Here is a 144,179-nt window from a genome sequence, read left to right on the forward strand (position 1 = left end):
TTATTGGGCCAATCCAAACATAACTAAAGTCCGAATCTCTTTTTGGACCCCTTTGAAAAGCTCTTTAATTTTTTTATTTTGGTTGATTTTTGAGAGGGGTGTTGCTTGTGTTGGGCAACCCAGGTTTAACCCGAATCTAACTCATGTTATTATTGCCATTATTATTATTTTTTGGTATTTTGGGTAATTGCACTGTTTGAACTTCGTAGTACTAACAATATAAGATGGAATATCCTTTATATTTAATTTCTTGACAGGCATTAACAGAACATATGTAAAGCAAGGTAAGTCATTGTAATTAATTTCCGTCACATAGGGCAGTTGAAGGTTTTTTTTATTATTATTGAATTAATATTGCTATATTTGGGAGTACCGAATTCGTCGCTTGAATTTAAAATTGAAAGAAATTTAGTTAAAATCGAGCACTATAAATTTAACTAAATTTCTTTTAAATCTAAATTAAAGTCGCTAGTACTCCCAAGACATTGTGATTACTTGGACTAAGATGTCCATGCACTTCTTCATTACGCAAAAAGCGCCACCAGTTAATTTCTTCAAATATTAACCAAGTTCTCAAGCTCTAGGGCCTGCATTGTGTTTATTACATTTAATTAGATATATGGTTCTTGGACTTTGCTTAATGCTCGGTGTTCAAGCTCTGTTATTACATGTAATTAGATGGTTCTTGGACTTTGCTAAGTCTTGGGAGGCAGTTTTGTTATTTGATTTTAGTTTATTTGGTCTGAGCCTGCTTTCTTGCTCTTTTTGGATGCTGCCTTAGCAGCCTTTAATTGCTTCTTCTCTGTAGCTTTTTTGGTGTTATGGTTCTCTTCAATATATATATATATTAGAGTTCTTTGTGTTTCTATTGCTCATAACTTGCACTAGACTTGCCTTACCCAAAAAAAACTTTGAACTTTCGAAAGTTCAAACAAACACACATACATCTACAATATTTCTCCTACTAGGCTCGAATACTCAACCTTCCCTTTGGGGAGGAGAAATCATACCACGTGCTATAACAATATTCAATAGACTGATTCATTTGATTCGCGATATAACCAACCAACCTAGCTACATGAAATATTGAAAATGGAAGACAAGAACTAGAGAAAACTATTTATAGATGTTCCATTAATCTTCCTCATTGCTTTCAGTCCAGTTCTTTATGGCCTTAGACACTGCTTGCTGCACCACTTTGGCATCAATGATTTCTCCAATATTCTCTTCATTCTGCAACAACAATGATGAGATTAATAAATTACCGGGAAAAAAAATGATGAAATTAATATTTATTCAAGATCATGTCAATACATATAAGTGCACATACATGAAATTAATATTTATTCATGCCTAGTTAACAACAAAAGTAATAAATTGCAACACACAAGGGAATGATGCGTGTATGTGTTTGGCATGTGTATATATAAGTTCATATATATATAGAGAGAGAGAGAGAAGATGTGGTACATGCATGTATTAGAGCAAGTATTAATCTTCTTGTATATATATAGATAGAGGTGTTTTCTCTTACTTCTCCTCCAACTGCTTCTAATTGAAAGCTGTCTGCACAAGAAACCCTAGCTTCCAGCACATTAAGACCTATCTCTTCAAAAGCTTCCAATATGTAGACAAGCAGGCCAGGGCAACTCTTCTCTGAATATAGATTAACTAGAAACCCCTTTTCTAGGGTTTTGACTGTAATTTGCTGCAATACAGGTACAACGCACAAGTACTCTCATCAACTAATTAATTAATAGGATCAACAATACAATAACAATGTTAAACAAATTAATCCTTCACTTCCACAAAATCCTTCATTAGAAAGGGGAGAGAAAATAAATAAATAAAAAAGAACAAAAATAGTAATTAGATAGATTAAAAGTACCACAGGCCACGAATTTTGGTGACTTGAATTTGTTGCAATTGCAATGTCTTCATTCAGTCTTTCTACTTTGTGTTTCAACTCCTCTATATACTTTGATGCATCTACTATAATGGAGGTTTCGCTTAGCTGCAACAAAATAAAATTCACAGTTAGTTAGAATCCACTTGTGCCACTGTTTTGGTGATAATTAATGTAAACTCATATATATAGCAGTAGCTTTTTGTCCTTTAATTTGATTCCGGTACCTTTCTTAGTACAATGCAGAAATTAATTTTATTTTCCCGGTAAATGTAGAAATTAATTTTTATTCTTATTTTCTTTGATATCTTTCAAGAAATTTTTTTTTTTTTAAGTGAGGGAAGATGACATAGAAAATTAATTAATGAGAATTTCAGAGAGAGATAGGAGGGGTAGAGTGAGAGAAAATAGAGGAAGGAAGCAATAATTAATGGAGAACAAAAAAAAATCGTAGTTGGAGGTATGAAAGTTAGGAAAGACATGAGAAAAGGGTCAACTATAAAAACCAAGAATTTCATAATTAACAAAATGGTAAAAAAGAAGTATTATTATTATTATTATCTCTCTCTATAAAATATATATATATATATATAGCTTGTATCTGAGATGAGTTAGAAAAGAAAGCCAATGAAAGAAGGAATGGCCAGAGAACTGCAGGGAATTACTGCATGAGAGTTAGTAATAGAACGAAGTAATTGCAGCTTCTCATGCACTGCTGCTCTCTTGTTCTCCCTAGAAACCATAACTTCTCTCTCTATCTCTCAGCTCTCTCTCTCTCTAGATCTCTCTTCTTCTCTCTTTTTCTTCCCACAAGGACTACCTCAGCTCGTACACAACCAATTATCGAGCTATATAATATAGCCTTTTCTGTTTGAAATTACAAATTTGCCCTTTTAGCATTTTAATACAAAAATAATAATCTGGTGGCAATTCCTAGGACGTTTTTTTTTTTTTTTTTTTTTGAATGGTACAATTCCTAGGATGTTCAATGCTCAACAAGCATCAAATATATACGGCATAGACGTCCTAAATTATACTCCTAATAAAGAACTGCCTTCATAGATGGGATTATTATTATTATTATTATTATTATTATTTTTTGTTTTTAAATTAGTATTGGATTTGGTAGTATTGAATAAGCTGTCATTGCAATTGCAAATGGAAAAAATTTAATTTTAACTTGGAATTAATTTTTTTTAATTCTTTTATAATATTACTATCACATTTTTTTCATTTAAATATTTCAATTATTAGATGTCGATCATCATCTGTATATTATCAAAATATATGCAACTTGATAGATGTACCCTAATAATATCCAATGTTCAACAAGGATTTTTGTCAATATTTAATAATGGTACGATTTTTTTTTTTCATATGCCCGTCAAACTCAATAATTGACACATCCCTCAATAACAAAAATGGGACAAAAAAGTTATCTTTTGGATATTTATAACGAAATTGAATCTAATTTGTTGTAACCACCTTGAGCCATGCACTGATGAACATTAACACGCAAGATAAATCATTAACCTTCAAACCATATCTATCATAAATATAGAGGGGGGTAGAAGGGTAATTTGACGAAAGCTATGGGGAATGGGGCCGTGGATGCTTAGTTAACACGAGGGGAGGGTAGGGACTGACGAGTAGGGGGGAGGGAATCATGAGCTCGTGATCATGGGTTGGATTGGGAGCGTGAATATTATTATTATAGAAATATAATAGTACTACTCTACTACTACAGGGAGTACGTACACACGTAGATTGTCATACATGTATTCTTATGCTGTTATCGAAAGCAGCGAAGGGAAGCGTCAAAATGGATGTTTAGTTATGATTTTTGGATCCCTCCAAACACCCCTCACGGGGTATTTGGAGTCAGTACTTCTCTCTCTACCCCCAAATCCAGCCGTCACTTTTTGTCCTCTCTCTTTCTCTCTCTACACGTGCCCTCATACTTCTGTGTTTGTTTAACATAAAATCACAAAAAAATTGAATCAACATCCCAAAACTGCTACACACACACACACACACACACAGATATATATTGTTTAGTTGGCTAATAGAATGGATTAATATGATGTGTAAGTTAAACTGTTAAAGAACAAAACAATGAACAAGCACGGGAAGGTATAACATTACTAGAAATATTAATAGAGCTTTAAATACAGTGGATATATAGGTAATCACACTTGATTAATCAACTATATTTTACACACATTCTTTAAAACCGTAGTTCACAACCATCAGTTTCAACTTAAACCACATCTATTCTCACCATCTTTTAATGGCTAGAATGACTCTTCTTGATTGTGATATCATTTTTTTTTTTTTTTTTTTTTTTTTTTTTTTTTTTTTTTTCAGTTCGACCAACTTGTTTTCGACTGAAAACTCATTCTAGATGAGAAACGACCCAATAATCGAAACTTGCTATCTTTTTCTAGTGGCTCATGTCGTTTTTCCATTGAATTCAATTATTTAATGCCTCGAAATTGTATTTTTTTTTTTTATGTCCTGTAGAAAGACTATTGAATATTTCATGATTTTTGTTAGAGGTTTTAACAAATTTGAATTATTGTGATTTTTAGTATTGGGTTGCTTTTAGCGATTTTCATATCCTATTTTTTCTTAATTTGTAGAGATGATTCAATTTTAGGCTTCTTTTTAGGATCCTTGCACTGTTAAATTTAAAATTTCCTCATTTTCTCTCTCTCTCTCTCTCTCTCTCTCTCTATCTATATATATATATATATGTGTGTGTGTGTGTGTGTGTGTGTGTGTGTGTGTGTGTGCATGTATGGGCAAGAGCATAAATATTCATTCATTCCGTCACAAAATGCAAGCACTCTTCTGGAAAGGATCAGAATACCATCAACACGTACTCAACAGGGATGAAGTCAAAATTTACTTTGGAGTGGATAATTTTTTTTATTTGCAAAAGGATAATCGCAAAATGATAAATGGTGATTGTCCTTACTGTTTCAATAAATAGTCCTAGTTTTAATTATATATTTAGAGGTTAATATTATTAGATTTGGATAATGAGTTTAGGTTTGAACTCATTATAAACTGGAATATTCTTTTTTTGTTTCAAATAAATTTTATAATGGAGACCCAAAACAATATAATAGGCATTAAAAAGATTAGATGATTAGAGGAATATTGAGAGGGACAATCTCAGAATTATTATTTAAAGAATATATGTAGAAAATTAAAATACATAAATCTTGTAGTGCAATTCTCTTCAGACTTCTTTGGCATTTTCACTCGGTTTTTTTTTTTTTTTTCTCTTCCAAATTCCTTTTCACGTGGCCTCTTTACAATTGTTGCATTTAATTCTGTGGACTTATTGTTGATTGTTTTTGAAGAACTAATTTTGTAATCCACCACTTGGTGGATACAAAAAGCATTCATAAGGTATTTACAATACGTGAATTTGAATGTATATATGCTGTCTATCAAACAAAACGAACCTTTCAAATTGCCTAGACTGGCACTATAATTTATGCATATTCTTTCAATAATTTATAAATATATAGTTTTCTGCACAATCAATCAACATTCAAATGAACCTTGTACCATAGGTGTTCCTAAATCAATCAGGCATTCAAATACGGAAAATGATAAAGTGTATGAAAAGTCGAACATATCTGTCTTTTTTTTTTAACCTGAGTAGTCAGACTTTCGGACACTGTATCACAACTCTTTCGGTAGAAATGGTTTCACAGCCAATACACCAACCCTTGTTATATATACACACACCTGCGCGCGCGCACACAGTAACCCCTTTTGGCTTGCCAACTCGTCCTCCAATTCAAGAAACCTGTACCAACCAGTCTATGGAAGAAGAACATGGTACCAAAAAGGGAGTTCCTCTAAACCCTAGTTACTGAGAATGTATAAAATTCTATATACATTAAAGACTGTACCATGATAAGATATATATATATACACACACACACATATATCAGAGTTTATGTACATATTAAAATATAAGCTGGCATTGTTTCTTGCTTCCAACATTGTCTCCATTCCACACAGACAAATCACGTACCCACCTATTCACATGTGTGCCCATTAATCATTACAACAATACAACACTCTCCATACATATACTCTGCTCCAACTTTGTCTCTTGCCTTAGCCTAAATTCTTGCTCTTCCTAGGCTTAAGATGTTCCAACTAATTTACATTTTATTCTTCACTGTAATTTTACCTTCTAAGAGAGAAACATTTTACTCATATGGATCTCTATTTTTCTTCTTTAGCCTCTTGTTTTGATGCATTAGCTAGGTTAATTAGCTAGGTTTTTTTTTTTAATTAGCTAGGTTACTATAAGTAGTTAACAAGTCGATATATTTCTTCAAATAAATTATAAAAAAAAAAAAATCAAGCTCATAGTAATTTTTGTTACTGATCAAGAGATGGAACCCTAATTCCCTTTTGTGGGAAGGGAATCATGCGCACGTTCCCATTTTGTTCCATAGTTATGTGGGTCCCATTTCGAGGCTCCGCGCTGTTTGCATTGGAATGCGCACTTTGATGCATATATAATAGGTGCACAAGATCCTCGATTGGAATAGGTATTTGGTGCGCCTGGTACACCGTGCATCCAACTAATTAGAGTTGTGCATATATAACATATGCCGGTGCGTGTATATCACGTACGACTCCGGTTAGCCCGGTGCATCGAACGCACTGAATATCTATTTTTCCTCTTGAATCCTTGAAATGATTGAACATTGCTTGCAACTTAATTAATAGGGCAATTAAACTTGAGAAAATGTCACAATGATGATAAAAATAATAAATAAATAAATAAAATAAAATAAAAAATCATCAATGTTGTTCATGGGATTTTCTTTTATGCATTTTATGTGGTGATGGTTTTTCTTTCAGTTTTTTCTTTATAACATAGAATCGAGTCCATATATTTGATTTTATGTAGCAACTTGGACCCCTTGAGAGGAAGGATGCTGAAAAACATGGACTATAGCTGACAATACTGGAACATCAGAATTTTGTCTAGTGAATGAGACTTGATGCTCCACCCGAATGATCGATTATATTACTTAAAAGTCGAAAAGATACAAATTTAACAAATAATGGCCTAATTTTGCTTGGCCTTTCTCAGGGACTTGGATCCCCTCATGTTAGAGGATCCTGTTGTGCATCAAACGATACTGTTTTGGTGAGCAAATGCATATTTCAATGCGTTCAAAAATACAATATAGACCCATGTTGGTTTTTGCTGATGCGTTGCCTGCGCACCAAGTGCATTGGATACACGGTACACCACATGAGCCCCTCCTATTGCCCTTTCTCAGACTCGTTCTATTAAATCCTATATTCATGTATTTGTACAAGTTTAAATAAATAAATAGCATTCATTTTTGAGTCATATTAACCAATAATCTTTTATAATTAAGAGAGCCAAAAGGTTTGCACACCCTAACTTTTGACATTATTTGCACAAAAACAATCCAATCATTTGACCAGTTGACTAAAAACAATTAATTTTATAATTCAATAACAAATTAAAAAAGTACATTCTCTAAAATAATCTAAGAAAAAAGTTTTAAATTAATTATGATAACTATTCACTCTCCCATTTCATCAATGGAAGCTAGCTAACAATTTTTTGCAGAAACAGAAGGCAAGCACAGGTCCTTATTAGAACCAACAGAAAGCCATAAATGCATGTACTGTATGTGTGTGAATTTGTGGGCATATCCATATATATGTACACGCTCGTACGTCATATATATACATGACCCATGAAAATGCATGCCAATTAACAGCTACATATACATGATAATTGGTTCCGTTTATTAACATGAACACGGTGAAAAATTCTAAACGGAGTTAATGTAATAGTTGATCCAACGGCTGGAAAACTTGGAGTACCCCGAGTATTGTAAAACTTCTCAAATATAATTAAGTTTTGAAGCAGTAATATGTCTATACCGATTCATGGAGTGCGGGTCTCGTTAGCTATGCTTATGCTAATTTCCTATATTCTAGGTTCACTATCACCATAATTATTTGTTCACATTTTTATTCTAACGGTCCACTATACCTTTTTTTGTTAAAAAAAAAAAAAAATGTTGGTAATAGTTTATCATTTTTCTAGTATTTGGTTAAATGTTAAAAAGATAGAACAGATAAACTACAATTCTCAAGGCTTGTTAGTTGCGAAAGTTGGAAATTGACCCTAACTTCCATGATTAGACTTTTATATTGGCAACATTACGCATTAATTAATGTGAATTTGGCATTGAATTTCTGACCTTTACCTGTCTGATGTTTCGGGGTCTTAATATTTTTTAGTCATATCATATCATGTGCGGAAATGAATCCAAAATATATATACATATATATAATTATATATATATATAGATAAATAAAGCTAAGCTCAATCATGCAGTACCAATTAGGAAATGTTTCTCGTGACCTTTCAAAGCAAATAATTGGCTCACAAACAAGAGCTAAAACACATTTACAGACTGCCAATAAAATGATATTCATCGTGTTAATTATTAACTTTTTAATTTTTGTTATTATAAATTATCTCTTTTTTTTTTGGTAGAGTATAGGATTCTTGTAATTTGCAGCCAAAGGTCACGTGAAGGTACGTTCACATGCAAATGTGTCAATGAAAACAAAATAAAGTTGAGTGATAAGTGGGCTTTGTTTTTCATGCAGAGAGCTAGAGTTTTCGTGGACCATATAAAAGAATCTGTAGGTTTATAATATAAACACCATGGACAGAGAGTTTGTTTGGACATATGTTAAGTGAATAAGTGTCATGCACATTATATATATATATATATATATATATATATATATAATCAGTGCTATATAACACATATCAAAATCAAATTATTAAAGTTAAAAAACAAGGTTTTTACTTCAGGATGAACAAAAGTATGTTCTAGTTGAAGTAGATGAAAGAGAAGTCATTTTCATTGGTTTTGACGCATATATATAGAGTAATTCTAATGCTTACAAAACTTTCTAATACTGTTGTATATATGTAAGCCTGTACGTTGTGTGGCAAAGAGGCCAACCCGTGCGTACAGAGGCCCCCGCCCCCCTCCGTGTGTGTGTGTGTGTTTTATGTTGTCTTCTTTCTATTCAAGTATTTACACGTATTAATCCTATGATTATTAAGGTATTGAATATACTAAAATATTGACTAGTGAATATGCTAAAACACGATGTTACGGCACTTTCTTACTGTTCTGAAACTTTCTTTTTTGATTTTCTCTACCGTCAACAATCTTAATTGTTACAATTGAATATTTGAAAGATTAATCAAACATATTAGTATTGCCCAAATTTGATATTTCTACATAAACCCTTAAAATAACTTTTTTACTGTTCCGAAATTTTCTTTTCCGATTTTCTCAACCATCAACAATATTTGATTGTTACAATTAATGAAGATTTACAAGATTAATCAAACATATATTTCTATTCACAAATTGTAGAAAAATTAGTATTGCCCAAATTTGAGATTTCTACATAAACCCTTAAAATAACTCCAATTTCCAAAGATCCATGCTATGCGAGATTGATAGAAGGATTAATGACTCGTTTTGAGATAAAAATTCAATTGTAGGAAGGAAATTGCTCCCTAATATGAAAGTTGGATGGAAAAGCATAAAGCTTGTAACGGTGTGCTTTAGTCCAAATGATACCGTATTCAATAGTTAAATAAGTTGTTGATGTGGCGTCTTAATAGTCGTAGGATTAATATCGTAGATGCTTGGAGAGAACTTTCCTTGGAGAGGATCCGTTCCCATAATTTTTTTAATATAGCATTAATTACAGCACTATTTAGGTCATAATCTCATTATCATTTTGGATTGTGTGACACTTGAGATAACTATATATGCGGCTGCATATACATGTGACGTAAGCAAAATCGATAAATTTATTCACCAGGAACAGGTTACCTTGAATCCACAAGATGGGTGTTTTGAATCCAAAAACAGAAAGAGAATTCAGATAAATCTGATATATTATTTGATAATTGAATCAATGGTCTGCTATGCAGTACATGTATTTAAAAATAAAACCCTAACAGCATAAAGGAAATCTTAAAAACGTAAGGAAACTAACAGCGCAAGTAAACTACATAAAGAAAATCCTAAAAACGTAAGAAAACTAGCAACGCAAGGAAACTACTTAAAAACAAACTTACTCTGAATATTCTTAAAAAATAAGGAAAGAAACCTAATTACTAAAAACTACTAAATACCAAAAAGAAAACAAATCGAATCTGTTTAGTCTTCTAGCGAAAATCCCGAAATATTTAAAAATGAGAAAACGTCATTCCCAAGCCCTAAACGATTGAATTTGGCCAAAAGACGCCTTACCTTGGCAGCGAAGCTGCCGATATATGCGAGTTGGACCGTTTTTTATAAAACTAGGCTATTTTTAGGGTTCATTTCGGAATCAGTTCAGAAAATCTGTCAGTATGTTCGTTTGGCCCTCTGGCGGTCCAAACGAGCCATAAAGGCTTCAGCAATCAGTTCTACATCAACATGTCTTCCTCAATACAACCAAGGCTAATTAAGTTACACCAACTTCCATGAGATTCGGATAAATTATAAATAAATAAATTATTTAATGATTATTACTTTTCTTTCTTTCAGTGAAATTTGGTTATGTGCTCAACGACACACTGTTAACAAAGTTTTATAAAATGATAAGTTGGCAACTTGGCATTTCTTTATATAAAATGTAATATAATATATTATTATAATATAAGGGCATTATTAACTTTTCACACTCAATGTCACTTTTTTGACTACCAGTAAATGGATTTAGGAGCTTTACTAAGGAACGGAGTGAAGTAAATTGCCCCCTTGAAATTTTATTTTTTTTAGTATTTATACTAACAATTTTCCTTTTTTGTGTTATATACCTATGAAAATTTAACATTCCCTTCCTGAAATTATAAAAAAATCTCATTATTGCCTCCCTCATACAATTTTCTGGATCCGCCCCTCTTCGTATATAAATTGCCAAAACCTCATAGTAGGCCAATGTAATTTATTTGCCTTAGAGTCAATATATCGCATCTTCAATTAATCATAGGTATCAATTTTATTTCTTTTATTAGGAGTTAATTATATAAATTTCAAATCACCATGTATTAATTCCTGCACTTACTAGGGTTAAGGGTTGCACAAACACATGTTGATGAACATAGGTTTGTGTAGGTGTAGGTGCAAAATTTCGCTCAACCAATAATGATTAAGAAAAATAAAACAACTCACTCAAAAAACAATAAAAATAAATAAGAACAGTGTATAGAGAAGCGTAAATTACTTGATCCCTTTATTGGAGGTCTATGCCTCTATTTATATACAAAAATTGGTAGAATTAAGGTAGGACTCGCGTTGCTTGTCCTCCAATTCTTCCCATACATGACTTTCTTTACGAATAGAGTTTTTTCTATTGTATAATATTTCCTACGCAGAACTTGCCTTGTATAGAACTTCTTATCAAAGAATTCTCCTTTTATGGTAAATCCTTCTAACGATAGGACTTGTTCAATCTTGAAAAACTGGGCTGAATATACCTTGAACCAACTGGGCTTGAATAACGGGCCGGATGTTTAATATTAACATGTTGGGCTGATAATCTCTTAATTCGGGCTTCAACAAGGCTGAAGGTCAAATAACAATAGTATTGGGCTTGTGAACAGTGATCTTGGACTAGTATCAAACTCAATTTGGGTTTGAGCGAGATGGGCTTTATAAACTTATCAAGGATATGTTTATATTTATGTTGACGTGGATTATTCTCATTGGAGGGGATTTTTTCCCTCCACACTTAGCCCCCAATTCCTTTTTTAGTTGGAGTACTACTCCTAATAAGAAGGGAATTGAAGCTGTACGATTACCAATTTCGTAAGGAGTGGATTTGAGGCGTGATTACTGATATTCTGACCAAAGGGTTTCCATAAGAGTTACTTCCGCTTTTACTGCGTTCATTTCATTCCTTACGTTCTTCACTTTGTCACATCACTAGGTTAGAGCATTTGTCATGGCAGAGACTGGAGCACCTTAGAAGCCATTTATATCTAGAGCTGATAAATCAGTTCTTCACTCTGGTGATTCTATGATTACCGACCCCTCTGTAGCACTAGCAGTTGCTCGGGGAATGTAATATGGAGTTGGAATAACTGCCTCTATCTGCCCCTATTTGAGCCATTGAGGTTCGTCATTCTCCCTTTCTTTTTGTTTTCTCTCCATCAAGAAGTTGGAGAAAGATCTTGGCAATTCTGAAAAGAAGGTCTCGTATGCAGCCATGAATGCAAAGATTGCATCTGAAACGAGGGATGTTTATAAGATAAGAAGTGTTTGGCCGTGTCTGAAGCTAAGGTGGAGACATTGGAAGCTGAGGTCCAGCGTTTGAAAAATGCAATTGGCACCCGTGGTACTACTGGGAAATAGATGCAAGGTCGTTACTCTACCTTGGTGCGCTTGTCCAGGGCTAAGGCCTTTCGGTTTGGCTTTGTACAAGGTTTGGGAGACAAGTTAAACGATCCGGAGGCCTTTAATGCTGACATGGAAGTGTCCTTCCCTTATCCTGAGGGTCCACAAGCCCAAGAAGCTGAAGTGCTTTTTGTTGAAATGGTGAAGTCTCATTAGGATGATCATCTAGCTCCAACTTCATCAGTTCCTGCAGCTCCCAACCCTTCGATTCCTCCAACTCCAAGTCCAACTGTGGTGGACGCTTTTGACTCTGCTCTGTTATGGGAATTTGTGACTGCCCTTACATTACATACGCTTTGTTGCACAGTAATGTCCTCCTGTTTCTCAAGAAAATACACTTGTTTGAGGACCTCATATTTTTTGTGGTCCGAAGTGTACAGTTCCTCGGCGCTGAGCCTGAGAGGAAATGTACTGGACTAGACACTTAGAGTCCTAAGCAAAGTATTCCTCGGTGCTAAGCCTTAGAGGAAATCTGCTGAATCGGACACTTAGGATCAGAAGCGAATCGGTCCTCGGTGTTGAGCCTTAGAGGAAACGTGCTGAACTGGACACTTAGGGTCTGAAGCGAAGTATTCTTCGGTGCTAAGCCTTAAAGGAAACGTGTTGAACCGGACACTTAAGGTCCGAAGCGAATTATTCCTCGGCGCTGAGCCTTAGAAGAACTGTAATGTAACGGACTCTGGAGAGCCGAGGCATGTAGTTCCTCGGCGATGAGCTTGAGGGAAACTGTATTGTACCGGACTCTGGAGGTCCGAGGTATCTAATTCCTCGGCAATGAGCCTGAGAGGAACTATAATGTACCGAACTCTCGAAGTCTGAGGTATGTAGTTCCTCGGCTATGAGCCTGAGAGGAACTGTAATGTACCAGACCCTTGAAGTCTGAGGTATATAGTTCCTCGGCTATGAGCCTGAGAGGAACTGTAATGTACCGGACTCTTGAGGTCCAAGGTAGTAAGTTCCTCGGCCATGAGCCTGAGAGGAACTGTAAGGTATCGGACTCTTGAGGTCCAAGGTTATAAGTTCTTCGGCTATGAGCTTGAGAGGAACTGTAATGTACCAGACTCTTGAGGTCCGAGGTAGTAAGTTCCTCAGCCATGAGCCTGAGAGGAACTGTAAGGTATCGGACTCTTGAGGTCCGAGATAGTAAGTTCTTCGGCTATGAGCTTGAGAGGAACTGTAATGTACCAGACTCTTGAGGTTCGAGGTAGTAAGTTCCTCGGCCATGAGCCTGAGAGGAACTGTAAGGTATCGGACTCTTGAGGTCCAAGGTAGTAAGTTCCTCGGCTATGAGCTTGAGAGAAACTGTAATGTATCGGACTCTCGAAGTTTAAGGTATGTAGTTCCTTGGCTATGAGCCTGAGAGGAATTGTATTGTAACGGACTCTTGAGGTCCGAGGTATGTAGTTCCTCGGCTATGAGCCTAAGAGGAATTGTATTTAGGCCAGATAGTCTGAGCTTAAAAAAGAGAGAATATATTTTCTTTTCTTAATATCTCTTTAGGGCTACTGATATTGCCCCCATGAAGGAAAGAAAAATATGTCTTGTTTGATAGCAGTGATGCAGATAATTTTCATGTAATTATACGCATCGGCACTTTTTGTGCTTTGGAGGAATTTACATGAAAATTTAACCTTCGACGTATTTGAGTTCGAGGTAATTTTCATGTAATTTTATTCATCGGCACTGTTTTGTACCTTAGAGAATTTTTTCATGAGAATTTAACCTTCGACTTATTCGAGGTAATTTTCATGAAATTTTATTCCTCATTGCAGCTCATTATGCGTTAGAGGAATTTTGAAGTCCTCGGACTCTTGAGGTCCGAATATGAATTTTATTCCTCTTTGCAGCTTGTTATGCGTTAGAGGAATTTTGAAATCTGCAGACTCTTAAGGTCCAAAGATGAATTTTATTCCTCGGTAGCTCGTGTGCCTTAGAGGAAGTTTGAAATATGCGGACTCTTGAGGTCCGAAGATGAATGTTATTCCTCGGCAGCTCTGTGTGCCTTAGAGGAAATTTGAAGTCCTCGGACTCTTGAGGTCCGAAGATAAATTTTCTTGAAGTCCTCGGACTCTTGAGGTCAGAAGATGAATTTTCTTCCTCGGCAGCTCGTTGTGCCTCAGAGGAATTTTGAAATCTGCGGACTCTTGAGGTCCGAAAATGAATTTTATTCCTCGGCAGCTCTGTGTGCCTTAGAGGAAGTTTGAAATATGCGGACTCTTGAGGTCCGAAGATGAATTTTATTCCTCGGCAGCTCTGTGTGCCTTAGAGGAAATTTGAAGTCCTCGGACTCTTGAGGTCCGAAGATGAATTTTCTTCCTTGGCAGCTCTGTGTGCCTTAGAGGAAATTTGAAGTCCTCGGACTCTTGAGGTCTGAAGATGAATTTTCTTCTTCGGCAGCTCGTTGTGCCTTAGAGGAATTTTGAAATCTGAGGACTCTTGAGGTCCGAAGATGAATTTTATTCCTCGGCAGCTCTGTGTGCCTTAGAGGAAATTTGAAGTCCTCGGACTCTTGAGGTCCGAAGATGAATTTTCTTCCTCGGCAGCTCGTTGTGCCTTAGAGGAATTTTGAAATCTGAGGACTCTTGAGGTCCGAAGATGAATTTTATTCCTCGGCAGCTCTGTGTGCCTTAGAGGAATTTGAAGTCCTCGGACTCTTGAGGTCCGAAGATGAATTTTCTTCCTCGGCAGCTCGTTGTACCGCAGAGGAATTTTGAAATCTGCGGACTCTTGAGGTCCGAAGATGAATTTTCTTCCTCGGCAGCTCTGTGTGCCTTAGAGGAAATTTGATGTCCTCGGACTCTTGAGGTCCGAAGATGAATTTTCTTCCTCGGTAGCTCGTTGTGCCTTAGAGGAATTTTGAAATCTGAGGACTCTTGAGGTCCGAAGATGAATTTTATTCCTCGACAGCTCTGTGTGCCTTAGAGGAAATTTGAAGTCCTCGGACTCTTGAGGTCCGAAGATGAATTTTCTTCCTCGGCAGCTCGTTGTGCCGCAGAGGAATTTTGAAATCTGCGGACTCTTGAGGTCCAAAGATGAATTTTATTCCTCGACAGCTCTGTGTGCCTTAGAGGAAATTTGAAGTCCTCGGACTCTTGAGTTCCTAAGATAAATTTTCTTCTCGGCAGCTCGTTGTGCCTTCGAAGAAATTTTACTTTTTGATACCTTCGGACTCTTGAGGTCCGAGGCTACTTTTTGGTGTTCGGCTTGCCCCCATTTTTTTTTTTTTTTTTTTTCCCGACGTTCTGACACCATATAACATAGCTGCATAGTTGGGCTATTTGCCACTTCAGTTGGGGATCAATCTTTCTTGCAACGCAAATAAACCAAACCTAAATATTATTAATCAATATACGAATAAGGAGCAAATATGAAGTTATTTGTAAACAAAGTTATCAGAAGCATGTAAAATAATTACATGTAGCATATAGCAACTGATTGAAGGAAATAAAGAATTTTAAGAACTTCTTATATATCACAATTGAATTTTTAATAAGAAATTCTAATTAGCAGCAAGTACATTGAAACTACTCAATGTATGTAATATTTTAGGACTTTAAGTAATAGACCAAATAGCACAGCTCATGCATTCAACAATGCCTTTGGCCTCAGATCTTTTATTCAACTATAAATTTCAGAAGTCAATGTAGAGGGTCAAACGCTTTTTAGTTGAGTATTGACGAAGTAGTGCATCCCTCTAAAGAGTCTGAACCAACAATATCGGGTGTTGTGGTTCGAAGGTTCTGATCAATTATCAACCTTCAGTGAACAACTAATGGATATAATCTAAAAGTCTGATCAAAGTCAATCGTGAGCGAAACAGCTAGTGGATATGACTGAAATTGCAATGGTAAAAATCCTCAATGAGAGAAAGAGGGGATGAATTCGTAGATCTATTATAACATTAACAGTCACACACACACACACACACATATATATGAGGAGAGATGCAAATTAAGTGTGAATAAAAGTGATTTCTGATCACAACCGAAGAAGGAGAGACTAAAGAATTTGTTGAGTGTTGACGGAGACAGAAGCTTACGGTGGCCTCTCATTTATATTTTTACACAATAGAGTGTGCCGAATAAACAATTTGGTTCTTATAGGTTATACTAAATTGAGTCATAAATCTTTATGTATAATGATCGTCTACATGAATTACAAAATATGATTGCATCATGTGTAAATATATATATAATATTGATATATATATATATATATATATATATATATATATATTACTATGTATTTAATTTTTAATAATAATTTGTATCATGAAAAGCTTAACCCAAATTGTAAAAATCAAAGTTGGGAAACTTATCTGATTGGATGTTTGAAATACCCGGCCAATAAGTCTGCTGGAGTTTGTGGCGTTGTTGATGGAAAGAACCTTGTGCGTCAGCTTGCGTTTTTAGACGTCGGCACTTGTTATATGGAGGCCTTTGACCATGAGAGTCGTTGTTGGAGAGGACTTGGGTTCAAATCCTGGACTTGAAGATGTTAATTTCAAGTCACGTTGCTGGACTTAGAGATTTTAATCTGAAGTGTCGTAACTTTGGTGGGGATATATTTCTATACGATTCCCACGGACGGCGCCAAAGTGTAGGTGCAAAATTTCGCCTAACCAATAATGATTGAGAAAAATAAAACAACTCACTTAAAAAACAATAAAAATAAATAAGAACAGTGTATAGAGAAGCGTAAATTGCTTGATCCCTTTATTGGAGGTCTATACCTCTATTTATATACAAAAATTGGTAGAATTAAGGTAGGACTCGCGTTGCTTGTCCTCCAATTCTTCCCATACATGACTTTCTTTACGAATAGAGTTTTTTCTATTGTATAATATTTCCTACGCAGAACTTGCCTTGTATAGAACTTCTTATCAAAGAATTCTCCTTTTATGGTAAATCCTTCTAACGATAGGACTTGTTCAATCTTGGAAAACTGGGCTAAATATACCTTGAACCAGCTGGGCTTGAATAACGGGCCGGATGTTTAATATTAACATGTTGGGCTGATAATCTCTTAATTCGGGCTTCAACAGGGCTGAAGGTCAAATAACAATAGTATTGGGCTTGTGAACAGTGATCTTGGACTAGTATCAAACTCAATTTGGGTTTGAGCGAGGTGGGCTTTATAAACTTATCAAGGATATATTTATATTTATGATGACGTGGATTATTCTCATTGGAGGGGATTTTTTCCCTCCACATTAGGCTTATATGAGTTCATGAATGAGCTAGCCAAAATGATTTTGAGCATAAGTTCAAATCGAGCCCAAAAACTTTTGTGATTGAACGAGCTTTTCAAAATAACAACGAGATAAACCAAAGCTCAGCTTTTCAAGCTCATCGTGATTTTGACCTGAGCCCATAAACGAACGAGCAACAGGCTCAAGCTTGATTAGATTCATTCACTACCTTAATGCCTAGTGGTATCTCTTCAACTTTTTCAAGTGAAAATTAAGGTCAACGGTTTAAATCTCATTACATACAGAAATCTAATATATTATTGATAAATGAGAGTAATCCGCTCTATGCAGTATCTGTAATGTGTATATATATAATCCTAACGGCATCAGGAAATCTATAACGATAAAGATAAGTCTAAAATCTAACTATCTCTAAAAACTACTAATTACCAAAAATAGGGATCCTAAATGATAGGAATTCAGTCGAAAAGCAATGTACATCAGCAACGAAGCTATTGAGTTTTGTGAGTTGGTTGATTTTTGGGTTAAAACACGTTGTCAAAACTGTTCTAAAAAAATGTGAAATTAAGGTCAATGGTTAAAATCCCATTACAGAGAAATCTAATACATTATTGATAAATGAGAGTAATCTGCTATGTGGTGTGTGTGTATATATATAACGATAAAGATTAACTATCTCTAAAAACAAATAATTACCAAAAATGGGAATCCTAAATGATAGGAATTCAGTCGAAAAGTAATGTACATCAGCAACGAAGCTGTTGAGTTTTTGAGTTGGCCGGTTTCTGGGTCAAAACAGGTCAATCGTCAAAACTGTTCTAAAAAAATGAGTCTACCCGCCTGTTCAAACAGACTCCCTCATAATCATCGGCAACCTTCTACATCACGTACAATTCTGTATCGGAAGTAAGGATGGATCCAGGAATTTTCAATGAGGTGGGCTAATATTTCTTTAGGTAGACTAATATTAGTAATAATTATTATGGAGAGCTAATATTTCTTTGGGTGGGCTAATACTAGTAATAATTATTATTTTTTTTTTTAGCTAGGCTAAAATTGGGTAAAAAAAAAAATTGTATATGATGGTCCCCCCAAATATATATATATATACCTTTAACAAATTTAGGCTTAAATTCATTTGCAATATAACATATTCAAGCTTTTTATAGTTGTTGTATATGCTGATTGTCGGATAGTTGTAAGTTAGTTGTTTAAAATTGATGCCTAAATAAAAATTTTAACTTTATTTTTATAATAGGCAAAACGGATGTCAATATATACTTTACCCTAAATTTTATTAACTGATTTAGGGATTCGGTTCCAACTTGCAAAGTATAAAAAAAATATATCTCACACTTTTGAGTTGAGATCAAAAGTGAGTAACGAATATGTCAGATTCTTGAATACCATATAAATTACTCCATCTGTCCCAAATAGTTGTCTGCTTTGAGAACTATGTTATATTGGGACGGAGGGAGTATATAATCATATATATATATATATATGTGTGTGTGTGTGTGTGTGTGTGTGTGTATTTAAAAAAAAAAAATCAACATTTACTTTTTTAATGTTGCAATTCATACTTATTTTTATGTAGCTCAAAGTATGAAACTGGTAACTAGTTCAAATGGAGTCTTGCTAATATTTGGCTTGAATAATTATTCTCTTTATACAATTGTACTATTATTTGATAATTGAAAATAATGAAATATTGATAGTTTAATATGTATTACGCATTATGTGTTTCAGTTTTTACTAGATTATTAATTTGTATTATTATTATATCAAATTCAAATTTGTTTATAAATTAAAGTCTAATTGTTTACTTGAAACTTCTGTAGATTTTGGCTTAAATCTTATTTGTCTTTGGGAAGCTTGATAAAAAATAATAATAATAATAATAAATAAAACCTATATTTGTATGAATATAATGAATAGTATATATAAAAAAAAAAAAAAAAAAAAAAATTAGACTTTAATTTATAAACAAATAAATTGACAAAAATTTAGCTAGATATATATTTGTATGAATATAATGAATAGTAATTTTTTTTTATTTTTTTAAGGCTTGAATTTGTCTTATGGTTGCTTCAAAGTTTGGCCCTCCAACCACAAAATACTGGCTCCGCCCCTGCAGGTGACCACTTTGTGATGTTCAAAGAAATGGAATTTAAGGTCACGGGGGATTTTAAACTATGGAAGAAGACGATGTAATGTTGATAAGAACATATCAGAAAGTACTTAGGTATGGAGCTTGTAAGAGGAGTAGAGGACACTTGAGTGTCCTTGTCCCTTCTTCTTCACATGTAAGCTACTGGAGTGAGCCAGCAAATTAAATCAACCACTGCAACACTTTTCAGAATATGTTTTTTAGTGGTTGCCGTCTCTTTGTTGATTTTTGGATACTACAATGGATTGTTCAGGTGCTTGTGTTTTGGTAACATGTCTTGCTTTGCCTGCATTTTCTAAATTCCCACCATTAGAATCAAGAGAGCTATGCTTTATTGAGTTTCTGGGATTGAAATGTTTTGGCGTTTGGAAAATGATTTGTCTCCTACCTGTGAATATATGTCTCATTACTTTTGTCTATTACATGAGGCTTCAATGGAATGCTCTTTCAAAACCACACATATCAATCCCTTGTTTTTTAACTCTTACCATCAAAAGTCAATGGAGATTTTCAAATTAAACAAATAAGGATGTTCCGTAAATTTGAAGATTGAAATATCTAAAATGCTTTTAAGACAAAATAACAATAAAAATAAAAAATATTAATTTTAGTTTTTAAGCATATATTAAGAATATTTTGGAGTTTTATAAATTTATATAACAAAGGTTTTTTTATTTTTACCCTTCCTAAAGTTTCTTTCTTATTGACAATACTCTGGTATATATATCAGCTAGTTTCCAATGCTTTAATTACTCATGTAAATATATAGTTTGACTCTATATCACAACAATTAGGGTTGATTAGGACTTCTGATGTGGACTTATGATTCTTAGTGATTCACTGATTCACTTCCCTTTAATGTTGAGCTTTTCTACCACATGCCAATAGCGAGATGCTAAAAGAATTTGTCTGCAATTCCATTGTTGTAATCATCTAATAGCACAAGTATATAGTGTCTAACATGTAAAGTTCATTAACAAATGAACATGTTTGGCCCTGAATTTTTGCAGATCAACATTGTTCTTGGATCAGTTTTGTGAATTTCAGGGCCAACTGGCATCATTTTTTTTTTTTGTAGACCTTAGTTGTGGTGACTTTGTAGTCGGTGTGCCGTGAGCGAGTGTAAGAGGTACTGGTAGGCTATTACACTGAACGAGTTATAGGTGCACAATTTCACATCATCTGGGTGTGGAAAGGAAAAATGTTGATTTGTACACTCCACTTTTGGGATGAAACCTAACAAAATTGTGCGGGTTCGATCTCAAAGCGGATAATATCATATCATGTGGTGAAATGCGTCACTATAAATAGTATCAGAGCCTGACCTAACCGAAATGTGGCCACCGAGAACGTCGGGCCCCTAAAGGGGATGACTGTGACAACCTTGTGGGCAAGCTACTGCACTGACGAATTATAGGTGCACAATCTCACATCAAGTGTGAGGAACGAGAACGTTGTCTCGTTGGGCTCTTAAGGGAGGTGATTGTGGTGACGGGAAAATTTCTTAAAAGTGATCTCAAGAGAATTCGAACTCACAACCTCCCAATATGGATTGGTGTACTTGGATAAATAAATAAATAAATCTGCTAAATATTTAATAGGGAAAATTCCTATTAAGTCTTACTTTTTTGGCCCAAAGACAAATAAGTTCTACAAATTTTTCAAAAAGACAGAGAAGTCCTATTTTGTAAAATATTTCCAAATAGGTTCAGATTATGCAAATTGTAAAATTTGTTCCATTATTGCCCTTCCAACCCCAAACCCACAACCATCTTCACCTACCTCGGCAGTGCGTCAATGGAGATGCACCAGGCCCTCACGCACTTCGACGCTGCTTTGAACACTTCGATCATGGTGATGCATAACTCTGAACACTTCAATAGCGATGGAATTCACCGGTATGAGTTGTGTAGCCGACGCTTGGAGCTCGTCAGTGTGAGCTTGATGTTGTCGATTGGTCTCAAAATCAACAGCACCAACGATGAAGAAGAATATCGATGCTGCTGGGTCTGAAGTTGGCTTACCGAAGTTGATGGTTGCCAAAGCTCAGTGTGTCTCACCGAAATTTGAACATTTTTAGAAAAGAACAATTTGCTTGTACATAAACTGAGATATAGGAGTTAAATTTAGTGACAGAAAAGAACATAGCAGAAAAAAATCTTTATATCTATTTTACTGATCATTGACATTTCTTAAGATAGAGACACTTATTTATGCCGAGGCAATGTAGTGACCATTTCCTTTGCAAAGTTAGCTCCCTGTTTCTGGTTGTTCTAATAAGTCAAATCATTAGATATATCTCTTTTTGATACTGGCTCCCTTTTTATGGTTTTCTTGTTGATGATAAAATGGGAAATTGTGGTTCTTACCAACCAAATGCTTTCAGTGCTCAAGGCTGTTGTGGTGAGGTATTCTTCTAAATGGTGTTTTCTTTATGATTGCCTTGGCATATGTGCTCAATTTAGTGTTTGATGTTTCATCTTCTGTGAAGAAGTATTTGGTGGGTAGAGAACCTCCTGGTCGATGCTTGTCAAAATAGGACTTTGATTGCTTAGAAAAATTGCAGAGATGGAAGGCCAAGGGAGGATCTACGGCAGCGGGTGAGGACAATAGCCTCCTTCTATGTACTCTTCCGAATGACAATAGCCTCCTTCTAGGATTTTTCACTTTTGTGTTAGTCACTGTAACAGAACTTTGAACTTGCCGGCCAAACAAATTCTGGCGAAACACACTGAGCTTTGGCAACCATCAACTTCGGCAAGCCAACTTCAAACCCAGCAGGTTCGATATTCTTCTTCATCGCTGGTGCTGTTGATTTTGAGACCCGTCGACGACACCAACTCACATCGGCGAGCTCCAAGCGTCGGCTACACAGCTCATACCGGTGAGCCCCAAGCATCGAGAACTCCATCGCGATTGAAGTATTCAGAGCTGTGCATCACCATGATCGAAGTGTTCAAAGCGGCGTCGAAATGCGTGAGGGCTTGGTGCATCTCCATTGACGCGCCGCTAAGGTAGGTGAAGACGGTGGTGGTTTGGGGTTGGAAGGGCAATAATGGAACAAAATTCACAATTTGCAGAATTTGAACCTATTTGGAAATATTTTACAAAATAGGACTTCTATGTCTTTTTGAAAAATTTGTAGAATTTATTTGTCTTTGGGCCTAAAAAGTAGGACTTAATAGGAATTTTCCCTATTTAATATTATACAGGTCCCCAGGCAGGCCTTTAATTGAAACAATTTGTCTTGGGCTGTCAAGCCCAGTGCAACCATTAGTTTATTGTGTCGGCCATATCCAAGCTTACGGCAACGCACTTGCCTCTCACGTGCGGATCTAGGGTTCCTCTGCTTCTTCGGTTTGGTGGGAGTAGGCACAACAGCAGAAAGAAGAAGAGAGTGATATACTGCGGGTTGTCATTTGATCAAAGCGAAGAAAGAGAAAGTAGAGAGAGAAAGAGATGGGGAAGAAGGCGAAGAGCTCGAGGAAAGGAAAGAAGGCATGGAGGGCGAACATAAGCATGGAGGAGGTAGATGACTACTTTGAGAAGTCAACCAAAGACGCTCTCTCCGGTGGCTCTCTCACTGAACTTCCCAGCGAGTCCCTCTTCTACCTCGATAAATCCAGAGGTATTGTCTTCTCGTTTTTTAATTTAATAATTATACTCTTCTTTGGTTGCTGGGAAAAAAGGATACGAAGACAATGTATTTACAATTTCTTATTAATTATTCTACCGCAACAACAAGAAAAAGAAAAAGGAAGAAAACCCACCAGTTCACGAAATTAATACAACTATTTAATCGATAGTTATGAAATTATATTTTCTTTTACTCGGGTTTTCCCTTTTTGTTGAGGGTTTGTTTTGGTGTAGTCTGAATTAGCTGGTTTTGTATGACTTATATACTGGTTCTGTTGAGTGTGTATATATATATATATATATATATATATATATGTATTAGCTGGTTTTGTATGGCAAGTTTGAATATCTTTGAAGCAGCCTAATGAGAGGCGTCAAATTAAATAGTGCCATGTTGTGTATATAGCTATAGTCGACTTACATTCAACGAACCATTTTAATTACCTTCTGTTGCTCTATGATGCAAATTTTGTTTCCAAATCATTGTTGAAGTTACGGTTTGGCAAATTGGCATTGCATTCTAATTCTTAGTCAGCTTTACAGACATAATCACGCTCTCTTGTAAGTTTTAACTGCTAACCCTAGTATAGATTAGTACTGATGCAACCAAAGAAAGAACACCTCACTTACTCATACACACATGTTGTCGTGCCAGGCAAACTGTTTTTTTTTTTTTAAAAGATTCTCTTTCTAACAACAATTGGTTGTAATTTATCCATTTTCGGTTATTCAGATCTTTCAGTCAAGCGGAAGATTGAAAAACACAGAGAAAAAGTACTCCGTTGTGACAGCTTGCTACAAAGGAACTCCTTTGTTGAAGCAGTACCATCTTCGACAAAGAGGAAATCCCAGAAAAAACGTAAAGAAGTTCAGAAAGCAAAAGATGTTGTTCAAAACGGTCCAATGGTGACTTATTCAAAAATTAAAGCAAGTAAATATAGAAATGAGAAAGTAAAATGGTTCTGATTTTCTATCCTTCTTGGAATCTCTCAGGGTGATGGTGTCTCAGATTCGGGCATGGTTGACATGTGGGATAACAGAGGTTTCTTCCTATTCATGTTTTTTATACCCATGAAATCCGTTCTGGTTTTGATGTAATGAGATTTATGCATTACATATGCCTTTATTTTTCTTGCAGGTGAACACAACAACGAAACCAAAAAGGTAAATTTTATATGCAAATTCAAATATTATATCTCCTTTAGTCTAGTATATGGTGTATTTCTGTTGCAATAATACTAAAAAAATGTTGAGCTTCAAATATGATCCATATTGGATCCTTTGCTGTTCTTTTGCAAAAATAGGATACCACAGAACCAATGCTCATTTGATGTGGGCTTTATTTGCCGTGGATTTGCTATTTAATGTTTTAACAGATGGCCAAGCCCTCAATTATTCCCGCTGTAGAAGTTGAGCCTCCTGGATGCTCGTTCAATCCCGCATTCGAGAGTCATCAGGTTACCTTTTGATATCTGAGATTTCAAAACTTTGCCTCTATACCGGTCTTTCTGCAGGTGAAGTTCACTCTCTAATCTTTCTTGTCAATCCAGGATTCATTAGCTCTTGCTGTTGCAGACGAAATGCAGAAAATCTATCGTAATGAGTTGGGACCTAAGCCAGTTCCGTTAACTGTCCCTGGAGAAGTTATTGATGAAGAAGATGTGAGTATCTTTTGTTCCATTACTCTATTATTTACTTGGAACTCCAGCCTGAACATATTGTGATGTACCCACACTCTTCCTGATTTGTATACCTCAAGCAAACTTTTCAGTAACAAGCAACTATTTCAGATCTATTTCCTTGAGGCAGATAATAGTGATGATGATGATGATCCAAATGTCAAAAATCTGCATGAGAATGGAGATTCTGAACTTGAGAAGAGGTCTGCTTCATTTCATTTGTTATTGCTGCTACTTCAATCCAGTGACTTTTCTTCTTCTTTTCCTCAAATTTTTAGCTTAAAGTTCTATGTTTTAATGATTGTATTATCTCTTATTGTAACTGGAGAGTTGTTGGTAGATACTGTTTTGCTTGTGGAGTTTTGTGTTTGTATCAACCTAAATAATTAAACAAATTAGCACTTGTAACTTACAGAAAATGTTATATTTTTTTACGGCTAGAGGATTCAAGCAAGTTGCCAGATGCATGATGCTTTTGAGGATGTATTATCTTAGGGGAGAGATCCAAAATTTTTGCGGGATATAAATATTTGTATATATTCTTTTTCTATTCATTGCATGTTTAACATGGGGATGATCATGTTGGCCAGACTGGTGTGACAACCCACCCTCAGATGGTTTTAATCTATATCTGTGTTGACATGGATGAGTAGGGCTCAAGTAGTGTGATTGGGTTTAGTTTCTAGACTGGTAATGTTATCCAGGTGGCAAGTTTAGTGACAGAACAATATGCATCCATCCTTGATACGGGCACTTAAAAATGTGTTTAAACATGTACCCAATTCATAGTAATAAGTGTAGTTCACATGGCTTTATAGATGGCTAGGCCAAGCTAGCTTGGGTTTAATTATTCTCTTAGGGCTAAGCTTGTGGCCTTGGGCCTGTATGTTTGGTTGGTGGTGCAGTTGAGCCATCCCAGGTCTATGTAGTAGTACCAACAATTCCAGAGAAAAACTTGTCCTCATTCATGATCATTTTCCTATAATATACAGTATTTATTATAATTGCTGTTATTATTATTATTGTTATTACTATCTGTGCCCAAACCTAGTACTTAATATTAATTATGACGTAGTTTTAGTATCATGGTAATTGTATAACCTGGATTCGGTTATGTGTGTCAGGGTGCGGGTATGTGTTCAAGCTTTGGATATTTGGATGTATCAAATCCCTAACAGGACACATGGAAAATACTAAATATTCATATCATTTAATATTTTTCTTTTATTTTCTAGAGTAAAATAGCACTTTCATGCAGCATAGTGTTCAAAATAGGTTTAATTCATTTTGAAGTCATAATATAATATTATTGTATTGTTGGATATGCTTCTTAGGTACATATCCAACCAAATGTGTCAGTCACTGACACAGTTACTCATGTTGTTTTGAGAGTCCATGTAACACAAAATACTAGATTTATTTAGTTTAAAGAGACTGAAAACCCTTTTGGGTCATTTTTACAGGAATACTAGTATGATATTAGACTACATCTTGTTGATGCAATTCATAATGTTCAAATGAAAAGCAAAAAAATAATTCTAAAATAATTCTGCTCAACACCTTACCCTTTGAATAATAATTCTGCAGGTCCTTCACAACTAAAAGGGTTACGCAAGTTGAGCTGAATAGGAGGGCTAGACGCAAGGAACAGCTGAGATCAGAAGCAGAAGCAAAAAAAACAGAGGGACTTTCAAAAGAAATAGACTGGTAAGCTGATGTCTTTGGTTTGAGACGTATACCTTGCAGTTACGTGATTTCTTGGACTGATGTTTTAGTTTTCTGGCTGCAGCATACCAGATATAATTCAAGAAATAGCCAAAGAGGATGAAGAGAAGCACAGAAGACGTCTCCGGCGCATTGTTGCTAAACAAGAAAGATTAAAATCTTGTCCACCACGGCTGGGAAAGCACAAGTATGGCGTCTTTCTTTTTTGTGATTTGTGAATTGGTCATGGGTTCCTCTCTTTCCATGTCTAATTAGTAAATGGAATTCTACTTATAGTTATGTTTTCTCTTTCTTTTTCAGTTTTTATGTTTAATGTGGGAAGTATAAAATCCAAGTGCTCTCTCTTTCTCTCTCTCCAAAAATTTCAATTCGAAAATATTTTGAATCTGATTTTTAATTTTAAACATTATATTTAAAACTTTTGATGATCTTCTATTTTATTTAGGGGGGTTAGAAAGTGAAGGTATCATTTTTTGCAATGGGAAGCAATACTCAATAATTGTCGGAAAACCTTTTAGAAGGATCTGAACAAACTTGCTTCTTTGCATCATATATCTGTTTCAAGTTACCATCATCATCATATTTTTTAGCACAACTGAAATAACTGATTTCCTTGATTTCAGATTTGAGCCTGCCCCCGTTCAAGTCCTATTATCTGAAGAAATTACAGGTTCCCTTCGGAAGCTGAAGGTTTGCCTTATTTACATCCATTCATTTTTCTCCATACAATAATTAAGTTTGGTTTACAATTTTTATTTGATCTCAATTGAATGTATTTTTATTATATTAATTTTTATTGCATGAAGGGATGTTGCACCCTTGCAAGAGATCGATACAAGAGCCTAGAGAAGAGAGGATTAATTGTCCCAACGGTTAAGACTAGCAGGTATGTCTCTCTTCCCCCTCTGCATGTACCACAAAGTTGTGAAGGGGTATTTGATTTGCTATGAAATTTGAATCATTGAGTTATGGTTCTTATCGCTGGGAATCCATTCAGTAGTTGTGTGGTATCGTTTTTAACAGCTAAATCTGTCGAAAGGTATTTCATTTCTCTAAATTTTGAAGGGTCTCATAACTATTCTAGATCTGAATTTCTTCATGCGGTTATCCCGTTTTCATAGTAGATATCATCTCTCTTGATGTGCCATGTGCAAGCAGTTCAGTCAATCCTCTCTTAGTTTTCTTGTTAGCACCTTGCCTTCAACCCCCTCTTTTTTTATTTGGTCTAGAATGTTATTAAACCTGCTGGGTGGTTGGCTGTTGTTCCTGTTTCCCAAAAGCGACATGTTAAAATGGGTGGATGCAAAATCTTTTATGAGACCAGTTATTTAAGAGGAGCAGAAAAAAGGGTTTCCTTTAATGTGCATTAGTGTGTGTGTGTGTGTGAGCGTGCATGCATCGTGTTTTAAAGATGTGCAAACGCAAATGGTAACGGTTTATGGGATGTCTACGTGTACAGGAAATAGAGTTCTCTCACCTCCAGAAGTGACCAAGACAGCTGAGCCTAGGAACAAAATATGTGCTGAGTTACCGGAAAAAAGGAAGTATGTGCAGGCTGAATTTGGGGTGTTTATGCTGATGCTAGCCAGTGATGTTTACCTCTAATGTATTACTGAAGGAGGAGCCGGTACCCGATATTGTGTAGCAAAAGACTTGGTGATGCAGTGATATTTTCGGTTTACCTCTAATGCATTACGATATTCAAATCGACTTCCCTTATTAAATGAATTCTTTTGGTGATATGTGAGGTAATTTTTTTTTATTATATCAGAATAACTTCAGAAACCTCCTAGCAATCTTATTTCTCGTGTGATGTGCATGTATGATGAGTTGAATTAATTAATAGTAGGTGAACACTAAGGGTGGCAATTTAAACTCAAACCTATTAGACTGTCCAAGTTGGCCCAATAAAATTAAATTATTTAGGTATCCAAATTTAAGTGAGTAGGTCAATAATAGGTAAAAAGTGAGTACCAATTCAATTCAAGGGTCAATAGCAAATTAAGAGTGGATACCTAGCCTGCTCAAACAAAAATTTTTTTTTTTTTCTCTCTTTTTCTCTCTTTTTTTTGTCATAAAAAAAAAAAAAAAAAAAAATTTGTAACACTTGAAATACAAAAAATTAATTAATGTAAAAATAAATTTTTTTGGTTTTTCAAAAATCATAATAAGTAATAATATTACTGAAGTGTAGGTGTTTTAATATTATTAATATTAATATTTTCTGTTTCTACGTCTCTCATTCTTGTTTTTATCTCTCATCTTCTCCATTTTTTCTCTCTCCTCAATCTTTCTTCCCCTGTTTTTTTTTCTCCTCTCTGTTTCTCTCTCCCTTTTTTTTTTTTTTTTTTTTTTTTTTTTTTTTTTTTAGTGATAACTCTCCCATTCTATCTCTTCTCCCTTTTTTTCTCTCCCCTCAATTTCTCTCTCTTCCCTTTTCTCTCCTCTCTTTCATTTTTTGGGCTGTGATAACTCTCAAAGTAAGTTATATGGTAACTTTTTCCCAAAAATAAATAAATAAAAGGAAAAAAAAAAATTGTATAACAAGTGAGACCAAAAAATTAATAAATTTAATATAAAAATATATTTTTTTATTTTTTTTTGGTATTCAACAATAAAAATAATTTGACAATTTATATCTAAAAATATTTGAATAATTGAGTTGGATGTCTGTTAATTAATCCATTTAACATCCGACCCTTTTCTCACACATCATAAATCCATTTATGATGAGCCCAAAACATACCCATTTGCCACACGAAAACTGTCCATTCAGATGAGATTGACTATTTCCTTTATACTTGAACTCTGAATTGAGTTTGAAACAGTTAGTTACCTACAGGCTACCATTCTATTGACTTGAAGTTTAAAAAATAATTCTAATGCTGTAAATATTTTATTTTGACAAATAAGACTACCCAGGTGTGAATATCACGACTCATCTTTCTGAATCTGCCCAATAACTTGACAATTCTTACGAGTTCGCCATGGACTTGGAAAAAAATAACGACAATATAATCTCACAACCATTTATGGGACCAGTCTAATTATTATAACCTGTTCATTGCCAAATCACACATCACAAGCCAAAATAACAATTACCTGTTTCCTTTTATGTCCCTTAATTGTGAAGAAGAAGAAATATGGACTCTCTCCAGCTCTTATTTAAGGAAGAAGGCCGACGTACACACCCACGATATCAGATGCATGGTTCGGCCGGTTTGCTGATGCTTTGATAGATGTAATTTGAAGTATAAATAGCACAAAAGGAAATACATCCTTCAATTACAGGGAAAAGCTATGTATCACCACAATTGTCTGTATGATGGCATCTTTGTTACTATTTCAGAGCTCATTCCACTCCTGACCAAGAGAGAGAACAATAAAACCATCACTTGTTGCCAACTGAACTATACACATTACAAGAAATGGCAATTAAGCTCGTCCCAACAGCCAGGATGATCACCAATGTCGCCATAATCCTATCTTTTCTTGTAGATATACCATGAACATCTCTGTCAAGAAAGAGAACTTTTAATAAGAGGCAAATATGTTTAAAGGGAGATAATTTATGTCACATATGAAACGAATCATTGATGCCAGTTTGTACCTAAGAATGATTGCGCTTGGGAATATGAACATTAGGCACATGACAGTGGTTGTTCCCATGAACTGAAAGATATACCATATGTTCGGGATAGCTATCGCTGCCATGTAGATGAATGCAAGTAAAGCACAGGTAAGAGAGACAAATCTTCGAGAGTCTGTGGCCAAAAGACTCTTCTTTGGAAATAGTAGTTCATCCAGATTGGCCCTCAAGGAAAAGTTAAAGACAGGAAACACCAGCATGAGGTGGATAGCATAACTTAATCGAACAATGTCATTGATTATTGAACCGACCACGGAATGAGAACTTTGATCGAAGTTGACAAGCACGTCCGCCATGATCGAGTCCCCAAATAGCACATACCCAAAGAAGCCAACAGCAAAGTAGATGGCTACGCACAGTACTAGAGAAATTCTGACTGCTGAACTCATATCGGAAGGTCTCCCAAGCTCTGCTCTTATTGGATGAACTGCATACATTTACATTACAGTCTTGAAAATTCTTGTATGCATGAACATGTGGTCCTATTTTACAAGAAAATTAGTAAGTTAAAAATTTATATGGTTTTTCAAGAGCAATGGCATTTGATACCTTGTATCTTATCATTTTTTTTTTTTTTTTTTTGTAGACTTGTCAAAAAATACGAGCAACAAAGTACGTGACTTCATGTTAGGTCATAGTTAAATCCAAAAATATAATGTGGCACCAAAATACTCATGTATTCTCACCACTGACATGGCATCCAAATGCAGTTGCAATGACTGGAATGGTAGTGAAAAGATAGAAGAAGGAGACTCCATTGGCAAAGTCTGGTACCAGTCTTACTCTTTCTGTCTTCCCTTCCCACATCCCATAAATTGCCATCGCTGCACAAATGGCAACAAACACCACTGCTAGGAGAATGGATACTGCTGAAGCATGCCTTAGTGACTCTGTAAGTGACAAGCATTGAGAATGTAACGAAGTGTAAAAAGAAGAGAAAAACAATTATATGCCCTTTATTATATGAAATATCCATGTAATTTGTTTGGGTAAATTACATAAACTTGTTGCTCAAATTAATCATGCGATCACAAGTTTAACCTCATCAAGATTGAAATCTTTCAATCTATATTTCAAAAAGATAGATGCTTTCTCATTGGATTCAAATAGTCAAATCAATTGAGAGGAAAGATCGTGATGTTGATATCATAGCCTGAAGTGAACTTATATGCATCCAAAATTAATTTTACTAACCTACACGGCGTACCAAGAGCAACGGGAGCATAACAAAGAGTACAATGAAAAGAAGTGTATACACTCGTGAATTCCACCAGTGGGTGCCAAACCATTCTTGTAGAATGCCCAAATGCAATGTTCCTTCAGACTGATTTCCTGAGAGAACATCTCCTAAAAGACAAAGTAATAGCTGTCAGTATGTCGTGCATATGCCCTTCATGCAATTATATTAAAGAATATGTGTCAACTATAAACATATTATATGATTATATCCTGACAGAATCTGTCTCATTCAATTATATACGCATACAGCCTCACTAAAGTGTGGCAAGGTATGGCAAGTTGCCCAAGTAATCAATCTGCCTGAATGTGAAGTATATAAAAATTGGTAAAATGAAATTGCTTGAATGATTGTGCAAATGAAGTGAAAATGAAACTACCGAAATGTTGTCAAACCAATAGTATGCGTAGATCTCGGGTTCCAGCTCCCTCCCTGGGCCAATCATTATAGAAATTTTGCTAGGCCACTACAGTTGTCTCCTAACCTGATCCACGTCTTGACAAACATGATAGGACAGAAGTTTAAGTGATTAAACATTTACTCTCAAGGCCTCTCTATCGAGGTAATTTCAACCCCAAAATTCAAACGCAAACTGAAAAATTAGGGATCCACAAGCTTATCGGTTAACACCCTTAGTAATCTCAGCTTATTCTCTATTTCCGATTGGTTTCACCTGTAATAACCAACACGCATACACCATTATAACCTGATCCATTTACCACCGAATTACCTGCCAAAATCTTAAGTGGCATCTCCTACTCCCTGATATATATAAAGTAACTTTTAGGTTTCAATAAAAAGATGGGTTGGGAAATTTTTTATTTTGTGTGGTGAGAGGAACAGGAAGCCTGGACGCGTAATCGATGGACCAGGCTAGGGAGAAAAAAAAAAAGATCCAAGAATTACATTTTATTTCCTGTAAATACACAAAAGGCAACAGGGTCCACATTCATGCCACTCAGTGTGTTCCAGTACAATGTAGAGTTTAGGCAATGCAAGACAGCATGTTGTCACGCCCCGCAACCAAGAGGCTACGCCACACAGACGCCCAACAGACGATGACATGGAGCCTGCATGGACCGGAGCTTTCTAGACTTCTCTACACAAGTATGGAACTTTCTGGAATTCTCTAGATTAGTGTGGAGTTGTCTAACCTTTTCTAGACTTGTCTAGAGTCGTATAGAATTTTCTAGAATTCTCTAGACTTGTCTTGTACATAGTAGATAGTTCTAGAATTGTGTAGATATTTCTTTGGAGGATTCTAGACACTAAATCTAGGCCACACATTTGTACACATCTAGAATGTTCTTGTAAGGCCAAAGGCCTATAAATAGGAGATGGGAGTTCATTCGCTCCTCACCAAGTAACCAAATTATAATCTCTCCTCTTAAGCAATACAAGTTCTATACATTCCCAAACTCTCTTTCGCACTTGCCTAACCTCTTCCTACACACCCAAGTAAGCAAAACACTTGTCTAGCCTTAGTCTTCATTAAGCTAGCACACTCGGGTAGGCTGACTTAGCGCTTCAATGGGGCTTGAAAGTGTCTAAGACCGCACGGGAGCTTGAAAAGGTTCAAGTTCGTGACAGTTGGTATCAGAGCTAAGGTCGTGAGGCATCACACCTTGCGTGGAGGAAGCTATGACGGAGCTATCAGACGTGACTGGCACCTAAGAGGAGGCTCTACGTGGAAGGGAAACAAATCCCCCTCCAAGCGGAGTGACAACGAGGGCTAGGTCGAAGGACATCATGGCAGGCTTAGAGGCACGTGTGGCAAACATGAAAGGGTCCATAGCCAACGTGTTGGAGCAGCTTGAGGATGCTCACCAGCGCATGGATGGGCTGGAATCAGAGGACGCTGAGGTCCAAAATGCTGTCAAAGGGTCACTCAATGCCCTAAGTGGTGACTTTCGGCAGGAGCTCCAAGCACTTCGAGAACTTATGTTGGGGGAGTTTGCCACCCTATGTGGCTATGTTGATCAGGAGCTTGGCACTTTCCGCGAGCAAATGGAGGAAATGCGAGCGGACTGGACATTGTGCAAACGGGCGGTGGCGTCCGGCACAGCTACTGCGGGGGTAGTAGCACCCCGGGTTGATATTCCCAAGCCTAAGTGCTATGGTAGGAACCGGGTAACGAGGGAGTTGGAGAACTTCCTCTTCAGCATGGAGCAATACTTTGAGGCTATGGGCATGACCGATGAGACCATCAAGATACGCACGGCGACCCACTACCTCACCGACCATGCCATGCTATGGTGGAGGAAAAAGTATGGTGACATAGGCAAAGGTACGGTCTCTATTGATACTTGGGCTGATTTCACTAGGGAAATTAAGAAGCATTTCTATCCTGAGAATGCCGAGGATGAAGCCAGGGGCAGACTCCGAAGGCTAAAACAGGTTGGGTCGATTCGGGACTATATGAAGTAATTCACTAACTTGACTCTTGAGATCCCGGATCTATCCAACAAGGACTCTCTTTTCTTCTTCATGGATGGCTTGCAGTTGTGGGCTAAGACGGAGTTGAGGCGGCGCAACGTGCAAGACCTTGCCACAGCTATTGCAGAGGCGGAGTCTTTTATTGATTTCAGATCCAAGAAGGAACCCTCGTCCAAGCCAAAAAACAAAGACAAGGACAAAGGGAGGTATGCCGGCAAAGGTGGGGGAGACAAGGGCGCTGTACCCCACAAGGATTGGTCCCGTAAGCCAGGTGGTGGCCATGGAGGCAAAGAGGGAAGGGAGAACAAGGAAGGAGCACCCAAGCCTAAGGGTTCTTGCTTCATATGTGATGGACCACATTGAGTACGAGATTGCCCAAAGCGGAAGACCCTCAATGCCATGACGAGCCGCTACGAAGAGCAACAACAGGAGGAGGCGCAGATGGGTTCACTACAAATCCTTAATGCCATCAAGGCTAAAACTGAAGTCCCTGAGGCGGCGGCTAAAAGGCTAATGTTCGTGGAGGCGAGCATCAATGGGACACCCACACGTGCTTTGGTGGATACGGGTGCATCCCACAACTTTGTGAGCCTTAACAAGGCCAAGAGGTTGGGCCTCAAGTATAACAAAGAAGGGGGCTCCATGAAGGCAGTTAACTCGGCGGCAAAGGCTATACATAGCATGGCACACGGCGTCCAAGCATGCATTGGCGAGTGGGGTGGCCACATAGATCTATCGATAGTACCCATGGATGACTTCAAACTAGTCCTTGGGTTGGAGTTCTTAGACAAGGTGAGAGCCTTCCCCATTCTTTTTGCTAACACTATGTGTATTATGGAAAGCAACACAGCATGCATGGTGCCGGTGAAGCGAGGCGCCAAGTTGGAAGCCCAAGCTTTGTCAGCTATGCAGTTCAAGAAGGGCTTCAAGAAGGGAGAGACTAGCTACCTTGTTACGTTACTGGAGACACCCGATGATGAGCTAGTCCCTTCCCCGCAAGAAGAGGCGCCTAAGGAGATACGAGCCGTGCTAGACGAGTACATGGACGTGATGCCTAAGGAGCTGCCCAAGAAGCTTTCCACCTAGGAGGGAGGTGGATCATAAGATTGAGCTGGAACCGGATTCTAAACCCCCTACTTTGGTGCCTTACCAGTTGGCACCCCCAGAGTTAGAGGAGTTGCAGAGGCAACTCAAGGAGCTGTTAGATGCGGGCTACATTCGACCCTCGAAGGCCCCATATGGCGCACCGGTGTTGTTCCAGAGGAAGAAGGACGGGTCCTTGCGCATGTGCATCGACTACCGGGCGCTCAACAAGGTGACTATCAAAAACAAATACCCCATTCCTCTCATTGCCGATCTTTTTGATCAGCTTGGTGGAGCACGCTACTTCACTAAGCTAGACTTGCGCTCAGGGTACTACCAGGTTCGGATAGCGGATGGGGATGAGCCTAAGACTACATGTGTGACGAGGTATGGCTCTTATGAATTTCTTGTTATGCCGTTTGGCCTCACCAATACACCTGCTATTTTCTGTACTTTGATGAACAAGCTCTTCCATCCCTACTCGGATCGTTTTGTGGTGGTGTACTTGGATGACATTGTTGTGTATAGCACCACTCTAGAGAAGCACGTACAGCACTTGAGGGCGGTCTTCCAAGTCCTAAGGGAGAACGACCTATATGTGAAGACAGAGAAATGCTCCTTTGCCCAAGAGGAGGTGTTGTTCCTAGGGCATAAGATACGGGATGGCAAGCTGATGATGGATGAGGCAAAGGTAAGGGCCATTCAAGAGTGGGAACCGCCCACTAAAGTGACAGAACTACGCTCATTTCTTGGGCTTGTCAATTATTACCGCCGCTTCATCAAGGGTTACTCCGCAAGAGCAACCCCATTGACAGACCTTCTCTAGAAGGCCCATGCTTGGAGTTGGACAGAGTCATGCCAGGGGGCATTTGATGACTTGAAGAGGGCAGTCACAGAGGAGCCGGTGCTTAGCTTACCCGACCACTCCAAGCCATATGAGGTGCACACGGATGCCTCAGACTTCGCTATTGGGGGCGTGTTGATGCTGGAAGAACACCCCATAGCTTATGAGAGCCGCAAGCTTAATGACACCGAGCGGCACTATACGGTGCAGGAGAAAGAGATGACAGCACTCATCCATTGCCTACGCACTTGGAGGCACTACTTGCTCGGGGCACAATTTGTGATCAAGACGGATAATGTTACCACTAGCTACTTCCAGACACAGAAGAAGCTCAGCCCCAAGCAAGCTCGATGGCAGGACTTCCTAGCGGAGTTCACTTATCATTTTGAATACAAGTCAGGCAAGGCCAACGTTGTGGCTGATGCGCTTAGTCGCAAGGCCGAGCTCGCAGCTATTAGTCGGCCCCAGCACCCTCTTGTGGAACGGATCAAGGAGGGGTTGCAGTATGAACCTCTAACCAAAAGCCTTATTCAGCTGGCTAAAGAAGGGAAGACTCGGCGCTTTTGGCTAAGGGATGATTTACTTCTCACTACAGGGGACCGACTCTTTGTGCCCAGGTGGGGCAACTTGCGAAAGGAGTTGATACGGGAGTGCCACGACACCAAACGGGCTAGTCACCCAGGTATGCGGCGCACATTAGCACTCCTTGAAGATTCATATTATTGCCCTCGGATGCGCGATGATGTGGAGACATATGTGCGGACTTGTCTTGTGTGCCAACAAGACAAGATTGAGCAACAGCATCCTGCAGGCCTACTGGAGCCATTGCCTCTTCCAGAGAGACCATGGGAGAGTGTCTCTATGGATTTCATTACTTGCTTGCCCAAGTCAGAAAGTTGCGGGAGCATTATAGTGGTGGTAGATCGGTTTAGCAAGTATGCCACCTTCATACCCACGCCAGCAGATTGCACGGCAGAGAGGGCAGCAGAGTTATTTGTTGACCATGTGGTCAAGCTTTGGGGAGTTCCACAAAACATTGTCAGTGACAGGGACCCGCGCTTCACGGGTAGATTTTGGACGGGGCTCTTCAAGAAGATGGGGACGGATCTCAACTTCTCTACGAGTTTCCACCCCCAATCAGATGGGCAGACGGAGCGCATCAACGCTCTCCTGGAGCTTTATTTGAGGCACTGTGTGAGTGCCAATCAGCGAGATTGGGCCAAACTCCTTGGGGTGGCACAGTTTTCTTACAACTTGCAGCGGAGTGAGGCTACCAATCACAGTCCATTTGAGGTTGTTACCGGACGGCAGCCTATGTCACCCAACGCCATTGTTTCGACTTGCGATGGTAAGAGTCCAGCGGCCTACAAATTTGCCAAGAGGTGGCATGAGCAGTCCGACTTGGCTAAGGCATACCTTGACAAGGCGGCAAAGAAGATGAAGAAGTGGGCCGACACCAAGCGAAGGCGGGTGGAGTACATAGTGGGAGACCAGGTGATGGTTAAGCTACTACCCCAGCAGTTCAAGTCTCTACGGAGCGTTCATAAGGGGTTAGTAAGGAAGTATGAGGGCCCATTCCCCATTGTCAAGAGGGTGGGCAAGGTCTCCTACATGGTAGAGCTTCCACCCAAGTTGAAGATACATCCAGTCTTCCATGTCAGCATGCTCAAGCCTTATCACGAAGACACGGAAGACCTAACTCGGGGCTTATCGCATAGGGCACCCACGGCCGTTGTCACATCCTTTGACAAGGAAGTTGATTGCATCATTGCAGATCGTGTGATAAGCAGGAGAGGTGTGCCCAAGTATACAGAGTACTTAGTAAAATGGAAGAACCTGCCAGATAGCGAGGCGAGCTGGGAGCATGAGGATACACTTTGGCAGTTCGCGGAGCATATCCAGCAGTTCAAGCATGAAGACGCAACAAGGGCGTCGCGAGCTTAGGTGGGGGAGAATGTCACGCCCCGCAACCAAGAGGCTACGCCACGCAAACGCCCAGCAGACGATGACATGGAGCCTGCATGGACCGGAGCTTTTTAGACTTCTCTACACAAGTATGGAACTTTCTGGAATTCTCTAGATTAGTGTAGAGTTGTCTAACCTTTTCTAGACTTGTCTAGAGTTGTATAGAATTCTCTAGAATTCTCTAAACTTGTCTTGTACATAGTAGATAGTTCTAGAATTGTGTAGATATTTCTTTGGAGGATTCTAGACACTAAATCTAGGCCACACATTTGTACACATCTAGAATGTTCTTGTAAGGCCAAAGGCCTATAAATAGGAGGTGGGAGTTCATTCGCTCCTCACCAAGCAACCAACTTGTAATCTCTCCTCTCAAGCAATACAAGTTCTATACATTCCCAAACTCTCTTGCTCACTTGCCTAACCTCTTCCTACACACCCAAGTAAGCAAAACACTTGTCTAGCCTTAGTCTTCACTAAGCCAGCACACTCGGGTAGGCTGACTTAGCGCTTCAAGTCATCGTCTAAGTGTCTAAGGCCGCACGGGAGCTTGAAAAGGTTCAAGTTCGTGACAATGTGGTACCATCTGACTATTGAACAACGAAACTTTAACAAATTACATCCAGGGACCTATCTTCTACCAACAGGGAAGTGTACACTTCACATGAAAATTTTGTTCAACAACAATCAATAGTAGAGTCTATACATGAGAATTTTAATCTAACCGAGCATATGAATTTTATAAGATAATGAAAAAGGTATCATGAAACAAAGCAACTAGAGAAATCACCAATAGTTGGTGGTATGAGTACCCAATGAGGAATAGTTACAAACATACATCAAGTCATAGCACATGCTATAACTAATAGTAGGTGGTGTGAGTACTCAACAAGCTTTATATATAAGCCATAGCACATACTATAAGAAAGGGCAAACCCAGTGCAGGTACCACCATTGCAGGTCAAGGGATGGTTAAATTTCCCCGACCTTACCTCCTCCGCATGCAGAGAGGCATTGTTTTTTTTAATTTTGAACTTGTGACCTCCAAGTCACACTAGAGCAACATATGCTATAACCAATATTATGTAATATGAGTCCCCACTAAGGAATAGTATCAAACATACCCAATTGATAACAGTTTGTCTCCGTACATACATAAAGACCAACAATTGATGAAGGGTAGCTGATTATGTTGGCACAAGGACAATGGGCATTAACCGTATGTTCCAAATACTGGGGCATCATCAACCCTTTCAATGAGTTTATACGAACTCTTGGTTTGAAGGTATTTGTGGGTGCCAAGAACACAAATCAGAGAGTAGATTCTGAATTTTTGGAAAAACAATAAAAACCCAAGTTGAATAAGTGAATACCCACTTACCAATTATGATCAAATAAATGATGAGAGCACCAAGATTGGATACGATGACACAAACTTGCAGAGCAACCGATCCAAGCTTCCCAAATGACTCGGCCATGAGGCCACCGTAGGTATTCGACTCGCCGGAATGCGTGTACCTGAGTAGGAACTCCACCGTGACTTCCACCAAGAAAGCAACAATCAGGATCGCGATGAAACCCGGAATTATCCCCAAGACCTTTAGAGTCGCCGGAATCGACATGATTCCGGCACCGACCATGCTCGTGGACACGTTGAAAATCGCCCCGGAAATGGATGCACCGCCCTCCGACCTCCGATGATCTTCCGGTTGAACCTCCGGTAGGAGCGGAACAAGTATTCCGGCATCGCTCTTCCCGGGCTTCATGGCTGCGCTGTCACGGCGCCGGAGAGAGCTTGCCTTTCTTATGCGATACTCCTACAAACATATATTAATTAGATATACATACATACATATATGATCTATACGGCGGGTGCTTGTACCGATTTAGTGCATGAATAATAATTCTAAACTAATTTTAATGGTGCCATTTTTATTTGATGGCCGTATTTTGTCCGGGCAGTGTATATCTAAACAAATGTTTGGCGTGTCATCATGAGGTCCACCCAAGCTATCAAAATTCGAATCCTGTGTAAAAAACAAATGTTTGGGCCATCACTTCTATAACCATTTATTAAGAATTAAATGCATGGAGTTTTACTTTTTAAAAATATTTTTAGCGGATCAAATGTGCCAATCTTATTGACTTCGTACACAAAAGTCTGAAAGCTACGCATTTTATTTTTGATATTTTTATTTTTGTTAAGTACTTCAGTAATAATTGAAAAAATGTGTTGTATTTTATCTATAGTGTGTCATTTGGTACTATAACGATAAACACTAAATAATATTTTTGAAAAATTATTAAATAATATTTTTAAGGGTAAAATGCAAAAAAATTATTAGTTTTTTGCAACTAACCCCTCTTAACTAAAGATTACCCCCATAAACTATTGATTTGTTACAATTAAAAACAAATCCATCACAAAAGACTATTTTACCCCTTGTTATTAAATTTTTTTTTATTATATTTTCTCTTATTTAAATATTAATTATACCATTTACCTTAATTTTACAATTACTATCAATTGATTATAAAAATGAAAAAAAATAAATGAATTTATAGTTATCATTTTCTAAAATGATTAACTTATTATAATAAAGCTTATTATACTCACTTTAAAAAAATTAATAAATTACGTAAATAAAAAATATCTTCTTTTTAATGCAATATATTCATGAAAATTAATAAATTACTTAAATTGTTTCAAAATTTTCTATTTACGATTTTTATTTAAATAATTAATTAAAAAAATTAAAGGCAAACTTACGCAAATTTAATGGATAATATTTCATCAAATTAATATGAATTTTTTTCATCATTTATTTTAATAAGAAAAATATATCAAATGTAATTCAATAAGAAAGAGTATTAGGGTATTATGGTTATTTAATGAAAAATAGGTAAGACAATGAGGCATTTTGCAACTAAATGTGATAGTTTAGGGGGTTTTATGCACAAAACATAGTTCAGTGGGATTATTTGCAAATTTAGACATAGTTGAGGGGGGGGTTTTGCACTTTACCCTATTTTTAAACTAACCATTATCTTTTTCAAATTTACATCGATTTTTTCTCAAATATATTTTTATATTTTTTTCTTTCAAAATTCTTGCGAACATGCTTTCGATTGTTATTTAAAACACTTTATAAGAGTATCTCCAATAGTATCTCAAATGGGCTCTCAAACTCAAAATATCAGGTGGATGAACATAAGGCACTCCAATGGTCTCTCAAAAGATTTATCATATTTTGAGATTCTCAAATGTATTCTCAAATATATCAGCTCTCAAATGGCCTCTCAAACTCAAAATATAGCAAGTAGATTAAAATAGGCACTCCAATGGGCTCTCTCAAAAGATTTTTCATATTTTGATGTTGTTAAAATAAGACACTTCAATGGGTTCTCAAAATATGACATAGTTATTGTGTCAAACAATAGTATTTTGGACGAAATGTACCATTGGAGCAAAATTAAAAAAATATAACATTTTGACATTATAATTCCTCTCAAAATATAAATTTAGCATGGAAATATAGCATTTGGCTTGTAAATGCTCTAACAAAATACTTATTTTATTTAAGGTTAAAACAAAACGTCTACTCTAACTTAGTACATAAAGTGTGCGACTTTAAAAATGGGTTAAATGTATTTTTTTTTCTGTATTTTTAAGAAAATAAAAATAGTGAGAGTTTAGTAAATATGTTTGGAGAGAGGGAAAAAAGAGTTGCGGAGAGATTGGCCTGGGGACATCATCCATATTGATAGAGAGATTGATTTTTTTTTTTTTTTTTTTTTTTTTTTTTTTTTTTTTTTATCGAGAGCAAGAAACAAACAGAACCAAGAACAAGAAAAAACAGAAAAACACCAAGCATCTCAACCAAGAAAAGACCCAAGATCCTTTGGCAATAACAGAGAGGAGCCATTTGGGCCAAACAACCCACGAAAGATCCGATGATCGAGAACGGAGAGAAGACCGGTTGATGGCATGAGCCACTCCATTACAGGAACAAGGCGACCAAAGCAGAGAGCAGTTCACCAAATTGCCCAACAGAAAACGAATATCCTCAAACACAGTTGAAAGGGAAGAGGCTTGGGAAGAAAGGGTCATAACGGGCAAACAGTCTCCCTTTATATCCACATGGTGATATCCCCAATCATGCAAAAGGGAAATACTCTCCCGGAGAACAACAACTTCAGCCATCTCGGCCGACCCAATAAAAGGCTTAAAAAAAGAGGTAATCTTCAAAGGATGGCCAGAGGAATCCCTGAGGATAAGACCCCCTCCACAAACGCTAGAGGCAACATAGAAAGAAGCATCGCAGTTGAGTTTGACACGACCCAAAGCAGGAGGAACCAAAATTAGACACTAGTCAAGGTTATAAAAAAATTAGACAGGCATGGCATTTTCTAGACCACAAAAAAAAAAAATTATATAAGGAAATAGCAAAATTAATAAAAGTAGCAATACAACTGAACTTTGTGAACGCGTCACTGTGATAAGATAGGCTTTCATTGTTTCATAGCAATATACACGTGTTGCGATTGTTGTGTAGCACCTGCCAAGATTTTGGCTCACCCTTCAAAATTAATACTGGTACATATGCGATGTATATATGGTCGTATATGTATATATATATATATATATATATATATATATATTTATTTATTTATTTATTTATTTTTATTCTACTTCATGCATCCAAATAGGGCTGCAAATGAACCGAGCTGTTCATGAACAGCTCGGGCTCGGCTCGGGCTCGTTCATTAAGCAAACGAGCCGAGCTTGAGCCCAATTTCTAGGCTCGTTTATTAAATGAGCCGAGCCTGAGCAACGTTGGGCTCGGCTCGCATAGGCTCATGAATATGGGCTCGTTAAGGCTCGTTAGGACTCGTGAACAAAGCTCGTATCAGGCTCGTTACATATATCAGGCCCATTCTATATATATCAGGCCCATTTGTTTTTATTGTACATTTAAAATGTTTAGTCTATATTATTTTTAAGTTTGGCCCAGCTCATATTTTTCATTAATATGGCCCAAGCATTATAATTCACTAGCCTAAAGAAAATCCACCATAGATCCATAGCCCAAATAAGATTTCGTCTCACCCATTAAATTAGAACCCATTTCATTCGTTGATTTTGTAAGATATCAAAAAACCCTAAAACTACACCCCACCATTCAGATCTGTCTCTTCTCCACAACATCGTCAGTCTCTCTCTCTCTATCACTCACTCACGAGTTACGAATCAACTCCACCGGCGACGACAACCCTTCCATCTACACAACTACCTCTCTGTCTCTCTCTAATCAACTCAATCGCCATAACTCTCTCTCTCAAATCTGAACGCATCATCTGTCATCGTCATTGTCGGCCACGGTCCTCTGTCTTCGCCATGGATGTCGTCCGTTTCCCGCCGTCGTCTATGCCGCTGTCCCTCTATCCTCGTCATCATCGTTGGCCATCCTCTGTCCTCGCCATCAATTAGGTACTGCATCAATTAATTTTTTGGCAAAACTTTATTTTCACTTTAATTCCATGGATCTGGACAACCTCAAAACATTCTTTAGGCAGTTGCAGAAAATTTTGTTTAGCCTTTTCTTCTGCTTCTTCTAAATTTATGGAGACTAATGTTCAATGGCCATAGGTAGCTAAATTAATTTATCTCCAACTTATTTTCCTCTGTGATTTCTTTTTCTACTTAATATATACAATGTTTCAGTGGTTCCATAGATATTATTATCATGGGAATTTATAACTTTTTGATGTGTTGTATTTTCATAGAAAATGCATAATGCACTCATGCTCAATTTTGTCCTTTTTTCTTTTTTCGAAATTAACCCTTAATTTGTTCTTGAAACATAAAAGGTTGCACTACTGCACCTTTTTTTTTTTTTGCCCTTTTTCTTTTTGCTTATGTGATAATTGATAAAGCAATGGAAAAAGGTATTGTGGCCTGTAGAATACCAATTAATTTTGAATTTTTTTTTTTTTTTTTTTGTTAAACGAGCCGAGCCCGAGCTGAGCTCGAGCTTTTAAAATCAAGACAAGCCCGAGCCCGAGCTCAAATTTTTGAGCTCGTCATGAGTCGAGCCCGAGCCCGAGCCCGAGCTGATCCCATAAACAAACGAGCTGAGCCCGAACAGCCTAAAGCTCGGCTCGGCTCGGCTCGACTCATTTGCAGCCATACATCCAAATATAAATGTCTTTTTTTTAGAATTTAAGTTTTCAAAAAATGAGTTTTTAATATTTTTATTATATTAATAATGAATGAATTATTAAATTTATTCATAGTGAGTCTGTCCCACATGAATATGATGATTTATTTTTTTATAAGGTCAATATAAAAAAATTAAATTGTTATATATATATATATATATATATATATATATATATATTATGGAGTAGTACTTGGACTTTTAATTATGACATTTATTTTGAAACAGCTAAAAGTAAAAAACAGTGAATATTTATTTTGAGATAGAATGAGGATGCATGTTTCTTGTTAAATTGGTAGGCAGGGAGGAATAACATGGGCATAGCATTGAAACATGTATTTTAGAGAATTTTTATTTTTTTATTCTCTCATTTAAAAACACAAAAGGAAAACATTACCACACAACATCTTCATTTTTTGGTTGATTTCCTTGATTTTCCATTTTCTTTTTATTTTAATTTTTTGTTTGTGTAATTAATTGTATTTAATTTTAGTTGGTGGACCATCAATTGTCAACTAAACTTTGGTAAGAAAATTTGAGTATAATTTAAAACCCCAAAAAATTATTTGAAGAGAATTTCAAGTTGGGGAGTTATAATTACGGGAGAGATTTAAAATATGAAAAGGCAATAAAAGCTGGACAACATTATGTGATGAACCTCTATGTATTCTCATATGGGGAGGGGGAAGTATTATATTTGTTGTGACCGTGGTCGTTGTCATTATGAAATATTATGAATGATGATTTGTCACCTTTCTTATGAGTTTGTGATTTTTACAAATAGCAATGCACTTATGTTACGAATAGTGTGTAAAAATAAAATAGAATGGTTATTCTTATTTTATTATTTGGTGTAAATATAAAATGTGTAAGAATTGAATTATAATAATCATTTTAGTGTTTGGTTGGACTAATTTAAAATTTAGAATTAAATAAATTTCAAATTGAATTCTCTAAAATCTCTCTCTTAGTAACAAATAAATTAAATTAACAAAATAACATTCTTGTATAATTTTTTAAAAAATAAATGGTGGTAGTGGCGGTGGTGGATGGTGGTGACGATGGTGGTGGAAGTGGAAAGCAGTAGTGATGTTGGTGGTGGTTTTGGAAGGCGGCAGTGGTGGCAATGGTGGAAGGCGGCGATAGTGGTGGAAGGCGGCAGTGGTGTTGGTGGAAGGCGGTGGTGGTAATATGGTGGTGGTGGTGGTGGTGGTGATGGAAGGAGATAGTGGTGTATGTGACGGTGGTAGAAAGCAGTAGAGGTGGTGGTGGAAGGTGTGACGGTGGCAGTGGTGGTGAAAGGCGGTAACGATGGTAGAAGGTGGTGACGGTGGCAGTGGTGGTGGTAGAAAACGATAGTGGTGGAAGACTGTAGCGGTGGTGGCAGTGGTGGAAGACTGTGGCGGTGGTGAAAGGCGATGACGGTGGAAGGTAGCGGTGGTGAAAATGGTGGCTGTGGTAAAAGGCGAGACGGTGGTGGCGGTGGAAAACGGTGGGCGGTGGTGAAAGTCGATAATGGTGGTGATGGTGGAAGGTAATGGAAGTTAGTGGTGGTAAAGACGGAGGTGATTGTGGTGGAAGGTAGTGGTAATTTTTGGACTTAAAACATGAGGGTTTTTTGAAAAGCTTATTTTTTTAAAAAAAAATTACTTAGAAATGGAATGGTTTTTCCTTAGATTTAGTTGTGGAATGGATTTTCATTCCAATGGAATGACTATTCTCACTTTAAATTGCATATTAAACAAAGAAATAATTAGAATAGACATTTCATTCATACACAACAAACACAACATAAATTTAGAGAGTAATCCTATTTCTCTCGAGACTCTTTTTTTTTTTTTTTTTTTTTCAGGATATGAAACTCAAACACTAGCCGTCGTGAAAGTGACCTACCTATTAAGCATTATAAAACATTAACAAACTTTTTGAGGGAAAGAGAGAGATTAAAAAAAAAAATTAATAATAATAAAAATAAAATTATTATTATTGCCAGTGATATTTTATGTAATGTCAGAATGTTATCAATAAGATTTGGATTTTTTTTTTTAACTCCAAACTGAAGAACTAACATTAAAAAGAAGAAGATACATAATCGGAAAACAGAGCATTTAACAACCATGAAGGCCATGTACTCCACTCTAAATAGCCACAAGCGGCTTTAAAAGCATGTTTGCTCAACAAGTGAGCAACCAAATTTCCTTCATGAGGAATCCATGCTAAGGACGAACCAACACAGTCTTTAAGCAGAAGGAGAATATCGCTGAAAATTACATGAAAAGCATCAACCGAAGCAACCAACCTCATAACAGACTGATAATCACCTTCCACAATCACTTTATGATAACCCCAATAGCGTAGCTGAACAAGAGCCTCTCGAAAAACCAGACCCTCGGCCATTGAAGGAGAGCTCACATTTTCAAGAAAAATGGTGGCCACCTTTACAGGATGACCATGATGGTCTCGAAGAATCAAGCCCCCACTACAGGAGCGACGGATGGGACTGAATAAGATTTGGATGATTGATTGAAAAAGTGGGTTTGGCTATAGTCTTTTCTAGAATGTTATTAATAATGAAATGAAAATAATAGAGTTATTGTTGTTTGTTGTTGATTTGTGAATCTGAGGTTGAGATTGTTGATCACCTCTTTTGTACATGCCCTTTTGCGTGTAAGGTGTGGAAACTTAGCCCTCTACGCCTAGATTTTTTTGATGCACAGTCGTCATTCTAGCCAAAGTGCTGGGCTGGGTTGGTGGACGGTTGGGTGCAATGTGATGCTCCTTTAGATTGTTCTAGTTTGGCGGCGTTTATTTGTTGGACCATTTGGAAATGCATGAATGATCTGGTGTTTAATCGCAAACGGTGGGATCCATTTAAAGCTTCTCAGCAAGCTTTCACTGCTTTTGGCGAATTCTTAGAAGTGTCTCGCCAACATCGCTTACTTACTTGTCCTAAAGTTCCTCTTCCTTGCCATCCGGGGCGGTGGGCTGTTCCAGCTTTGGATTTTCTAAAGTTGAATTTTTATGCAGCTTTCAACAGTTCTTGTCATTTGTGTGGTGGTGGCTTAATACTTCGCAACCATTTGGGCCAGCCGATTAAGGTTGCTTTGGTGTTTCTTGATAATGTTAGTAATCCTTCGCTTGCAGAGAGTTTGATCCTACGGGTGGCTTTATTGTACTTCAAGCGCTGGGGTTACTGTGGTGTGGTTATTGAAGGGGATTGCCAACATGTTATGCAGTTGAAGGTTTCTGAGATAACCCAGTTAATTATCTTCAATGATGTTCATCTTCTTCTCCGGGAATGTGTGGGTTCGTCCCTTTCGTGGGTTCCTCGTTCGGGAAATAGTGTAGCTCATCTATTGAGCAAGACGGCTCTAAAAGCCGAGTGTAGTGATGCGAAGTGGAGCGTTTGGCCCTCGTGATTATTATACGCTCTTCTTCCGAATGTGTTCCATCTTCTCTTGTTTGATATATATATATATATATATTTTTTTTTTTTGGGAAAAAAAAGATTGCATCCTATGTGACTTGTAGTGCTTGCCCTACTTATATAAAATAATGGATAAAAGGAAGTTAGTTTTCTTAACATATGACTACAGGATCATAGACAATTTGCATGGCCCATTGGGTTCCACTTTGGGAATTTGGGAGCACTTTATGAAGATAACATATGACTATAGGATCAGTCACCATACAAATAAAAAATTCTTGTTTCCTCCATCATAAATTAGTGTTCATGTTTTTTATTGTTGAGACGTCTCAAAATAAATTTTTTGCTTTTGCAAAGTTGACATTCTCTATATATATTTTTAATTAGTTTTAAACGATTACTAAATCCTTGATTTGATTAGACCGTCCCACGCCTCTTTATAAAATGCACACTTTTTTTTTTTTTTTCTAAAACTAAATAATGCAACTCATTATACTTTATTATCATGAAATAAAGGATAATAATGTCAGATGGGGTGCATTTATGATTTAACAAGTTTAGTGTATATATATACGGAGTATATGATATACTCCGTATTTGTGAATATATATATATTTATACATATATATAGTAGTGCATAAATAGAGGGCTAGTTTTGTAATTTCAAATGCAGACATCACAAAGAAGGGCAAAATGCTCTATCTTTTTGGCTGATCGCGACACACATGTCAACGTGTCGAACTCATCGGTAATGGACAATTTTGAAAGCTTACCTAAAAAAAAAAAAAAAATGGACTGTTTTGAAACACATTTTAAGTTCATTTTAATTAGACTAATAATTTTTTAAGTTTACCATTTTATTAATTCAAAAATGGTCCAACCAAAGTTACCAAACCCTTTGTCCTCTCCGGTAACCTCTTCACCTATCCAGGAGTGTGCTTGACCTGCTGGTTTGTTACGTCAATTACTATTACACATAATAAGATTTTGATTTTAATTTTAATTTTATTTTTTTAATAATAAAAAAACAACTCACCCGTTAATTACTTTAAACTTTCAAATAATTTATAAATTTTAAATATGCACAATCACTTATAAATCACCCATATCATTTAAACACGTGCATTTTTGTGTCTTGTAAGAATTCAATTCAAGATAATATTGCGAGTCTGTTAACTTTTTCGATTGTCTAAATTAAAATTTTCCAATTTTCCTCCTAACACTTTTATATTTTATTTTTATTTTTAAGCACCCATTGTATATTACCAAAGCCAACGGAGGTAAAATTATGAAAGAATTTATCCTTTTTAATATAAATATATTTTTTATGGGCTAATACCAACTTTGAATTCGTTCAACTAAACTAAAGTAGGTGTTAGAAACATGTAATATAGATTTACATTGCTTAAATGTCTCCCAAAAATTTTAAAAAAATTAAAAAATGAAACAGAGCAATAGAGATGAGCAAATCTTTAGATGTTTTTGAGGCCCAAACTTGACTATCTCAGAATTGTCAATTTTTAGGGGAATATGGAACCCTAAATTTTTTTATCATTTAAGTTGATGTAACCACTTTCTAACCCAGTCTTTTAGAAACACTGTACCAAAGCATCCGATATTTAGTTGAATTATTTCAAATTTAGTCAAATTGAATTGAAGAAAAATTATTTTAGCGTTTGGACTATAATCTGTAACAAAATCTGATGATGTAGATGGCTAAACCTTTAAATTTGAAATTTGAAATTTTCTATATACCTTCTTTTATTTATTTATTTTTTTTCACAATGATTTAACAATACATTCCTGAATTTACCTTCAATTCCCTAAATTAAAATAGATTTACCCAATAGTCTAGTTAGTAGAGAAATTAGTTTCTCGAGTAGTGTGCCCATCAAGCCTCCTCCGCCTTATTTGTCAAGATAAAACCAAAAAAAAAAAAAAATTATGGTGAAATACTGAGGTTTTAGATTGCAAAGAAACCACAGTTCCACACCGAGACAGCCCAGTCCAAAATTTTTTACTTTTTATCTTGATAATGGATAGTTGTTAGTGATAACTAACAAGCGAGGAGAGGGGATCCAACTCAAAATTCATCGAATGGACTCTAAAGGCCTCACATTTACTACTCGGACTGCACCACACTTAGCATAGCCAAGAATTGAACCGGCTTGCTGCCAAAAATCTATGGAATAAGTGTGGGCCCGCTAATTCAACTGCTTTGACAAAACCCACCAAAATGATTCATTGAGAAGTCCAGGTCAAGTTCGGCCTCTAGCCAAATCCACCCAATTTTCATGCCCAGTCACATTTCATCCACGCGATGGGTGATAAAGAACCCCATTACAACTTTTTATTATTATTAGTTTTCTTTTTTGAGAAATTTGGTGAGATTCCATTAGAACTGCAAGACTCGTAAAAGTGACATATATATTCATAAAAACATAATAACGAGCCTTTCTCAGTGGTTTAATTGTTACATTTAATTGATTATTTTGAATAATTTCATTTATTTAAGATAAAATGTCACATGACCTAGTTAAGATGTTATGATCTCCCCTTTCAAAAGAGACTCCATGAAGAACGTGTTATGAAGGATGTCAAAAGTATCGGGATTTATTTATCTATTTATTTTTTTATTAGTGCAGCAAAAGAAAATTAAAATTGTCAAATGTAGAAATGCGAGTTAGGTCACTTTATATAAAATATGTTTTAAATTAATGCATTGGGCTTTGTTTTAGAATGAGCGCTACACGACTGGGCTTGGTTTGGGCATGTCAAACCTACAAAATTCAGTCCGTCCCAAACTCAAACCCAAGTCCAAACCCAACCCAGTAGAAGCCTTACCTTCGAAGATTCAAAGCACTGATATGTCGCCAAGCATGAAAAACTGCGGGCTTCCTTGGATTACCAAAACCTCCTGTACTGCGACTTTCTTTCCTTTTCCATTTCCTTCTCTTTCCCCTTCCTTTTCCTTCTCGTTCAGTGTGCCATTCATTCGTTTCTTCAACTCTCTCTGAAACGATCTCCAAAGATGAGCGGCCAAATAGCGAAAGGAGAAGATTTCGAGAGGAAAGCGGAGAAGAAGCTCAATAGCTGGGGCATCTTCGGTTCCAAACACGAAGACGCCGCTGAATTGTTCGATAAAGCTGGCAATTGCTTCAAACTTGCAAAATCATGTAATTACTCTCACCTTCTCATCCATCAATTATCGTTTTCTGAGCATTGTTTCTGTCCGATCAAAGAAAATGCGGAATTCTCTTTTTTTATTATTTGTGGATTTTCATTTGATTTAGACATGATCGATGTGTTTTCTGATGGAAATTTTAAAATCTGGTTCTGAATCGGATAAGAATGATGGTTTGATTCGGTGTTTTGGTCATCAGATGTGTTGTTTTTGGATTGGAAATGATGAAACTGATAAAGCTTTATTATTTGTGTATAAATTTGTGTGTGTCGTTTATTTTTATATAATTTTACGATTTTTTTTTAGGCTTGACTTGGATGTGTTCTGGACAGATTGAGAAGTAAAATTTATTTCATATTTTGGATATTCATTTGAAGGAAGAATTAGAGTTCCTTTAATGATTGAAAATAAAATTCAGATGTCTATATTCGGTAATTGTTTTATTGACCTTGTGTTTGGGGCACGAATTCGTGCCTTGGATTTGGAATTGGAAGAAATTTAGTTCAAAATTTAAACTGAATTTTCTCCAATTCCAAATCAAATTAGTTCAAAATTTAAACTGAATTTTCTCCAATTCCAAATCAAATGTGTCCATTCAGTGCTCCCAGACATAGTATGAATGATATCATTTCGATGTTAGACTTTTTCTGCTTGAGGGACTGAAATAAGTTATTATCATTTTTTTTTTTTTTTTTTTTTTTTTTTTTTTTTTGTGATAAGTAAGAATATGAAATAAGTTATTATCATTAAGGAAAAAAAGAAAGATTGACAATTGCTTATATCATGTGTTCTCTCAGGGGACCAAGCAGGAGCAGTTTATATCAAGTTAGCGAACTGTCATCTGAAGGCAAGTGCTTAATCTATTTATTTTTATCAAAATTGTAAATGATATTTTACTATAATCCAGTATGATGCTGTTGGCTTCTGATTATAGTTGGATAGCAAACATGAAGCTGCGAATGCATATGCCGATGCTGCTCATTGCTATAAGAAGACAAATACAAAAGGTATTTATGGTGTTCACTTCCATGTACGATATTCCTCAATTCATGAGATTAGAATATATGTAACCCTTCCATCCAGAATTATGTCGGACCAAATTGACTTATTTCGCATTTTAGAATAAACAAAATCATAAGACATACACCAGGTGTTTGAAAATACAGAAGGATCGCTTTTCTTATTCTTCTTCTTCTTTTTTATTTTTATTTTTTATTTTCACTGTGAATCACCTGTAATGTGCTCTTTGTTTTTCAGAATTGCCATGGAGACATTTATGTGTCGTGTCTTACCTGTGTCCGGTGTCTTTATTCTTACATGCTGTTATTACTCGGAACATATAATTCATATGCGTAGTTTTTTGCACGGTGATGTATGACAATGCTAAAATTTATAACAGATCCTCTACAGTGGCTTAGGTTGAGGAAAAGTTTAAGATATAAAAAATTTAGGATGGGAGGGATTGAGTCAGATAGGTATAACAGATCCGACATAAATTAATTTTTTTCACATGCTTATAAAAAGGTTAAAGACTCTGCTGTTACCTTCAACCATGTTGGGTGGTTCGTCTTAGCCTTGTGATGCTTTTTCTTTTTTAATTGTATTCTTTTGAGCTTCCAATGATACTATCACATGAATTGTTAGCCTCTTCTTTCATTATGATTATTATTATTTTCCATTTTAGCTAGAATAATTTATGCTCCTCTTTAACATTGGATGCTTTGCAGAGTCCATAAATTGCCTAGAGCAAGCTGTAAATCAGTTTCTCGAAATTGGAAGGCTTAATATGTCTGCAAGATATTACAAGGTACTATCCATACTGGTTTGTGAGTAAATATTGTTTTACTTGATACAATAATAAAAAACCTGATTACCTACTCATATTTTGTTATATTTGGGATCTCTAATCTATCAAATTCTTGGTTGAGTTCTCTAGATTGTAGGATCCTGTATATGAACAAAATTTCCTTTAATGTCACCTTGTTTGCCATAATTTTAAGCTGCATAGTCATTGATGTTTGACTCCTGCAAATTATGATTATGTAGAATACACTTGTATGATTTGTTGCTCGGGATGATGCAATAAAAGTTGTGAAAAATGATGACGTGGAATACTTTCTTCATGTGCAGGAAATTGCTGAATTATATGAGGCTGAACATAACTTTGAGCAGGCTATTGTTTATTTTGAGAAGGCAGCTGATCTTTTCCAAAGTGAGGATGTAACAACTTCTGCAAATCAGTGTAAGCAAAAAATTGCTCAGTTTGCTGCTCAACTGGAACAGTAAGTGTTACTAATATTAGATATATGTCTCTTGTGGAGTTACATGACATCTTAAAACTATATGTTATCGCTTTCATTTTATGATGCATGCATTATTTCTGTTTTAACCCCTTATCTGGATAACCCTGTTACATGAACTCATTCATTTGTCTCCACAGTATGACAGTACCTATGCCGACATGATCCATCCTGAGCCCGAGGTACATAGTGATGTTTCTTGTTGAGCTGTTGATAATTGTCAGCCTGGTAGTTGTAATCCAGTAACTGGCCTTGCTCCGACTAGGCATGAACCCCGTCTCCTGGTTCTACCTTTAGAAAACAGAGGGAAAGAGAGGGGAAGGAGGAGGCCCCCGCGGGGGGGTTGAGGGATACGGGTATAATAGGCCTAGGGCATGAACATGTTCCAGGAAGGAGGAAGTCACTTTATCTTCAATTGCACATAGAGTACTAACTCTACTCTTAAATTAAAGGAATTGGAAGGAAAGGAAAAAGCTTAATAGTTTATTATGAAAATGAAGAAAAGGAAGAATAGCTTAACCTCTTAAAGAATGATACTATATCCTTCCAAAAATGGGAGGAAATGTGGGAAGGATAGAGTTATTTGATCATCTGTTTTGCCCCTGTTTTTCTCTCACAAGCGAATTCATGTTTTGTCCGTTGTGAACAATAATTTTTATTTTATTATTATTATTTTTTTCCGTTTATTTTTTATACTTAGGGCCAATTATACAAAATGATGGAGATATTGATGATGAAAATGAAGAAAAGGAAGAATAGCTTAATCTCTTAAAGAATGATACCATATCCTTCCAAAAATGGGAGGAAATGTGGGAAGGATAGAGTTATTTGATCATCTGTTTTGCCCCTGTTTTTCTCTCACAAGCGAATTCATGTTTTGCCCGTTGTGAACAATAATTTTTATTTTATTATTATTATTTTTTTCCTTTTATTTTTTATACTTGGGGCCAATTATACAAAATGATGGAGATATTGATGATGATATAAGTAATAAAATCGAAAGAGGGTTGACAAAGCGGAGGGACACTAGTGGGGTTTTATGCGATAAACAAATACTCCCTTTGTCTCAAAATAGTTGTCCATCTTTGAAATTCAAACTTTTTAAGGGGACAAACATTTAATGCGTTATCCTCTTTTAAAATTCCAAAACTATCCTTCAAAAAGTAGTGTTAGTATGAATAAATTTTCAAAAGCGGAGGATAGTTTTGGAAGTATGCAACCTTTTTACATTGAGGGACAAGAATTTTGGGACATCCCAAAATGGAAAGATTGACTAGTATTATGGGACGAAGGGAGTACCAAATAAGTTAAAAGGGAAAGTATATAGAATGGTCATTAGACCAGCTATTTTATATAGAGCGGAATGTTAGGGGTTAAAAAAGAAACACGAAACACCGCATCCATGTGGCGGAAATGCAAATGTTAAGATGGATGTAATGAGTAATTGGGAAAGCTAATATTAATAATCAAGGGATTAGAGAGAAATTAGGTATGGGCCTATGGCACCATTTAACGAGAAAATAAGAAAGAGTAGACTTATATGTGATAAGGACATATTCAACATTGACCAATAGATGCACCAGTAAGGAGAGGAAGATTGATTTGGATAAAAGGTAAGTGACAAAGAGGTTGACCAAACTAACATGGAATGAAGTGATAAGAAATGCTTTTAAAAAAATAAATCTAGCAGGAGAAATGGCTTATGATAGAAAAGATTGTAAAAAGATAATTCATGTGGCCGACCCTGTTTGTACGGGATAAAGGCAAGGATGATGATGATGATTTTTTTCCTTTTACATCCACTATCTTCTCCAAATGCAATGAAGGATTACTATTTTTTCCTTTATTTTCCCTCAATTATACAAACACAAGGAGATCTCAACATTATTCTCCCACCTCATTTCTTTTCTTTTCTTTCATAATTACTATTATTCTCTCTTTTCTTTTTTCTAAGTTCGTGCAAGTCAAATAAGTGCTGGACATCATGAATTAGGTGGCAAGTTGTTTGCCAATATATGGGAGTGATGTCATAGAAACCTAAGCAGCTGTAACGCTGCTTTAGGCACTTTTATAGTCTGGTCAGCACCACTTTTGTTTATGTTTTTTTGGCCACCACTGCCTATATCATATCAATATCTTTGCTCCATGCTCGAACTTCAAATTTCTTTGCTTTGTGCTCGAACTTGGACTTGGTTGCAAAGATGTTGTCCTGTTATCTCTATTACTTTAACCAAAATCCTTTTGCTATTTTCTCACTGACACAAGTAGTGATTTTTACACGGTTGACACTTGCAAGCATTCCATGTCTAGGTTCACTGAAACACATGTTCCACACCTTTAAGGGGCTTTTAAGGCTAGTCTCCTTATATCAAACCTGGCTGGATTTGAATGTAATCAAAGAGTGATGAGGATATTTATTTTTTTGGATCTGAATCTTGAGCTCATCAAACTTTTGCATATATTCTTTCTTCAGTGTCATGATACCTTGTATGAGATTGACAAGTATACATAACTTGTTGATTGGATGGACGTGCTTTTCTCAGGACTTTTCCTTCTTTTCTTGCTAAGTAGATTTGGCCATATTGGCGGTTATCTCAATTGTCTTATGGTGCTTTCAACACTGTTGCACCAAACTTTTGTGAGACCTATAAACTTGATATTTTTGAACTCCGCTCTTCTTTCATCTAACATACAATACCAATCAAAATACTTCATTGTAGGCAACAGATCAGCAGATTGTAGGATTGAGTCTTCCGTCAAAGTTTTGCATGTCAATCTTCACATTCTTTATGAATTTTCGTTATGTCACGAGGCTCGTAGTAGTCTCTCTCAATCACGGATCAATTCCAGTCAAGTTCGTTGTGCTGTCCTATCAACCATGACTTCTGTTTTTGAACCAGATTAGGTGGCTGTTTCATTTGCACCCCTTTGTTCCATTTGTGATCCATCTTGTTTAGCATCTTTCCCCTTGTTAGTGTTGCATTTTGAAGATTTCAGTTCAGTATTGGCTACTGAGTTACTCGTAAATCCTTGATTTGAGTCCTCCCAAATGAATGTTTGGGCCAAGTAATTTCTCCACTGATTAAAGAGGTAGCTTGTCTCATTGATATCGGTTAAATCGCTTGAATAAAATTATTCCTTTCAGCACCAAAAATGAATGAACTGCTTTGTGGAAAGAACTTGGATGTTTAAGACGAAAGATAGGAGACAGAGGCCTAGGCATTTTACACCTAGGTTCTTAGTAGTTACACCTAAGGCATTTTACACATGACAAAATTTTGGGTCTTAAAAATTTTCTTTGTCTGTCTGAAAAATGAATGAACTGCTTTGTGGAACGAACTTAGATGTTTAAGACAAAAGATAGGAGAGAGAGGCCTAGGCATTTTACACCTAGGTTCTTAGTAGTTACACCTAAGGCAATTTACACGTGACAAAATCTTGGTTCTTAAAAGTTTTCTTTTGCCTGTCTCAAAAGAAAGCCAAAACCTCATTATATATAGGTGACAATGGCTTGGAAACCAAGAGAACTTAATGACCAGGGTGGTAGATAATCTTGGTGAGCAATTAAGAGCTGCTGAGATTTGAAGTTTGAACCTTCTCTAAACCAATCAAATCTGATCTACACAAGTATTATTTACATCAATAGAGTAATGCAAATTAAATGTAATATTTGAATTGACATCATTATGGCTTTGTTGTTGATGTAAAACTTCGATGATGAATTGAACAGTTTGTTGATAGGGATATAATATGCTTGCATTTATTATTCAGATACCAGAAATCAATCGACATTTATGAAGAGATAGCACGACAATCGCTGAGCAATAACTTGCTGAAGTATGGAGTTAAAGGACATCTTCTTAATGCTGGCATTTGCCAACTCTGTAAAGGCGATGTAGTTGCGATTGGCAATGCATTAGACCGATATCAGGTTAAAGTTTGGCGCATATCAAGCATCTTCAATTTTTATCCTATGGCTTAGGTATATTGTATGAATACGGCATTTGCATTTGCAGGAACTGGATCCAACGTTTTCAGGGACACGCGAGTACAAATTGCTGGTGGTATGTAATAACTTGTAAAACTATTGTTAATCTATTTCTTTTGCATTTTCCTTTTGAAATGGTGAATTATTCTATCTAGTTGGTGGAAAGTGGGTTGATAGAAGTATATTGAACTGCTTATTTCATTGTTTTCTTTCATTTCAAGTGCATACTTCTATGGATTTTTATCAACAGCTTAACATCTTATATGCTTCCTCTCTTAGGTGGTTTTTCGATAATACTATTATTTTATCTTTATATCATTGGGATAACAGAAATTTAGCTTAATATGGAGATTCTATTCTTATGGCAGGATTTGGCTGCTGCAATTGATGAGGAGGATATTGCAAAGTTTACTGATGCTGTGAAGGAATATGACAGCATGACCCAGCTGGTAAATTTTATTTCTAATTCCACATAGAACACTTCCAATCTTTTGATTGATTGCGAGACTAGGTCTTCCTCAAGTTAGTTTAGTTATGTCCTTTAACCCTTCAACCCTTTTATACAATATTCTAAGAGTCCCCATTTTCTCTGAAGATTCTTGTAGTCGTATTTGTTTTTAGCAAGCATAGCTGAAAGTATTGATATTGTGAAGGATGAGTAGCAATAGGAAGTAAAGATTTGAAAACAATAAAAAGCATCTGTGAGAAACTAATGGTGTCACTTATTAAAGGAGAAAAGGTGTTAATGGTTTGCCACGTGCTAACATTACGGAGTAAATGATGATAAGAAAGGACCCGGGTTGAGTCTGAGAAGAGAATATATCTGTATGGAGAATAGACTTGATAGAAGATACGATTCTAACCGGGCTGCATGGGGTAAAAGGATTCATGCCAATGGTAGTTTGTTCGAACACGAGTTTGTTGAATTAAAAGTAATATGAGGATTTATAGTTTATCTTTGCATGATCTTGTCGGTATTTATACATTTCCACTGAAGTCACTTCTGTTCCTCGATCTAATTGATATGCAAACTAGTATTGGATTGAATTTATACCATGTGTTCACTTGAAAGTTTTGCGATTCTTCTATTTTAACTACAAAAAATTACAATGTCCTTGACTGTTTTTTCCTTCGATATGATGTTGCTTCACAGGATGCTTGGAAGACAACCCTTTTGTTGAGAGTGAAGGAATCGCTGAAGGCTAAAGAACTGGAGGAAGACGATCTTACTTGATTCTTTTATTCTTTGTGTGTTATGCTGAGTGAATTTCGATTTGTTGATTTTGGTGTACTGGGTGGTTGTGTCTCTTCATGCTTATTTACACTGTTTTTTTTGTGTGGTGCTAATCAGAGTGCATTTGCTGCTATTGTAAGCATGAGTTTGTAATACAATTATGGGTTTGATTTGCTACCTGTGGGTCACATAGGAATTTGTATGCTGAAATGAAGCGTAGAGTCGATGTAGGAAATAATTGAACCGATTGAATCTAAGGACCATTATCTTGCAAGTTATAGGTATTACCGTATTAGTAAGAACAAAATAGCCCCTTATGATGAGTTCACAATATTGGCTTTTGAAGTGAAAATTGACTAGTCACACTAACGTTTGATTGGATTGAATGCACTTAATTAATGCTGTCCTGGCTAGTGACCCGTTGAAGTAAAAGATTCATTTTTTTGATTTGATTATTAGGAGGAGATTGGTATGAGATTTATACAAAGGTTATGTACATTTAAGGAGTTAGACATTTTAGCAATTAAGTCATGTTTATTTGCTCCATATAAGAATTATACCATAGTGGAAAGAGGGCGATGATATGGACGTTTACGGTAGCTGAGCCAACTGGCAGGTCAAAATCTCAATAATGAGTTTCATTAATAACCACACAGAGAGAGAGAGAGAGAGACAGAGTATGTGTGTGTTTCATTACCATTTAACAAGCATAATCATGGGCCACGGGGGAGACAAATTGAATAGAGAGGTATTGATAACCCCCATCAACATCAACTGCCACACTTTAAACAAAGAAAGGACATAAACCCCAACCCATAGGTGATAAAACTAAAAGTAACGGACGCGTGTCCAATACTTATTTGGGCCTCCATCGGACGCGTGTCCAATACTTATTTGGGGCCTCCATCTTTTTATTGGTTCCTATCTAAGGGGGATCATAAAAGTGGTGGAAATCACAACTACACTGTTAAGGAGCGACTCAATTTAATTTGGAGTTTTAGTAAAAAAATAAAAAGTAATTTTTTTAATAGTATAAATAAAATTAATCACAACTCAAAAATAAAATATACAAATATATATACACACAAATTTATAATAATAAAGTTAATAAAATTAAAAAAATAATTAAAGAAAAAGAACCATTGAACTTGATTTAAAAAACTCAAATTCAATACTTCTAAATTTTTTTTAATAGAATAAAAATACGTTCATAAAAACTGTAAATTTGTAATGAGAGTGGGAGGAGAAGATATAATATTAAAAAAATAAAAAATAAATAAAAAATTGGAATAAGGAAAGTTTTCACCATTTTTAAAATATACAAATAAGTATTGGACACGCGTCCGACGGAGAGAGAAAGATTTTTGAATATTTAATATTTTATTGTTGGTGTAACTTATCAAAAAATATTTTTAGTACTGGCATAAAAAACGTGAATGAGAGAGAGAGAAGATTTTTGGGCCTAATATTAAATTTCTATATTGGTTAGGATATATTGTAAAATGTTAATGAAAGTAAAAAGAGGGAGAAAAAAAAGTTATATTAAGAATGTAAATTTTTAGGACCAATATTAAATTTATGTATCAATTAGAGTTCAACGGAACGAGGGAGGTGAGATAAAAGAGAAAAAAATAAAGAGAAAAAGAGTAAGTAGAAGTTATCCCAAGTCAGTTATTTTAGGATATAACTATTTGAAACTTAATATAAAATCGGAATGAACGAGGAGAGAGAGAAAAGAGAAAAAATAAGTTATTTTAGGATATAAATATTTGAGACCTAATATAAAATCGAAACAAGTGGGGATAGATAAAAAAGTTATTTTAGAATATAAATCTTTGAGATCTAATATAGAATTTTTATATTTATTGGAGTTTAACAATATTAAGAAATAATTATAATATAACTTAATATAAGAAAATTTTAAAATTTAGTGACCGCCTAAATTATCCAAGGCTGGAGCTGACCCTCCTCCCATTGGAAGTGTCACTTCATAAGCGACTGAATTCCTAATCTCTCTGGTATAGGAATACGAGGAAATATCACTTGAGTTAGAGGCTCAATGGGTAAACCAGTCTACAATATTTCTTATTTTCAAATATAATTTTTCTTTTTAAAAAGAGTAATGGTAGAACGGCCAAAAACGTGATTGGCCACATCAGCTCCTCTTATTTACATTCTTTTGAGTTTCCAACACCTCTTTATATTTTTACTACATACTCTTCAATCTCTCTCTTCTTTGTATCTCAATTCATAAAATCCTATAAATCTTTCATTTATTCATTCTTTTTATATTGTCTTGTTTCTTGACTTGTAAATCTTTCATAATTTTATTCTTTTTCTCTTATTTTTTAGAAGAATACTAAGTTAATAAGTCACCGTGACAAATCAATAGACCCATTTTGCTGAAGTTTAGAGATTAGGGTTTGTGTGGAAGACACATGCAAGAGACTTCCTCAAGGAATATTGAAGAGAGATGATGATGGTTGCGGGTCAAGGTTGTGGCATGGTAGAGTATGAACAAATTTGGATATTTTAGGGAGAAATATGAGATGTGAAATAAAGGGATGGTGGTGGCGGTGATGAGAAGAACAAAGAGATGGAGAAGATAAATTCATACACACGGGAAAGAGATGGTAAATTTAGAGAGAGGAAAAAAAAAGTGATTGCAGAGAGCCAATGAAGAAGGGAAAGAGTCGGTAAATTTAGAGAAAGGAAAAAAAAAAAGTGACTGCAGAGAGTCCATGAAGAAGCAAATCTCTAAATCTAGGGTGATTGCAGAGAGTCCATGGAAAAGAGAAATTCACAATCCAGAGTGATTGCAGAGAGCCAATGGAGGAGAAATACAGAACCCAAATCCAAGAAAGACAAAACAAAGAGAATTTGAGAGGAGTAAAATATTTAGAGAGAGAATAAGTAAAGATAATTTGAGAACTTCCATGAAATAAAGATAAGGATAAATATGAAGGACTTAATTGTCATTTGTTGAATAATTATATTTTTTGAGAAATTGTTTGACTACATAACATTCCATGTAAATTTGGTAATAATGTTTCGATGTTTCTACCGTGATTCTAAAAAAAATTATACAGTATATGGTAAAAAATAATGAATTACCAATTCAAAAATAGTTGACATGCAGTTGGACATCACCATAAATGTTAGTGAGGACTTGCCCTCTTTAGAACTTTCCAGCAAGAGGCAGTATTTCAAATGGTACCAATTTAATGGTCGTATGAGACAAAATTTAGTGTCAAAGTCACAACATTTATTTTACAAATAGTGACCGCATGATCCTACTTTTTTTTAACACTATCTACATCACTTTTCTTGCATTTATTTAAAATAAAATAAAATTATAAAATCCACGTGTCAATGTCCAAATGGTATCCTACTCAAGCCTTATCCAATATAGTACAGGTTGCAATTTGATTCTTTCCCAATTGACTACGGTTCAGCCCTCGTTGTTTTGGTCACCTATATGACTTTTGCTTCAATAAATAATTAATACAGGAAACGAAACGGCGTCGTAGGGCCGACCACTTGCCTTAGATTAGTCTTTAGAATACCCTGTTTTAATCAGAAAGTGTAAGCTACACCACCAATAAACGCTTTCTTCCTCTTCTTCGTGTAGCTGTCTGTTCATCGATAAAGGGGTTCAAGAATCAAAACTTAGGTATGTTATCTACCAGATTTTGTTTCTTCGTTCATATACTATCTTTTATTTTCTCATATATGTGTGTATGTTAAATTACTCCCGGTTCTTGATTGACTTTTTATTTATTTATCAAAAGTTCTAATTGAAGTTGAAGTATCTGCTGGTTCTCTGTGAATGATTAATTCTCAATTAAGTTGTCTTTCGTCTTTCGTTTCTCAAATAATTTTCTGGGTTTTGAAGGACAACCAATTTGAGATATTCTATACTCTGATCTATGTTACAAAATTATACGTTACCTTTGTTGATTTGAGGTTGTGACCATGCTTCATCACTTGGGACTTGTCCTTTTGGTTTGATTTTGATTTTTTCTTTCTATTTGTAAATTGATTCTTCTGACATTTTACTGGGGCTTTTTTGAAAAAATAATAATAATATTGGATGGAATCTATCTTGTTTTGTTACAACAGTTTTCAGATTTGGTTATTGATACTTTCATGCTTTGCTTTTTTTTTTTTTGGGTTCTTATTTTGTTACAACTATTTTCAGATTTGGTTATTGAAACTTTGGTGCTTTGTTTTTTTGGGGGTTTTACAGTAAATAAAGAGCTCCGATGATGATCAACTGCCTGCTGTTTGTTACTTTATTGTGGCCTTTGAGAAACAAGGTGATCGATAGCATATTTTCTAGGACAAATACTACCTCTTAGTGATAGATACCATATAACAGCTCCGATACCAGATCACTTGGTAATCGAAAGTGATTTGCTAAGGGCTCTAGTTTGGATTTTGGGGAGCCTGAAAAGTTTCTGAGAAAGCAAGAATGGTTTCAAGTGATAATGGAGAAAATAATGGAGGGATTGAGGAATCTGGTATTTCTATTAAAGTCAAGGGTCAGAGCCCCCTTCGAGTTTCGGCATCTCAAAAGGGGCTTATAGATGAAAGCCCTCAAAATAGGTTCCATGGTAACTTATCTGCAGTTCCCAACAGAATGAGGTTCCTTAATTTTGGTTCTTTGGCTTCCCCATCTGCAAAATTCCAGCGTTTTGCCGAGGAGAAAGATGAGATTTCACGCGCTGTACCTAATTCAAGTAGTCATGCTTTTCGAGAACGCATCAATATGGTTTTCGGTCGAAAAATTGATTGGGCCTCTCTTTCAAAAATTTGCAGGGAATGGATAAGGGACCCGATGAACATGGCCCTTTTTGTCTGGATCACTTGTGTTGCCATTTCAGGTGCAATCTTGTTCCTCGTCATGACTGGAATGTTAAACGGTGCCCTGCCAAAGAAGTCCCAAAGAAATGCTTGGTTTGAAGTTAATAATCAAATTCTTAATGCTCTTTTTACGCTGATGTGTCTTTACCAACACCCTAAGCGGTGCTACCACCTAGTACTTCTATGTAGATGGAAACCAGATGACATTTCAAAACTCAGAAAGATTTACTGCAAGAATGGGACTTATAAGCCCAATGAGTGGATGCACATGCTTGTCGTTATTGTTCTACTACACCTCAACTGTTTTGGACAATATGCCTTGTGTGGTCTGAACTTGGGATACAAGAGATCAGAGCGACCTGCTTTAGGTGTTGGATTGTGTATCTCCGTTGCAATTGCTGCACCTGCAATTGCTGGTGTTTACATGATTGTTAGTCCGCTCGGAAAGGAGTATGATTCTGAATTGGATGAGGAAGCACAAGTTCACAGCACTGGTGATATTAGCAGGCCAAGCCCTTCGAGAAGGAAATCATTAGAGAAGAGATTTTCATTTGTAGTAAGAGATGAAGAAAGGATAGTTGAGACCAGGCCAAAGTGGAGTGGTGGTATACTTGATTTTTGGGACGATATTTCTTTAGCATATCTCTCACTATTTTGTAGTTTTTGCGTTTTCGGGTGGAACATGGAGAGACTTGGGTTTGGAAACATGTACGTTCATATTGCAACCTTTCTTCTGTTTTGCATGGCTCCTTTCTGGATTTTCAATTTGGCTGCCATTAATATTGATAACGAGGCTGTCAGGGAGGCATTGGGTGTTACTGGGATTTTTCTTTGCGTGTTTGGTTTACTCTATGGTGGCTTTTGGAGAATTCAGATGAGAAAAAGATTCAATCTGCCATCTTATGATTTCTGTTGTGGTAAAGCAGCCGTTACTGATTGTGCACTGTGGCTTTTCTGCTGTTGGTGCTCTCTTGCTCAGGAAGTGCGGACTGGGAATTCCTACGAAATTGTGGAAGATAAGTTTTGTAGAAAACAAGTGGATAAATGTGACCAGTTGCCAATTTCACCTCTGCCTCGTGAAGATGGAGAATTCCAATTCAGGTCCGGTCCGAGTTCTCCACTTGAGAACAACTCCTCTCCATCCCAGACTGTGAAAGCCAGCTCTCAAAGTCCCAGCAGACTTTCAAAGAGTTATTTTAGTCCAGACAGGCAGCTTTCTTCGGTGGAAGAAGAATCTTGTACAACAGGTAAGGATATAACAATGAAACCACCCGCTCTTTCATTTATACAAAGAGATGCCAATTAGCACAAGTTCATTTTGAAATGGCATTTGACTTGTAATTTAAAGTGGTCGGAACTGTTCATGTAATTTATATGTTTTGAGTGTATCTGAATGAATTTTTCACACGCCCATTCTTCCTTGTGGCTCTTTGGAGATGTCTCAGGTTTGCCTCCTAATCATTCTTGCAGTTTCCTTTCTTTTCTTTTTTATCTGACTTCAGATTTGAAGCAATGCTCTATCTAAAGCAAGATGCAGTAGGTTCTTCCTTTAGAATAAAAAATGAAATAGATCTCCTGATTCTTTTATGGTGGAAGATTTGGCATCTTGATTTACCTTTCCTTCTGCTTGGATTTTTTTATTTTTTTATTATTTTATTTTTTTGCGAAACTTGCTTCTAGGCCTTGGATTTTTTATTTAAATTTTTTTGGTAGGTAAGATACACACACTTACTGTTTTGCTGTGAATCATTTACCTTGCATACTTCCTGAAGATCCATTTTTAACCCATCTCTCCTTTGGTAGATTGCAGTCCACGTTGATATTTTGTTAAATTTTCACATAATCACTACATCTTCCTAACAGTGGAAAAGGCTTTGGCTAACTGCTGTAGTTGGATGAGCTACTGAACAGCATTTTTTCTCCTTTCATAAATTTAGTTTTAAAATTCTAGATAGATATAGTGAATCGGCCTGCCATACCAGCAGACCATTGGGAGATAGTAACTAGTCAATCCTGGGCCACAGTTGTAGAGAAATCAGATTCCATACAAACCATCTAGGAAACTTGTCAGATAGTCTAGAACTAGTTATGCTCTTTAAAACCATGCAAACTGATAAACTTTAAATTTTAATCACTAGTAATATATTCTTACAGTTGAGAAGACATTACTGATTTTATCAGACCATTGGGAGATAGCAACTAGTCGATCCCGGGCCATAGTTCTAGAGAAATTTGATTCCATACATTGCCATCGGCAAAAATTGTCAGATAGTCTACAACTTCTTGTGCTCTTTAAGACCATGCAAACTGATAAACTTTAAATGTTTCACTAGTGATATATTCTTGCAGTTGAGAAGACATTACTGATTCTATCAATGAATCTTGGATTTGTCGTTTAAGAACAGACAACCAGGTTTCAGTCTTCACAAAAAAAAATTAACTAGTGCTGTTAAAAGTTTCAGGTTTCAAGTCCATTTATAAGGGTAACCGCTTGCATTAGGCCAAATCAACAGAGGGGAGGAACAGAAATTTATTATTTTCTCAAACAAAGCTTTTGGTTATATTTTCAGTTTGATAGCAGTGCAGTCAGAATGTCCCAGAGCCAGATGGATTTACATATACAAAATAGGCTTGGGGGTGAGTAGGTCTCGTATGCTTGTTTGTATTGATTTTCTTTCTCTAAATTATACAATTGACTGTAAATCTAATCAATCAAATAAAGCAAATAACAAGTAGAGAGAACCAAATCTTATGTAAAAAGCTCAAATAGGGAAAAACCATAGAACCTTGTCTGGGGCAAATCAAATCCACCATGTGAATGAAAGGTGACATGCTTGAGTCTTAACACAGACTCATACCTAGCAACTCAACGAAATACAATAGCTGCCAAAGTTTTAGACACATGCTTGGTTAATTACCACTCTTCTCCCACAAGCCTAGTTGTGGTCGATACCTTAGACTTACACCTGTTCTCCTGAAGCAACACAATCGAACCACTAGATCCAGGTCTTCATGAAAACAGTTGCGAACTAGCCTTGAGTCACTACTTCATGATTGTTGAAATAATTCTTATTTATTATTTAATACCTTATAATAATTCTTTTTCCTTTTTTTCCCCTCTGCAAAAAGCTTCATGATTATAAAAATGAATAAATAAATACACCTTCCTCTATCATCTTATGCTTTTATAGTAATATGTTGTTAAGTAGGAAGATCTTGTGTTCAAATGCCTACACCTCCTAGTAATATATTCACTTCACTCATAAGAATACAATACGTGAGGGGGAGTGTTGAAGTAAATAATAACTATATCATTCTGTAACATCTTAAGCTTTTAGAATAATAGGCTGTTGAGATGTCCTCTCAATATTTAATAGGATTTACAATTTTTTTGAATTTTCTGCATATGATATTGGATTTACATTATCAGGGGAAAACAATAAAAATATGTTTGTCTTATAAATTAAGATGAACGTGTGCTTATAATGCATATAGTTTATGGTTATGTGCTTCAATTAATATTGCTTTTCTTTAAAGTAAATTGCAGATATCCAGTATGTGTGCTCATAAATGTTATTTGCTGTTGCTATGTTTTTCATTCAGAAATTTTCATTTTCTATTATGTAGCCAAGATTGAATGAAATCTATGGCAAATGGAAATTTAATAGCTGCCGAAGGAAGCAAATTTAAACAAATGGGCATGTTAAAGTGGAAAAACTCATTTAGGCTCTGGCATCTGATAAGCTGCCTCAGGAATCTGTTACGACATTATTTTGCTTGTTTTTATGCACCGTTTGAATGTCTGCTAAGAACTCGTCTTTTTTATATTGTTTTTATTTGTTTATTAATTTTTTGTTTTAAAGACATTTGTTTCATGGGAAAGCTTATGGTGTTTCTGGGAAAGAATTACAACAGGTTCTAGGTGTGAAAACTAGATTTAACGGGGATAATGTAGGTGTGGTGCTGCTCTTCCATCCCCCCTCCCCAAGTTGAAAAGGGACTCAAAAAGGAGAGCAGAAATCAGGTAGGAAAGATTAGCCTCTAATATAGTTTCTCACACACAAATATATTCATGTTGCCAATGCTTGATGATATAGGCTACACTGAGCAGATGATGATTATGAACACCTGATTGATACTTGTGCCTTATGACTTGTTCCATCTAGTTTCCCCCAAAAAGTACATTTGGGTAAAAAGAACAATGAAGTGGTTAAGAAGCCACTAGTCTGATGAGTTAATTCCTTGTGACATGATGACAAGGACCATATTTTAAGTGGTAAAGACTTTTTTATTAGCAATAATTCACATGTTAGGTTTTGCTGTCTGTTAATAGTTAGTATGCTCCAATGTGCATGTCACCATCATTGCCAGCCTTCAACCTCTTCTGTGAAACCGTTAGCCTTGCATTTTTAATGACGTCCTCATTCTAATCACCTTTTTTAAAATTAATTGTGATAACTAATCCATTCATTATGTGGACTAAATTGAGTGTATTAGATGCTATCAGGACTCGGAACATAATAGCGATGTTTTTGTCTTTGTTTCACCCTTTCGCTCTTTCTTTCTTTGTTCTTGTTTTTTGAATCCTGCATTTCGGAGTAGTGTAGTTCACAACCACCGAGTAAAGATACCAGTTCTTGAATCATATATGTTATAGATACAAATTTGTCTCTGAAGCTGTACTTGTGATAGCAGGGGAGGGGATTGACCCCATTGTTAGTGGACCTTTGAAGTGAATGAAGGGTTCAATACATATAGCTCTACGACTGTAATGGAACTCTTCCACCTTTTACAAATAGAGGGATCATTATACATCATTATTGTCTTTGTTATTAATTATAGACATATGGTTTAATTTATTGCTATGATTGATACATTTTGGGATGTTTAGTGGGAACAAAACATTGGCCATTCTAAAAGAAAATAAATAGAAAAATGAATCAAAGTTGTGTCATTCATGTACCTAAATTTTGTAGAAGAAAGAAGCATGTCATGTCTCAATGTATATGTTCTCATCCCCATCGTTTTCTTGATTTTGTGCCTATGAGACGCATTATGCTACTAGTTTAGATAAATGGGCATGCATGTGTGGTATTCTGACTCAATGAAGTGGTGATCCTATTGGCGGTGCATGTTGACGAGATAATCAGTTGAGGAATATCTCAACACACACACACAGTGACACACACATATGACCCATATTCGTATGCACAATATTCTCACATAACAAACACACCCACACAAGCACACACTTCAATTTTAGTATTTGATAATAATGGTGGTGATCGTATTGGCCGGTGTGGACAAAGACAAATTAGAGATCATGGAGGCTCCACACAAAGACATATGTGCCATACAAAGACTACCAATTTGTCCACAACCATAAGTGGAGTACAGTTGCTTTGTGTGACTCGCCAATGTGATTACCATCGTGTTATTATTTCTCAAAAAATTTCCTTTCTGAAGTGGAAGAATTTAGTATAACGGGTAGAAAATAATAAGATGCATTAATATGGGATTATATGGGATACACGACGCTCTACTATATAACTGTCAGCAACTTTCATTTAAGTAAAAAATAATTGGTCTACCTTTCATGGACTTGTGTACAGGTCTCTTACTTTCAACGGGCACTGATAGTATTCTGCTGTACATATAACTCTCGGCGACTTTCATCAAGAAGTAAAAAATAATTGGTCTACCTCACATGGACTTGTGCACGTCTCTCATTTTCAACGGGCTTTGACACTATCAGTCACGAGTTCACGATCTATTTCATTATGTAGATGCCTCCATACCTAAGTCACAAAAGGCGGGAACGGAGCATGAGAACGATAGAATTAAGTCATATATAGTAAGAGTTTGAATCAGAGCGTGCACGGAGCGTAAGAGTGAGAGCGTGCTCGAAGTATAAGAGCAACACCTGTTGAGAAGAATTATGTGACTTAACTCCGTACTCACGATTTTCAAAACTCGTCTACACTGTTATAAGATATTCACTGTAACTTTTCCCTCAGACATCATGAAACGCTACACAAGATATACCTATTGGTTACGGTTTGTTTTATACTGTTTAATTGATCTATTTAGTTGGTAGGTGTGAATGTTATTACTCTTATTGCCAATGTTAAGTGGGTTTTGAAAATGTGATAAACATGACAAAATGCTAACTAAAATAATAATAATAATAATAAAAAAAATAGACATGGCAAATTATCACTCAAGAGTCTTAATAAGTGTCCTTATTATAAATTTATTATTTTTCTTCTTCTTCTTTTCTTTTATCTTGAGATAAAAGTCTTCCAATATTGAGATTATGGTGTGAAATTTACCTAATTTTCTAAATAATCAACCTACTTGTTTGAATAAATGAAACAGATAATATGTCTATGGCTTGCAAAAATCAATTCGATCCTTCTCTATATAAGAGCATCTCCAATGCTAAAAGCTATTTTTAGCTGCCAAATTTATATTTTGACAGGTGTTACAGTGTCAAAATGCTACATTTTAGCAATTCTGCTCCAATGGTGCATTTCATGCAAAATGCTATTTTTTGACACAACCACCATTCTTTTTAATTACCATTCCCACGATTCATATTTGTATCAGTAATATTAATATTAGGCACATTCCAACTCAAGTTGTAGATATCAGAAGGAAACTAAAATTAAACCTAATTAAAAAGAAACAAAAATCTAAAATATCTGGTCAAAAAAGGACCAATATATATATATATATATATATATATATATATATGTATAAATTTATATATTCGATTATGTATAAATTTATATATTCGATTATACTGTTATATATATATATATATATATATATATATATATATATGTATATTATATATATTATTATTAAATATATATATATATTTTTAGGGCAAATCATTTAAGCCTCCCCAATCGCCTCCATCTCTATTCTCGTTCTCAACTCTGAACTCCCCTTCTCTCTTTATCTTTCTCTGCAACTGCAAACTCAAAAATCTATAAGAATTAGAAGTTGAAAACCCATATATTTCAGTTTATCTATCTGTCTGCAAGAATCAAAAGATCAAAACCCATATTAGCATATCATTTCAGATTGTTCAAAAATCCATATCTTTCAGTTTACATCGCCTGCTTTTCCAATTCGAGTTCGCCGTTCGCAAGCTTCAGTCGCTTTCTCAACTCTCAAGCTTGGCCTCTCTCTTTCTGCAACTACTAAATTGTATGTATGGGTTTTGTTTTAATTTTTTTTCCTAAATCAACTAATCAAGGTCTGTAATTCTTGTTTTGCAAACTAAATCCCATTTTTTTAATTATATATATATATATATATATATATATATAGATGAATTTGGGTTGAAATTGTATGTGTGTGTGTGTGTTTGAAATTATATACATGTATGTGTGTGTGTGTGGGGTTGGTGTTAGAGAGCTGCCAAAAAAATTTGACAACTCTTATATTTGAGAGAAATTTTGAGATTTTTATATTTTGAGAGATCAAATGAAAGGTCATTGGAGTAACTTTTTTTATCCATCCCTCAAATTATGAGTTTGAGAGATCAAAATGAGAGAGCATTGGAGATGCTCTAAGTGCTAGACACATTTAAAATTTTTGATAATATTAGTTAAATTCACTTTTGACTAGTATTTTTGTAGCAATCTTGAGGCATTTCTAGTCCGTTGGATCATGATCGTACGGGTAATAATGTAGTAGGTTTTGGCGGCATTGGGGTGTGGGGATCAAAATGGTCTGGTTCCAACCAAGCACTCGCACTGTAAATTAGAGGGACTTTTTCGTCTCTTTCGTTCATGACAAATTCCATTTTTGTCTTCGTTTATGTTAGAGGATGGACCATTGCTTTAACAGTAGGATATGCATCAAAATGTAGTCTCTATTCAAACATATTGTGGGTTCAATTATTAAATCACTTTTTTATATTCTCGTGTGAGTTGCAATCCATCTGAAATGGTATAACACGAACAACATATTGTGGAGATCTCAACTATATTTTAATATTTAATTAAGAAAAATGGAAAGATTGATTTTTACACGAAGTATGGACTATGACCCAAGTGGAGCAAAAGAGTGTTTCTATGAGTTACTCATTTCTTCAAAATAAAAATAAAAATAAAAAATCAACCATTAAAATCATGGGATGCAATGTCTTTTTTTTTTTTAGTTAACCGGGATATTTGGGAAGGCATGAACATTTAGAGTCCTTTAATAACCCGACTAATCTCCGAAAGTTCGAAAGAACGCCTTCTCATCCAAACCGAATAAGTCACTACAAAAATAACATAGATTAGTCAGAAAGAACAACTTGAACTCTAAATGAAGACCTAAGGCTTATGAATGAGATGCAATGCCTTGGGACTGGATCTCATTGCATTGCATTGAACTGCCAAGGCAATCATATCCCCTGTTCACTTATTTTTACCATTTTCTATAGGATATAATTCATTGGTTGCCATTGAAATTTTTTACCGATTTCTTATTAATTTTCTCATCAAACTTTGAATGAAATAAAACCAGTTTAAAATTTAAATGCGCAATTCGCCTTGATTCTAATTTCAAATTACGAATTTTATATTTCTTTTATGAATTTAGTTTATTACTTTGCGTGGATTCCATCAAAGCTATTGTTTCATTCCGCCGTATCTAAAGGCTAAGACCTCAAATATTAGTTTCTTAAATTAATTTTTTTTTTCTTTTTATTTTGGTAAATAATTAAAATGATTTCATCCTTGCTTACTCTTCCAAGATGAGTCAAAAAATGTTGGCTGACTACTTAGACTTTTTCTTGTCAAACTGTTTAAAAAGACCGTGAGAAAAGTGATAATTTCACCAATAAAATAGTGCCAACATGCCACGTGTACACACACTCATGACTAAGCAAGCAGCCCGTCAAATAAAATACACAATTTGTGAGGGTAACCTAGACAAAACGAAACCAAGTGAAAAGACTACTATGACCTTCCCTATATCTATATAATGACCCACCATAGTCTTCACTCCTCACTAAAACCAACCCAACTTTCTCTCTCCACTCTACCCATCTCTCTCTCTCCACTCTACCCATCTTTCTCTCTCTAGACCATCGGCGGGCTCGTTCTGCAAGAACTGGCTAACTCAGAGGAAATTCTGGAGGAGTCCAACAATCAGAGGGTGGTACTCGCCCTGTATGAAGCCTTAAGCGCACGTGACGTAGACACGGTGCACAAGCTTCTCGCAAGTGACCTCGAGTGGTGGTTCCATGGCCCTCCGTCACACCAGTTTATGATGCGCCTTCTCACCGGCACTGCCTCGACGCACGATTCTTTCAACTTCGAGCCCCAGTCCGTCGCCACTTTCGGATCAACGGTCCTCGTCGAGGGCTGCGATCACGACCGTCTGATCTCCTGGGTCCACGCCTGGACCGTCACTAATGGGATAATCACCCAGGTGAGGGAGTACTTCAACACGTCCCTTACCGTCACCCGGTTCGGGAACACAGACCAATCGACAACGTCTGATTTCTCATCATCCTCCTCGTCCTCATCATCATCGTCGATCAGAGCTCTCCACTGTCCTTCCGTTTGGGAGAGCAGCCTCTCGAATCGGGTCGGAAAATCTGTGCCGGGTCTTGTCCTGGCAATATAAATTAATAATTATAATCTGGGGTGTGATCAGGTGCAGCCGGGAGTAGTTTAATAACGTGGTACTTGAATATAAAGTACAACCCGGTGCAGCGTAGTCTGATTGCATATGGGCTGAAGTACTGTAGTGTGAGTGATGCTTGTGTGTGACGGTGGATGTAAGATAAAAGGGTGTGTTTGGATTGTTGTTTGGGCTCTGCTGTTTTCTCAACTGTGTGTGGGTATTACAAGGGGGGTGTTTGGTTTTAGCGTTTTGTGCCTCAAGTTTGAGGGAAACCATGATGGGGAGACCCAATTGGTTATTTCCGGATGTGTGTGTTTCCTGGTGTGTTTCTTGTCTAATAAAAAAGTTGTCATTTGATTGGCTTATAATTCTGCTCTTCTTTTTCTTTATTTTTATTTATTTAATCCTAAAAACCTCAATACAACGTTGGTTATGGTAAATAAAATGGTAACCATCACTAATTTTTTAGAGGACAATATTTTACATAATCACGAATCACTGAGGACAATATTTATCCACTTAAGGACTACTTTCTTGAAATTCAGATAAAGAATATGAGATTAAAACTGTATTTGATCTTATTCACGATGATGTTACATTCAATTTATAGAATAATACTTAGTTAAAATAGGTAATTAATTCTACAATAATCGAGAAACTAATTACTTACCAATTATCCCTAAATCACGGAGTATATAATTCAATCCTACAGCTGTACAATCTATATAATCTCGAATTACAAGATCTAAAATCTCAACACTCCCCCTTAAGTTGGTGCATAGATGTCACACATACTCAACTTTTCTAAAATTTTTGAAAACACTTTATTTGAGACTACTTTAGTGAGAATGTCAGCTAGTTGATCCTCAAATCGAATCTTAGACAACCCCACAATTTTTCCATCCAACTTCTCCTTAATGAAGAATCTGTCTATTTCTACATGCTTCGTACGATCATGTTGAACTGGATTATGGGCAATATCACATGTTATTTTATTGTCACAATATAGTCGAATCGGTTGCCTAGGTTGATAACGCAAATTCCGCAAAAGAAATCTTAACCACAAAGTTTCACAAAGTCCAAGCGTCATACCTCTGAATTCAGCTTCTGCACTCGAGCAAGCAACAACATTTTGTTTCTTGCTTCTCCATGTAACAAGATTACCTCCTACAAAAGTAAAGTAACTAGAAATAGATCGTTTATCATCTATAGCTCCAGCCCAGTCAGCATTAGTATATACATCTATATTTTGATAACCACCATTTTTAGTGAACAAAATTCCTTTTCCAGGAGCAGATTTCAAATACCTCAAAATGAGCATAACTGCATTCATATGTTGCTCTCCAGGATCATGTATAAATTGGCTAACAATGCCCAATACATAAGCCAAATCCGGTCTCGTGTGTGCTAAATACATCAATCTCCCTATAAGTCTTTGGTATCTTCCTTTATTAGCAGGTATTTGGTTGGACTCAACACATAACTTCAGTCCTTCTTCCACTGGTGTCTCAGCTGGTTGACATGCTGTCATGCTAGTCTCTTGTAATAGATCTAAGACATATTTTCTTTAAGATAGAAAGATTCCTTTATTAGATCGAGATATTTCGATTCCAAGAAAATATCTTAAAAGACCTAGATTTTCATTTCGAATTATCTGGATAAGTACTTCTTAAGAACCTTCATTTCTTCAGGATCATTCCCTATAACCACCATGTCATCTACATATACAATGAGTGCAGTGATCTTACCCTGTTATTTCTTTAGAAATAACATGTGTCTGAATTGCTCTGACGGTAACCAAAGGCTATCATAGACCTTGTGAAGCTTCCAAACCATGCTCTTGGAGATTATTTCAACCCATATAATGATTTCTTTAACCTGCAAACCTTCGACTATACTTTTCGGGTATCATACATCCTGGTGGGAGATCCATGTAGACTTCTTCAGATAATTCACTACGCAGAAATGCATTCTTCATATCGAATTGTTGCAATGGTCAATCGAAGTTCGTAGCTAAAGACAACAAGACTCAAACTGTGTTTATTTTGGCTATAGGTGCGAACGTCTCTGTGTAATCGATTCCATAGGTTTGGATGTAACCTTTTGCCACCAATCTTGCTTTAAAGCGTTCAACTGTGCCATCGACTTTATACTTCATAGTGTAAATCCATCGACATCCAAGTTGTTTCTTTTCTGGTGGAAGATCAATGAGTTCCCAAGTTTCATTTTTCTGCAATGATTTCATTTCCTTGTTCATAGTTGCTTTCCATCTAGGGTCAGCTAAGGCTTCTTGCACAGTGTTAAGAATAGATACAGTAGATAATTGATTTTCAAATAACAAATTTGATTCTAACAAACGATGGTTCGATACATAATTGCTCACGGGATACTTAACTTTACTAGAAAATTCGGATTCATATGTGGGTTTTGGAATACCTCTAGTGTGACGTGGTGGTAATTGTTTTTTAGAGTGGCTCAGGCACTAAATCAGGAACATCCTCAGCAGGCGGTTGGTTTGATATATCAGTTGCGAGGGACTCGAACTCGAACGACGATGGGGTTGGCACCATACTTTCCATTTCTGGGCGTTCATCACCACTTTGATCCAAACTTATACCACTCGAATCCAATTCGTCCGATTCCTAATTGGTTGGTCCTTATGAGTCATTAACATTAGAATCGCCGTCCTCAATTCTCCCGATTTCTGGGTTAGTAATATCTGTGTATGTGTATGGGTCTGTATGTGTATGGGCCTTTGAATTTCAAAGATAAATTGAAAGAGATTCAAAGTTACGGTTCAATGATGGCTCTGATACCATCTTGAAATTCAGAGAAAGAATATGAGAATTAAAACTCTATTTGATCACAATGGTGTTACATTCAATTTATAGAATAATACCTAGCTAAAATAGGTAATTAATTATACAATAATCGGGAAACTAATTACCTATCAATTAGCCCTAAATCAAAGAGTTTATAATTCAATTCTACAGCTGTACAATCTATATAATCCCAGATTACAAGATCTAAAATCTCAATTATCTACAAGGCATATCAAAATAAGAAAAATAAATCCTAATTGATCTCAATTTTCATTCGTTTTTGTCTACACTTTTTGGCACAATGTTGAGACAATAGTCGTAATGGCCTTTTTTTGACTTCTAACCCCCAAGGTAGAATCATCAAAAGTATTTTGTGCTAAGTAGGAGGAAACTGCATAATTATTCACAAATATGAGAGTTTGTTCAGACACTATATTACAACAATGTAGTCTAGTACTTTCCATCTTTTAAAAGTGTTGTGATTATGGTTTGACGTATCAACCCCTTCGTAACATTTTTTCAAGGATCCGATATCGTTATACACCTCCATGAATCGGTTGATTCGGTCGGTTTATAGCGAATTCGTCTGAGTCCATTACACCGCGATCGCAAGCGATACCGCGATTTCGAACCACGATTGTGATTAACTTTTAGAAGATCGAGCTCATCACAACCTAAAAACATTCATGCCGGTCTTTCGAAGGTCCCCATTTGAATGCATCTAATGGTACTAGTGCATTTGAACACAACTTCAACCATCTAACTTTGGACACAACTCACACTACCTTTGCTCCGTTTAGATATTCAAACTCTTTTCATTCTGAAAAATAGAAAAGATACTATTAGACCACGAGAAGATACTATTACGCCACGAGATCCTTAATCATATGCTTACTTATTGAAGAAGTGGAGTGGAAGGAAGGTTTATTTTTCATGTAATTTAAATCAAACGTTAAGGAAGGTTTATTTTTCATATAATTTAAATCAAACGTTATCCTCAGCCTAAGTGTTTTTCGTTCTTCTTTCAATTCAATCACTGTCTTCCACTAGACCACCTAAATATGCCAAAACAAAAACTTTATTTTAAGTGACCTAAATGGAAATCTATTGTCTACTTGATACATTTTTTTATGTCTTGTTGAATTCAATCAATCCCTTGGATTACACCATAAACTATATATAAGGAGTGATTTAAATGAAAGAGAATTATCCATTTCTATTATCTAAAGGGCAATTTGCGTGCCCTTAATGACAACCACAACTTATACAAGTTCAGTAACCAATCACATTTCTTTTTAGCATCCAAATATAATTTAGGGTAAGCTACAAAACAAAAGATTCCTCTCGCCCCAACTTTCACAAAATTGTCAACGCTAAGGCAAAATAATTCATGTAGTATTTGGAAACGTCAAATCGGTGTTTCTGATTTAAGCACGGATAAAATGTTCTCTAATCCCAATTCTAAACTGTCAATTTAGTATTTTCAAACATAATATCAAAATAATTACATATTTGACAACGTATAATTACTTTTTTTGAAAGTTGGTAGAGGAGAATCTTTTTCTACTTTCTTCAAACAGGATTTATACAAGATTTTGTGAAAATTAATTCAGGGGTTTCATAGAAAATTATTAGCATAAAGAGGTAACCTGACAATAAAATAAAGTGTGTGTATATGTGTGTGTTTGTAAACGTTATCATTGTAGGTAGATAGACATGGCGTGATAGTCAGACTTGATGCTCAAAGGAGGACGAAGTTTTAATTTTCATGTATGTAACGAACATTAAGGGTTTTGACAAGGACATGTCCTATATATAAATTGAAGGGCTCAATTAAATAATCTGATTTGGACTAATAAAATAAAAATAATCTGATTCTTATCCTGAAAGTGAGAAAACAAAAGTGAGTTGATAACCTTTGCATGTCGTTGTCCATAAAATTCGAAAGTCATGGTAATGCCGTAATGGCAAACAAAGCCTTAGCTTTCATACTGAGACAATTTACGCAATAAATAGTTGAACATTAAAGTAGTCATCTTTATCAAATTACATATAATGACTTTGTAATAAATACACGTCAAGCTAGCCTGTAAACTTAGATGAACATTGAATTTGAATCCAAAATAAATTATTAATTTTTTTTTTTTTTTGTTAATATCAACTATGAACACTTCTTGATAATAAATGCCTTTTAGGCCTTGTCATAGACATCCTTGGTCTAAAGGCTATAATCTTACATCTATTTTTCAACTTAATACATCATCACTTTCATGATGAAATTGGTTCAATTATCTTTAATATATATATATATATATATATATATATATATATGTATGTATATATAAAGACTTTTTATTTTCTTAATCGAATATAAAGACTTTTTGAAAATAAAAAATATATATATATATTTTTTCTGACCTGTTTTGTGTTAAGTTAAACCAAAAATACCCTAACACTAAAATTCATTACTGGTTTCAAGCAAAAATATTTTTTTATGTAACAAATTGTAGTCACTATAATAATAAGGGATTATTACACATAGATGGACTTATGGATCTATATTTATTATTTGATGGGGGTCAAAGTCATGATCTTTTAAAAAATGAAGTTGATCATATAGACATGAACAACACATGAAAAAACATTGTTTATTGTCCAAATTACCCATACTATTTTCAGATACCACATTTGCGTATAGAAATACTATTTTTGGATAAAAAATATCACTCTTATGCACATAAGCACCACTTTTTGTGTACAAAGTTACTTTTTTTTGTGTAGACCACGTACACGTACACAAAAAGTGATATTTCTGTACAAAAAAATGGTACTCACGTGTGCATGAGAATGGTACATTTGTGCAGAAAAATAGTACTTGCATTTACAAAAGTGGTACATAGATGTTTTTCCCTTCATAATTAGTGGTACATAAAATTAATAATAAGGATAGTTTGAACAAATAAACAGTCTTATTTTTTATATTTACGTTAATATTTTGGTCAATTTTATTTTTTTAAAAACATCATTTTGACTCTATCAAATAATAAATATGAAGGTATATTATCAAAAAAACGAAAAACAAAAAAACAAAACAACAACAATAATAATGGTATGACATTGAAATGTATTGTCAAATATTTAATATAATTAATTATGCAAGATATAAGCTGTTAAAATTGACAAAGTGGAGCAACAAAAAATACTTTCAATAAAAAGTAGCCAATTATTGACCGACCACTTTGAATTGTATTGAGGTAGTTAATAAATATGAAGGTATATTATCAAAAAAACGAAAAACTAATGGTATGACATTGAAATGTATTGTCAAATATTTAATATAATTAATTATGAAAGAAATAAGCTGTTAAAATTGACAAAGTGGAGCAACAAAAAATACTTTCAATAAAAAGTAGCCAATATTGACCGACCACTTTGAATTGTACTGAGGTAGTTAGTTGAAGTTCTCTTTTTACCTGCCGTCCCTTTACGAGAGATGCTACTTTAGCTGACCAGTTGGGTCAAGTTCCATGTACCGAATCAATATTAGCCTTACGATGCTTGACCATGGGACCCACATGGATGGTACCTCTCAATTGTCAAAGGGTGTCTAAATTCTCTGTTGTGGGGTTTAATGTTATTAACTCTTGTTTTAATACATTATTGCTGAAATTTAAAAACATCAATATTAAAAAAATTCCGACCCAATTAAATTTAGTTTAAAATAAAAAATAAAAAAAACGTGTTAAAATTAGATTTGAGAGTGATGATAGTAGTTGTGCGTTGCAGATGCCTCGATAATTCAGTGGGTTAGTGTCTCCGATGAATTTTAGAGTGTCAAGTTTCGACTCTCTATATCTATTAATTTAACTTATAACACTTCTTACTTTGTAAAAAAAAAAAAAATAGTAGTTGTGCCCTTGTCTATGGACCCAAAAGATTAACATATTGCGATTGGCTCACCCAGATGTCTTTTGTGACGGATGGTTAACGTGGCACCGAATAAGGATTGAGTCTGATTCTAATACCAACGGTAATAGGTGGATACTTACTTACTGATCCAAAAACTTAAACTATTAAATAAAATATATAATGTTGTGTACCCACTCATTTATGTCCATTTCATTTATCATCTGATTTAATGTGAAATAAGTATCCCTTATATTAGTCTTAATTACATTTTTGTAAAATTTGAACTTCGAGTTTTAAAAGTCCACATTCTATCAAAGTAATGATATTATTTGAATTCGGACAAAACTGACTTATTTTATATCAAGGAGGATAATGTCATCGTTATATCATAGCTATTAATGACATTACAATGACTTACATTTACATAAATTAGTCGGAAGCACGCTTGGAGTAGGATGGTATGCATTGCACGTGATCATGACTCTATATAAAATTAAATTTGTTCATGTATTATCGAACTTTTAAATAGTTGGTACGTGGCATGTGAAGAGGCAAAAGCGGCGTAGACGTGGAGTGAGCAGAAGGCAGGTGGTTTTAATGTTGGTGGGCATAAAAATGTATTTGGAAAAGAAGGCTTACCAGCAGACACTTTTTGATAGCCAGCTGTTAGGCTCAAGTTGGCACACGTTTAAAAGGCATTGGGAAAAACAAAGACGTGACGATACTCCATCGGATTTCATGGCTTTTGCTGTTGGAGAGTCGAAGTAATAGTATTTGATTGCTGATGGAGACTCGTCTCTATGTTGCGGTTTAGATAAAGTCCATGAAAAGGGGATATGTAAAATGATTTATAGAAAATTTATGAATAAATTATTTTTATTAAATTTTAATATTTTTTTTTATAAATATTTTACAATAACTAAATATTATAAAATAAAAAAATATTTTACGTCCAAACAAACAAAAAAACTTAAGTATAATTTAAAATTTATTGCTTTCATATTTTCACTTTTAAATTTATTTTCACTTCTACTCCTACTTTATGTGGCTTAGATTCTTCAATTAGAAGAGTTGAAAAAAATTAATACCTTTATATTCTTAGGGGGTTTGAAGTAATTTATCATAAATTAAAAAAATAAAAATAAAAAATCAAGTATTTGTGATTAATTAAGCTCAATTTTTTGATTGGAGTGTTCACTTTATTGACAATGCATCAATAGTGCTTAACCTTTTCTCTCCCAAACAAACAAATTGTTTAAAAAAACAAAAAACTAGAGAGGAGAAAAGAACGAGAATATCCTTGTCAATTGTGAGCATCTAATACTCCTAAAAGGATCAACAAGTAATATTCCATTCTGTGTCAAAATCCCCTGAATTTTAATCCTAAATTTTAACTTTATTAATACCATTTAATTATTATTATTATATTACCCCCTAAAAGCACAACTTCCCACACTAAATTCACTTTCCCACACGCACACAACTTGCCGAATCCGTCTCCTCTGACAAGGATATTCTCATTCTTTTCTCCTCTCTAGTTTTTTTGCAAGTTTGAAAAACTTTGATCACAGGAATGTTGGACCGAGTTGAGAAAGCTATTTTAGGCTTCGGTAAAAAAGAAAAATTCAAATATAATGAATGGCGGCTTGAAATTAGAATAGAAAGATATTAGGCTTGTTTGACTAATGTTTTTGTTCGGTGTTTTTTTGTTTTTGCTAGTGTATTGTAACAAACTAAAAACACGAAGTATGTTTGGTAACGTTTGTTGTCATTTGAATAGTATCGAAATGTTTCCAAAATTGAGGTTAAAATCGTAAGCATCAAAATGGTGCTTTTGTTTGCTTTTGTCACTATTAAAAAAATAAAATAAAATAAAAAATAAAAAAAATCTAAATTAACATTTTTAATTAGCCATTCAATTTTTCAAACTTGTAACACCTTTACGTTTTTACTTTCAAAAATCTTGTAACAAATTTACCTTATCAAACAAGTTTTGAAATAGTATTGAACACACTCTAAAGTAAAAATATTATTTTTGTTTCGGGTCAAAGTAAAAGTATAAAACAACTGGCAATCGAGTCCGTTGAAATTGAATTTGAACCAAATTCTTTCAATTTCAAATTCAAAATATCTTTTTCTCCAATCCCAATCCTAACTCTAAATTTCAAAATCATCAACGCAAGTTTCTTAAAAAACCAATTTGGGAGCATCAATAAGAACAATTCAACTTGGGATTCCTATATTCCATTCCACATATTATTCATTTTGCTACATCATTTAGCATTGATAACACCACTACTGTGTATAGTGGCTCTAGTTTATCAATCCTTTTCTTCATTGTTCGTTTCTTGACTTGCTATTTCTTGCCATTGGTGACCTTTATTAAAGATATATGCTTTTTTTGCTATGCTATGCTATGCTATGATAAGAAGACCTATATATATATATATATATATATATATATATATATATATATATAATTGCTGAGAATACAACCAAGATGTGTAACAATTGCATATCTTATCAGAACCTCTGTGGATATGTATATATATATATATAATTGCTGAGAATACAACCAAGATGTGTAACAATTGCATATCTTATCAGAACCTCTGTGGATATATATATATATATATATATATATATATATATATATATAATTGCTGAGAATACAACCAAGATGTGTAACAATTGCATATCTTATCAGAACCCCTGTGGAAAATAGACCCTGATTTGAGATATTGGTGGAGTCACTTTAAGCATGCATTTAACGATATTATTTCATTCACTTACTAATTTCTCCTTGAAAAGTGAGAGATTATAGTGAGACAAGTGTCATAATGACTTTGAAGAAATATTAGTGGTGTCACTGTGAAATTATGGAAATATATATAGAATAGTGTTTCAATTTTTATTTTTTTAATATCTTTTGGGTCAATCTTGTCATTTACTAGTTTTCATACATCAAATCTGTTCTCATCTTCTACTTATGCCATGCATACAGACAACATAAAACAGTCCATTCTTATATAATTGGATGAACTAAACAATTTGGTAACGTAGCTTTGTCTTGATATTTGTGGGATTTTGTTTTGAATGTTTTTATATTGAAATTGTCAGCAAAGGGTAATTTTGCCTTTTTACGTGGAGAGACTGTTTTGTTAATTTCAATTCGTGACCTCTTAGATAAAATGAAATAACCTTATTATTGGGTCACTCACCGCTGAATATTGTACTTAATGTAATTCCTAGTAATTCACATATTAAAAAATAGTTTTATGTTTTGAAGAATTCGAATACATTGTTGGAAATAGTGACTTATTGAACGCATGAGAGCAACCTCTTTGTTGCTTTCCCTTTTACCAGTTGCATCCAGCACACAGAGAGAGAGAGAGAGAGAGAGAGAGTACACATTCGCTGTCTTCTACTAGATACTCAATTATCACCTCCACCTATGTGTTCTTATGTCCTAGTTGTCTAAATTTTTTTTTTTTTGAGTAAATGTTCTAGTGAGAGAATTGTATAGTAATGGATATATCTTTACTTTGGATGATGTTAATTGTTAGACGATGAATTTATTGGGTTTTCACATTATTATTATTTAGGTAAGAGTTTTTTGTTTTTTGTTTTTTTGGTCTTGTGGCATATGTCACGTACGGCGGCTCTCATTGAAATTTTTTCATATACAAATTTAATTATAATTTTTGTTAAAATCTTAAAAATACCACCACTCAATTATTGATATCACCTTATTATATACCAAGTATTTTTGTATATTTTTGTTGTTTAAAACCGTTCCTCTCAGTCTCATGCAAGGGTTAGTGGGGGTGTGGCATTAAATAGGTAAGGTCCAAGAGGGTCTTTACTTCCCCCCTCATTTTATTGTAATGGTGTTTACATTGCTCGGCCCATGTATCACATGATAGGCCTAGGGTCAAAATAGTTGCTCAAGCCCAATAGGGTTTGTCTTAACGGATCCAGAGGTTGTCATATTGTGAAACCCAATTCAGGCCCATAGCAGAGGAAACACCAAGTAAAACTAGGAGGATCATTGAATTTATTTTATTTTATTTTATTTTCATGGGTAGAGAGGTTATACCGTTAGGCTAATGACCCATTGGTAATATTGAACTTGTGAGTATGTAAGGATTCAAACTCAAATCTTTCATAAAGCTATGTTTGGTTGCATGGAATTAGAACCTTAGAATTGGAATTGGAAAAAAGCAATTCACAAAATGGAACTAAAAATTTTCTTCAATTCCACAAATTTGAATTCCAAAGCTTCAATAGCCGCAGTCAAGTTCGTTTTTTTTTTTGTTAGGGTTAGGTGCATAAACCCCCCCATAATATAGGCTATGTGCACAATGCATCCCTCTTTTTTGAAAAGATGCATTTCAGTTCATAAAATTAAAAAAATGTGCAAAAAAGCCCCTGTGATCACATTTTGGTCAAAATTGACATAAACTAAATTTAAAAACCCTAATTTGCCATTTTCTTTTCCTATTCTACCTTTTTCTAAGGGGACTATACTTGTGTCCTGCCCTATCAGGATAAAATTTGTAATGTCGTGGATTTTTCTGGTTTTTTTTTGAAATTTTATTTTATTTATTTTTCGTGCCTCGTTTGTGTGCCACGATGACCTCGAGGGACGTTTTGGTCTTTTTTCAAGCCGAGGGTTTTAGAAATATGTTTTTAATGATTTTAAGTCAATTAGAGGCGACGGGATTGATTTTAGGATCTTTCGGGAGTCGGGACGATTTTCGGGCTCGGGAACTTCTTCTTATTGTGCCATTTGCATTGAGGGGCATTGTGGTCTTTTCACACACATATACATATACACATATATATATTAGAGGAGATATTTTGTGGGGCAAAGTTGTCATTGTAGAGGAAGAGTAAGGGCATGATGATAACTTAACCATAATTAATAATTCACAAAGTGTTGACAAGGGGCACCATTTGGACCACAAGCCAAAAGTGAAGGCAAGTGTGATAGCCCTCGACTCGGAGACATGGGTTGATCAGACTCAAGCTCAAACCCGAGGGAATATCAAACAATTAATATTTAAATGAACACAGATTTCAAAATGAAATAAGAAATAAATAATTAAAAACTGAAATAATTCTAAAATATAATCCTTTAAAATTAAATACTTAAAATCCAATAATCCAAAACCTCCAATAGTTTAACAACTCGGGAATCCATCCAGTGGACTCCTAATAATATCCTAAACAGGAAAAAATAACAACTGAACTAAAATCCAAAGCTAAGACATGAAATGAGATCCTACGTTGTCGGAGGAATGAGTGACTGTCTCTGCTCAGCATGATCAAGCCTAAGACTAGAACTGTCAAACACCTGAAAAAAATAGAAGTGAGTCAGGCCCACGAACAAGCTCTATCCTACTACAATCTAAATAGAGACTCAATACGCATGTACAACCTAAACAACTCAACAATAGCTATATAGTCCATACATATGTATATATCCACACTACAGGACTCTCACTAAACTACGAAGGGGGTCTTAACCTGAATAGAAGGCAACATGCAAAATGCACCTGAGCGGGACATGAGTACCTAAGCCTAACAGGGTATACCTCAACCACATAGCCAGCTACGCATCCTACTGTATATACGCTCCCTAACCGTCAACTCTGAGACTCAAGCTCATCTCGCGGTATCATAAGTATATATTTAAAGTCCTATCCTATCCATCCATAAGAAATCCAGTTAGTCATTCAGCTTGTTCAGCTGCACTGACTTACATATAAGTATGATTTTATTTAATAACCCGTTCCCTTATTCCAGATTAGGTAGGACTCAGCGTTTTGAGCTAATTCATCCCTAGACATGCCACCGTCTCATACCGGTGCATGTAATCCATAAATCTGACAATTGATAATACAAATAATAAATGTAAACATTAATTGTTCCCTAATAGGCATGATAGAGAAAATATATATACTAACATGCTGATTTAAGTCTATTCCAACAAACTCCAATAATTGCCAATACAACCAGTATATGTAACTATCAATTTATCCATAATAAGCAAACTAGAGATTTGTAGATTTGCATGCTTATTTGAGATTATTGAAACATGATAACTGTAATATCATCACTGAGAATTGCTATCCTAAGATTAGCCAATTTAAAATCCTTTACATTCAGAAACAGTAAACTAATTACCTACTGTTCAAGTATAAATATTAGTTAGTTTATTTTGCATTAACCTGCTCTCAGAAGTTTTAATATGGCTTAAGACATCTCTGAATACCCCCAATACAGCTTCCAATTGAACCTGTAAACTTCAAGATCCAAGCACCGAAGCAAAACAATCGCTGAACACAAAAAAAAAAATATTGAAGGAGTCGGCTCCCTCAAGGAGGGAGCTGCCTCCAAGCTTCATGGAACCGGCTCCTTCCTTGAGGGAGCCGCCTCCTACACTTGTAGAGCCGGCTCCCCACCCTGTTCCATCATCTTTTTCAAGTCTGGCGACTTCTCGATCCTCTATCCTCCATTCCTAAAGTTTCTAGATGTCTAAACTAAGTTCAAGTGTCTTTTAGAACCAATTAAATTCTTTATTCGTTAATCGACATCAATTAAATCATGAATTACGCAAGAAAGATTTAAAGCAAGCAATTACCAATTCATGAACATATATTGATTTAATCAACTCTAACATGCAAACCAGATTAATTTTAATATTTATTTACTCTTGGAATTGTGTTAGGCATGTAAAGAACACGAGTCAAAGGGAGAGAGTTAGGAATAGAACTTGCCTTTGAGATTTCGGTTTAAAACCTCAGCGTCGTCTTCCTAAATTTTTCGGCGAACCTTCACTGTTCTAACTCCTTTGTTTCCTCCTTGATTCAACACACAAACCACACCCCTTTAATCCTTCCTTGGTTCAGCCTTAGTCCTAACTAAACCCTAGTTTTCCTCTCTCTGTTTCTCTCAAGTCTCTCTCTGTTTCACTCTGCCTCCAGTACTTGAATAAGGTTCTAAAAACCCTTGGCAGACCTACTGTTATATTTATAGGTTTAAGAAAAAATACCAACCCTAATTCTAATATAATTTAGAGACGGGAAACGAACAATTCATTCTATATCTAAGTCGGATATATAAAAACGTGACTACCTAAAAAAAACAAAACCCGAATTAAACAATTAAAACAATTTCCAACAACTAATCCTAATTTAACAATTAATGAAAACAACTAATTTAAATTACCACATAAGCATAACATCAATTACACAAATAATTTAATTCAATAAAAATAATTAAACAAAATAAAACAATTAAACAACTAATTCAATTAAATAAGCAATTACGCAAAGAAAATCAATAAAATAATTAATTAAATACCGAGACCATCCTTTTAAAATTAGGGGTATTACAACAAGCTAACCCTTCCTTTCTTCTTCATTTTCGGATTCCCCCCCCCCCCCTCTCTCTCTCTCTAACGTTTATCCATCTCTCACTATATCTATGCACATATATGTCATATATATTCGAAACTTGGATTTGAGGAGGTTAAAGGGTGATTTTGATAATGCCATAGAAGAGAAAGTTGATGAGCTTGTGGAGAGCCTTCATTTGAGATCATTATTGCAAGGCTTAAGAGAAATTCAAATTTTGGGGAGGCTTAAGGGCTTGTTTGGCTAGAAGGATTGAGGTAGGAGTTTCCGAATGCATTAGACTTTGCCTTTTATTGAGTAAATTTCCTTAATCCTTTATTTGTTTTATATGAAATGCAAGTTTTGTAAATAACATGATAGTTGATTATGGTGTTATGAAAGCATGCTAATATGTAGTAATTGAATGTGCCTTATATGCTAAGTGTGAGTCATGATGTGTTTAAGTTGCAAAAATGTTAAATGTTAAATGCTAACATGATTGTGCTGAGGTGATTACATGGTGAACATGCTTATATCCTTGTTGTGGAAAATGTCATGTTATAGTTATTTTGTAAGAAATGCCATGTTAAGAATATATTGAAAAGTAAAGAAAATGCCATGTTTATGCCATTGTTACTATACCAATGAAATTGAAGTTAAATTGTTGAAATTGAGGCATGTGCATAACATGGAGGGAAAGGGAGAATGGGAAAAAAGGTTTTAAAAAGATTTTATAAAAATGAACTGAATTTCACGAGTCCGGTGCTAATTCGACCTAGAGGGACCACGTGTCGATTTAGGACGTGAAAAAGTTAATGCTAGGCCCTAAATAGTTGCTAGATTTGGAACTAGGGATAATTATCAATTTTGTTTCGGTAAAGTCGGTTAGCGGTTTTCAAATTGTGAGTTGGGGTCGATAGAGATCAAGTTTAGGGATGGTAGAGGCCAAGTATGAGGCATTGCATTTAGGGGTGCAACTTGGGTTAGGAAACCCGAACCCAACCCGAGCCTAACCCGATTTTTCACGGGCTTGGACAATAATTTTTACAATTAGGGTTGGGCTTGGGTTGCAAAATCTCAACCCAAATTGAGTTAGGGTTGGGCTTAGGTTGAAGTGCTAGCAACCTAAGCCAACTCGAACCCAAATTATAATATTATTTTCATATATATTTTTATTTAAAAATACATTATATATAATATTTAAACTATGATTATCTTTTTTCTTTTCAACTTCTTTTGTTAAATCTTAACTTATTGTATGTTAACATTTAGGAGAATTAATTTTCTAAGAATTTGTTTGTAATTTATTAAAAATCTACAAAAAAATCTTTGAACTTTTTATTGTTTAAGAGTAATTTAATAAAAAACTAATTCAAAATTATATTAAATTTTCAATGTGAAGATTAGTCATATGAGTAACCCAAATTAACCCGAAATTTTAACACGAAATCTAAACTCGAGTTGCAAGCCCGAATTTAAAAGTAGAATGATGGGTTGGGCTTAGGTTGAGTAGTTAGGGTTAGTGATATGGTTGGGGCTTGGGTTTAACATTTTATATAGTGGGTTGGACTCAAGTTATACCTCAAACTCGCCCAAATCGCCCGAGTTGCAGCGCTAATTGCATTGCATTCTATGCATACTTGTGTTGAAATGCTTAAATACTATTGATAAGGTTGATTCGTGAATTAAATGTTATGATGACCCCAAGTATGATCCCGGTTTTCTTTTTATCCCGTATATGTGATGTATGGCTCAAGAGAGTCCAAAATTGGCGCCTTAGGAATCTTCTACTAAGCCTCCGTGCTCACTTCTTCCTTTAAATATTTTTCAGGTTATAACAATGGATGTAGTTGAGGACGGACCCTCACAAGTGTAGTTAGGGTTGACGAAAGCAGCATTTTGTATTATTTTGTATTAGACGCTTAAATTGATATAAATTGTTGTAAAACATTGTAATTTGACCATAAGACTCTAAACTTATATTTGTAATCTTTTGAATTATTTTTTATTCATTTCGGATATGTAAATGATGAAACTATGACTATGTTTATACATGAACTTTTGAAATGAAAAGCGATTCAAAAATGTATTTCAATGTTTCACTTTTCGTATTAATACATGCTTGTGAGTTGGGATAGGGGCAAGGAGGTAAAAAATGACCAAACGGGTGTTCGGTATCTTAAACGGGGGAAAAATGGGCAAAAACCCTTCGAGCGCTCCATGCTTTGCTGCCAGCGCTCGGCGCGCGTGCCGGGGTGCCCAAGACATACCCCGAGCGCTCCGAGGGTGTCCAGTGAGTGCTCAGGGTGTGTGCTGGGGTGCTCGTGGCACCTTTCTAGCACTCTGTGGATGTCGACGGAGCAATCCAAGTTAGAAATTAGGTGCTATTTTTTTGAAGGTTTTTTGTTGGCCCTGAGCTTCAACGTATGGGTCCCACGCAGTATTTTTAAGGCTTGGATTGTTATTGCCACGTTGGAATGCAAACGGATTGGTTTGAAATGACATTTTTATCCTTTTTAGCCCTAAAACGGGTGACCTCGAACCATGTTATTTCCTTTCATTTACAAATGAATCTAAGTGACTAGATATGACTGAGATGACAGTTGTAAGGTCCCCAATGCGTCGCATGGTCCAAAAAGACCAATTTACCCTTGTAACCCTAAGTAGACCGATTTGAGGACAAAGTCGATTCTTTCATCCGCAAGTGCACCAATTTGATTATTGATGACCAATATGATATTATTATGACTTTTAGGACATTGTATTGGTCAAAATGACTATTTTACCCTTGGGTGTACCCGGGTCGGGTTAGGACTCGGACCTTCGGGTTTGGGTCGTTACAAAATTAGTCCGTGATGTGGTCCAATATAACATCAACATGTGTCCTAGTCAGACTCGTTTTAAACAGGTTAATTAGATTACATCTGTAATGAATTTCTCTCTTGCTCTCAACTCTATCTCTCATTCCATTTCCATTGACCTCAAGAACAGATGATGTCAAATTTTAGCAAAAATCAAAATCAAAATAATAGCCCCAATAAATAATTTTAAATTCAAAATTTCGTTTATAAAAATCCATATGTGGAGTAGTAGCCACATCAATTTTTTCCCCCTTTTTTAGAGCATATCATTGGCGGATCCAGGGGTGGGCTTGAGCCCACCCAAATTTTATTTATTTATTAATTTTTTTTTACTATACCTAGTTTTAGCCCAACTAAAAAAAAAAAAAAAAAAAAAAATTACTACTATTAGCCCACCCCATGTACAATTCCTGGATTCGCCCTTAGTCGCCATCATCATATTCGCCTCTCTTATTGGTAGACATTGTCATCTTGTCAACATTTTTGTGGTCCTGTTTTTGAAGTTTAAAGGATTACGTTCCAACTAATTTCCATGTTCATATTTTATAGAGACCATTGCTTAAACTTTTTCTATATAGATGATGAGCTGTGGATGTAGATGTAGTCATGGCTAGTATTCAATTCTATATTTGTTTGAAGCCGAGATTGGTTTTTGACCCAAACAAATTTTGTTATTCAATCTAAAATGGATGAGAGATGGGTTAGAGTACGAGAAAACCATTTGAATTTATTAACAAAAGGGTAGAAACGACATATTTTGTTGTTTTGTGATACATGACAAGAAAATTCACTGATGCGACTGTGTTCTTACTCTCATGTTCTGTGCATGCTCTCGCTTTCATTTATATTATATGCGACTTAAATTTTACCGCTTTCATATTCCCACTTTCAAATTCGCTTTCACTCCCGCTCCGACTTTATGTGACTTAGGTCTTCTAATTAAAAGATTTGAAGAAAAGTAATATTTTTACGTCTCAGAATTACCCTTTGGGGTATGAGGTAATTCACCATAAAATTAATTCTTGTTTTTAATCTCTCTCCTTGTATTTTATGCAAAATTGTCACATGATAATTAAATGAAAATGATAAAAGTTTGAAATAACTTTTTCACTCCCAAGGAAACAAATAATTTTTTTTATTAAAAAAAAAACTAGAGAGGAGAAAAGAATGAGAATATCCGTGTCAATTGTGAGCATCTAATACTCCTAAAAGGATCAACAAGTAATATTCCATTCTGTATCACAATCCCCTGAATTTTAATCCTAAATTTCAACTTTATTAATATCATTTAATTACTATTATTATATCACCCCCTAAAAGCACAAGAGGTAGATCAGAGGAATGTTGGATCAACTTGAGAGAGCCTAGTAGACATCCTACAAAATTCTTCAAATACAATCTTTATGTTATATTTGGGAGTAATGAATCGAAAATTTTAAATTAGAATTGAAAGAAATTAAAATTGAATTTGAATTTGAATCAATTTATTCTCATTCTAAATTCAAAATATCGATTCCGTACACTCAAACTCAACATATAAATTAATTTAAAATGAATTTCACTAACTCTAAATTTCAATATCATCAACACAAGTTTCTTAAAAAACATAAGTGGCATATCAATTTGAGAGCATCAATAAGAACAATTCAACATGGGATTCCTATATGCCATTCCACATATTATTCATTTTGCTACATCATTTGGCATTGATAACGCCACTACTGTGTATACTGGCTCTAGTTTATCAATCCTTTTCTTCATTGTTCGTTTATTGACTTGCTATTTCTTGCCTTTTGTGACCTTTATTAAAGATATATGCTTTTTTTTGCTATGCTATGATAAGAAGAGATATATATATATATATATATATATATATATAAAATTGCTGAGAATACAACCAACAGTGTAACAATTGCATATCTTATCAGAACTAGTGTGAAAATAAACTTTGATTTGAGATGTTGGTGGAGTCACTGTAAGCATAAATTTAAAGATATTATCTTCATTCACTTACTAATTTCTCCTTGAAAAGTGAGAGATTATAGTGTGACAAGTGTTATAATCACTTTGAAGAATACATTGAAAAAAAAATATCAACTAAACAAGCTAATCTTTACTCTTTAGTGGTGTCACTGTTAGCGTTTCAATTTTTATTTCTTTCATCTCTTTTGGTTCAATCTTGTCATTTACTAGTTTTCATACATCAAATCTGTTCTCATCATTTACTAGTTTTCATACATCAAATCTGTTCGCATCTTCTAATTCGCTCAAGCCCAATAGGGTTCGTCTTAACGGATCCAGAGGTCGCCATATTGTGAAACCCAATTCAGGCCCACAGCAGAGGAAACACCAAGTAAAAACCAGGATCATTGAAATTGTGAGATATATATATATATTTTTTCTATGGGTGGTTAAACCATTAGGTGTTAGGCTAATGACTCATTGATAATATTAAACAAACTTGTGAGTTTGCAAGGATTCAAGTTCAAATATTTCATAAGGCTTGGTTGAATGAAATTAGATAAGTTTTATAATTTGAATCGGTAGAATTAGAGTTGAGTAATTCACAAAATTAAAATAGAAAATTTCAATTTCATACAAAGAATTGTAACTAACTTCTTTTCTTTTTAGTCGATAGATAGTTATACAATTTTCATAATTAAAAGATCTTGTAATAAGTAAATGAAAATAATTTCTTATTATCGGAGGGGATAGCCGAATTGGAACTTAAACGATTGACAAACTGAATTGCTGCTTAAAAAAGTTGAAAAAAATTTAGCTTTCCATATTTATAAAATAGAGTTACCTTATTTATCGTTTGGACCCGCTAATGATTTGAGAGTTATTAGTAATTAGTGAGGAAGAAGGGTAGATAATTCGAATAGAGTTACCAAATAGGGCTTGGACGGCAGTTGTTCTAAGTAATTAGTGAGAATATTGATGAAGGTACTTAAACTTAAACCTAATCCTTTATCACGCACCGTCACACACGATTAAAGCTTTGAATTAGATACCTCCAGAAATAAAAAACCCAAGGGAATAAGAACTCGCTTCCAACCCAATTGCAAATGCAAAAACAAAAAGGAGAGCGAAAATTTAACTTCACTTTACAATATAAAATACTCCAATAAAACATCAAATATATAATTACACACACGTACATACGCTCACTTTGTTGGTTTGTTTGTTTGTTTAATGGGAAAATCGGTTCCCTCTTCACCCAGGCTCCAAGAATTCGCCAGGCTGGTCTCCTCCAACAAGCTGCACCATCCGGTACACGGCAAATTCGCATCGAGACCCCGATTTGTGCCGTCGTCGGAACCGGCGAATCCAAGAGAGGTCCGAGTCGAATCGGAGAGGTTGAGGAGGGAGAAGATGGAGGAGAACTCGGAGATCGGGGAGCAGCGGAGACCAGTGCCGCTGTCGCACGTGGTTTCCGACTGCGTGAAGCGGTGGTTTCAGGATACCATCAAGGAGGCCAAGGCCGGCGACACCGCCATGCAGGTCTTGGTGGGTCAGATGTATTGTAGTGGCTATGGTGTCTCTAGAGATGCCCAAAAGGTGTTTCTTTGGTTTTGTTTTTGGTTTTCTTTGGCTTAATTTACTGTCACCTAATTTTTTTGGTATTGAATTTTTAAGTAACTTGGTAGGTATTAGGGTTTATCTTGAGTTCTGGCAATTGAGGGTACTTTTAACCTATGTTTAGTTCCAAGATTGTGAATATAACAATTTTAATTTCTTTGTCCCAATTCAGGGACGAGCTTGGATTAATAGAGCTTCAAGGAGTCGATCTTCAGCATGGAAAGTTAGTGATAAACGTCCAGGTTCTCTCTCCATCCTTTCTTCCTGTGGGCTACTGATATTGGCTATTTTATTTTTGCTTATATTTATTTTGTTCTTCATTTAGGTTACAATGTCAGTGATTCTGATTCAGATGATATGAAGGATGAAGCCAAATAGGACAAAATTGATTTCTTGAGAATTTGACAATGACAAAGTCAGTTGGACTCTTTTCCATTTCTATTATTCTTGTTATTTGTTCTTTAATTAATCTGGTTTTAATTTATTTGATATGGTCCTACATGAATTCAGGGTTGCAAGTATATATGTGATTGTATAAGAGAATATATACATATTATATATCCTATATTGAATGCACACTCCATTTTTATTTTTTGCTGGAGGTGTATGAATTCCTGTTCTATGTTTTTAGCTCATGCTATATTCGGAATCCAGTCAACCGGAGATAATACTGTGTTTCATCTTTTTGATGCTCTCTCCATAACTGTGTTAGTTTTCTCATTCTTATTTGCATTGGCATATTTTGGCATGATTCTAAAGTAATTGAGGCTCTAGAGTCAATACAACATAGATCTATTATTGAGCCACACCAGTGCTTTGGAGGATGTTCCGCCTTACTGGTGTGGAGGCAAGTATTGTTTAAATTTAGCGAGTCAAGGAATCGTGGTTCCCATTGTTTTTATTAAAGTAGTTGAAGCGTTTGGAAAAAAAAAAAAAAAAAAAAAATAGTTAAACTGTTGTTAAAACTGTGTGCCTAGGCTCCAGGCTCATACAGTGCCTTTGACAACATTTGCATTCCTTTAATATGGAATATGAATATGCTTTAATAGTAATTTAATTTTTCAATTGTGCCTGCCGCTTCACTCAAGCGCGCACCCCACCTTGCGCTTGGGCTCCAAAGGACCTCTAGCGCCTCAGTGTGTCTGGAGCCTTTGATAACATAGGTTCAGATTTCACAGCCGCGGTTGATGCAGTGAGAGGGTGTGTTATTGAATATAAGGTTTTAAATTTCACCCTCTTACTTAGTTTAAACTCTTTGAGGAATTGGTTTGTTTATGTTGTATCAGGCTTAATCTTGTGTTGTTGAGGTTGTGCTGAATGTCAAAAGTGTTGAGACTCGATTCTTGGATCATGTTGACTATTTGATGGTGAATGAGATAAGACTCAGTTCAGATTTCTCATCCGTGGTTGATGCAGTGAGAGGGTGTGTTATTGAATATAAGTATTTAAATTTCACCCTCTTACTAGTTTAATCTCTTCGAGGAGTTGGTTTGTTTATTTTGTATCAGGCTTAATCTTGGGTTGTTGAGGTTGTGTTGAATGTCAAAGGTGTTAAGACTTGATTCTTGGATCATGTTGACTATTTGATGGAGAACGAGATAAAACTGACACACATGAGCTGCACGTGTTTGGCCTCTACTTTTGGGGTCTAATATTAAGGGTAAAGTGCTAAAAACACCCCAAATGACGCTAGGGAGTCGCCCTAGGTCAGGGATAGCTAGCCAATCTTTCTCTCGTGGTGGCGGGGAGTCGCCTCGTGCCGGGTTGTATTAACTGATTTGGTGTGAGTGTGTTGAGTGTGGGGCATAGATAGATAATTGGGGTTCATTTCCATCTATTTTTATTATTTCGGTAATATTTCAGTTTTAGGGATATTTTAGTAGTTTATTATTTTAGGGTTTATTTGGTAGTAGAGTTAATTAGCGTTTATTTTACTGCCTATATACAGGCCTCGGTACATTGAGCTGAACAGTTTTTGGATAAATATTGAATATTGAAATTGATTACAGAAATTTCTCCCTCTACTTCTTTTTCTCTTCTTCTTCTCCCTTAATCTTCTTCTCTCTTCTCTCTTCTCTCTCATTCTCTCTCATTCTGCATCAAACTGGTATCTAAACAGCCCTGCCCATCCTGCATCAATATTATAGTGGGAGGCTTAGTCTTGTGGGTCTGATAAAAGACAGTGTTGTTCATTGGGTTCTTAAAATTCCATTGGTGGTTTCCAAGTTTATGTCCTGAAAGGATGGTAGTTCAATCTCAGATCCTGAAGGAAGAGTTGTTTGGGACGCTTTAGGTTTTTTAGGAAGGGATGCAAAAGAAGCCTGTTAGAAGTGACAAGGATTTTAGTTGTAAGTGTAGTGAATTGATTAAATTATGTTGAGGACATTGGCTATGAAGCAAGATGTAAAATTGGCAATGTTTGGCTTGATGGAATTTTACAGAATTTGATCCAAGGTTGAGAATATTGTTTTTATTATTAGGTATCCCTTTTTCAACAAGGACTTGAGTTTGAGACACTGTAAATATGTTCCTCAGACTTTAGGTAAGGTTTTTGTTAGATGGTTCTTAGTTCAGATCCTGTGTAATTTTTTGTGGATGTAGATCGGAATTTGTTGCAATTAGCCAGAGTTTTGTCGAATAACATCTGATATTGGGTCTCTTGTATGTGATGATCTCTCAGTAATTATGTGAATGTTATCTTCCATCATAATTTGTGTTGGCATGTTCCGGTGTGTATAGCTGTGGCTTCCTAGAATGTTGAGGAATTAAGAATTCTTAGTATAAATCATGAGCTGCATTGACGTATACCCTATATTCCTTCCTTGTTAACTAGAAAGGATATTTTTCTTTTTCTTCACCAAACTTGGTCTTTGTTCAGGTGTGATTCTTTGGCTATTTGTAATTCTTGGGAGGGTTTCAAAATTTGGCTGTTTTAGTTGAATCTGTTTGATGCATGATAGATATGTTACTTTTTTAAAATATATTGAGTATCGTTAGACTGTTTCCAGCTAACTGATGGAGATGACAATAGAAACTTAAAAAAAGGCTTCCTGATCAGTTTTATGGTGGACACTGGTCAAAGAAAGCCTGCAAAAATCCAATGTGTAGAAAATTTGTAGGGTTTAAAGATGAGAGGGATAAGAAGTGACTGTTTCCGATTGAGTCATTTTAGGATTTGGTGAGTGTGTCCTGTTAATATACTAGATAACAGGATGGTACTGAGAGGTTCCTTGGAAATATCTGCACAAAATGGCTGCATTCAAACTTGAACATCCATGTTTGCTTGATAGTCCAAGCTTTTAGCACTTCATCAAGCAATGTCACATAACATACTAACTTAAAAAGTAAGTATCAAATTGCAAATAATTAGTGTTCCATGCACGCCCTATTCAAAGTTCCTAGTTTGCTTGTTTGTTTTCTTTTGGTATGGCACATCGACACGTAGCTGAGGCTTTTTCTCAATGAGAAGGGATCTCTGTAGTCTATCTTGATGTGAACTTATGGAGACTGATGCTGCGTTTGGAAGCATCGGAATCTATGTTTTGGAATTGGAATAAAAATAACTATTTAAAATAGCATAGTTCATAATTCCAATTTCAAGGTGTTGATTCCATGTTGCCAAATGTAGCATAAGTGGAATTTTTGCCTCAACCAAATTGGGCAGTGTTCACGCTTTTGAAGATCATGATGGGACTTGTGCTTTCTCAAATTATTTGTGATTCACCCTAGACCAGTATAAGCCTGCATGACCGCTCTATGGTATTGCAATGATGACAAAAATTAAAGAGGCTGTCTATATAATGTTCACTAGAGACTAGAGAGAGGCACCTCTTTGACCATCTGGTCTTTCTTTGCGACATCCGATATCTCATTGGCAATAATAACATTGAGACTTTATACACATTTACACACGATCAATTAGTTCTTAACATGTTGCGAGCTTACTTGTGTTATCATTTTGGTAATGACAAATTGATAATTTTGGCGCTCTTAAATAACAAATATTCTATTTATTCTAATCAGTTTCTTGTCTTGTTTGCAGTGAATCTTGAGCTCTTCTAGTGCACACTCATAGACTTCTGTAGAATTCGGGCTTAGAGATTCTTTGTTGGGTTTTATTTGTTTCTTTCTATTTCATCTTTTGTACTTATCGTCCAAGTTGCTGCTGTATTTATACTCATATTTTTGGGTGAATCATCTTAAGCTTCTGTTTAGAATGGGCTGATTTCGTTTTGCTAATGGATGGGTACATGAGGCAATTGCTGCTTTATTGAATAGTACAGTAATTGGAAAGTTCTTAACCTTTTACGTTGTTGAATGGCAGACTAGAGCAAAATTTTCACTTCCTCAACATCCATCTCTGTTTTGGAGGAAGATGGTGCTTGATTAAGGGTTCTCTTTGATCCTTGTTATTGAACATTTGGAATTTTTTTGGGTTTTATGATGACTAATAATTGTTCATGAATATACATAATGAGTATTAGTTTACAACAGCCCTAATTATGATTTCAATAAATTAATCTTAATAACTAATATCACTAACCTACGCTTCTAACAGGTTGGACAATGTTTTTGGGGCTTTGTTCATGAAGAGATTGATTTCTATGCCTTGCATTTTTAATGCTGTATTATGTTCCCTTAGCAATTAGCTTAAACTTTTTGGTTTATAGAAACAAATCAGTGACAGTAAGTAATGGCATCATTCAAGAAAAGGATTCAAAACCCTGTATGTGCTAGGAGGCATGGGAGAGGAGGTTGAAATGGACCAAAACATTTCTTTATATCATTTTAAACAATCCAAACAAAATTTACATTATTCTTTCTTTTCTTTTCTCCCGCTACCCCTCTGAATCTCTCAATCAAACCCCTCTGAATCTCTCAATCAAACGGAGCTTAAATTCACTGTCTATAAGTGGAGGGTAAGGTCAGAATTTTTCAGGACAATGTCAAGAATCAAGAGGAGTGATTAGGATTCCAAATCCTCTCTTGTGCATAGAAGGGGATGGAAGAAGATCGGATTTAGATTCTGTCCAGGTATCTCCCTGCCATCGTCTTCAAGCATCCCTCCAACAATAAAAATTGTGTCACATCATCATTTTTATAACTAGCCTTTCATATTTTTATTTTATACCCCACTTAATCTAATCAGGATGGTGATGTGTTGTTTTTTTATTTGTTAAATGTAGGTAAAAACAAAGGGCTAGAAATTTTCTGCCACCTCTGTTCATCACAAATTTTGTTGGTAAATTTTGTTTTTGATTTTATTGAGCTCTTTAGGAACTATATAGGTATTAGGGTTGGTTTATGTTGAGTATAAAAGGAATCCACATTTTCCCGTCGTTGATGAAATTTTCCATTATCAATGGTGAATTTCGTTATTGTAATAAAATTCACCATTAGCAATGAAATTCACAATTGTAAAGAATATTGAAGAATCATATATATATATATATATATTCTTAGTTAGTACTCACACATGCATGTGTCTAGGGAGACTTGAACTCCTAACTTATTTTGAAAAGTAAATGTTTGATACTGTTTGGCCTATGGGTGGCAAATTACGATACGACAACATGATATAAGCTGGGTTTGGGTCATAAAAGGGTCGACCCGTTTACTCAACCGTGTCGAGTTAGGATTGAGGAGTTCAATTTGTGTAACTCATTTATTAACCATTTAACTCAATATGTTATAATCGTGAATATGACCTATGTAACATGATATCTGTTTAAACTCAATTATTATGGATAGTTAAGTCATTTCAACATAAACCTTATTAATGTTTTATAATTTTTTTTTTTTTTAAATATTTGGGTTAATTATGACAATTTTTTTATTTTTATTATTTAGTATTTGATTAAATATATAATATCTCGTTTTGATAAATATGTCATTAAACGGGTTAACACATTTACCTATTTAATAAACGGGTTGGGTTAGTATTGAGAATTTTTAATACGATTATTAAATAGGTTGTGTTTGTATATGAATTTACCTATTTAATATAATATTCTTATATCGACACGATACGATACGAATACGACTCATGAATACAAATTGTCACCCCTAATTATGTCATTAGCCCATTGATTGAAGTTTTATATGCCGAGTATTATTTTTTGACCAAATTAATTTCTCTTTTATATTTGTTTGTTGCCTCTCTGTTTTTTTTTTTTTTTTTTTTTTTTTCAGTTAAGAAAACTTGCAATCAAAATAGATGTGACACGGTAAGAGTTTGAATCATCAAAATTATACACGTGTCAAATTTGGGCACAAACTCGCAACCTCTGTGATGATTCTTTTTTCCAATATTTATGAGTACCATGGTTGGCATGCCTGATTGACCGGGACTAAACAAAGACTTACCTCCAAAGAGCCAATTGCTAAATTCTATTTGGCGGGATAAGTCTCTTAACATTTTACTTTTTGTGGCATCCCTTTTTCAAGTCACTTTTTGGTCCGTCCACCCATTTCATTCATCTCTCCGAACAAATTGGTTGCTGGATAGTTGGGTCCTGGATCTTGTCTTGCTTACCTACATTCCATTCTCCACGGTTTCTTCTTCTTCTTCTTCTTCTTCTTCTATTTTTTTAATTTTATTTTTGGGATTGTGTATTTTTTTATTTGTATTTTTTTAAAGTTAGTATTAAATCAAGATAAAATCTTGGTGGTGTGAATTGGTGTCTCTGGTTAGATATATGAAGGTATAGTGATGGATGATGAGGATGGTTTCTGTGGGGTCGATCCTATACCCATTCAATCACAGGGCATATGGTCAAAAAGTAATGCCAAAGGCTTTCTATATCATGATTTGGTGCGACTTCAAATACAACTAGCTCTAATGTTCACCTTTTCTCAATCTGTACATAAATTGCTCAAGCACTGCCATTTTGCCCGCCTCGTCTCTGAGACCTTGGTATGCCCTCTCTCTCCATTTCTATGGTCACATCAAATTTTACAAATTTTTGCCTGCACTCACGGGATTGCCATTAGTTTTCATTCTTGTTTTCAAACAAGAAGAAAAGTCCATTTACATTTAAAGAATGAAACATCTGCCAAGTGTTTGTGATTGTATCACTGAGAGTTCTATATATATATTTGTATTATATTTTTTGTGATGATTTTTGGTGTCAACAACCTGCAGGCTGGTATAGTACTAGGACCAACTGTTTTAGGTTTGGTCCTCCCAAGTGTTGAAGAGATATTGTTCCCTGAAGAAGGATGTATTTTTGTTGAAATGTTAACGAAACTCGGGTACATGTTCTTTATGTTCCTGATGGGAGTGAAGATGGATCCAAGCATGGTTTTGAAAGTTGGGATAAAGGCCTGGGCTATAGCCACTTTTTCGATTGTAGTCCCCCTAGGATACGCCACGTTTGTCTCTCAAACATTGCTTCCGGGCAAGGTACGTAACAAGAGCAAGCACCCAACCACTAGATTTGTGATAGTAACAGAAACCATAAGCTCATTTCCTGTCATTGCCTGCCTCCTCATTGACCTCAAAATCGTGAACTCTGAGCTGGGGCGTATTGCTTTGGCATCAGCATTGATTAGAGATATACTGAACACAACTTTCGTATTTCTTACAAACTACCTTTATTGGATTGCCTCGGTAGCAAATTGGCTTGTGGCTTGGCTAACACTGTTTTTCTCTCTCGCTTTTATTTCCACCATTGTGTTCGGCCTTTATCCATTGTTTTTGTGGATTATCAGACAGACTCCAGAAGCGAAACCGGTGAAGTCAGTGTACATCAGTCTCATTTGCTTTGCGGTTCTTGGCTCGGCCATTGCCAGTGACAATTTGGGAATGATGTACCCGTTTGGTCCTTTTGTACTCGGCTTGACTGTGCCGGCAGGGCCACCTTTAGGATCAACACTGGAGAAAAGGTTGGGTACATTCACAATGGGGTTGCTTACCCCGTTACTACTAACCTACATCGGAATGAAAATAAACTTGACTGAAATGCATAGTATGAGATCCATTGTTGCAATACTGCTAGCCTACGTCATTGGTTTCACAATAAAAGTCATAGCAGTTTTTCTTCCAGCATTGTTATGCAAAATGTCTGTCAAAGATGCTATCGCTCTAGCCCTCATCATGAGTACCCAAGGCATCGTGGAGTTGGCTGGATATGTCACTTTTGTGCAAACCGAGGTACTTAATAAATCTTGAAAAGCATTTTCCTAGTTATATATACAATCTATTCATCAATTATGCTGGCTTTTTAGTTTTTTATTTTTTATTTTTATTTATTTTATTTCTTTCGATTAATAAAAATGAGTGAGAACAAAATTTCCATTTTTAGTTTTTTGTTGTTATGCCTATATGAACTTTTGATGAACTTGATCTCTCCAAGTCTCTGCTAATTGGGATATGCAAAACTTGCCCGCAAAGCCTTGTAGACTTGCTAAACTACAGTTTCGTTTAATCTGTGATCAAACTCGAAGTCCAACAGCTTTTGTTAAACTTGGACAAATGTGACTCCAACTTGGCAAATTGTGTGCAACATTTGGTTGCAGGTTGGTCTGTGCTCAAGCTAGTTCATTAGCCACTGGAAATGTGTGTAAACCATGAATTCCTTGAAACCAATTCGAACAATGCAGCTTAATTGACAAGTCTTTTAATTGACATATGTTTATTTTAATCATCTTGACATGCTTCTTTATATAAGATATTTACATATGTTTGGCTTCGTTGGTAAAAGACTAATAACATTCCCTCTCTCTCTCTCTAAAATTGAAATGCAGACATTAAGTGAAGAAACCTATGCCTTGGTGGCCTTGTCTGTATTATTAACAGCAGTGGTCGTACCCTTTCTTGTGAGATCTGTCTACGACTATTCAAGGACATATATTGGCTACCAGAAAAGGAACATTTTACACTCCACAGACAACGAAGAGCTCCGAATAGTTGCCTGCGCCCATAAACAGGACGATGCCATGGGCATCATAAAGGTTCTAGAAGCTTCTAATCCTACCAAACATAGTCCCATTGCAGTATTTGCTCTCCACCTGGTGGAGCTTCTTGGCGGAACCTCCCCGGTCTTGATTAACCACCAGTTACGCCAAAAGACTACTTCTTTATCGAGCTCTCGTTCCCAAACTATTATTGACATCTTCAATAAGTACGAGCAGCACAACTCGGGTTTGGTCAATTTGCAAGCCTTCACTGCAATCTCAATGCCCAAGTTCATGCATGATGACATTTGCTTGCTCGCCTTCGACAAGTTGGCTTCCTTGATAATACTTCCATTCCATAAGAAATGGAGTTCCCAAGGGAGAGTGATTTTTAACAACAACGTCTTGAAGAACATAAACAGTAAAGTAATGGACATGGCCCCTTGCTCGGTGGGCGTCCTTGTAGACAGGGGCAAAGTAAACCGTGCAGCAACAAAATCATTGTCTTCAATGTATCGCGTGGCTATGATCTTCCTGGGAGGTGATGATGATCGCGAGGCACTAGCTTACGCCAAACGCATGGCGAACTCCCCATGGGTTCACTTGACAATTTTCCGGATATCCCAGTTGGAGAACAACACTCGTGAGGCAAATTGGGAATCCATTCTTGACACAGAGACTTTGAAGGACGCAAGACACAAGTGTTCAACCAATGGTAACGTAGTGTACAGGGAGGAAAAGGTGAAAGATGGACCAGAAACGGCTTTTTTGCTTCATTCAGTTGGGGAAGATTATGACCTTATCATGGTGGGGCGTCGCCACAAATCGCACACGAATCTACTGTCAGGCCTAATAGAATGGGCTGAGTTGCCAGAGCTAGGGGAAATCGGAGATCTACTCGCTTCCTCAGAAATTCGTAGACCAGTTTCAGTCTTGGTGGTGCAACAACAGCTCATGCAAAAGAAGTCGAAGTAGTCATTCCCTCCTTGGAACTTGGAAGTGCTAGTTTAGATGCTAAAATCTAAAGGTACGTCAGAAAAACCCTAACAGTGGAAGCAGTGTATATAGTAAATCTCTTACAAATAGAAGAAAAAGAAAGCATACCTTTCATGTTTTGAGATAACTTGAAGTAATTTTCCATATAATTTGTGCTTAAAGGCAATGGGCTCAGATGTGGCATATGCCATTGAACAATGATTTCAAGGATTTATTGCACTGCCATTGATACTCTCTATCTACACAAACATGCACACACATATTTGCACACACATATGCATTGCTAGATGTATATCTATTTCTGTTAAGTATAAATTTTCATCCATTAATTAACAGAACTAAGTTCTCCGATTTTGATTAGCTAAATACCTTTTCAACTTCCCTCAAAAGAATAACAATATGGCATTCACATTTTTCACTAATGTGTCTATGATTTTCATAAACAGTATATAATTGCTTTAGGATTGTCTTTTACCTAATAATAATAATTAAAAAAAAATAAAAAAATAGAACAAAAAGTTTTACCTTAGAAGATTACCTTTTAGTTTTCAGAAACTTTGAACCTGAAATAAATCGTAGTTAAGTGCGTGCCTGGTTGACTTTTAGGATCCACTGCAACAAAAAGCTTTGACAGTCTTGAGGCAATGTAATCACGAAACCGAAGGGACAACTGGATCAAGCTCGCCATGTATCAGAGATGAACATCCCAACTTGTGGATTCAAAGACAGCGACTTATTTTAGTAGCTGGCATCCATTGTTATACACTGCAAAATGGCTGCGTGGCTAAGCAAACGAAGAACAGAGAAAGAAAGAGAAGAGTGATTACATCCTTTCACAATTTTGATTCGAAAATTGTCTTGTCTTTTATTTTCTGTAATTGCATTGAGAAGTATAAACGACCACCCATTTTTCCAATGGAGTAATTATTGCGAAATGTATCAGCTATGTACTGTGCATGTGAATCAACACTGCGAAAAAAGATATTCTAATCTCATTTCGTCGTCGTCATCATCTTTGCGTAGATTAAAATAATATTTTCATATAAATTAAAGTGTTTAATCACTTAATTTCTGCACCTGAATTTTAATATTGAAGTCTATTACAAAGTGATCCATGTTATGAAATTATATGAGATTTATAGAATTATAGTATGCGGTTACCTTCACATTCTTGAATTTTCTTGGATCATGAAAACGTTTGAGCAGTGAATTTTCTTATCATGCATCACAAACAACAAAATATGTCGTTTCTACCCTTTTGTTAACACCGTTCAAATGGTTTTCTCATACTCTAACCCATCTCTCATGCATCCATTTTAGATTGAATAACAAATTTTGTTTGGGTCAAAAACCGATCTCCGCTGCTTCATCTACATCCACAGCTCATCTTGTAAATCACCTAGTGGTCTCTATAAATACATGAACATCGAAATTAGTTTGGAATTTGTTTTGATCTTCCATCCACCCACCTCTACATTAAGATGGAACTTAATATTTCAAGCTTCATCATATGTATATATAATCATAACAATGCAAAATGAAAACTTAAACCTAGATTGAGAGATGGAGGAAGACTGATTTTCTTTTGGTGGAGACTCAATTTATTTATTTATTTATTTTTTGCTTCTTCCAATAGATAAATAAATAATTAATAAAATACTTTTTAAACTGTGATCGTGGATCAACATCGTTTGTTTAATCATTTTCCAATAACAAAAACTAATATAAACATCCAAAGTATACCGTATCTATATTCAACTTTGATTAATTTGATGAAGATGGAAAACTATTGACAATTCAAAAAATATATTTGTGAATACTAAAACTTTTTCTACTCCAACGATCCACACTCTTTTTGTGGAGCACAACATTGTCTTTGAGACTTTGACAGTGTTTTCAATCTTGGAAATGGTCATCATTTCTTTCATCACTCTTGATTGTTGTTGAAGATTTATCTCAATATATTCGTTCCTTGATCTTAACCAATCAAGATGCTGTCACGTGGGTATTTATAATAATTTAGCATTTGAATTGAAATGATATATCAAATTCTTATCATGAGTCCATGTGAAAAAAATATTCAAAGTTAGGAACCTCAATAAAATAAAATAAAATTCAGTAAAAAGAAAGAAAGAAGGCAAACCCACAACTTTGAGAACAAAATAAATACAGCAAAAAGAATCTATAATATATATACAAGGTTAAATACATTGTTGTTAGAATTTGCATATAATTTTTTTGTCGCAAGTATAGATTAGGAAAAAAAATTAAAACAGTTAAACTGGTGTTAGGCACAATCCATACATACCCAATCACGGTTTCGATGTGGGTCCTATCTCTTTCTATACAAGCAAATGGGATGGGATCTTTGATTGCTGTCGTCTGTACCCCAAATTGAACTCTCTCCCTCACGCTGCAAAGGAATGATTAAGGGAGACTTTCAATATATATACATACAATATATATACATATGTATATATATATATATATATATATATTATATGTATATGCACGTGTAATTGCTTATGAGATTTCGATGCTTGTTTGGTTGTTTTGAATGTAATTTTGATAATTTGAATTTTATGTTAATTTTGCAGGTGTGGAAGTTGATTATGTTCTGAAGTCTGTTTGATTCGGCTGAAATTTCACGTTTGTAATTGAAACAAAATATTGTATTGTTGTATTCCATTTGATATATATAGAGAAATTTTTTTTTAGAGAGAGAGAGAGAGAGAGAGAGAGAGTATTTTGATTTTGTATATGAGAAGCAAGGCAGCCAGCCCATATTCATGGCGTTAAGATATATATAGAAATTAAATTGCTTCCATACGTGGAGCACTGTGGGCCTCTCGATTAAGGTCTCAATATACAAGCTTCATTGCTGGACGTACACAGTTGTTAGTTGTTATTAGTTTTTGTGGTTAACCATATTTACAACTCCAAATTCAAGAACTTCTTCATTGTGATCTTTCCTTTATTTATTTTTCGTCTGTTTAATTTTGTATGTACCCTTTGTTTTCCGGTATAATTTCATTTCCATAGAGCTAGCTAGAATTGTTCATATCCATGGAAGAAGATCGGACAAAGGTACTGCCCGGCCCAGACAATGACGTCTGCGCAGCTCAGCTTTTGCCGCTCCATTCACCCGGCGTATGGAACCTAACAAATTCGAACACCATTCTCCGTTATCTTTTGCCAACGCTTCACTTGCAATTGGCTATTATCTTCATCCTCACTCAATCTCTCCACATGTTGTTGAGACGCTTCCATGTGTCCCGGACCGTCACCGAGATCCTTGTATTTTTCCATCTCTCCCTTTCTTCTATAATATATACTTGTATAAATGTTCTTTGTATAATTTGTTCAATGTTAATCATGTTTTGCATGCATTTTTTCACACACACACACACACATATATATATATATATATATATATTGCAAAGTACGTACATGTTTTAATTCTCCCATGCATTCCCTTAATTAAACGCTCATATATCTGTTTGATTATTGATGGTCAAAAGCATTATCCTTTAAATCATGAAGTCAGCTTGCAATTGAGGATTCAACCCAATTATACGTCCATAAGTGTGTGTTGGTACTTATCATTTATTAATTAACATTTTCATACGATTTTGATTTCAATATTCTGCAGACTGGTATAATACTAGGACCGACTTTTCTGGGACAAATTCCGGGGTTTACCGCAACATTTTTCCCCATAGAAAATACGTTTTTACTGGACTCGTTAGCGAAAACTGGCTTCGTTTTATTCGTGTTCCTCATGGGAGTGAAGATGGAACCAAGCATGGTGATGAGAACTGGTAAAAAGGTGTGGACTACAGGATGTGCTTCGGTCTTACTTCCCATATTTATGGGCATGATCTTTGCTACATGGATGGAGGATTATATAAACTTCACAGCCAGACCAACTATCAATTACATTATATTATTACAAACCATAAGCCCATTTCCTGTCATTGCTTGCCTCCTCAATGACCTAAAAATCACAAACTCTGAGATCGGCCGCGTTGCTTTAGCTACAGGATTGATCAGGGAGTTAATCAGTTTAGCACTTCATACTCCCCTCAACTATACTAGAGTTTCAGCACAAGGCGGGTCATTTATGACCGGGGGACTAACCCTACTTCTCTATATATTTTTCATCATTACTATCGTCATCATCCTGCGCCCAATGTTTCTATGGATCATTAAACACACACCCGAAGGTAAGCCAGTGGACACGATCTACATTGGTTTCATTTCTTCCGGGGTCCTCCTCTCCTCCATAATCTGTTACTTCTTAGGCACTCAGATGTTCCATTTTGGTCCGCTCATACTCGGCCTGGCTGTTCCTGTCGGACCACCTCTAGGATCCGCACTGGTAGACAGGTTCGAAACCCTTTCCACGGGTATACTTACGCCATTGTATATGACTTTCTGTGGCATGAGAACAAATTTTCTTATTATACAAAACTTAAGAATTTTGTCTATGTTAAGGACCATCCTACTTGTTGGTACTCTAACCAAATTCATAGGGTGTTTCATTCCTTCATTGATGTGGAAAATGCCTCTCAAAGATGCAACTACCCTTTCACTCATCCTCAGTGCTCAAGGCGTTGTCGAAATGGCCGTTCTTCACAGCTACTTGCAAAATAAGGTACTTAACAACCCTTTTTCACTCATCTATCTATATATGCTTTTTCATTGAACTTGTTCTTCTTCGAGTTTGTAGATGAACCAAAAAATTGTACTTACAACTCAATTTTGAACTAGTTTGTTCATTTATTTGTACAATTTAGCATTCATGAGCTTGTGAAAGTAAATGCTTATTTTCAGGACATAAGGCTTAAAAGGATATTCCAAATTTCTATTTAGTACATCATCAATATTTATACTTCAATTAATAAACTGTTATCATCTTATTCAACAAGACTAATAACATCCTCTCTCTCTCTCTCTCTCTCAAATTGAATCACAGACATTAAGTGAAGAAGCTTTCGCCATGGTTACCCTATCAGTCTTAATAACAGCAGTGATTGTACCGTATCTTGTGAGATTTTTGTACGACTATTCGAAGACATATATAGGCTACCAGAAAAGAAATATTCAACGGTCAACAGACAATGCCGAGCTGCGAATATTTGTGTGTGTCCATAGACAAGACGACGCCATAGCGGCCATTAAGCTACTTGACATTTCCAATCCTACACGAGAAAGTCCTCTGCTAGTCCATGTACTCCACCTCATGGAGCTCAAAGGCCGAGCCACCCCACTCTTAATCAACCACAAACTCGGCCAAAAGATATCCGCTGCTTCTCACTCACGGAAGATCATCGACGTTTTCGATTACTACGAGAATAAATTAGCAGGGTTGGTCAGTGTGCATGCCTTCACTGCAATATCAATGCCAAAGTTCATGCACCAGGACATTTGTTCGCTAGCCTTCGACAAGTTGATGTCTCTGGTAATACTTCCGTTTCATAGGAAATGGAATTCTCAAGGCAAAATGATTGTGGACAACAATATCTCGAGGTCTATCAACCTTCAGGTCATGGAGTTGGCCCCTTGTTCGGTTGGCATTCTTGTTGACCGTCGCAAAATACAGCGCACCGCGCCAGTTTCGCCACTGTCTCGTGTGGCTGTACTCTTCTTGGGAGGTGACGATGATCGTGAGGCGCTGGCTTATGCTAAACGGATGGCGCAATCCCCAGCTGTTCACTTGACAGTTCTGCGGCTAGCGGCGGTGGAGAACACGGGTGAGGAAAATTGGGAGACCATCCTTGACACAGAGAATTTGAAGGACATAAGGCTGCAAAGTTCACTTAGAGGTAATGTGATGTATAGAGAGGAGAAGGTTTCCGATGGACCGGGCACGGCTACGATAGTGCATTCCATGGAGGAAATTTACGACCTCATCATAGTGGGGCGGCACCACAGATCGGATTCACCGGTACTGTCAGGCCTGTTGGAGTGGGCTGAGGTGCCGGAGCTTGGGGCAATCGGAAATCTACTCGCATCTCCAGATGTTAGTCAACCAGTTTCAGTCTTGGTGGTGCAACAGCAGTACACCAAGTATAAGCTAAAGTAGCCATTAAGTATTTTTGGGTAAATAAGTAGCAATTAAGTTGAGATGCTAAATTGTACAGCAGTACATGTATTTCAATTTACACAAAACATAGGAATATTATTGTGTAAAACAATGGGCAATAATAATTCAATTATGTTTTAAAATGAAAAAAATATGGTTACATTAAATTTTACAAATTTCTTCCTGCATTCATGGCATTGCCATTAATTTTCATTTTGAGTGGTTGGTCCTAGAATGCCATTGTTTTCAAACAAGAAACAAGGCCCATTTTCATTTGAAGATCAAAATATCTACTAATCGTTTGTGATTGTATCACTGAGCATTCTATAAATACATATGTGTGTGTATTATATATTTTGTGATGAATTTTGGTGTGAACCTTCGGGCAGGTATAATACTAGGACCTACTGTTTTAGGAGTACGTGATCCTCCCAGTGTTGAAGATGCATTGTTAATTCCCTGAAGATGCACCTTGATCGATCATCACTGAAATGAATTCGGCCAAGGTTGTATACAAGAGTACTAAGCTACCAACCATTAGTTTTGTAATAGCAACAAGAACGGTAAGCCCATTTCCTGTCGTTGCCTGCCACCTCATTGACCCCAAAATCATGAACTCCGAGCTGGGGGCGTATTGCTTTGGCATCAGAATTGATAAGGAATATACTGAACACAGCATTCTTACTTCTAGTGGCTTGGCTAGCATTGTTTTGGGGCGTGACTTTTATTTCCACCATTGCGTTCGGGATCCAATGTTTATGTGGATTATCAGACACACTTCAGAAAGGAAACCGTTCTTGCCTCAGCCATTGCATACTGATGTGGGAATTGCAATATTGGTAGGTGTAACGGGCAGGGGTAGTGCTACATACCTACTTATTTATTCCTCTTTCACTTTTTATTCAGATTTGATACACGACAAGTACTCCTAGTAACATTCTCTCTTACCCAAACTTACAATACCCTTGTTGTGGTTGGACCAGTACTCTGCCTACCCGGGTGGGCAAACCCAGAAGTCTCCAAGTTCAGCGGTTGACGTGATACTGGATGAAGGACTGGGTTTGATTCTAATACCAATTGTAACGGATTGACACTTAACCATTTACCCAAAAACTTAAGTTGTTAGGTAGTGCTACATTGTAACGTCTCAAAACTAATACTTTTTTTTTAAAAAAAAATTCGGCATAACCTCCCCTAAAAATATGCCTATCACAACCTGCTTAATTGCATTTTTAACCTGTCACGGCTCAAATTCCGAATTCACGGCAATAGTAGATGATAATACACAATCAAATGACCTCGATAATACCTCAAACTAGTATTACTCTCCCCATGCATCAATAAGGTTTACATGATATCAAACTCACATCCAAAATATCATCTAGTAACATAATTATATTACCTAACCATGGTTTTGAAAAATAAATACACATTACTGTACTTTTGGGGCCTTACAAAAATGGGAGATATACAAAAGATACAAAATGAGCTCCAAGTCATCCTTAAGCTTGTGGAAGATCGGCATCCACTACCTCCTTACCGGTTCCTGGAAAATGTTAAATAAAATGGGGTGAGCATAAAGCTTAGTAGAGAGTACCTAAGACGCACCTCTTGTAGCCCCGTGAATCCAAACAAAGCATAGGCCAATAGGAAGAGAGGGTCATGCAAAATGAGGGAAACACATATTAAATTCTAATTCCAAACAATCATATGTAAAATGCCATGAATGCTAGATATGCGTGTCACTCCCAATTTCTTAAAAAACAACCATACTTTTCAAAATGTTAATATAACGTACCCGCCCTTTGGTAATCCCGTAGCGACACGAGAGGAGGATTGGCTAGTGTCCCTGACCCTTGGTAACCCCGTGGCGTCATTATGGGGCCCAGCTAGCTCAACCACGCTAGGGCGACTCCCTAGTCCCCTCTAGGCTATATTAACCTCCGGCCCTTTGGTACCCCCGCGGCGACCGGGTTTCTCAAAAAAAAAAACTTTTTCAACAAAGCTTTCCCGAAAATCCCCATTCTTTCATTTTTCAAAAATCATTTCCATACGTGCAATCCCCAATGATGAATTCATGAATGCCACATCCTTTCAATGTTGTAATATAAGGGATTTCTAACATTTGTCATGCCGTGACAATATCATAAAATGAGAAATTTAATACCACAATTTACCACACATGCTCACAACAATCAACTAAATATTTAGCATTATAATAAGCATGATAAATCAACCATTTATCACAATTTCCATACAATCCAACAAATACACATAGATACATGTTTCACATACACAATTAAATCACTTAAGGAGTAATCCATCTAAATTAAGCATGCTTATCACATAAGTCAACAAACACACATATATAAAATCTTTATATGCACCATTAAATCATTTTTAAAGCAATCAACCTTAAATCAAGCATGTTTGGCCAAAATTCTAGAGGAATAACTCACTAAGGTACAAGAAAAGTGTGAATTAGACACCTTTACCTCTAATTGAGCAAAAACCCCAATTTTCTTCACAAACCCTAGAAATGGGTCCTAAGATTCGAACTCCAAGGAGTGCACTAAATCTGAAATCGCTTGTATGGATGTGTAGAGCTTGACACGAGCTTCGTTTTGTCTTAAACGACACTCAATTTCGATAAGAAATGAGATCAAGATCTTGCTTCAAAGTTTTGGAAATCAAAATGAAAAGAAAAAACAGAGAGGAAGAGGGGAAGAGAGAGGCGCACGGGAGAGAAGGAGAGAAATGAGACCATTTGTGGTCTCTTGGCCCTTAGTTGGTTTAATGGTAGGTCCCACCACCTTTTATTTTCTTTTTTTCCTTTAACTTTTTGCTTAAATTTGAGCCATAACACAACATAATACACATATACATACACACAATTATATATACACTTATGCACATAAATACACAGACATTACATTCTCCCCAACTTAAAAGGATTTTGTCTCCGAAATCAAGACATACCTGAGGAAGAAAACAACGCTGGGTACTTGGACCGAACCTCCTGTTCGAGCTCCCAAGTAGCTTCCTCGACTCCGTGGTGTTTCCAAAGGACTTTCACCATTGGTATCGTCTTGTTCCTCAACTCCTTCTGTTGTGTGTCAAGAATCTGAACTGGTCCTTCCTCATAGGAAACATCCTCATCAATGTCTACATCTACCCAACTCAAAATGTGAGATGGATCTGGTTCGTACTTCTGTAACATCGATACATGGAAAACATTGTGGACCCTATCTAACTGTGGTGGCAAAGCAAGCCTGTAGGCAACCTCTCCTACTCGGTCCAAAATCTCAAACGGTCCAATAAATCGTGGCGACAACTTGCCACTTTTTCTGAATCTCATCAATCCTTTCCGTGGAGAAACTCGTAGAAAAACGTGGTATCCCACTTCAAAGGATAACGGTCGTCTCCGCTTATCCGCATAGCTCTTCTGTTGGCTCTGAGCTGTAAGTAACCTCTGTCTTATCAACTTAATCTTCTCAGTGGTCTCGAGTACAATGTCGGGTCCTAAGGCGGCTGTCTCACCTACCTCAGTCCAACAAACAGGAGACCTACAAGGTCTACCATACAACGCCTCAAATGGAGCCATCTGGATGCTCGCTTGATAACTGTTGTTGTAGGCAAAGTCAATAAGTGGAAGGTGATCCTCCCAACTACCTCCCAAATCAAGTACATATGCCCGAAGCATATCCTCCAAAATCTGGATAGTACGCTCCGACTGACCGTCCATCTGTGGATGGAATGCCGTACTAAGATGCAACGCTGAACCAAACGCTACTTGAAGTCCTTCCCAGAACTTCGAAGTGAACTTAGCATCCCTATCTGACACAATGGTTATAGGAACTCACATAAAGAACACCAAGCTTCTCTGCATCATCTGTTGCCTTAATAGGCAAAAAGTGAGCCGTCTTGGTCAATCTATCAATGATGACCCATACGGCCTCATTGCCCCTCCGTGACCTTGGAAAACCTGTCACAAAATCCATAGCAATATGCTCCCATTTCCATTGCGCTACAGGTAATGGTTGCAACAAACCAGCTTGCCTCTGATGCTCGGCCTTCACCTGCTGCAGGTAAGGCATCTAGCCACAAACTGTGCAACATCATTCTTCATCCCGCTCCACCAATACTGACGTCTTAAATTGTGATACATCTTGGTACCACCTGGATGAACTGCAAAGCGGGAAGTGTGAAACTCCCGTAGGACATCCTCATGACAAACTGTGGGAACCACCAACAAGCCCCTGAACCGTAGACCCCCATCTGCATGCAAGGCCCAATCTTTCACTGTCTCACCACTAGAGATCAAAGCGTGGATGGCATCTAAGTCCGGGTCCTGTCTCCGTGACTCAATTACTCGTACAACAAGAGTAGGCTGAGCCACAAGACTAAATAAGAATGCCGACTCACTGCAACCATCATCATCAAAACACTGTAATTCCATCTCTGCCAGATCTTCAAGCATCTTCCACTTCCGAATAGCTAAACTGGCCAAAGTTCCACGAGATTTTCGGCTTAAGGCATCAGCTACAACATTTGCCTTGCCCGGATGATACTGCAAATCAAAGTTGTAATCTTCCAAGTACTCAACCCATCGTCTCTGTCTGTTATTCAAGTCCTTTTGGGAGAAAAGGTACTTGAGACTTTTGTGATCTGAAAATACCTCGAATCTCTCACCATAAAAATAGTGTCTCCAACACTTCAAGGCAAACACAACTGCCGCTAACTCCAGATCATGAGTAGGGTAGTTAAGCTCGTGAGTCTTCAACTGTCGAGACCCATAAGCCACTACTCTACCATCCTGCATCAACACACACCCCAAACCATCACGTGAAGCATCACAATAGATCACATAACCCAAGCCACGCTCAGGTATCACCAACACTGGCGCTGTAGTCAATCTCGTCTTCAACTCCTGAAAAGATGAATCACAGGCCTCATTCCAGACAAACTTGACCCCTTTCCGGGTCAAACGGGTCATAGGAGCTGCCAAAAGGGAGAAATCCTTCACAAATCTCCGATAATAACCCGCTAAACCAAGGAAACTGCGGATCTCAAACACATTCTTGGGTCACTCCCAAGTCAAAACTGCTTCAACCTTTGATGGATCAACTGATACTCCACCTTCTGAAACAACATGCCCCAAAAACTTCACCTCCTGTAGCCAAAACTCACATTTCTCGTATTTGGCATACAATCGGTGTTCCCGCAAAATCTGTAAAACAATGCTCAAATGGACCTCGTGATCTTCCCGAGTCTGTGAGTACACAAGAATGTCATCCACGAAAACTACCACAAACTGGTCCAAGTAATCGTGAAAGACGCGGTTCATCAAGTCTATGAATGCCGCTGGCGCATTAGTCAAGCCAAAAGGCATAACAAGGAACTCATAGTGTCCATACCGTGTACGGAATGCTGTCTTCGGGATATCCTCATCCCTAACCCGCAACTGATAATAGCCAGACCTCAAGTCAATCTTCGAGAAACAACTGGCTCCCCTCAACTGATCAAACAAATCATCTATCCTTGGCAAAGGATACTTGTTCTTGATGGTGGCATGATTCAACTTCCGATAATCAATGCACAACCTCAACGAACCATCTTTCTTCTTAGCAAACAAGACCGGTGCGCCCCACGGTGACACACTCGGTCAGATGAAACCTTTCATCCTCAAATCATCAAGCTGCCTCTTCAATTCTTCCAATTCAACTGGTGCCATACGATACGGTGCCATAGAAATCGGCGCGGTACCTGGCATCAAATCAATAGAGAACTCCACTCTTCGGTGTGGAGGCAACTCAGTCAAATCCTCCGGAAACACGTCCAGAAAATCACAAACAATCGCAGGATAATCCTCTTTCCCAACATCATCTTCTTCGGCTATAAGGCTAGCCAAGAAGTAATCACCATGACTTCGTCCACGAACTCCATAAAATGATGAAATGTGGAAATCACTCCGATCTCCCACGAAAAAGAAACAGTCTCCCTCGGGAGTGCAAACTGTAACCCTTCCTCTGTAACAGTCGATCGTGGCATGAAATGAAGCCAACCAATCCATCCCGAGAATGACATCAAAGCTAGTCATCTCCAGGAGGATAAGGTCAAACACAAAGGTCCGCCCGGCTATCATAATGGAGCAATCCCGCACAACTCGGCTCAATGACACTGAAACCCCAACTGGCGTATCAACACATAACGCCCGATCCATGAAACTAACCTCTAACCCCGATGCAAGTGCAAATGATGATGAAATGAAAGAATGAGATGCACCAGAGTCAAACAAAACACGGGCCCAACAACCAAACACTGGAAATATACCTCGAAGAACTGACGGTCCAGAAGATGCATCGGTCTGTGCCAGTGAAAAAACACGTCCCTGTGGTACCTGTGCCTGAGGACTGCCAACCTGAACACCTGACTGCTGCACTGACATAGTAGGAGTATCCCTCGTAACTGGCCGTGAACCCTGTGAAGACATGGCAGGCTGTGGTGGTGGCGGTCTGAAACCTGACTGAACTGTAGCCGACTGAGACGGCCTCTGTCGCGACCCCCTGCCACTACCTGTGCCTGCTCCCTGGCCTGGACAATCACGAATCAAGTGACCCTGCTGGCCACACCCATAACAAGCCTTCGGAGCTGACGAAACTGAAGACGATCTCATAGGGCAACTAGACTTGTAATGTCCAGGCTGCTGACACTGATAACAAACAACTGCACTCTTTTCTGACCCAGCTGGCATAGGAGTGGTAGGAGCGGATCGTGCAGTCTGCTGCCCCTGAAACTGAGATGGACCGCCCCTGTTCCTTTTCCAAGAAGATCCCTCTGAAAATGGCCCTGCACCCTTCTTTTGCTTCAACTGTTCTCTTCTTGCATCCTTCTCTCTATTGTCAGCCTCCAGCATCAAAGCCCTTTCCACTGCTTCAGAGTAAACCTTAATAAACTGTGCCGTGATCAACGGCCTCATTCGATCATTAAGACCCGAGACAAACTTCCAAGTCTTGTTAGCTTCATCTCTCACCACTTCTGGAGCAAAACGGGAGAGTGAGGTGAACTTGTTCTTATACTCCGCCACTGACATGTTCCCTTGAATAAGATTATGAAACTGGTCTTGTAACTCCCATCTTTTGGAAAGCGGAAAGTACTTCTCATAAAACAGTTCCTTGAACCTGTCCCAACTCATCTCTTCAATCTTGTACTGGTTGGTGATCGACTTCCACCAAACCTTGGCATCCATAGCAAACTTGTAAGTTGCTAGGATGATTTTCAAGTGATCCTCTGTCACATCCATTGAGGTCAACTAAGTTTCGACTTGATCCATGTAGTTGTCGGCTACCATTGGGTCTGCACCGCCCTCAAACATAACCGGCATCAGCTGAGAAAACCCTTTAATGATCTTGAGACACTTCTGAGCTGGAGTCTCCTCAACTTGAACTGTAGGTTGTGGTACCAACTGCGGCTGAGCAACAATAGTTGCTCTCACAACATTTTGCAACAAACGATTAAACTCCAGTGCCACAGAACCTTTACCCACTTCTACGGGTACGGGTGTTTCAACATTCTTTCTTCTTGGAGGAACAACTCTTGGGGGAATCAAGTCCCTAAGAAGCATGTTCTCATTAACTGGCTCCGCCGGATTGGAGCTAGAGCTCTCACCAACATCGCCCCTTGTTGGCCTAGGGCCAACTTCTCTAGGTTCCTCACGCCGTGACATCGTGCTATAAAATAAGAAAACGATTCAGAAATATGACACTAAGGTCCACTGTGGACGACTCAACAAGAATTAATACCGTACAACATTTAGCATGCAAGACTATGCGAGAAACATTTTAACATAAGCAAGTAAGCACATAGGCAGTTAAGCATGCTCATTTAAATAAGATACCACGTAGCAAGTAATCAAGTAAGCAATACAAACAACATCCCATGCGACTCTATGTAGGCCTCTACCCGTCGTCCTAAAGGTTTTCGAACCTTTGCTCTGATACCAAATTTGTAACGTCTCAAAACTAATACTTTTTTTAAAAAAAAAATCGGCATAACCTCCCCTAAAAATAGGCCTATCACAACCTGCTTAATTGCATTTTTAACCTGTCACGGCTCAAATTCCGAATTCACGGCAATAGTAGATGATAATACACAATCAAATGACCTCGATAATACCTCAAACTAGTATTACTCTCCCCATGCATCAATAAGGTTTACATGATATCAAACTCACATACAAAATATCATCTAGTAACATAATTATATTACCTAACCATGGTTTTGAAAAATAAATACACATTACTGTACTTTTGGGGCCTTACAAAAATGGGAGATATACAAAAGATACAAAATGAGCTCCAAGTCATCCTTAAGCTTGTGGAAGATCGGCATCCACTACCTCCTTACCGGTTCCTGGAAAATGTTAAATAAAATGGGGTGAGCATAAAGCTCAGTAGAGAGTGCCTAAGATGCACCTCTTGTAGCGCCGTGAATCCAAACAAAGCATAGGCCAATAGGAAGAGGGGGTCATGCAAAATGAGGGAAACACATTAAATTCCAATTCCAAACAATCATATGTAAAATGCCATGAATGCTATGATATGCGTGTCACTCCCCATTTCTCAGAAAACAACCATACTTTTCAAACTGTTAATATAACCCGCCCTTTGGTGACCCCGCAGCGACACGAGAGGAAGATTGGCTAGTGTCCCTGACCCTTGGTAACCCCGCGACGTCATTATGGGGCCCAGCTAGCTCAACCACGCTAGGGCGACTCCCTAGTCCCCTCTAAACTATATTAACCTCCGGCCCTTTGGTACCTCTGCGGCGACCGGGTTTCTCAAAAAAAAACTTTTTCAACAAAGCTTTCCCGAAAATCCCCATTCTTTCATTTTTCAAAAGTCATTTCCATACGTGCAATCCCCAATGATGAATTAATGAATGCCACATACTTTCAATGTTATAATATAAGGGATTTCTAACATTTGTCATGCCGTGACAATATCATAAAATGGGGAATTTAATACCACAATTTACCACACATGCTCACAACAATCAACTAAATATTTAGCATTATAATAAGCATGATAAATCAACCATTTATCACAATTTCCATACAATCCAACAAATGCACATAGATACATGTTTCACATACACAATTAAATCATTTAAGGAGTAATCCATCTAAATTAAGCATGCTTATCACATAAGTCAACAAACACACATATATAAAATCTTTATATGCACCATTAAATCATTTTTAAAGCAATCAACCTTAAATCAAGCATGTTTGGCCAAAATTCTAGAGGAATAACTCACTAAGGTACAAGAAAAGTGTGAATTAGACACCTTTACCTCTAATTGAGCAAAAATCCCAATTTTCTTCACAAACCCTAGAAATGGGTCCTAAGATTCGAACTCCAAGGAGTGCACTAAATCTGAAATCGCTTGTATGGATGTGTAGAGCTTGACACGAGCTTCGTTTTGTCTTAAACGGCACTCAATTTCGATAAGAAATGAAATCAAGATCTTGCTTCAAAGTTTTGGAAATCAAAATGAAAAGAAAAACAGAGAGGAAGAGGGGAAGAGAGAGGCGCACGGGAGAGAAGGAGAGAAATGAGACCATTTGTGGTCTCTTGGCCCTTAGTTGGTTTAATGGTAGGTCCCACCACCTTTTATTTTCTTTTTTTCCTTTAACTTTTTGCTTAAATTTGAGGCATAACACAACATAATACACATATACATACACATAATTATATATACACCTATGCACATAAATACACAGACATTACATACATATTCACCTATTTCACTTTTCATCCAAATTCGATGTAGGACAATTATCCCTTATAATAATAGACTATTTTATTGGTTCTTAAAAGTCATATCAGTTCTTGTTTTGGCATATTTATGTAAAATTGTTCATCAGAAATGCTATTGCTCTAGTCCACATCTTGACTCTTGAGTACCCAAGATGTTGTGGAGTTGGCTGGATATGCCATTTACCTACAGAGCGAGGTACTTGCAATAAATCTTGAAAAATATTTTCTAAGTTATATATATAATCTCTATAGCAATTATGCTGGCTTTTTTGTCTATTTATTGTTACGTATATTTGAACTTTGGATGAAATATTTGAACTCTCTAAGTGTAACGGATGGGTGTTTTGCAATCCGCCCCAAAATGTGATAAAAATCAGGAGATATTAAAAGTAATTGATAATAAACAAACACGAAATACAAAATGATAATAAAAGAAATAAAAAGTAGAAAGGATTTTTTAATTAATAAATAAAATCCAATTATAATAATCCCTAACTTTACAACTCCATTAATACTCCAATTAATACAATTTGGGAATCCCATAATAAGAAGACCCCTAAACCAAAACTCAAAATTCTATAATACAAATAAATAATTCTAATATCAAGGAAAAAAATAAAACTCCTAATCTGAAGATATCCGGAAGAATGAATGATGAAGAATGAATGATGAATGAATTCTCTAATTGATTGAGTCCTCATCCCAGGATCCAATGATGACCTGAAATATAACAACAAAGGTGGGTTAAACCTACGAGTAAATCTTTTCTACTACAACCTAATAGAGAACCGATAAGCTAGATCTCTAACCAAAACCATCCCAATAACTATACAGTTATACATTCATATACACATTAATAGACGGTCACCAATGTATAGGGAATCTCAACCAAAATAGACGATGACCACTCAGAACTCACACAAGGCGGTTAAATATCCAATCCTATCTTGGAAATCAATCTCCTATATATACAACACATCACTGGCGATATACACCAATTATAATTATATATAAGATTTTTAAACGATTTATTAAAATATGCAAATTTTATTAAACAATTTTAAACGTTTTAATATGTTTAGGTCACCTTTTCTGTAACGACTGAGAATTGGGGGTTTGGATCGCTAACCGGGTCCTAACCCGACCCAGGAACACACAAGGGTAGTATGGTCATTTCTAAATAATTGAGAGGAGTGGGTTGACTCAAAATGAGTCAAAGGATATCCATTTAGGTCATCACAGCCATATAAACTCATTTCATATGGTTAAAGATGCAAGAACAATATTTTCACATGATTAGCCTCTTCTAATTTAGAAGATTTTTGGTTTAAAATGATCATAACTTCCTCTACAATTGGAATATTTGGATGAGGTTCGTACCATTGGAAATCTGACTCAAACACCTTGAAGTTGGACTCAAATTTGACCCAATTTGGAGTTAAAATGAAAGAGATATAGCTGTTTGAGTCGGGTCAAAACTACAGGTGAACTGAGAGCTTCAGTTAGTAGAATTGAAGGATTAGTCAACTGACGGTGAGGGTCAGTCGGCCAAAACAACGTCTCAGTGTAGCAAACTCTCTGTTTTCTCAATCAGATGGTGGGCCTTGCCAGCCGGCCGACAGGGCCTAGGAGTGACAAAAATGGCCCAGAAATGTATTTTTTTTTTTTTACCTTATTTAAGTACCCAAACAACTTAGGATTCTAATGGCTTCACTTGTGACATTGAATATGGTTAAAACATGTCCCAAAACACCTATAAACATATATAAATTGATTAAATAACATTCGTACATCAAGGCGAGATCATATTACATCAAGATAAATTCGTTTACATTGACTTTGAATACACGAGACAACAAAATATAAACTTCCTAATTTCGTATAATCAAGTGTAGGTGTGGCGTCCTCTTCATCACTTCGAGTCCTGAAAATGTTTAAAATAAAGGATGAACTCAACAACTCAGTAGGAATGCCTAAAACACCAACTTTGGACTCCCTTGAGTCAACAACCAAAGAACAGGAAAAAGAAGTCGGGATCTGTGATACCTCTCGATTCTAGAGTCACGGGTGATCAAGTCCGAGCACAGATCCGAGGGATATCAGACAATTAATATGTAAACAAGTAAGAATAAAACTGAATTAAGAATAAGATAAGAATGCGTTGAAAGAAAACTAAAATGAAAATCCTCGAACCTTAAATAATAAATTAATATAATTTAAATCCGTACAACTCGGGAATCCATCTAGTGGACCCCTAATTCCAAAATTTTAAATAAATTTACAGAATTAAAATCCAAAACCAAAATAAAAAGGAAATCATATGTAACCGGAAGATTGAGTGTTTGTATCTGCATCAACACGATCAAACTCTAAGCCTGGTACTGGCGAATACCTGAAAAAATTGAAGTGGGTCAGGCCCACATGCAAGTTCCAATCTACTACAATTCGTACATAAACTCGATACGCAGATACATCCTTGATAGCTCAGCAATATCTACAATAGTCCATATATATATATACACACTATAGGATGCTCACTAGCCTATAACATAGTTCAGCCTGAGTAGAAGGTGACATATAAAACACGCTTTTCAGCGGCCAAGTACCTAGACCTATAAGGGAACATTAGCTATATCTAGATACTCAACCTTTGCAATATACGCACCCTAACCGTGATCAGGAGACTCAAGCTCGTATCACGGTACCATAAATATATATATAAATTCCTTCCTAATGCAGAAAGATAAAACAAACATCTGTTATGTCGTTCAACTGTTTTAGTTGACAGAACATGCATTTATGTAGGATTTAACTGTTTTAGTTAATCCATTCCGTATGTATGAAAGGGTAGGACTTAACTTTTTGATCTAATCCATCCCTGATATGTTAGCGTCCCATACCGGTACATATAATGCAAATGATCCACCAGTGATGCACATTCATTAGAACATCAAGTATATCCATGAACTAGCATAATAGAAAACAGGTATTATTAAGATCCTATTATGCATCCAGTATATGATTATAATCATAAAACTCCTGTTAAATTGTTATAGTATTGTTAAACAATTTAAATTATCCACATCCATCCAATTGACAAAATAGAAACTAAATCAGTTCATCAATTAACAACCATAACAGGGTATAATGATTATCAGACTTATGAACTGAGCACAAAATACCATTCAACCCAAACCATACCCTCTTACTAGTTCATAAAAATCATTAAAACAAAGACTAGTAATGCAAACCTCTTTAACCCCCTGACGGCATAAAAATTTATGTTTGCATCATATGACGTCCTTTTAATCCTCCAACTTAAAACCTGTGCTTGATATAGTATAACACAGAGAAGTCAAACTGTACCTCATATAAGTCCCCAATGGTACAATATACTAGCCCATTTAACTGGTGAAAATAACCTAGTAGTTAGAACTTCCTCCACTCCTTACAGCATGCAACTATATATATTTAAAATTACATGTCAACCACAACCACAACCCAACCAACCCTCTTGAGACTCATATATATCCTAGATATCATTGCTATAAAATCCCAACAATATCCGTTATATCAGTTCATTGAATTTGCGGAAACAACTAGCCTTTCCGTCTCCCTTCCTTTCTTTCGAACATCATACACATTAATAATGTTTATGTTCATGATGCCCCTTAGAATTAAACCCTAGCATAAACCAACTATTTAAAGGTTCCAATAGGCAAATTTTTAAGTATTTAGACTCCCTTTATTTTCTAGAAACTCTGTTTAAGGCCCCAAGGTCAAAATAAATACCGAAAATACCCCTAAAGGGGTATCTGTTCAAGGGAGCCGGCTCCCCCCCATGGGAGCCGGCTCTTTATCTTCCAGAGCCGGCTCTCCCTCATGGAGAGCTGGCTCTACTTTAATGTGCTCTTTAATTATGACAAATGATTCGAAATAATCTAGGTTTTCATGTGCCATATTGGTCTAATAAAACATTTGCAAGGTTTGCAAAATATTTCTTTTCTGAAAAAAAAAACAAAAAAAAAAAAAAAAAAAATATCTTCAATTTAATGAAAACACACGATAATGAAAAAAACACTACAAATATACTTTATTGAGCGACTCTAAAATTCCATTATCATTCCATTGTTATCGAAAAACTCTTTCTGTCCGGTTTAAGGGACAACCAAGATTGAAGAAAATTCTCAAAATAGTCATGACAACATCTTGGATCCTTCCATATCAACATCTTTAATCGACAACAGGTGATTTGTTCTTATTGTATTGGATATCCTGGCTGAATCCAGGACGAATAACTTAGCAGATTCAGTAATTTGTTTTGGAGAAGAGGAAAAAGGCAATTCGAATGAGGAAGTCATTAAAAATCCAAAACTAACAGCCTAACAGTTCTACAAAACAGCTTGAAGGCCTGGCTTGACCATGGTGACCTATAAATCCTATCTATTAACAGCTAACTTGGTATTAACAGTCAAACATGCATAATAATGTAAAATGAACCAACAAGAATTATATATATGATTAGATTCTTTATAAGAAGAAAGTCAAAATTTCACCCATTATATAAGAGACCCAGTTTACATTTTGACCCATTATATAAGAGACCCAGTTTCACATTTTGACCCATTATATAAGAAACCCAGTTTCACAACTTTTATTTGACTCAAATTCATATATTCCTTTCTAAAATTCTCTCACACAATCCTAAATTCTTTCTCTCTCTCTTTCTCTCCCACTATCTCTCTCTAAAATTCTCTTTCTAAGATTCTCTCTGTATCATGAACTCCTCGTGTATGTAATACTACGGTTCAAAAGAAACCTATGTTTACATCTGTACTTTAAAGGAGGACGACCTGATTTATTCATTTAATTATGTATTCTATAAAAAGCTTAACAAATGATTATATATATATATATATATATATATATATATATCTATCTTACCTTCATGCATGTCTAGTTACAAAATAAAATAATATAAATTTAAAGAATTTTCAAAATAAATTATAGGATTTACATTTATCCATACATATTTTTACAAGTTTTTATCCATCTAAAATAAAAAAAACTATAATAATGAGATTATCCAAAATAATTAAATTTTTTTTTTTTTTTTCCTAAAACGGGTTGGCGAGTCATGACGGATTGACCCGACTCATTTTCATCAAACCCATATTTAACCCGTTACAAGCGGCTCGAATATGGGTCACAATCCATATTTGACCTACCCATATTTGACAATGCCCAAACTCGACCCAACCTGCCCGTTTGCCATCCCTAATGTATATCAATTCACTTATCACATAATTACCAATATCACATTTCACATATATAAACCATAATTGCCACAATTAAAATATACACATCAAAAGCATGCTTTTTGTTATGTTTTCAAATTTTACCATTTTTCATTTTCTGGAATTTTTTTATTTTTTGAGGGTATTTTCGTCTTTTCTTGGTTTGTGTGCCGAAAACCGTGGGGTGTGCCAATTGTGTCCTAGTGTTGGTTGGGACATTTCATTGTGTTCAAGGCTCTTTGAAATGTAAAGTTTGTTATTTTTGCATTTTTCCATTTTTCAGGTCGAATGGTCCCGTGCGGGACCCTTTACCGGAATTGTTATGTACGGGGATGTTGTTTAGGTCCATTTGCATCACATTTATTTTATTTAATGTGTTATATGTGGTGGAGAATTGTTATGTGTATGAATATATATATATATATATATATATATATATATATATATATATATATAATTGTGGTGTAAAAATAAAAAGAAAAAGAATTTTTTTTTAATTAAAGTGGTGGGACCCACCACTTATACAAATTGTGGCCAAAAGGCCATGTTGGCCTCACATTTTCACTCACTGCCATAAGCTCTCTATTTTTCCCCCTTCTTGATCCATTTTCTTTTTCTTTTCAAAACAAAAATTTAATCCTTAATTTCTCTTTCATCTTTTGGTATTTTTTGGAGCCGTTTGAGGCAAAACGAAGAACAAGTAGAGATTTACGATTTGATCAGAGCAAAAGTGGTTTTGGTGCAATCTAGGGATTTCAAATTTAGGACCCATTTTGAGGATTTTTCTACAAAATTGAGGTAGGGGTTTCTAATTCACATTTTCTTGGATTTTAATGAATTATCTTTCATTAATTGTTGTAAAGCATGTCTAAATTTTGTGGATTCTTGCAAAGGTGACTTAATTTTTATACAAGTGATGTGTGGTTATGTGTTAATTGTTATTTAAGAAGAAAACATGCTTAAATGATGTATATAAGAAATGTGATTATGTGTTAGTTGATGTTTTATGTATAAGCATGCCTATGAAGAATAGAATTTGTGCCTTGTATGTTTAATATGTTAAATCAATGTTGAATGAAAGCATGAATTATGCATTTTGAAATTTATTATGGAAAACATGTGTGAAATTCAAAAGTTGAATTGTGTTAAGAAGCATGAAGCATTCATGCATCCATTGGAAAATAAAGAGAAAGGGAAAAGTGTTTTTTAAGTAAATGAAATCGTTTTGAGAAAATTATTTTCGAAAAGTGTTTGCGAAAACTGGACGCCTAGGAGGCACATTGTGGTCTGTGGTGTTAGTGTAGTCTAGAGGGGACTAGAGATTGAGCTAACTAGGCCGGGTGCGACGCCTTGTAGGTGTCTTCTGGTCGTGGATATTTAGCCAATCCTCCCTTTGTGACACCTTGGAAGTGCCTTGGGTCGGATTGCACTAACGGTTTGGAAGTTAAAACGGTAATGTTTCGAAAAATGGAGAGCGACATGGGCATGTCATTGCATTTCATTGGCATACTTGGTATAATGGTGACTTGAATGACAATTGTGGTTATATTTGACGTTGTGGTTATAGATTATATCCCTGGTATAGTATGATCCAATTCTCTTGATTTCTATTCTATACGTGGATTCACAGGGTCATAAGAGGTGTGTCTTAGACACCTCATACTAAGCGTTTAGTTCACCCCATTATTTAACATTTTTCAGAATATGGGAAGGAAGTGACGGACGATACTCCTCCACAGGTCTTGATGGGTTAGTGGACTGTTTTGACATACTTTGTAGTTATGATCTCATTTAATTATTATTATTATTATTATTTATTTTTTTTATTTTTTTTATAAACCCTGGAATAACACGTATAATATGCATTGACATAAGAAAGGACGGTAGTGTCCTTAGTTGACCTCGAGTTCGGGTAAAGATCCGGTTAGTGATTCGAACCCACGGGTTCGGGTCGTTACACTTTTGACCAAATTAAAAATGAATAATTCACCAAAATCAAAGAAATGGGCCTTAGAAACCCTTACCTCAAGAAATTAAAGAAAACCCCCAATTTTTGAAAATCTCAAGATGACCTAAATATAATTGTGCTTCATCGCCGCAAAGCTCTCGTCTAACTCAATAACTTTGCCTTTAGTGACCAAGTGAAATTATAAATGGAAGAATATAGATATAAGCTTGAAATGAAGAAAGAAAAAGAAAAAGAAAAGAGAAGCTGTTGAGAGGGATGAAGAAGTCACGCAAGGGGGGAGGAAGAAATGGTCAGGTATTACCATATGGTCATTTATAATGACTATAATCAACTGTGGGTCCTACGGGCTCAAGAATATCCATTTTGTCTTATATGCATATATATATATATACTAAATACACCGCAAACGCATCTTTAAACAAATAACCACATAAACATGCACTAAATATGCATGAAGTGCAACGACCTTGAAAAATAGCCCCGTACATGACAAATCTTATTGCGGGTCCTACCCGGGATCAACTCTCGGGACTCACCCGGCACACTCCACAGTATCCGACAAGCAAAATGAGACGAAAATGAAATAATTCCGAAAAATTGAAAAATTCCAAAAAATGAAAAATAAGAAAAATGAAAAGTGTTGCTTATATCTTTCAGTAAGAAAAAAATGAGTCAAGAACACTTTTAGGAATTAAACATGTGCATAAATGCAATTTTTTTTTTATATTCTATCTAATTTAATTTTAATAAATTATACTTATACATTTACTATATATTTATATATAGATTATCAAAAAATATGAAAAAATAAATAAATTTTATTTATTTAAAGATAAACATAGTTGATTATTTGAATAAGAAATACTTATGATTTCATAGTCATTGATTAATTATATTTGATTAGTTTATTTCTTCCGTGGTTTTCGTGATATGGTCAAGTTGAATAAAATGAAAACTTATTTTAATATTTATTTATTTATTTATTTTATTATTCATTATATTTTCTTTTGATATATTTACAAGAATATGATATATAAAATAAATAAATAAGACATCTATAGCGGAATTTTTTTTCACGAATTTGTAATTCATAATATATATATATATATATACCTTTGTGTGTGTAACTAGGGTATTTGAATTTTTATTTTTTCATTTTTTTTTAAAATCGAATTTTTATATTGTATATATATATATATTTTTTTTTTCGAAAAAATCTAATTACACTGTTTTTTTTTAATCGTATTTTACTAATATACGGTACCACATAAAGTAAAAGTAACGCCGTTTGGGTATTATGCGCGTCTTCCCTTTCTCGGTCGACTTTCTCTATACAACCAAAGCAGATGAGATCTTTGATTGCTGTCATCTGTCTACCCGAAATTGAACTCTCTCCCACACCCTGCAAAGGAATGATTAAGGGAGACTTTCATTATATTTAAATATATATGTATATGTATTATATGTATATGCATGTGTAATTGGTTATGAGATTTCGATGCTTGTTTGATGGTTTTGAATGTGATTTGATAATTTGAATTTTATGTTCATTTGCAGGTGAAGTTGATCATGTTCTCTCGTTTGATTCGGCTGAAATTTCAGGTTTGTAATTGCATTGTAGTGTTGTATTCCATTTGATATATATATATATATATATATATATATATATATATATATATATATTTCGTAGTGGTTCTCATACACATGGAGGCTTGAACCCCGAAGGGCAGGTCAATGCCCGTTGGTCATTTGATATATATATTTAGAGAGAGAAAAAACGAATTTGAGAGAGAGACGCAGAGAGTATTTTGATTTTGGATACAAGAAGCAGCCCATATTCATGGCGTTAAGATATATATAGAAATTAAATTGCTCCCCTGCGTGGAGCACTGTCCGCCTCTCGATTGAGGAGTCAATATATGAACTTCATTGCTGGACTAGACAGTTAGTTGTTACTAGTTGTTGTAGTTTTTATGGTTGATAATATTTACAATTCCAAATTCAAGATCTTCTTCATTGTGATCCTCCCTTATTTCTTTTTCTTTTTTTTTGACCGTTTAATTTTCTATGTACCCTATGTTTTTCGGATTAATTTAATTTCCATAAGGTTTGGAAGGACTGGAATTGTTCATCCATGGATGAATATCATGCAAAAGTACTGCCCAGCCTCGGATTAATTTAATTTCCATAAGGTTTGGAAGAGCTGGAATTGTTCATCCATGGACAATGACACCTGCCCAGCTTTTCTTAAGCCGATCCATTCACCGGGGCATATGGAACCTACCAAATTCGAAAACCATTCCCTTTTTTCCTTTGCCCACGATTCAGTTCCAATTGGCAACAATATTCATCCTCACTCAATCTCTACACATGTTGTTGAGACGCTTCCACGTGTCCCGGACCGTCTCCGAGATCCTTGTATTTTTCTCTCCCTTTCATATATATATAAATTTTATTTTGAAATTGTTCAATGTCAATGATGTTTTGCGTGCATTTTGTCACATATAATATATTTATATCACACGTTCAAGAGAGTGATCATATATCCCATTCTATGGTGGAAGTTTTTATTGAAGACAGTGTAACAACAAACACTCATATTGCAAAGTACATTGATGATCAAAAGCATTATCCTTTAAATCGTGAAGTCAGCTTCCAATTGAGGATTCTTCCGTATTTCTACAAAGTGTGTGTGTGTATGTATGTGTTGCTACTGATCATCAATTAACATTTTCATACTTTGTCATGATTTTGATTTCAATCTGCAGGCTGGTATAATACTAGGACCAACTTTTCTGGGACAAATTCCGGGGTTTACTGAAACATTGTTCCCCCTACAGAGTCTTTTTTTACTGGACTCGTTAGCGAAAACTGGTTTCATTTTGTTCACGTTCCTTGTGGGAGTGAAGATGGAACCAAGCATGGTGGTGAGAACTGGTAAAAAGGTTTGGACCACGGGACTTGTATCGGTCTTACTTCCCATATTAGTGGCCATGATTTTTTCTGCATGGCTGGATCAAAATATAAGCTTCACTATGAGGGCACCTATCAATAACATTATATTAACACAAACCATAAGCCCATTTGCTGTCATTGCTTGCCTCCCCAATGACCTAAAAATCACAAACTCTGAGATCGGCCGCGTTGCTCTAGCTACAGGATTGATCAGGGAGTTACTCAGTTTAGCAATCCATACTCAAGTCAACTATGCTAGAGTTTCGACACTAGGTGGATCATTTATGACCGGGGTACTAACCCTAGTTCTGTTTATAATTTTCATCATTACCATTGTGTTCATTCTGTGCCCGGTGTTTCTATGGATTATTAAACAGACACTGGAAGGGAAGCCAGTGGACGTGCTCTATATTGGTTTCATTTCTTGCGGGGTTCTCCTCTCGGCCACAATCAGTTACTTCTTAGGGACTCAGATGTTCTATTTTGGTCCTCTGATACTAGGCCTGGCCATTCCTGTTGGACCACCTCTAGGATCCACACTGGTAGAGAGGTTCAAAACCTTTTCCACGGGTTTACTTACGCCATTGTTTATGACTTTCTGCGGCCTGAGAACAAATTTTCATGTTATGCAAAATCATACTTACTGGTACTCTAACTAAATTCATAGGGAGTTTTCTTTCTTCATTGATGTGGAAAATGCCTCTCAAAGATGCAACTACTCTTTCACTTATCCTGAGTACTCAAGGCGTTGTCAAGATAGCCGTGCTTCACAGCTACTTGCAAAATAAGGTACATAACAATTCTCAAGAAGCACTGTTCAATAAAATGTCCCAAACACAATGCAAAATTTAGCTTTTAACTAATGACCAAACCAGAAGAATAACTGAGTTTATGGTATGGATCTACTAGAATTTATAGAATGTTACGATATAATACATACCGTGACTTAATTAAATTATTTTCACCATCTAGATATGCTTTGTAATTGAACTTCTTCTTCTTTCGAGTTTGTAGATGAACCAAAAAATTGCACTTACACTCAGTTTGAACTAGTTTGTTCATTTATTTGTACAATTTAGCATTCATGAGCCTGTGAAAGTAAATGCTTATTTTCAGGCCATAAGCCTTAAATGATTGCAACTGATGCCTTAGAAATTTCTATGTAGTACATCAACATATCATCAATATTTATCCTTCAATTAATAAACTGTTATTATCTTATTCAACAAGACTATTAACATTCTCTTTCTAAAATTGGAGCTCAGACATTAACTGAAGAAGTTTTCTCTGTGGTAACTCTATCGGTCTTACTAACAGCAGTAATCGTACCCCATCTTGTGAGATTTTTGTATGACTATTCGAAGACATATATAGGCTACCAGAAAAGAAATATTCTACGGTCTACAGACAATGCCAGACAATGCCGAGCTGCGAATATGTGTCTGTGTCCATAGACAAGACGAGGCCTTGGCAGCCATTAAGCTACTTGAAGTTTCCAATCCTACCCAAGAAAGCCCTCTGCTAGTCCATGTACTCCACCTCATGGAGCTCAAAGGCCGAGCCACTCCACTCTTAATCAACCACCAGTTCGGCCAAAAGATATCCGCTGCCTCTCACTCACGGCAAATCATCGACGTTTTCAATAAGTATGAGAATCAATTCTTAGGATTGGTCAATGTGCATGCCTTCACTGCAATATCAATGCTAAAGTTCATGCACCAAGACATTTGTTCGCTAGCCTTTGACAAGTTGGTGTCGCTAGTAATTCTTCCATTTCATAGGAAATGGAATTCTAACGGCACAATGGTTGTGGACAACAAGATGTTGAGGTCTATCAACCTTCAGGTCATGGAGTTGGCCCCTTGTTCGGTCGGCATTCTTGTTGACCGTCGCAAAATGCACCGCACCACGCCAGTTTCGCCACTGTATCGTGTGGCTGTACTCTACTTGGGAGGTGATGATGATCGCGAGGCGCTGGCTTATGCTAAACGGATGGCGCAATGCCCAGCTGTTCACTTGACAGTTCTGCGGTTGGTGGCGGTTGAAACACGGGTGAGGACAACTGGGAAACCTTGCTTGACACAGAGAATTTGAAGGACATAAGACTGCAAAGTTCATTTAGAGGTAATGTAATGTATAGAGAGGAGAAGGTGAGTGATGGACTGGGCACGACTAGGATACTCCGTACCATGGGGGATATTTACGAGCTGATCATGGTGGGGCGGCTCCACAGATTGGATTCACCGATAGTATCAGGCCTGTTAGAGTGGGCTGAGTTTCCGGAGCTTGGGGCAATCGGAAATGTACTCGCATCCCCAGATATAAGTACCAGTTTCAGTCTTGGTGGTGCAACAACAGTACACCAAGTTTAAGCTAAAGTAGCAATTAAGTTGAGGTGCTAAAATGTACAGCTAGTACAGGTATTTGAATTAACATATATTATTGTGCAAAACATCGGGTATTAATTCAATTATGTGCAAAACATCTGGCATTAATTCAATTATGTTTTCGAATGAAAATATTATGGTCAAATCAAATTATTCACAAATTTTTTCCTGCATTCATGTGTCATGACATTGCCATTAATTTTCATTTTGAGTGCCATTGCTTTCAAACAATAGGCAAGGTCCATTTTCATTTAACGATTAGAACATCTGCCAAGTGTTTGTGATTTTATTACTGAGAGTTCTCTATATATGTGTGTGTGTGTGTGTGTGTGTGTGAGTATCATATATTTTGTGATGAATTTTGGTGTGAACCTGCAGGCTGGTATAATACTAGGACCGACTGTTGAAGATGCATTGTATCCTGAGGAAGGATGTGCTTTTGTCAAAATGTTACGGAACTTGCATAAATGTTCCTGATGGGGAGTAAAGATGGATCCAAGCATGGTGTTGAAATCTGGGAGAAAGGACTGGGCTATAGCCATTTTTTCCGATTGCAATCCCCTTAGGATGCAATCCCCTTGGGATACACCTTGATCATCTCTGAAAATGATTTCGGTGACTTTTATTTCCACCATTGCGTTCGGGCATTACCCATTGTTTCCGTGGATTATCCGACAGCCTCCAGAAGGGAAACCGGTAAAGAGCAGTGTACATCAGTTTCATTTGCTTCGCGGTACTTGCCTCAGCCATTGCCATTGACAACTCGGGATATTTGCCAGTTTAGGATCAACACTGGAGAAAAGGTTAGGTACCTTCACAATAGGGGTTGGCTACGCCGATGCTACTAACCTACAGTGGAATGAGAAGAAACTTTAATGAAATACATCATGTTGTGAGATTCAATGCTGCAATATTGGTTTCATGTATCTCAGTTCTTTGTCTAGCCCTCATATTGAGTACCCAAGGTGTAGTGGAGTTGGCTGATAAATCTTGAAAAGCATTTTCTAGGTTATTTAATATAATCTCGGACAAATGTGACTCCAACTTGGCAAATTGTGGAATATCTGCTTGCAGGTTGGATTAGGGTTACGTGGAGAGAATAACTTTCACTATTTATAAATCAAGAAGTGAATATCACAATGATAGATAAAATACTTATTACCACTCACTCAATCGCACCCACCATTGGTGCTCTACTACTCATTCTCGACCACCAATTTCAATGAAAGTTGCATACTTTCCTCCCTTACACCCGCTCTCCTTTCTCTTCACATCACTCACCAAAGCTTTTGTTCTCTCTATTTCCAGAGTCCTTCAATAAGGATTGCAGAAGCCCAATCCGAGTCGTTCACGTTATCGCAGTACAAATTTATACTTTCGATCCTTTAATAGATTGCAGAAGCCCAATCTGGATTGAGCCCAAATTAGGTCTCCATTTAGCCCAAGATTGCTAGTACTAAGCTTCCAGCCCATCAATCAAACTCGGCTGGCCCAAGATATTTTTGGCCCAGACCATATGGGAGTAAATGAATCCTGCTAATCAAAAGAATCAACATAGAAAGAAAGTTCTGTATAAGGAAAGTTTGGCATGGAAAGAATTATATAAATGAAAGAACTTTATTTGTAAAGAATGATATATATAGAATGAATTAGAAGACAAGCAAAATCAGTCCTATCATAATTCCGTCACCTTTTTGTATATAAATAGAGGCCTAGACCTCTAATAAAGATCATCAAACAATATTCACTTTTCTCGAGTAATTCTTGTTATTTATTTTTTATCTTGAGTGAGTTGTTGTATATAAATAGAGGCCTAGACCTCCAATAAAGATCATCAAACAATATTCACTTTTCTCGAGTAATTCTTGTTATTTATTTTTTATCTTGAGTGAGTTGTATTATTTCTTTTAAATTCTTTTATAGAGAGAAATTTTGCACCAACACTCCTTCAATAAGGATTTCCGGTCATCCAACAAAAAGTTACCACTCTAGTAATAAAAACCTAATGAGAAGCAACATCATACACAAATGTACAACCTTTAGAAAAGAATGTCTTCTGTCTTTAAGAAAGATCTGTAACTCATGAGGCAAGTGCGACCGGTTGAACTTAGCGAAATGATACAATATGAACAAGTTGAACCAATTGGACTCAAGTGCGACTTGCATTGAACATTTGTTAACATAAATAAGTTTTGAACATTTATTAACTGAACTGAGTATTGAACATTCTCTGATTTTGATTAGTTAAATACATTTTCAACTTCCCTCAAAAGAATGACAATATGACATTCATATTAGTAAACATTTCCTTCTTCAGTATTGTCCACAAAAAATAAAAATAAAAATAAATAGAACAAAATGTTTTAACCTGACAAAATTACCTTTTTAGTTTCACCGAATTTTTTATGATTCTAAATTCAGACCCAATCCTGAAATAAATCCTAGTTAAATAAGTTCCCGGTTGCATTTAAATCGAATGTAACTAATAAATGTCTAGAAGCACTTTAGAGGCACAGTAATCGCGAAACCAAACGCTTATTTTAGTATCTAGCGTCCATTGTTATAGTTTGCGAAATGGCTGTTTAACGAAGCAAATGGAGAATGGAGAATGGAGAAAGAAAGGGAAGAGTGATTACATTCTTTTGCAATTTTGATTAAAAAAATTCTATTTAAATTTTCTATAATTGCTTTCAGAAGTAAAGATCACCCATTTTTCCAATGGAGTAATATGAATCAAGATTGGGAAGCAATATATGTATGGTACTACTTGAATTCATGCATAATGGGTTCATCCGATCTCATTTCAGACAAATAAGAAACAATAGTTGCATAATCCATAAGAAAACCGAGCCCAAAAGCAAACTAATTTGCCCAACCCATACCGGTCGAGGTTTGGGTCTTCTTCAATATTGAGAATGCTCCTCAAATGAGCAATTTAACAAGAGAGATCGGATCTAATTGTTATATTTCGAAATTTGTAAGTGTCTAATTGTACGCTAATCTTCCACTTTTTTCTTTAACCGCTAACTCTTATAAAAATATATATATATATATATATATATTTTGTAATTAGAATAAGGTGCTAAAAAAAATAATTGGAATAAGTTGGCGTTTTATTTCGTCATATTTGTTGTTATACTATTAGTTTAACGCATACATACTTTCGGTTTTATAGTATATACGCGTTTTACCTTCTCTCTCTCTCTCTCTCTCTGCAAAGGGAATGATGATATAGGGAGCTGATATACATAATATCTTATGTACTTTTAATATATATATATTTATTGTTGATTAGCGAATTGTTACTTTGGGATTCTTAATACGATTGGGGCCTAGAAGATACCCGAAGAAGATTAGGATTCTTTGTATTTACAGGGCATTAAAATCAGCTCGCCAATATATACATGAATTATATGTATATGTATAAGAGTTTGAATATATTTTGAATGTGATTTAATGATTTGGATTTTAGGTTAACTTGCAGGTGTGGAAGTTGATTATGTTCAGAGTCTCTGTTCGATTAGGCTGAAATTTCAGATTTGTAATTGTAACCAAAGATTGCATATGAAAATCTTTTTGATATATATATGGAGAGAGAGAGAGAGTAATTTGAATTTTGTATATGAAAATGATTCCCTGTCTAATCAAAGAAGAGATTGTATTTTGATAGCGTGGATAAACTCAAGTAGAGAGAAAGGCCTGACGGTTAAACTACTGCCTAAATAGCATTTACTCAAATAGCATTACTGGGTTGGACAAAGGAAGCAGCAGCCGATTTCCATGGCGTTAACAAAGACAGAAATACCTAAAACAAAATTTAGCCACCTCTACGTACGTGGAGCTCTGTCCACCGCTCGATTGAGATGGACTCCTTCGCGTCCATCTGGACTCCACAATTACTTGTTGAGAAGAAGAAGGTACCAGCTACAACTGGTTTTATAGTTTTACAGCTCCAAATTCAAGATATTCTTCATTCGCTCTCTCTCTCTCTCTTTCTTTTTCATTTTTTTTTTGTTCTGTTTAATTTTCTATATACCCTTTTTTCGGATGAATGAATTTCATTGGCATAAGGTATGACAGATCCAGAAATTTTCATGGCTGAAAAAAACCTGACAAAATTAATACTGCCACGATCAGATGATGACTTCTGCGTAGCTGAACTTAGGCCGCTGCATTCATCTGGCATATGGAACCTAATACGAGATTCAAATTCCTTTCTCAATTATACTTTGCCCAGGCTTCAGTTGCAATTGGGAGTAATTTTCATCCTCACTCAATCTATACACACGCTGTTGAAACGCTTCTACGTGTCCCGAATGGTCTCCGAGATCCTTGTATTTTTCTCTCCCTTTCTTCCCCAAATCATATATTTTTGTATGCATCATTTTAAATTGCAGTGTCCGAGGATTGAAAGAAGTTTGTGTGTGTGTGTGTGTGTGTGTGTGTGTGATTTTGATTGTGTGTGTGTGCTTTGATTTTGATTTTGATTTCAATCTGCAGGCTGGTATATTACTAGGACCTACTTTTCTGGGACAAATTCCGGGGTTTACTGAAACATTGTTCCCTACAAAAGGAAATAAATATCTGGACGTGTTAGGGAAAACCGGCTTCATGCTTTTCATGTTCCTGGTGGGAGTGAAGATGGAACCGAGCATGGTGATGAGAACTGGTAAAAAAGTCTGGGCTTTGGGATTTGTGTCTGTCTTCGTTCAAGTATTTGTGGGCATGACCGTTATGTCCAAGGTGGACGATTATATAAGCTTCACTGTGTCGGCATCTTTCAAATACACTATATTAACACAGACCTTAAGCCCATTTGCGGTCGTTTCTTGCCTCCTCAATGACCTAAAAATCACCAACACTGAGGTCGGCCGCGTTGCTCTAGCTACAGGATTGGTCAGGGAGTTGCTCAATTTAGCGGTACATACTCCACTCAACTATGTTAGAATTTCAAAACTGGGCGGGTCGGCTATGGTTGGGGGAAAAGCCCTATTTCTTTATATACTTTTGATCCTTGCCGTCTCGTACATCATGCAGCCAGTGTATCTATGGATCATCAGAAAGACACCGGAAGGGAAGCCAGTGGACCCAGTCTACATCGCTTTCATTTCTTGCGGCGTTCTCTTATCGGCCATAGCCTGTGACTTCGTAGGGACACGGATGTACTATTTCGGTCCTCTCATACTCGGCCTCACAATCCCTGTCGGACCACCTCTCGGATCCACACTGGTAGAGAGGTTCGACACCATTTCTGCGGGTTTCCTTACGCCAGTGCTCATGACTTTCTGCGGCATGAAAACAAATTTTCTTGTTATACAAAACTTCAGAATCATCTATTTGTTATGGACCATCCTATTTTTTGGTACTCTAACTAAATTCGCAGGGAGTTTTCTTCCTCTATTGATGTGGAAAATGCCCCTCAAAGAAGCAATTACTCTTGCACTCATCCTGAGTACTCAAGGCATTGTCGAGATCGCTGGGCTTCACAACTACACGCGAAATCAGGTACTTAACAATCCTTAAAATGTCCCAACACAATTAATGCAAAATTTAGCTTACTAATGAGCCAATTAGAAGAATAACTGAATTTATAGTATGAATCAACTACACATACAATACAAACTGTGAATTAAATTATTTTCATCATCTATATATGCATGCTTTTCAATTGAACTTTTTTTTTTATCAGTCTATTAATAAAATGTTGTCATCTTATTCAATTACACTAAAAACTCTCTCTCCCCCCTCAAATTGAAGCACAGACAATAAATGAAGAAACTTTCTCCATTGTGACTCTTTCAGTCTTACTAATAGCAGTGATCGTACCGTGTCTTGTGAGACTTCTCTACGACTATTCGAGGATATATAGAGGCTACCAGAAAAGAAATATTCTACACACTCCAAACAATGCTGAGCTACGAATATTTGTCTGTGTCCATAGACAAGATGAGGCCTTGACCGCCATTAAGCTACTTGAAGCTTCCAATCCTACCCGAGAAAGTCCTCTGCTAGTCCATGTACTCCATCTCATGGAGCTCAAAGGCCGAGCCACCCCACTATTAATCAACCACAAATTTGGCCAGAAGATAACCACTGCCTCTCATTCACAATCACGGCACATCATCGACATTTTCAATTACTACGAGCATCAATTCTTAGGGTTGGTAAATGTGCAAGCCTTCACTGCAATATCAATGCCAGAGTTCATGCACCATGACATTTGTTCACTAGCCTTCGACAAGTTGGCCTCGCTAATAATACTTCCGTTTCATAGGAAATGGAATTCTCAAGGCAACATGATTGTGGACAACAATATTTTGAGGTCTATAAACCTTCAGGTCATGGAGTTGGCCCCTTGTTCCGTCGGCATTCTTGTTGACCGTCGCAAAATGCGGCAGCGCACCACGCCACTGTATCGTGTGGCTGTACTCTTCTTTGGAGGTGAAGACGACCGTGAAGCACTGGCTTATGCTAAACGGATGGCCAAATCCTCATCTGTTCACTTGACAGTTCTGCGGTTAGAGGCAGTGGAGAACATAGGTGAGGACAACTGGGAAACTGTTCTTGACACGGAGAATTTGAAGGACATAAGGCTGCAAAGTTCACTTAGAGGTAATGTAATGTATAAAGAGGAGAAGGTGAGAGATGGACCGGGCACTATTTTGATAATCCGCAGCATGGGAGAAAATTGTGACCTGATCATGGTGGGGCGGCAACACAGATTGGATTCACCGCTGCTATCAGGCCTGTTAGAGTGGGCTCATGAGTTGCCGGAGCTTGGGGCAATTGGAAATCTACTGATATCCCCTGATATTAGGCAACCAGTTTCAGTCTTGGTGGTGCAACAGCAGCACACCAAGTCTAAGCTACCGTAGCAATTTAAGTTGAGATGCTTAAATGTACAGGTATTTGAATTATCATTGGGCATTAATTCAATTATTTGTTTTAAAATGAAAAATTATGGTCACATCAATTTTGCCTGCATTGCCATTAGTCTTCATTTTGAGTGGTGAGTGCTAGAATGCAATTGTTTTCAAACAAGAAGCAAGGGCCATTTTTATTTAAAGATTAAAACATCTGCTAAGCGTTTGTGATAATATCAGTGAGAGTTCTACATATATATTTGTATTATATATTTTATTTCTTAATCTTAACCGCAAAACTTTAGCCAATTCTCATGAATTTTCCGAATTCCTCTCTTGATGCTTACAGATAACAAACGGTAAACTCATAGTAAGCATAGCTTCAAACTAAATTGTGATGCTTCTTCATTTGATACTTTGTTAAATATTTGTGGAGGCGGCTTGATTCTTAGGAACAAGGAAGGTCATGCTGTGCGTGTTGCTTCAGTTTTCTTTCGGCATGTCATGAATGCAGCAGCTGCAGAAGCTATGGTGCTGACAGAATGTTTGAAATTTCTTCAATGATGGGGTTACAGAGATGTAGTGATAGAAGGAGATTGTAGTTCTATAATGAAGCTTATTACTTTGGATTATAGTTTTGCTATATTTTTAGAAGTTGTACAATCTCTTATGCAAATTACACCAATTTGTCGAAAATATATTTTTCAGTAAAGGAATGCGTAAAAAAAATAAAAATAAAAATAAAAATAAAAAAAATAAACCCTACTATAAATCGGGTGAAACAAAACCCTACTATAAATCAGATGAAAATCACCTCCAATGAAATAGTGTATCATTTCCTCCATTTTGGAATGAGTGGCCCAGAAATGGCCACGTCAGTCATGTTTGGGATTCACCGTACGAAAGTGTTGTGATGCACCGTACGAAAGTGTTGGGATGCACCTTACGAAAATGTTGGGATGTACTTTCGCTCACAAAAATGGAAGAAATTGACTACTATGCAAATGGAGAGAATCCTGGTCCACTATAAAACTAGGCCTGAAACTCAACTAGGTTAAAACAGCTTGAGCCCAACCCGAAAATGGTCAACCCTAATCCAACTCTAACTCAACCTTTAACCAAAACTACTCGAGCCCAACCTATTCTTCTATTTTTAAACTCGGGTTTGAGATACCAAGTTAGAAAGTTGGTTTAATTCAAGTTACTCATATACCCAATCTCAACACTAAAAATTAATGTGATATTGAGTTTGTTTGAGATTTAATTACTCCTAAATACAAAAAGTTGTAAAAATTTATTACAACCTTGTAATAAATTACAAACAAATTCTTAGAATATTAATTCTCCAAAGTTTTTTTTTTTTTTGGGTAAATAAATTCTCCAAAATGTTAACATACAATAAATTAATATTTAAACAAAGTTTATAAGAAGAAGAAGAAAAGAAAAAAAAAAAGGTGCACATCATTTTAATATTACATATAATGTGAATAAAATAATATTAAATTTCGAGTTCGGATTAGACTCAAATTGCTATCACCTCAGTCCAAGTACAACACTAATCAAGTTTGGGTTGAGATATCAAAAGGTAACTTAGAGCCAAACTTTAACCACAATACCAAAATTGATCAAGAATCACACAAAATAAAATATTATAATAAAAAGAATGAAAAATGATATAAATACCGAGATAAACATTTAAAATAAGAGAGTTTGATCTTATCATTCGACAAAGAGTCCTGGACTTTATTATAAATTCACCTTTCTAATATAATAAATAAATAAATAAAATTACATTTCTAATATAATAAATAAATTTACCTTTTGTAATTCACCTTCCTTTTAAATTAATGTCAATACCAATTTATCTTTATAATACAATAAATAATTTTAAATATTGAAATTTAATAAAAGAAAATCTAATTAGAGAAGAAAATATATAAATACTAAAAACTTATTTATTTAATTCAATAAAAGAAAATCTAATTAGAAAAAGAAATACTAATACTAATAATAATAATATAGTAATAGGAAATATAAATGGAATTCTAATTAGAAAATAAAATATATAATATTAAAAAACTTATTACTAAAAGTTCTACACTTGATCTTTCATTCTTCTGTTTTCTACAATAAGCAATGAAATTTATTACTATTATTATTATTATTTTAGGTAGGAAAGTTGATCTTCATTACATCATCTATAATTTTGCATCTTCAAATCCAGAAATCAAAACTTCATAGAAATGTATTGTCATTAATCGGGCCAAACGGTTACCAAAATCTATTGTCATTAAATCTACATGGCATTTTGTTTGGCTACAAGTGTGCCCTCAAGGGTATTGCTTGTAATTTTTCAGTGCACGGACGTGCCAGGATCGTCATCTATGTAGCTAAAGAAAGCCAAGCAAATATTCCTATTGATTTTACAGTCGTTAGCAGCACTGGATGCATCTATCAAAGGTTCGTTTGTGGAGAGCACTGGCTTATCTGATAGGCGATTGTGGTTGTGGAGGGGAAGAATGACCATATCAAAGGTTCGTTTCACTTCGATCCTAGTATAAGAATTCTGTTACTGTAATCTTCTCTTCATTGAGGATCAACTACAAGTTCTTAGAGCTTGTTACATTCTAAAGGGTTTACTAGTTGAACCATTGACCATTACAAACTTTAATGTAAACCCAAGTGAAGAACTCAAAGCTACAACATGAAAGCCAAGGTAACAAGCAAGAAATATAAACTTAAGGTTACAAGTGACACTATAAAAGCATACAAGTGTATGGGACGCTAATCCGGCTGCAGACACTCGAGTGCTTTTTTGCCCTAGTCACTTCGCTACAGGGCCTTGTTTGTTGATTCGACAAGAGTGGTAATCTCTCGTCCTTATTTGGTGTACACCACGCCCAGCCAAAATGCCAGGGCCGTAGTCACTGGTGGTGAGTTTGCTTATTACAGCTGTTAACTTGGACATGGTCATGAAGGAATAAGGATGCTGACATGGCTCAGAGTGAGATCCAGCCCTCCTCCTATCTTTCTGCGGACCTGGACCCCCTCCTCGTGACATCATGCCTAAGTGGACCAAATGTCCAATTTGGGTGCAAACACATTGATACCTAGACAATTCAATCATCCTCAACCAAGTAATAACATAAGGAGATAACAGAAAGCAAACAAATGAGAAGAATTATACCTGTATACACAAAGGGAGTGAAAGGATCATATCTTCTCCAAGTCTTCACTTTCTGAAATAGGCATATGAAATTTAGTAAGACATTTGCAGAAACAAAGGACAACTTTTACCCACAAAAGTATAACAAAACAACATGTAATCTTTTACTGTTAAGGGGTAACAGTACAATTAGAAATATAAAATGTCATGAAAAAGTGAAATGATGCACTTTACATGTAATGCATTAAAGTACAATTGGAAATTTTAAGTGCCCTTGAATATGTGAGGCAGCAAAGAAAGTACTCAAATTACCTTCCGCGGGCAAAAATAAAAACAAAAATAGAGTACTTAAATTTGGCAAAGACTAACCAATGCTAATGGAGGAACCTCTAGCTTAGTTTATCTGCCCCTTAAATAACATCAAATTACTCTCACCGGCGTACTCATCATTTTATCATAAATTACCATAAACCCATTCCATATAGACATAAATTACCCCTTAGTGATGACATGGATGAGTTAAGAAGGTTCAATATAAGCTATTGAAGTTCTTCCAAAAGACAGTAACTTTTTAAGTACCTCCTAAAGCTATGATAAATACTATTCAGCATTTTCTGGGAAACTTGGATCTATTTAGTTTGAAGCTCAAACACAATCAACTCAGATTGTATCCGAAAATAAATAAATACAGGAATATAATGTTTGCATATGACATGCACTAATAAACTCCGGTCAATAATTACATCTCATGATATTTAAAACAATAAAAAACAAAGCTTTATTAGATTAAATAAATTGCATATACAATTTTAAAATGGTACATAATAATAATAAATAAGCTTCATGTCTATCTCTTACTTGGCTCCGTTTTCAATTGTTTTTTGATCCTCTCGGCATTGCTCAGGGCTCCATCTAGTGATGGTGCGCTCGTCAACACTGTAAGCCTCCAGACATGATGGAGAGACATCACCAATATTATTTCGATAGACATTAAGAACTAATAATGTCTTCGCAACACTGCCACAAAGTCGAAGTGTGCACTGAAAATCAGACCAAACCTTCAATCGACCATTTGCATTACCATCCCCTGATAAAACAAGAACAGCATACTCAGAATGCACCAAAGCTGGATGGTGGCGGTAAGCAACAAAGTCCACACCATACTGAGATCCTGATCTCACAACCCAATTTTTGTTTCGAAGATGAGAATAAGCCTTAAAGTATTCAGGGAATGTATCTTCCTTGGATTTCATGTAATTCCATAACTCTTCATTGCTTTTGGTGCATTGATCTTCACCAATAATCTTGAGACATTTTATAGAATAGCACAGATAAAAAGCTTCTTCCATACCCAACTGAAACCACTGCTTATCCTTCTCGGTTGTGATAATGGGTCGACCAAAACACGCACGATTAAGAAAATCAGTTTGTTCTGTTTCTGCTCCAAGAAGTACACTACACCCTGAGAGCAGTCCATGAGAATCCAATTGAATCAGAGAAGATTGAAGCTGTGAGACTATCTCTGACATGGGATCAGCAAGGGCTTTAGCTTCTGATCCCTTACCTTTCCACCGTGGCCCCATTGAATCACAAGATGTAAAAGAAGCTGCAAAACAAGGGCTGCCTTCTATAAGTAAATCTTCTTGACTAATTGAAGACACAATGAATTTTCCACAAACTTCTAGACAAAAGTTTCATCAAGGAATACCAAAATACTCTAATATTTGCCACCCAAAAACAATATTTTATTACTTATCGAAAAAGAAAAAATAACTATATTTCATCAAACCAAGTGAAGCTCTAGAGGGAAACATCAAAAATTAAATAACCATGTCTAGTATGCTAACTCAGACAGGATGCTTTTAGCCATCAAATTGAAACGGAGCATCCATTTTTTTTGTGGTAAAAGATTTTTCACAGAAAATTTTACATGTAAAACATTTTTAGGAAAATATTTTCTGGTGTTTGGTTTAAATCATGAAAATGTTTTTCAAAAATATTGTTTTTGTTATTATTTAAAAAAAAAAAGAAAAAAAAAAAAAAAGAGTACACTCATAAAAAGAGATTCATAACTTTGTTCCAATAATCTTATGAAATCTCTTTGTATTTGGAGTCCATGTGACCTTTCTACTTAAAAAAGAACTACAGTAATAACAAAAGCATAAAGAAAAAAAAAAAAAAAAAAAGGAAAGGAAAAAAAATTAAGATTGTTAGTGAGGCATTTTATCAAACAATTGATGGACACTTAAA

General features: G+C 36.0%; 14 protein-coding genes across 18 annotated transcripts in view; 10 read left to right on the forward strand and 4 right to left on the reverse strand.

Moving 5' to 3' along the window:
- Nucleotides 1–888: 888 nt before the first annotated feature.
- LOC132268499 (uncharacterized) lies at nt 889–2,744 on the reverse strand. Its single transcript, XM_059769338.1, has 4 exons — nt 2,572–2,744; nt 1,889–2,014; nt 1,535–1,708; nt 889–1,233 (listed from the first exon to the last, which is right to left on the reverse strand). Exons 1-4 carry the CDS (start codon nt 2,647–2,649, stop codon nt 1,135–1,137), a joined length of 477 nt encoding a protein of 158 aa, XP_059625321.1. The 5' UTR covers nt 2,650–2,744; the 3' UTR covers nt 889–1,134.
- Nucleotides 2,745–23,081: 20,337 nt separating this feature from the next.
- LOC132270738 (ribosome biogenesis protein NOP53-like) lies at nt 23,082–28,651 on the forward strand. Its single transcript, XM_059771934.1, has 12 exons — nt 23,082–23,433; nt 24,175–24,347; nt 24,435–24,483; nt 24,580–24,605; nt 24,818–24,898; nt 24,992–25,102; nt 25,232–25,323; nt 26,708–26,827; nt 26,910–27,032; nt 27,469–27,535; nt 27,652–27,731; nt 28,305–28,651. The coding sequence occupies exons 1-12, from the start codon at nt 23,265–23,267 to the stop codon at nt 28,309–28,311; spliced, it is 1,098 nt and encodes a 365-aa protein (XP_059627917.1). The 5' UTR covers nt 23,082–23,264; the 3' UTR covers nt 28,312–28,651.
- A 1,187-nt stretch (nt 28,652–29,838) lies between these two features.
- Nucleotides 29,839–40,039, reverse strand: LOC132270739 (amino acid transporter AVT6C-like). Its single transcript, XM_059771935.1, has 5 exons — nt 39,438–40,039; nt 31,689–31,841; nt 31,181–31,384; nt 30,456–30,921; nt 29,839–30,360 (listed from the first exon to the last, which is right to left on the reverse strand). The coding sequence occupies exons 1-5, from the start codon at nt 39,820–39,822 to the stop codon at nt 30,237–30,239; spliced, it is 1,332 nt and encodes a 443-aa protein (XP_059627918.1). The 5' UTR covers nt 39,823–40,039; the 3' UTR covers nt 29,839–30,236.
- Nucleotides 40,040–46,347: 6,308 nt separating this feature from the next.
- LOC132269844 (uncharacterized) lies at nt 46,348–46,674 on the reverse strand. Its single transcript, XM_059771079.1, has one exon. The coding sequence runs from the start codon at nt 46,672–46,674 to the stop codon at nt 46,348–46,350; it is 327 nt and encodes a 108-aa protein (XP_059627062.1).
- A 434-nt stretch (nt 46,675–47,108) lies between these two features.
- Nucleotides 47,109–47,696, forward strand: LOC132269845 (uncharacterized). The gene has a single exon (XM_059771080.1). It carries the CDS (start codon nt 47,109–47,111, stop codon nt 47,694–47,696), a length of 588 nt encoding a protein of 195 aa, XP_059627063.1.
- A 2,894-nt stretch (nt 47,697–50,590) lies between these two features.
- On the forward strand, nt 50,591–58,587 carry LOC132270740 (alpha-soluble NSF attachment protein-like). Its single transcript, XM_059771936.1, has 9 exons — nt 50,591–50,880; nt 51,686–51,735; nt 51,823–51,895; nt 52,616–52,695; nt 53,019–53,170; nt 56,960–57,119; nt 57,205–57,252; nt 57,545–57,625; nt 58,330–58,587. Exons 1-9 carry the CDS (start codon nt 50,736–50,738, stop codon nt 58,408–58,410), a joined length of 870 nt encoding a protein of 289 aa, XP_059627919.1. The 5' UTR covers nt 50,591–50,735; the 3' UTR covers nt 58,411–58,587.
- Nucleotides 58,588–61,916: 3,329 nt separating this feature from the next.
- LOC132270741 (uncharacterized) lies at nt 61,917–64,683 on the forward strand. Its single transcript, XM_059771938.1, has 2 exons — nt 61,917–62,083; nt 62,660–64,683. The coding sequence occupies exon 2, from the start codon at nt 62,885–62,887 to the stop codon at nt 64,580–64,582; it is 1,698 nt and encodes a 565-aa protein (XP_059627921.1). The 5' UTR covers nt 61,917–62,083; nt 62,660–62,884; the 3' UTR covers nt 64,583–64,683.
- A 7,595-nt stretch (nt 64,684–72,278) lies between these two features.
- Nucleotides 72,279–73,280, forward strand: LOC132270742 (wound-induced protein 1). Its single transcript, XM_059771939.1, has one exon. The coding sequence runs from the start codon at nt 72,550–72,552 to the stop codon at nt 72,910–72,912; it is 363 nt and encodes a 120-aa protein (XP_059627922.1). The 5' UTR covers nt 72,279–72,549; the 3' UTR covers nt 72,913–73,280.
- A 19,674-nt stretch (nt 73,281–92,954) lies between these two features.
- LOC132270743 (uncharacterized) lies at nt 92,955–97,790 on the forward strand. The gene is made up of 4 exons (XM_059771940.1): nt 92,955–93,468; nt 93,662–93,731; nt 93,815–93,904; nt 97,532–97,790. Exons 1-3 carry the CDS (start codon nt 93,103–93,105, stop codon nt 93,865–93,867), a joined length of 489 nt encoding a protein of 162 aa, XP_059627923.1. The 5' UTR covers nt 92,955–93,102; the 3' UTR covers nt 93,868–93,904; nt 97,532–97,790.
- A 1,737-nt stretch (nt 97,791–99,527) lies between these two features.
- Nucleotides 99,528–104,397, forward strand: LOC132270744 (cation/H(+) antiporter 4-like). Of its 2 annotated transcripts, XR_009469564.1 has the most exons (4): nt 99,528–100,405; nt 100,634–101,644; nt 102,238–103,414; nt 103,990–104,397. XR_009469564.1 is itself a non-coding variant. In XM_059771941.1 (3 exons), exons 1-3 carry the CDS (start codon nt 100,202–100,204, stop codon nt 103,360–103,362), a joined length of 2,340 nt encoding a protein of 779 aa, XP_059627924.1. In that variant the 5' UTR covers nt 99,528–100,201; the 3' UTR covers nt 103,363–103,459. The 2 variants fall into 2 exon arrangements, 1 of the variants encoding a protein (XP_059627924.1); XM_059771941.1 differs by lacking the exon at nt 103,990–104,397 and having other exon boundaries at nt 102,238–103,459.
- Nucleotides 104,398–106,449: 2,052 nt separating this feature from the next.
- Nucleotides 106,450–109,471, forward strand: LOC132269846 (cation/H(+) antiporter 3-like). Its single transcript, XM_059771081.1, has 3 exons — nt 106,450–106,680; nt 107,036–108,040; nt 108,362–109,471. Exons 1-3 carry the CDS (start codon nt 106,450–106,452, stop codon nt 109,469–109,471), a joined length of 2,346 nt encoding a protein of 781 aa, XP_059627064.1.
- Nucleotides 109,472–126,813: 17,342 nt separating this feature from the next.
- Nucleotides 126,814–131,607, forward strand: LOC132269847 (cation/H(+) antiporter 15-like). The gene is made up of 5 exons (XM_059771082.1): nt 126,814–126,852; nt 128,116–128,160; nt 129,327–129,806; nt 129,891–130,055; nt 130,888–131,607. The coding sequence occupies exons 1-5, from the start codon at nt 126,814–126,816 to the stop codon at nt 131,605–131,607; spliced, it is 1,449 nt and encodes a 482-aa protein (XP_059627065.1).
- A 95-nt stretch (nt 131,608–131,702) lies between these two features.
- On the forward strand, nt 131,703–138,945 carry LOC132269848 (cation/H(+) antiporter 4-like). The gene is made up of 5 exons (XM_059771083.1): nt 131,703–131,870; nt 132,279–132,341; nt 132,467–132,703; nt 136,401–137,405; nt 137,630–138,945. Exons 1-5 carry the CDS (start codon nt 131,703–131,705, stop codon nt 138,773–138,775), a joined length of 2,619 nt encoding a protein of 872 aa, XP_059627066.1. The 3' UTR covers nt 138,776–138,945.
- Nucleotides 133,062–144,179, reverse strand: part of LOC132270745 (tRNA-splicing endonuclease subunit Sen2-2-like) — a 12,093-nt gene continuing 975 nt past the window's right edge. The window contains exons 2-4 of one of the 4 annotated variants that reach the window (XM_059771943.1): nt 142,788–143,535; nt 141,951–142,002; nt 133,062–133,433 (exon numbers count right to left, since the gene is read on the reverse strand). In XM_059771943.1, coding sequence (XP_059627926.1) covers nt 141,996–142,002; nt 142,788–143,512 — 732 coding nt within the window. In that variant the 5' untranslated portion in view covers nt 143,513–143,535 and the 3' untranslated portion in view covers nt 133,062–133,433; nt 141,951–141,995. Of the gene's footprint in view, nt 133,434–137,162; nt 137,186–140,945; nt 141,874–141,950; nt 142,003–142,787; nt 143,536–144,179 lie in introns of those variants that run through there. The other 3 variants (XM_059771944.1, XM_059771942.1, XM_059771945.1) reach the window with 3 other exon arrangements.

The sequence above is a fragment of the Cornus florida genome, unplaced genomic scaffold, assembly GCF_030987335.1.
Source record: "Cornus florida cultivar Cherokee Brave unplaced genomic scaffold, ASM3098733v1 CherokeeBrave_3.0.0_Hap2_Chr08, whole genome shotgun sequence".
NCBI lineage: Eukaryota > Viridiplantae > Streptophyta > Magnoliopsida > Cornales > Cornaceae > Cornus > Cornus florida.

Excerpts from the sequence above, each read along its gene's own strand:
- LOC132268499 (XM_059769338.1), bottom strand. The coding sequence starts at position 2,649 with ATGGTTTCTAGGGAGAACAAGAGAGCAGCAGTGCATGAGAAGCTGCAA. Across the intron at positions 2,015-2,571 it reads CTATTACTAACTCTCATGCA|CTAAGCGAAACCTCCATTAT; the intron begins GTAATTCCCTGC and ends ATTTTGTTGCAG. Across the intron at positions 1,709-1,888 it reads ACCAAAATTCGTGGCCTGTG|CAAATTACAGTCAAAACCCT; the intron begins GTACTTTTAATC and ends CCTGTATTGCAG.
- LOC132270738 (XM_059771934.1), top strand. The coding sequence starts at position 23,265 with ATGGGGAAGAAGGCGAAGAGCTCGAGGAAAGGAAAGAAGGCATGGAGG. Across the intron at positions 24,606-24,817 it reads ACAACAACGAAACCAAAAAG|ATGGCCAAGCCCTCAATTAT; the intron begins GTAAATTTTATA and ends ATGTTTTAACAG. Across the intron at positions 26,828-26,909 it reads CTTTCAAAAGAAATAGACTG|CATACCAGATATAATTCAAG; the intron begins GTAAGCTGATGT and ends TTCTGGCTGCAG.
- LOC132270739 (XM_059771935.1), bottom strand. The coding sequence starts at position 39,822 with ATGAAGCCCGGGAAGAGCGATGCCGGAATACTTGTTCCGCTCCTACCG. Across the intron at positions 31,842-39,437 it reads CATTTATTTGATCATAATTG|GAGATGTTCTCTCAGGAAAT; the intron begins GTAAGTGGGTAT and ends TTTGTCTTTTAG. Across the intron at positions 30,922-31,180 it reads ATTTGGATGCCATGTCAGTG|TTCATCCAATAAGAGCAGAG; the intron begins GTGAGAATACAT and ends AAATGTATGCAG.
- LOC132269844 (XM_059771079.1), bottom strand. The coding sequence starts at position 46,674 with ATGGCCGAGGGTCTGGTTTTTCGAGAGGCTCTTGTTCAGCTACGCTAT.
- LOC132269845 (XM_059771080.1), top strand. The coding sequence starts at position 47,109 with ATGAATGATCTGGTGTTTAATCGCAAACGGTGGGATCCATTTAAAGCT.
- LOC132270740 (XM_059771936.1), top strand. The coding sequence starts at position 50,736 with ATGAGCGGCCAAATAGCGAAAGGAGAAGATTTCGAGAGGAAAGCGGAG. Across the intron at positions 57,120-57,204 it reads ATGCATTAGACCGATATCAG|GAACTGGATCCAACGTTTTC; the intron begins GTTAAAGTTTGG and ends TTGCATTTGCAG. Across the intron at positions 57,626-58,329 it reads ATGACAGCATGACCCAGCTG|GATGCTTGGAAGACAACCCT; the intron begins GTAAATTTTATT and ends GTTGCTTCACAG.
- LOC132270741 (XM_059771938.1), top strand. The coding sequence starts at position 62,885 with ATGGTTTCAAGTGATAATGGAGAAAATAATGGAGGGATTGAGGAATCT.
- LOC132270742 (XM_059771939.1), top strand. The coding sequence starts at position 72,550 with ATGATGCGCCTTCTCACCGGCACTGCCTCGACGCACGATTCTTTCAAC.
- LOC132270743 (XM_059771940.1), top strand. The coding sequence starts at position 93,103 with ATGGGAAAATCGGTTCCCTCTTCACCCAGGCTCCAAGAATTCGCCAGG. Across the intron at positions 93,469-93,661 it reads TCTCTAGAGATGCCCAAAAG|GGACGAGCTTGGATTAATAG; the intron begins GTGTTTCTTTGG and ends GTCCCAATTCAG. Across the intron at positions 93,732-93,814 it reads AGTTAGTGATAAACGTCCAG|GTTACAATGTCAGTGATTCT; the intron begins GTTCTCTCTCCA and ends TTCTTCATTTAG.
- LOC132270744 (XM_059771941.1), top strand. The coding sequence starts at position 100,202 with ATGGATGATGAGGATGGTTTCTGTGGGGTCGATCCTATACCCATTCAA. Across the intron at positions 100,406-100,633 it reads GCCTCGTCTCTGAGACCTTG|GCTGGTATAGTACTAGGACC; the intron begins GTATGCCCTCTC and ends AACAACCTGCAG. Across the intron at positions 101,645-102,237 it reads TCACTTTTGTGCAAACCGAG|ACATTAAGTGAAGAAACCTA; the intron begins GTACTTAATAAA and ends ATTGAAATGCAG.
- LOC132269846 (XM_059771081.1), top strand. The coding sequence starts at position 106,450 with ATGGAAGAAGATCGGACAAAGGTACTGCCCGGCCCAGACAATGACGTC. Across the intron at positions 106,681-107,035 it reads GGACCGTCACCGAGATCCTT|ACTGGTATAATACTAGGACC; the intron begins GTATTTTTCCAT and ends AATATTCTGCAG. Across the intron at positions 108,041-108,361 it reads ACAGCTACTTGCAAAATAAG|ACATTAAGTGAAGAAGCTTT; the intron begins GTACTTAACAAC and ends ATTGAATCACAG.
- LOC132269847 (XM_059771082.1), top strand. The coding sequence starts at position 126,814 with ATGAAGAAGTCACGCAAGGGGGGAGGAAGAAATGGTCAG. Across the intron at positions 128,161-129,326 it reads TGATTCGGCTGAAATTTCAG|GCTGGTATAATACTAGGACC; the intron begins GTTTGTAATTGC and ends TTCAATCTGCAG. Across the intron at positions 129,807-129,890 it reads GTGGATCATTTATGACCGGG|ACACTGGAAGGGAAGCCAGT; the intron begins GTACTAACCCTA and ends ATTATTAAACAG.
- LOC132269848 (XM_059771083.1), top strand. The coding sequence starts at position 131,703 with ATGGGGGATATTTACGAGCTGATCATGGTGGGGCGGCTCCACAGATTG. Across the intron at positions 132,342-132,466 it reads CTGAGGAAGGATGTGCTTTT|GATGCAATCCCCTTGGGATA; the intron begins GTCAAAATGTTA and ends CAATCCCCTTAG. Across the intron at positions 132,704-136,400 it reads GGATCAACACTGGAGAAAAG|GCTGGTATATTACTAGGACC; the intron begins GTTAGGTACCTT and ends TTCAATCTGCAG.